General features: G+C 38.2%; 1 protein-coding gene across 3 annotated transcripts; it reads left to right on the forward strand.

Moving 5' to 3' along the window:
* Nucleotides 1–19,491: 19,491 nt before the first annotated feature.
* Nucleotides 19,492–83,141, forward strand: LOC131059850 (vacuolar protein sorting-associated protein 22 homolog 1). 3 transcript variants are annotated; one of them, XM_057992897.2, is made up of 9 exons: nt 19,492–19,579; nt 19,689–19,832; nt 47,625–47,684; nt 47,828–47,938; nt 48,391–48,526; nt 48,880–49,034; nt 49,461–49,568; nt 82,174–82,263; nt 82,381–83,141. In XM_057992897.2, exons 3-9 carry the CDS (start codon nt 47,634–47,636, stop codon nt 82,492–82,494), a joined length of 765 nt encoding a protein of 254 aa, XP_057848880.1. In that variant the 5' UTR covers nt 19,492–19,579; nt 19,689–19,832; nt 47,625–47,633; the 3' UTR covers nt 82,495–83,141. The 3 variants fall into 3 exon arrangements, with proteins under 3 accessions (XP_057848880.1, XP_057848879.2, XP_057848881.1); XM_057992896.2 differs by having other exon boundaries at nt 19,494–19,579; nt 19,765–19,832; XM_057992898.2 differs by lacking the exon at nt 19,492–19,579 and having other exon boundaries at nt 19,586–19,794.
* The last annotated feature ends 61,038 nt before the right edge of the window (nt 83,142–144,179 follow it).

Here is a 144,179-nt window from a genome sequence, read left to right on the forward strand (position 1 = left end):
CCTGTTGCCTTGATGAGCAAAACCGCTTCTACCCACTTAGTGAAGTACTCAGTGGCAGTGATAATAAATTTGTGTCCATTAGATGATGCAGGATATATTTGGCCAATTAGATCAAATATCCACTGTTGAAAGGGCTAGTGTATCACAAAGGGTATGAGATCCCTTGTTGGAGCGTGTATAAGGTGCCCATGCAACTGACACTTTTCATAGGTTTTAGCAAATTTTATAGATTCTTTCTCCATGTCTGGCCAATAGTAGCCAGCCCTTAGTAGTTTTCGTGCTAAAGTTAGACCGTTCGAATGGGATCCACAAACACCTTCGTGAACCTCAAATAATGCGCGTTGGGACTCTTTGGTTTCTAGACATCTAAGCAAAGTATTATCTAAACCTCGCCTGAATAGGTTATTAGCAATTATGACGTATCGTGACGCATTTCAAATTAGGTTCTTTTTTTCATTTCGAGAAAGATTAGCAAGGACAACTTGCTCACGCAGGTAAGAGTAAATGTGGCTATAACGAGATGAGTCATGTCCACTAATAGAACAGACTACCTGGGACTCGGGAGAATCATAGGCGGGGTAATCTAACTCTTCCACCAGGAATTCAAAGCAAAAATTAGACTCCTGCAGCTGTGGTATAGATACCAAAGTGGCCATTGCATCCGTTGCTCTATTTGTTGTTCTGGGGATCTGCTGAAATGATACAAAGGTAAAGTATTTCTTGAGATCATCCACCATTCTCTTATAAGGCATCAATTTCTCATCTCTTGTCTGATATAGATCGTTGGTTTGGTTGATAATGAGTTGAGAATCTCCATAGATGTGTAATTCAACAGTCTTCCACTCGATGGCCAGCTTGATCCCATTTACCAAAGCTTCATATTCTGCAATGTTGTTTGTGCAAGGAAAGAGAATCTTGTAAGCTTTTGGAATTGAGTATTTTTGGGGAGTAATAAAAAGTATCCCGGCACCAGAACCATGTTGAGTGAAAGACCCATCAAAGAACATCTTCCATGATTGTTCAGTAAGGTGCATGATTGATTCATCTGGGAATTCTATATGCAGAGGTTGACTGTCTTCAAGTGGAGCACCAGCAAGTTGGTCTGCAATAACTTGTCCTTTGATTGCTTTACGTTCCACATATTCAACATCAAATTTCGTAAGAACCATGACCCATTTAGCCACTCTTCCTATAAGCGTTGCTTTACTGAGAAGATATTTGAGTGGATCAATCTTAGCTACCAGCTTAAGAGAGTGTGCCAACATATAGTGCCTTAATTTTTGTGATGCAAAGACCAATGCTAAGCATGATTTCTCTATTATAGTGTATTTCATTTCATATGACACCAATGTTCTGTTGATGTAATAAATAGTTTGTTCCTTTTTATTGTCATCCTGTTGTGCCAGAAGTGCCCCCAATGAAGTATCTGTAGCTCATATGTACAGGATCAGTGGCTTACCTTGAATCGGTGGCATTAATATGGGTGGATTAGAAAGATATTCTTTGATTTGTTGTAAATGTTGTTCACAATCTTTATCCCAGTTGTATTGAATCCCTTTCCTTAATACCTTCATGAGGGGTTGAGCTTTGTCGGCTAGCTGAGATATAAAATGCCTTATTGATTGAAGACGACCCTGTAAACTTCTCATCTGACTAATATTCTTGGGTGGAGGCATTTCTATTATAGCTTGGACCTTTTCAAGGTCAACCTTAATTCCTTTTTTTGAAATTATGTAACCAAGCAATTTTCTTGATGTTACTCCAAATGCACACTTTTTAGGATTTAATCGGAGCTTGAATCTTTCCATTATATCTAGTATGAGGCCTAGCTCTTGAATATGCGTAGATCTCTTCATAGTCTTTACTAGGGTATCATCAACATAATCTTCCATGTTTTTATGCATCATATCATGGAAGATAGTGGTTACTGCTCTTTGGTAAGTTGCTCCCGCGTTCTTTAGACCAAACGACATAACATTCTAGCAGAAGGTTCCCCGTGCACATGTAAAAGTTGTCTTTTCTTGATCTTCAGGTGCTATCTTGATCTAATTGTAACCAGATAATCCATCCATTAATGAATACATCTCATATCCAACACTCATATCTACTATCATGTCAGTGTTGGGCAATGAAAAATCGTCTTTCGGACATGCTTTGTTGAGATCCCTGAAGTTTGTGCAAAGTCTAATGGATTTGTCCACTTTTGATACAGGTACTATATTTGATATCCATCATGTGTAGTCTATAGCCTTGATAAATCCAGCTTTTAACAACTTCTCTAGTTCAGCCTTGACTAGCAGTGCCACATAAGGATGCATCTTACGAAGTTTTTGCTTAACTAGTTTAACTCCTGGTGTAATAGAGAGATGATGCATGATGAGATAAGGATCTAGTCTTGGCATATCTGAGTATGTCCATGCAAAGTTGATCTTCTTTTCTAAAAAAAGGTTGCTGAAATCTTTTAACTCTTCTGCTAATAGTGATTGAGCTAAATGAATGATGTGTGGTGTCTCTTGACTCCCAATGTTCACTGGTTGAGTTGGCTCAATCAATATGGAAGATCTCTCCTGGAAGTGACTTGGCAGTATATCAAGTATCTCACCTTCAGGCGCCTCAGAGAGGTTTTCAACTTTAGGTATGTCCTTTATTTTCTCTTTTTTAGATTCTGACACTGCCACAATGTGGTTTTCACCATCAAATCTTTTATTTTTATTTTTCTTGTTTTTGCGACTAAGATACTTGATATCCGCTTCAGTCATGTTTTCATTATGTTCGCCGGTGGAAGAGTACATGGGTTCAACTGCATTGAGATAATAGGCTAATGTATAGTCATTGGCAAAAGTAGGTACATTCAAGGGTTGGTTATAAAGAGTACAATCAATCAGTTCTAGATGCATTAAGGATAAGGTTGGAACAGGCTCAAGGAAATTCACAATACTATCATCATGGCTTCGGACTAACCAGTCGAGTTCCAGAAGACTACCTTGCGTATGTGCCTCGAGACCAGAAAGAGTTACGACACAATTATCAAAATTCATGTTAGTATTTATTAGACCTAATCCAACCGACCTACTTCTAGCACCGTCACCTACTTCAGACTGGACTACATACCGTGGTGTGACAGTAGACAGTATCTCATCATTCATGACAGAGTAGTCATAATGCATCGTTGAATAGTTGTTGTTATAAATAGAGCTCCTGTCTGAGTCATCAGAGTCATAGGATAAAGTTGTTGACTCATCTTCATGTGGCTTAGTAAAGGTATATATAGTATCAACACCCACATCTTTGATGTTGCAAGTCCCTTCGTGATTTGGTTCATTGATTGCTTGTATTTGACACACTTGTGGATGTGACTTTGACGGTTCTGTTAATCCCTATCGTCTGTTCCATTCAGCTTCCTTTGGACTGATGACTGGTTCTGTTTCTATAGCTTCTAGTTCTTCTTTTGTAGTTTCGTACTTGATTTGTCCTATCTCATTAGAGGTAGAGTTAGTAGGTGAAGAAATTGCTTGTGTCCTTTCTTCCTCCATCTGTCGTTCATAGTCTTCTTGTCCTTTTAGTCTGATTTCTTCTATTTCCTTTTGCATGTGGAGGCGTATCAGTTCTTGTGCATCATCTATGATATCACTGGATTCTTCAAGGGTTTCTATAGTAGATGTATCTGAGATGTGATCTGGACCCCATTCATACTCATTTGAATCAGTTTTTGAATCGTCTACTTGTTGTCTGCCAGTATATGTGACTGGAACTTTTAGTGGTGCAAACAATTCTCTGATTATGTATACTTCATCTCTCATATCCTCTGGGACTTCTACTTCCTATGGTATTATAGCTAATATAACTAGAACTTGATTACCATTTGTTTCCTCTTTCTGGGTGGGCAATTCTATTGTTCATCGTCACACTCTTCTTGAGTTTATTGAGTATTAAGTTCTTGTGTTGTTAAAGGTAGTACCTTTTTCTTCCACTTATGTTGATGGTGAGACATGTGCTTCTGATCTGTTTGCTTTCTTGGATCATATCCCAGTCCAGCTTTATCATTAGTAGAATTAGTTTATAACTGAATAGGTTCAACAATACCTTTTTGACATTTGCCTAGAGGACCAGTACCTAAATATCCCATGCGTCGAAGCATCTTATAGCCTGGACCATATTGTGTCGGGGAAATCTCACAATGTCGTATTTCTTTGTTTGCACTGTTTTCTTTGAAAAGTGATTTGAGAAAATCATCTCCTTCTATTTCACTTGCAAGAGAAGTATAGGACTGTATAAAAGTGCCATCATAAATGACTTTTGGAGTTGAAATTTGTGGCTTCATAACCTTTGATGGTTTTCCCGACTATCTTGGTGATGGAGGAAGAGACATTAGTGAGAGTATAGGCTCTATCTTGTATCCATACATGCCAGTGTTTGTGATTTTCAATTTCTTTTGTAAATCTTTCAATAAAGATTCTGAATTTTCAACTGTGGAGGTTGCTCTATTATGAGGAACAAAAGCATCAGCACTCTGCATTAATGCATTGTAGGAATAGCTTGTATCGGCCGGGATACTGACTTCAACTCCATTATAAGGAAATTTCAGGCATTGATGATACGTAGATGGTACTACTTTCATTTCATGAATCCATGGCCTACCCAGTAAGATGTTGTATGAAAGATGAAGATCCAGGACTTGAAAAATGACATCTCTTTCCACATGTCCTACCCTGATTGGTAATAGTACCAGACCCTTAGATGTTCTTTCTTCTTCATCATAAGCCTTGATTGTTATCTTCTTTGTTGGATCAATAACATTTTCAGAAAATCCCAGCTGTGTCAGTAGATTGTAAGTACAAATATTCAACCCAGTGCCTCCATCTATCAAAACACGTTTAACGCGGTGTTTATGGATCATGGCTTCAATGTGTAATGGTTGGTTATGTGGGTGGCTCAGTGAGTTATCATCTTCTTCAAAGAAAGTGAGGTAATGAGGTGAGGTAAGGTGACCCACCATAGATTGAAACCGATCTACGTCTAAATCTTTAGGGACACTGGTGGTAAGTAGAGCCTTGTCTAGGATCTCTCTATGAGCAGAAGAGATCTTAAGCAGTTCCAAAATGGAGATTTGAGCATTGGTTCTCTTCAATTGTTCGACAATACTATAACCAAGAGAAGATGATGAAGCTAGTTGTTTTGATTTAGCCATGATTGTGTATGTTTGTGTATTTGGTAGATTTGATGTTGTTTGATCGAAAGTTGAGGAACTAGTTCCTGGGAGAGTAATCTTCCTTTGAGCGCGAGTCATGGCATTAACAGCTTGTGCTTGATTTTGGTGATCTGGGACTATGATCATATTGCAATATTCAGCTTGATCATATTCAATCATGTTGATCACATTATTGTTGTTAGTGTAAGTATAATTGACTCTAGCTCCTCCCTTGGATTTTGAGGAATCTCCTTGTTCATAAGTGGGTAAGGGATCTTTAAAGGCCTTATGATCAACATTAGTCACGTGATTTTCAACAACGATCTTGCCTGCGTCAATGAGATCTTGGATTTCATGTTGGAGTTTCATGCAGTTGTTTATGTTATGTCCCTTGTTTTGATGGTAGTCACAGTATTCATTTTCTCTCCACCATTTGGGTCTAATTTTTGGGTCATATGGTCTAGAATTATCTGGCAATGTTATCAGATTATTTGCCAATAAAGTTTTAAAAGCTGATTCATATGATTCATCTAGAGGAGTAAAATCACGCTTAGGCTTTGAAAGCCAAGGTTTTTTTTTAAACCATTCTCTTGTTTTCTTTGGGGGATTCTTTGTTTTAGTTTCAGCTGCCTTGAGTGCTTGCATGCCACTGGCCAAGTTAAATATTGTGGATTTTGTTTTTTCTTGGACAGTATCTACCACTCCATCATTAACGACATTCTTGTTGGTATCTTTTCCATATTTCCAGTATTTACTCTTTTCTTTAGAGCTAGAACCTTGTGATGTTTCTTTCCAAAGTGATATATCTCCCTTTTTGATAAGCACATCTTCCATTCTGAGGGCGTTATCTACCATTTTGTTGAATGAAGGGTGTACTTGCATCTGGACACTGTACTTCAATTCAGGGACTAAGTTGTTGACAAAGATATCCATTTTCTCAAGATCTGGGATAGTCCATGAATATCTAGAGAACATCTTTCTCCATCGTTGGAGGAAGGTGAGAAGGGGTTCTCCTGTCTTTTGTCTGGTATTGCAAAGCTCTATCATAGTGACTGGGTGATGAATGTTGTATGAGTATTATTGTAAAAATAGTTGGATTAGTTCTTCAAACATTTTTATCCCTTTGGGTAGGCTTGCAAACCATTCCATTGCTTGCCCCCTAAACTCCTTAGGAAAAGGCGCATGAGGTACGTTTGATCGTGCATGAACTCCATACAAGCAACACAAAACTCTCTGACATGATCTTGAGGATCTGAGGTACCATCATATTTGTCAAATTTTGGGATCTCAACTCGTGAAGGAAATGGAGACATGTAAAGGTTTTTGTCAAATGGGAATGGGCATATTGTGTCATGAGAATATTGTTTTGGCGTTTTATCTTTGTCTTCTATTCTTGTGACCGCAGTTTGTAATGCTTGCATTTGTTTGCTTATTTTTCCTCATGGTGTCTCTTCCTCTTTAGCGACGAGGGCCTCCACATTATAACCAGTAGGGAGTTTGGCGTCTTGTTTTGCTAATTCTAGGAAATAGTCTTCTTTTTCCCTAGCCATGATGACCTTCATCATTTTCCAGAATTCTTTATCATTCTGACATCTATGTACTTCGTCTTCAGGAGGTTCAGGAAGCTCAGATTCAGTTGATGATGAATCGCTGTCAGTGGCATGACTGTTGAAATCTTCGTGAGTGTTTCATTTACTAGCTTCTCTTTCTTGTCTTTCCCCAGACATGGTGGGAGATAAGGGCTAACCAAATATTGGTATATCGTAAACTGGTATCTGTGACAAGGACGGTTTATTGTAAAAGGGGTTTTCTTTGAAGAATAGATTGTCTTTTGAAAAAAAGGGCATTTCTTTTTCTTTGTCTCTTTTGCTGCGAGAATTTCTGGTTTGAACGGGAATTTGTAACCGACAGGACCGAGAGCCAGATGTGTTGCAGAAGTCAAGATCAAATTGTAGCTAGTAGTTCGTTTAACATAGTGATTGAGAGAAGTAACTAAGATTTGGTCTGGTTTCAGGAATAATCTATCTTGTGTAAGACGTTATCTAAGTTAACTTAGGTCTGATAAGATGTTTGTTTGAACTAGCTTAAAGATGATCGACAAAATCGTGCAATGCAGCGACAAAGGTACACTATCAAGGTTGTTTATGCTCAGGAAGATGATAACCAGTTTTAGGTTCGCTATAAACTGTTTTGGATAGGTTTGACTATTATGGACTGGAAAAATCAGAGACTCATACAACTGTATTTTTTAGACCATACGATAGTATAATAGGTTTAGGACGACAACAGTTATGTTTCATACGAGTTGCTGCCTAGTACCGTACGACAAATGGGTAGATCCCGAACGACAAATAATTTTGAGTAGTTATGTTTCATATGACACATAATATGGCTTTAAACGACAGACTGTTGGGTTTCGTACAATAGAGAATTGAGCATAGGACGACACTTTAGTAGACTCGTATGACACAGGATATGATGCAGGACGACAATGTACCAGACTTGTACGACTGTTCACAAAGCAGAGACAAAAAAAATTGAGTTTTTTTTTTTTTTTTCAATGACTGATTATGACAACTAAGTATGATCAATTTTGAGATGGACGAATTTTTTACGAGGATAGACTAGTTTGTGACACGGACAGAGTTTTGATCACTGAGTTTGTTAATTTGCTTTCTCCAATTTTAGTATTCCAATTTTAGTTTCAGGATGAAAACATAGAAAACACGCAAGATAAATAGTAACTCCAATCACAACATGCAAACCCTATGGAAGTTGTCTTAGAGAAGAAAACCTTTGCTTGCTAACTTAGGTACACACCCAATAGCTAATCATAATATGGCCACTGAGTCTCACGCAATGGATTCTCAATGCCGTATTAGCCGACTCCAAACGCTAATGGGGGCACGATATGGCAAGTGTCTTGGGAGAGTTACTATCTCTCTTGCACAAAGATTATCAACCTTTCGGAGGTGAATTGGGTAGCTTCTAATTTTAATTGGATCTAGTAAGGGTTTTGTTCGGCGCGTCGAGGTATAAACTCAATTAAGAGGTCTCCTAGCCTTGAAAACCAAGGTTCAATATACCCGAAGGTACTGAGGAGAGCTAATCCCGAGCACTGCCATTGACTTGATTTTCATCGAATCACGTTTATTTTATAGTGGGTTGGAGTACTTGGAATTTAGCCATTCCCACTTAGGTCGTTCCCCTCACATCGACCGTAACGACTTTAAGAGTTTTTCAACCCCTCGGGAGGGCAGGCTTGCTAAAGATGGACAAATCTCAAACAAAGAAAAAGCCTCAAGGGTCTAGATTTCTAATTGTCTTAGAAATATAAGAGCATACTCTCCTACCTCTCAGAATTTTCCAAAAAAGCACAAAAGATAGATTTGTTCATTACCCAGATAGCAAGTTAGGTGCCTAGAAAAATTAAAGAATATACGACGTTTGATTGATTTCTCTTTTAGGCAACCTGCAAAAATAACGTATCAGTAGTCATGTTGTTTTTATTCTTTGATAGGCATATGTTTGATTGATAAATTCTTTGACAAGCGTCCTGCAAGAAACTGGTTAGGCTGTGAAAATCTCAGGCAGACAAAAGACAATTCAGGGTCAGTGTTAGCATAATCAAAATTTAATTCAAGCAAAAACCCTAAAAAGTAATTTGTTTTTTTAATCTATCAGAAAACAAAATCGTACGACAATCCTCATAAAATAGAACGATAGAAAACTTTTATTGTACGAGTCAGAAATCAATACAGAATGACAGAAGATAACGGAAACAGTGTGTTGTAGAGTCCATATTATGATTCGTATGAGTTAGAAATCAATACAGAATGACATAAGATAACAAAAGACGTATGTCGTACGATAAACTGTAGGCTTCAATATAATGTCGTACGATGCAGTGAAACTGCTCATACGATATTTCGCAAAGACTGTACAGACGAAACCTGCGGGATAAAAAGAATGATTTCTGAGGCCGAAAAAGTAGTTTTCTGCCCCACGGTGGGTGCAAAAGATGTGTGTGTGAAAAGTGGACCTGTATCTGTAAGCACAACACTTTAATCAAGTCATTACATGCATGGTTAGACAGATATAAATATGAATATGAAAACCATAACAAATCGACCCATTGCCTTCTAAAAGATGCAAGTATAAGATTGCTCTCATATTTGTATAAGCAATCCAGTGACTAGACTACACCAAGATGAAGGATTTTAATCTATATGAGCATGATATTAATGCTAGATGGATGCAAGATTAATCTAACAAGATTTAAGCAATAAATGAGATAAATGATTTAAATATGTATGCAATATTCTCAATGAACCTAGAGCAAAAACAGTATAACAACACTATATTCTCCAGGAGAGAGATGAGAGCTTGAATTTATAGAAAATTTAGAAAGAAACCAATGACTGAGATCAAATGATGATGAGCGGTCAAGATTTTCCAAGAGGAAGCACAATCTAGGTGAATTGATGTGATTGGATGCTTTTCTCGGTTTTAAAGGAAATTGAACTAAAATTAAGATAAAATCAAGAAAAAACTGATTTATTCTCTATTTCATTCAATTTTTATATTTAATTGTTTTAATTGCTTTCTTTGAGATTATTTATCAATTTTTAATTTGTTTTTCAAGATTATCTCCAATTGATTTCTTTTCTCAATTTTTAATTCTTTCTTGGTCAATTAATTCCTTTTTTGAAGATTTGTGCTCATAATTTCCAATTCCTCTTTCTTGATTTGTTTCCTTTTTTGAAGATTTGTGCTCATAATTTCTAATTCCTCTTTTTGATGATTTAATGGCAAATTGATTTATTTGATTAAATATGCAAAAGATATTTAATTAAAATTAATAAGATAATTATTTAAAATGATTTACTTGGAATGATTTATTAATTATAAAAATATTTAATTAATATTGGTTGATTAATTTGCCATGTGACATTGATGATTTTAGAATTAATTGTGTGCTCGAGATTTATTTAATTGCCTTTGGTTAGGACCTTGGTGATGTTGGCGAGACTAGGGGCTCAAGGTTTAGATGACCATTTTTAGGGTATTACATTTGCCATGTGACATTTGATGATTTTAGAAATTAATTGTGTGCTCAAGATTTATTTAATTGCCTTTGGTTAGGACCTTGGTGATGTTGTCGAGATTAGGGGCTCATGGTTTAGATGACCATTTTTAGGGTATTACAAGTAGATGTTGCAGGAACTTAGTGCATATATAGTGTAGACCCATTTCAAGTATTGCGTCCCTAGGTTGACAATCAAATGAACACTAGCTATAGAAATAGTGACTTTACCAAGTGAATGTCCAAACTTCGGGTTGAGACTTCAACTAGAGTTGTTATTCTTATTGTTGGGTTGAACAGTAGAAACACATGATATGCCTAAGGATCCTTGTATTACATTTGGCCCTACTGAGACCATTAGAGCACCCGATGGCCCTTTATACATAGTTGCAAAGGTTAAGGCTATCCCTTGTTGTGGTGCCCTGATTGATCCCTCTTGCATGGTTAATATCATAACTGAAGAGTATCTTTTCACTTTACGATTGCATAAACCACTATATGATGCTTCTAATGTAGTTGTGAAGTTTTTTGATGATTTCTCTTGTCCTACCATTGGTTCTATCACCCTTCTTGTTGAAGTCCATGCTAAACCCATGGATGTTGACTTTGTTATCATACCTTTTTTTGAGCAATTCCGTGTGAAGTTGGGCTATCCTTGGCTATCTTCCATGAAGGCTATTGCTTCTCCAATCCACAAGTGTCTTAAATTTCCTCACAATGGAGAAATCATAACCGTGAACCATAGCTTATTTTGTCCATCTGAAAGAAGCCCTAGAATATTCCTCCTTTCTATGACGCAGTTCCTCCTCCATCCTCTTATCGAGAGAAGAGCTCTGCCTCTCCTATTGTTCAACCAAAAAGACCTCAACCTAAACCTTCCACTACCAAGGAGAGAAGCATTCCTACTTTTTCAAATGCTCCTTCTCCTTCTCAGCATTCCACTAAGACTCAACGAAATCGTTGTGCGAGAGAACGCCGACGAAGATGTCGTGTTCGAGCTCGTGAAGCTATCGCTCAAAATATTCAATCTCCTCAAACTCCAAAAGTTGACACGATTCCCTTTCCTCCTAAGAAAGATGTTCAACCTACATCTCCAAATCATAAGTTGCATAAAACATGTGATGGTTTTACTCCTATTCGTGTTCTTGCTCCTCTTTCTCTAAATTTTGATGAAGAAATGGATGAAAATGTTATTCATAATGGTAATACAACTCCTAATGCTTCTAATAGTGAGTATGAGTATGTTGATGTGGACAAATATTTATCAGATGAGTTTTCACAAACTTTTATCCTAGCTGCTAGAATCGAACAAATTGACTTACAACATGAGCATAGTCTTTGTTTGGATCTTGTGATAGCTCCATCTTCTATGCTCGATATCGCTCCTCTGGTATGTTGCTCGCCTTCCCAAAATAGTGATCAGCAAGATCGGGAGGCAGATGTTGTGCTAGATTAACAATATTGGCACTGCAGATCTTTCTCTCCCCTTTCTTTCTCTTTTGTGACCATTCTTCTATATGTATCCTTGTTCTTCTATTTGTTCCCTTATTGTCTACTTGGGGATGATGCAAAGCATTGAGATCTTTTCTTGGTCTCTTTCATGTTGACTTAAAAGACATCCTCTCTTCCCTTTCTTCTAAGGTAGTGTCCTTCTTTGGGGAATGAAGATTATTATATGCATATACATACATGCTATACATGAGTTATCATACAACATACTGACCTCGAGGAAAGTGACACTACCTCGTGTTTTGTGTTCATTATCCTTGGGTTTATACCTCGATTGGGGGCTAAATCCTCGCGATAATGTGATCCCTTTCTTTTCTCTCTTTTTGGGTGTATCCTACCTTAAAGAAATCGCTCCCGATAAGGTGCATGCGATCGATTTAACGTAGGGGGCATAGACTCCGCTCATACTTTCCTTCTTGTGATACTTAGAATTACTTAGTGAACTTTGCTTTGATTTGTAATCTTTTTTTATCCTTGCTTTCATGACTCATAGTGAAGGGAACTTTGTTACTTACAGTCATGGTTCTCCCCTTCTTGAGCTTTCCTTTTACTTTGTCAATCGAATTCATAAGATCCTAAGTCCACTGGGGGCTTGGCACATCTTGCCTCCTTGACGTGGTGAAAGTCTTTCAATCTTGTTTCCTTGTACTTTACCGACAGTATTGGCATACGCTTATACTCTCGCTAAAGTGGGGGCTAAATGTAGTGCCATAAAATTGTGACCCTAGCAATTTACAATTGTATTAGGGTCCTCACGCATGCAAACTTGAATCCTCTAGCTTGATCAAAGACTAGAGAGTGCTCAACTTGTGGAAACAACTTCTTCCTTAGTCTTGGCATCACCTCGATTGCATTCTGCCTCGGAGAAAGGGGTAGGATAGGGGCATGGCACCACTGTCCCCCCTTGGATAGGGGTGTGGTACCTTTGTCCTCCCAAGACAGGGGCGTGGTGCCCCTGTCCCTACTCTATTTTAGGGTAGGACCCTTCCTAGAGCATGTCTCGTGGGTTGTGCCTCAGGCGGGAAACTTCTCTGATGTCGGCCTGTGATGAAATTCAAATCCTTCAAACATGTATTTAAGGGGGCATTCGCTCTCTCATTTGCATAAGTTGGATAGGTCGAAGTTGGAGAGATTCAAGTTGCGTAAGTGATCAAGCATTCTTTTCTAGCATTGAGCATTCTCAAGTCTCCCTTCAAGGCTAGGTGTTGCATTCAAGTCAAGGATTCAACCATTGAAGAGGAGATCCCTTTCAACATTCAAATCCACACAAGAATTTCTATCAACATTGATACTACAACCTCCCTTGAGGTTGCAGGTGCGTAGTTGTACTTTCAGATTCAGGCTTCATTTGCAGATGCAAAAAAACCCTTTTAATTTCATGGATTTTTTGGAGGACCGTGTACATTCCCGCCACAGTCCAGGCAACCTTTCGTCAAATTTGCAGGGCAACTCCATCTTGACATTTTACTGCCAAATCCAGTTGCACAACTTCATCCCATATTCAGATCTCAAGTTATAATCGATTCTTTGTCACTTTTGCACTACATAATCTAATCAATTCCTTTCCAAATCAAACAAAGGAAGAAGGGATCATCCTAACATTCTTAATTCATTTAGAATTCTATCTATCATCTTTGTGTGGAGATTGAATCTAGTGAATTATCACTTATCTTCCTAATGTAAAGGTGAAAAGTGCTTGAAGGATAATCAATAGTGAAACTCTCATCTCTCTTTGAGGGAAAGGGTTAGTTTTCATCTTGATCTATCACTCATCATTTTCCCACCATTGCAGTAATAATACTATGATTTTAAGGAGTGGTAATGTTAGTGATTTTTATTCAACAAGTTTTCATAGGTTCTACAAGGATCGTATAATAAAAAGACATGTACTATAACTATATACACACCATAGTAGAATGGAGTTACAAAAATATTAAGCAAGACATTGATGGAGATGATTGGGAGTATGTTCAATGGAGTTAGCTTGGTATAATTTTTTTTGGGTTGCTATAGTTCTTTAGCCAATGAACATGTCTCCTATACCAAATCTTGTTGATGATACAATGATGGAGGCATGGTTTAAATAAATTCCTTCATTTAGACATCTTAGAGTTTCATGTTATGAGTCATATGCTCATGTTCATAGGGAGAAAAACTCAAAGTCGGAGAGCTAGGCTATAAATGTATCTTCATCAATTATGACATTGGTGTGAAAGGGTACAAGATTTGAGATCAAATGGCTAAGAAAGACCTATATGTAATATGTATCTCTTTAGAGAAATTATGCTCTCTGCTATAATTTAACCAGAGAATGTTGAAAAAATATTTACTTTAGGTAACCCTAGAGCAAGAGAGTTGAACCAAAACCCCATTAAATATATAAAGAGGAGAATATATCACGTAACTTAGAAAATTCTAAAGAGGAGGTAGGCTCTCAACTTCATTTCTTGAGGAGAGCCAGTTAGTACAAACAACAACCAAATAGGTACAAGTCTTGTAATTAGAGATGTATTTTTGCATTGATTACTAATAGTGATGAGCCTAAGAGTATAAAGTCTAAGATATGAGTATGATTAATGCAAACTCTTGGAAACTAGAAATGAATGAGGATGTGGTTGTGTTGAAGAAAAATGACATGCTAAGGGGTCTTTTGACACAATTAACACAAGTACAACGATAAATACTCTACTTTTAAAAAAAAGTTGATATGTTAGAAGGATGTATACAATCTAAGTTCCTTTTATGTTAGGTCTTAATAGTGTTGAAAAACATAAATGGATTATGTGATTTGGGGGCATGTTAGCTAAATATCAAATAAAATATTTTTTTGCACTCAATGCATCAAATCTACTTACATAATTAACAAATATTGCAAGCTCTCGAATAAAAGTATGAATTTCATATCTTCAATCAACTTCTAAAGTAACCCCAATTTAATATAAATCTATTAAATTTAAATAAAAAAGGTAGATGAACTTAGGGTTTTAGAAAAATAAACATAAAATTAAAAATAGAATAAATTATCCTTTGCTTATATCTTAGTTCTAATCAACCTAGTAAATTCTATAATAACCTAAAATAATTACTAGTATGGTGCAAACACTGAAAATAGAGTGTAAGGGTTTATGGAATTTAAAATAAAGACATTTCAAATTAAATGTATAAAATCACCATATTTCATTGGTGGATATATATATGACGCTATTATACAAATATTATGTATAAAATCACCATATTTCATTGGTGGATATATATATATATATATATATATATATATATATATATATATATATATATATATATATATATATATATATATATATATATATATATATATATATATATATATATATATATATATATATATATATATGACACTATTATACAAATATTAAACTAATTTTATCAAGTTGTTTAACTTAAAGGGAATAATACAAAACACATCACCATTAAGGCTGACAACCTTGAGGAACAACACATGATTATTTAGAATAATCTAAAAAATTGACAGATTAAAATGTTTAGAGGGATTTTCATATTAAAATTTTAATAGTTTTATTGTTTCTCATGTAGTGTAAGAAATTACATATTGATGTAAATTCATACTTATAATTTAAACCAATCTAGATTTGAAAATTAATGATAAATTTTTATATTTCAGTGTTAGAACTTTTTTTTTTTTGATCAGTAATATTTGTATTTTATTTATTTGATATTTAAACATTACAACTTCGGCAAGATAATGAACTATCAAGAAGTTCCCAAAAAAATCCATAAAACGGTCCAAACCATCCTCCCAAAATACTAGAATTCAAAACCAGTAAACAACGCCCACACAAACCACACCCCCATACTATGAGTATGAAAAAACATATTACATCTTGCTAGTCAAAAATCAGGTATTTCAACTTGAAATGAACTAAACGGAGTCCAGAAAGTTTAAGGTTTCAACTGAAAAATTAACTAAAATAGAAAAGCAGAGAAAGATGACACCTATGGGTACCATGTCTGTTGTGACCTATTCAAAACTCTTCCTTCACGCCTCTTGCAGCCGAGGCACTCGATTCACCAGCCATCCTACTACGAAGAGAGCCTCCTCTTTCGGCATGTGGACATCCCCTCCTTCCTTCTGCATCCTTACCTGTTGCCCCTCCTGAGCCTGGATAAATCGCCTTGCCACCACGACCACCCTCTGCATCATCCCCCACATGTTTTGCTAATTCTACGGATAATCTCCTCGTAATCGGCCTCCTAAGGCTCAAATTATCCACCACTCTCCCTCCACCCTCCTGCCTAATCACATCTTCAATGTCCATGATCCGAACAAAAATTAGTAGCCCTTCCTAGCCTCTCTTTGCATCATCCTTGAAGTGCATTTTAACTTCCTCGCGGCATCAAAGAAACTAAATGCGCGAGTGACGCACCCTCATCTCCTCATTTTCCTGCAAGGTACCTCCTGCAAGATTAAAGATCCATCCCGACACCACCCACTCTAGCAAGGATTCCAAATTTAAAAGGTATTCTCTTGGAATTAGTCTTTGCAATACTTTCCTCACCTCTTCAACTGTGTGTCCCAGCTCTAGACCCCATGCCATGAGGAGCGAGTAGATGTTTGCTCTGCACCTATAATGGTGACTGATGACAACTACCTCTTCTCCTAAAACCAACTAAATTGCTTTCAAGAGTAGAGGGTCTTTAGTGAGAAACATCTTCTCGAGCTTCTTTGGAGGAACGAGACCTTGAAAGGCCGACATCAGTTTGGAAGATTCCAAAGTAAAATTGGCTTCTATTTCTGAGAATTCTGAAGAGTTACAGAGTTTTATGATAAAACCAAATTTGAATTTGGTTTCACCAACTTGCCAGGTCTATTCATTACCAGTGCAGGCATTATGAAATTGACATTTAATGCATGGATCTCCATCGTCGCCAATTCGGAGCATGTCACAATAATTGCTCATTAACTCACACCTGCGCAAGAAAAAGGCCAGCTTATGACAAGGAATTTGAAATAAATATTGTACCAACTTGGCAAAGCATCTTATGTCCATTTAACAGTTTCATTTCTATCATTCCCCCACCTCACCTCCCCTAGCTCGAGACCACATGCTTCATTTGACAACCCATCTGCAATAGTATTTCCCCCTCTTTTCACATGTGAGATGCAATAATATTGAACACTTTCAGTTTTCACATATAATATTTACATATTTATTCAATTTCCAACACAGAGTATGTCCTTTAACCAAATCCTAGACATCAATTTGGGAATCACCCTCCAGATGTAACTTCGTCACCTTCATATTTGATGCTAAAGCAACTACAAGTAAAGCTGCCTAAACTTCCACCTCATTATTAGTGCCATCTTGAAGCCTTCTAGCCCCCTTACATAGGATCTTTCCTTCATCATCACAAGCCACACATCCCGCTCATGAGATCCCTGGCTTGCCTTTTGAAGCTCCATCAAAATTTATTTTCACCCACCCCTTCTCTGGTTTTGACCACTTTACCGTCTCTCTATCCAAACAGTCACTAACAGGATTAACCCTGGGAAACCCATGAATGGGTCAGTGTCAGGATATTTATTCTCTACTTAACAAGTATGAATTATTATTAGCTTGTAGCATGAATTTTAGTAAATTTTATTGGATGATACAGTTACGCACGAATGTCCACATGACATACTAACAATTGAAATTAATTGAATTGCTTTAAAATTGCTTGAGTTACAATGAAGGATATGACATCCTTATAAATAAATCTAACTCTAAAGATAGAAATCCTAAATGGTGGAGTTTATAAGATAGACTAAGAGTTAAAACATAATGCATGAATCAGTCATGTATGCACAAATAACATGATAGAGTAATTAAATGTATGAAACTCTTGAATCTAAACATAGTTTGCTTTTCCTAGTTTGCATTATGCATGGAGATAAATATTAATTAATTATCCCTAATTTATTAATTAATTAAATAATAAATGCCAATAATTAATTACTAATTAAGGCATAGATTATTGAGTGAATTAATGCAATTAAGTGAATAATTAATGTATGAATTATTTACTCCAACACCCCCCCTAAATGCATAATTGGGGATAGAGGCAAAAAAGATGTAGGTAAAGAACATGCAAAGATAAATGCAAGATGGGTCCCGACATAAAGCCTGATGAGGTACCCATGAACAAATATGAAAGTTTCTCAGAAACGAAGCAAAGGAGAAAACGCAGTGGGAACAAAACTCCTCTCCAAAAGAGAAACAAAAGACAAGCATGAAGAAACATTGAAGCATAAATAAGCTGCAAACTCTGTCGTAGAAAGACTGCTATGATGCTGAAAAAAGAACCTTCCGAAATAGGAATGCACGAGTTTCCATATGATAAGTATTCTATCTCACCGAAATGCATGGGTAACCAACCACTGCATCTTCTTAGTACATAGAAACAAGTACTAAATACATAGAACCTCCAACGCGAAACCAATGAAGCATTAACACCAACAATAGAAATCCCCCCATAATGCTGACAAGGGAGGTATGCCAAGTACACTAAATATGAATGCTATTCTCCATGATGCTGGAAAAAGTAGAGATCTGAGACAAGAAATGTGGACCTTGGATCACATGAAGGGCAGAATAGGACCAGAAAAAGCACTGTTGACTTCGGAAGGAAGAGACAGTGGTTTGGTAAGAAGTTTGCAAAAATGGACCTGAGATATAGATAGAGCTTTGAATCATCTTTTCAATGATATCTCGTTTGCGAAAAACGGAGTCCAGGTGCACAAGATATGCCCTCAGGAGTGCAAACAACAACTTTTGACTTCAACTGGCAAAAAAAATTGCAAAATGAAAAAAAAAACAAAAACAAAAAAACCCTCCATATCTGGATCAGGCTCGAATAGAGCCTTCCAACGATATATGGTTTGCCCAATTTTGCCTTCGTATGCTCAAGTTAGAGCGAAAAAACCAACCCCCTGTTAAAAAAGGGCTTGGAGAACTTCCGCCCCCCCCCCCCTTGGTGGCTCCTTGGCGGAGTAGCTCGACAGAGGTGGTGGAGGAGCGACGCTGTTGGTGGTGGCGGAGCGGAGGCAGGTGGTGACAGTTTCCTAATCGCTGACAGCTTCTGCTAGTGGCTGCCACAGGCAGCCGACAGGTAAGACCGCTAGTGGCCAGGGGCCGCTGTGGTTAGCCCAGCTGCCGTGGTAACCGCTGGTCTGTGATGACCACTGCGGTGACTACCAGGTGCTGCGATACCGCAAGCGGTTACACATGTAGTTTAATAACCACTTCAACCTAGCAAGCTGTTAAACTGCCAAATTTTAATTTTTTTTTTTTCTTTGACGAAATAAAAACTCGTGTAAGTAAAAATAAATAAAAAATAAATATAAATTTAAGAAATCAAAATTAATACAAAATACCTCATATATTACTATAAAATTATATTAAAACATTTCCTTAAAATGAATTTTAAAATTAAAAAAAATAACTTAAGAACATAAATTTGCTTAATTATTCTATATTTAAATTTACCAAATTAAAAATAATTTTTAGTTTTATTTTTTTATCTTTTGAGACACTATATTAAAGTCACCTGATTTAAGGGATGAGATAAATGATTTTAATTTATAAACTTTTAACTTTATTTGAACATAAAAAAAGGTATTCAAAAACATTTAACCTAATACTAAAGCCGCCATTTATCAAAGGCGTCCTTCCTATTCACCGAATTCATCTTTGATTAAAAACAAATATGAGATGATGAATAAACGCGAATGCCCGAAAAGCCCCGGCAAATTTTAGGTAAAATAAATATGGCCTGCCAGCACAATTTTCAGCCATCTTGTCATTCTTTCTTTGTTCTTTTCATTTTTATTGATCAATCTTGCCATTCTTAATCTTTACGCTAAAGCCATTGAGACAAAGGTTTCGGTCAATGAAATTTAGTTTAATTATGGCGAGCATCTGATAAAGAGGAAATGGAGCAGGGCATGATACTCTGAGAGTGCAATGGGAAGGTTGTAAGGCTCTTCTTCGATTTCAAGGATTTCTGCAAGTATGTACATCGTTTACTCTGGGGTTTTCTTCAATTATTCATTGAAACTTACAATCCTCTAAATTAATTTTAATGCGAAAATTTGCTGCCATCGATGATGTAGAATTATTCCCAAAATGTGCACCGTAGGTGGGTGTATTTTTACCTTAGATTTTATCTGCCAGTTTTGTTTTTATGCATCCAGAGTGTGTGTATTCCCATGGAACATAGAATTGGTGTTTGGTGCAAAATACCAGGCAGGAGAAATTGGGGAGATCACCAATTCTTGACATGATTTTGGAGAAGAATTGATTAATTTATGAACATAATAACTTTTGATAGATTGACAAATTTGTGGCATATTAACGGTGAAAGAGGATGTAAAATATGCTAAATTTTTTTAGCTGTTTCAGCATGTTCGTGAGACTTGTATGGAGCATTCAATTTGTGTCACAATTTGGATGGCTGACGGAGAAGAGATGGACGACCTAATTTTCAATGCAACTTATTCAAGTGAAATTTGAACACAAGGTTTTTCCATTACTTAGGCCTGAATAAGTGGAGCACGATTTTTAGCTTCTAGACATCCAAACCTGTTCATTGCGTTATGCTGAGTCTCGGTGGTTTGGAATTTGACATATTTCAGGACTCTAAGGCAACGAGAGTATGCCTAATTACTAGCTCGCCTTTGCTTAAAGATCATAACACCCAATTGGGTAGGGCAAACCCTTTCGCCTTATGTGTAGTGACCACTCCATTGATTTCTAATCATGGTCGTCTAGAGACTTTGTGGGGTCGTGGGGGTTAGGTGATGAATGGTTTTCTGGGGAAGGGAGTAGAGGGCGAATGGTTGTGTGGGGCAGGGTGGTGGAACGGTGGGAGTAAATGTATGGGGATGGGGACGGCATTTCCTATCAGGGTGCGGAAGTAAATAAATAAGGCTACGACTATATCATATAAAAATATAGTCACCAGAAGATACAGGGGTTGGGGTGGTAATTGGGATGGGGATGAGGATGATATCCTCGTTCCTATGCTGGAGTTTCCTGTTGACTGTAGTTTTACTATTCACAGGGATGGGGTAACAGGTGTGAAAAGCCACTGGACTTACATAGCTTAAATAGCTTAAATTCTTATGTGCCTATCTCCTGCTGTAGATGTTGTTTACAGAGAAGCTTTGAACTCAGGTGTCTTAATGAACGTGTTTGGATTTAAAGTTTGAACCCAGAGCTTCGACAACACATTCTTTTTAATGATGTTGATAGTTATGACAAGAGTCTGTTGTGTTGAATTTAGCACTTTCAGATTAATCTAAACTCAGAAAATCAGAATTTAATTACTAATTAAATTGATTAGATGAAGGGTTTGTTATTTTCCAGATTTAAGCATAACAAAGAAAGGAACAAAATAAACACAAGACAAGGTTACCCTGGGAAAACCTCCTAGGAGGAAAAACCCAGCCAAACGATCCTCAGATCTGATTATGAATTATGTTCATATGAGGGTTACAACACTTATCTCAAGTACTTGACGGTGTTTGATAATGTCTTCCATAAGACTGCACTTTCACAAGCATCAAGTAGTCACATCTGCACCTTTAACCCTTCCAACAGCAATCAGGTCCAAACCCTAGGTTGGTAATGTATGAAGTCTGTTCTTTGATTGTCTGCAACTTCAGTTTGCTCTCCTTCACACCAGTTCGCCCTTCACATGAATGAATTTCACACTTTAATTGGCAGAAGTCGTTCGCTGATGTAACTGAGGTATTTCGCTGTGATGGTAGATCTAATATATTTCCTTTAGCTTGCAATGGCAGACATATGTTTATTCCTCCTTAACTCGCAAATGGCAGACATATATTTCGCATAGGATCAAATGAATAAAATGAATGTATATGATTGAGGTGGGAAGCATCTTTATTTATATGGTGCATTGTTCATATATGTCGGCTAATACTTGAGTCGGCTTTATCCTTTAATTTACATTGTTTTCCTTTAATCCGAAATGCATTGATTATGGGGTTGGACCTTTGCATGTGGCGTGGAGTAGCGTGGGGGTTCTTAAGGATGTGCCGTGAAGTATAGGGCCCAGCCCTACACGCTAGAGGAGGGACCAGACCCTTAGGCGGATTCCAATGTTGCCTAAGGCAATTGGAATCCGCCATCCCTAATTACAAACAACACATTGTCTTAGTTAAATTGTGTGTTGGATAGCTTCTCAAAATATCAGCTGACATTGCTATCTGTGAATATGTGATTATTCCATGATTGAATAGAATTACATTTCTCATTTCTATTAAATAAACTACGATGATCAAGTAAAGTCCTTATTCCTATTTGATAAGGTTATCATTAATCCTACATCAACAGCTGCTTCCTTCTCACTTTCTATTTTTACTTATATGTTTCCTAGCCATTCATTTACCACTAGATCATGCCACATACAAGTGAAACATGTCCTGTCATTGAAGCTCTCATTTATAGGTCTCCATTGAGGTCCAGTACCACAAATCAAGTCCTGAAAGCATATCACAAACGCTTCTAGAAGTAGCTTCTTACAAGTGATGTAGATGAGGATCACAGTCCCAATGAAGGACTTGTTGACGTGTTTTTTATGACAACGTCTAACACAGAGTAAAGTTGCCCAACGATCACTTTACTCTCTCTTGATCAAAGTCCAATCATATGCTAAGATTGTAGTAAGTTCAAACGATTGACTCCAAGGTTCCGGTTATGCATTGGATGTGACTCAGTAGGCTTTATGTGATACGTCGGTAATCCAAGGGGACTTACACACACTTGAAGAAGATTTAAACAATTTATGAGTTTCAAGGAATTTGATCACAAATGATTTATCAATGAAAAACTTTCTTTTTAGGATTTTAGATTGAAATATTTTGAAAGTAAAAGGAAGGGTTCAAGAAAGCTATTCTAAAACTAAGAACATAGGAGACAACAATTGCTTGAGTGAAATCAACCACACTTTGCTTCGCCAACTTCGTACAACTACACAAAGGCGGTGCAATCTTCAAAGGTTGTGCAAAATATTTTCATAACACCAATGAACACCATCAAAGAACAATGTCCACCCGATGATCGAAGTTAAATTTCCACATAAAAATGCTCAGACTAACCTTGCGCTGTTAATAACAATCAGCTATTAACAAAAGGTATGAGCAAAGTTTTCACTACAAACAATATCATCAATCCCGTTCATCTAAGTGCTGAAAGCAAATCTACTCTAAGTGAGGAAAGCAAGACCATGCAAGCTACAAAACAGGACAAGTATACACCTTCAAAAGAACAATGTATTACGTTTAATTGCTTCAATAGCTCTTTGCAACAATCTTAGACAATCTCCCCTTCCTTTACAAATGAGGGGATTGTAGGTATGTGTGCCGTTGCACCAAAAGCTCGAGCTATCAATGCCTGGTACAAACGCCATACTTACCCAGATCCACGGGAGGCAGTTAAGCCTTGTTGCGAATCCTGAAGGAGGTGTTGACCACCAAGTCAACAATCTCCCCCTTAGCACTGACTGAGGGTTCCGCACTGACGGAATGAAGGAGACCTTTCGGGATTCGAACCCGTGACCCAAGGCTCTGGTACCAATTGTAGGTATGTTTGTCATTGTGCCAAAAGCTTGAGCTATCAACGCCTGCTAGAAATGCTAGACTTACCTAGATCCACGAGAGGCGGTTAAGCCTTGTCACGAACCCCGAAGGAGGTGCTGACCACCAAGTCAACAATATTGTAGGTATGTTTGTCGTTGCACCAAAAGCTTGAGCTATCAACGCCTGCTACAAATGCCAGACTTTACCCAGATCCACAGGAGGTGGTTAAGTCTTGTCACGATCCTCGAAGGAGGTGCTGACCACCAAGTCAACAATCTCGCCCTCAGCACCGGCTGAGGGTTCCACACCGATAGAATGAAGGAGATCTCCTGGGATTCGAACCCGTGACCCAAGGCATTGATACCAATTGTAGGTATGTTTGCTGTTGCGCCAAAAGCTCAAGCTATCAATGCCTGCTACAAACGTCAGACTTACCCAAAACCATGGGAGGTGGTTAAGCCTTGTCTCGAACCTCAAAGGAGGTGCTGACCACCAAGTGAACAAGGATCACCCCTTTATATAGGCCTTAGACCATGATTACATGCAAAAGCCTAATTAGGGTTTGCCCTAAAAGATTCCACACACATGATGAAACAAGGTGGGAATATTCATTAAATGCCCATTAAACCCACTAACAATCAATTCTTGCATGCCCGAAATGGCATCCACTTGTGCATTAAATGCACTATCATCCATCAAGCTTGCCCAATACAATCATAAATGCAATAAATATTCCTCCATGCAAAATCACCCATGATGCCATAAATGCCCATCATCTCCTAAATGCGACGGCTGCAAAAAGATGCTCCACTACTTCAGCATGCATTGACTCACCCGCCATTCGGTCAAATATTCCAGCCATGCATGCGCCATTATGTTAAAAGATTCTTGTCCAAGAATGGACAGCCATTATCTCGCTCATTAATAGCATATGCAACGAACTTGGCGATGACGACCTCTAATTCTCCTACGGAGACACTTGGCACGTTCTCCATCCTGAATTCCATCAAGGCAATTTCTTTCTCGCTCTTGGAGAAAAGCTTCTCCCAGTCCGCCACCAACTCCTGTGTCTTCCGCATGGTGTTGGAGAACAAAGAAGCATTTTCCAAGTGTGCCATGGAAAATGAATCCACAAAGAAAAATTCATGCAATCTGTCCCTAAGGAAGTTCACCATCAACTCTTCTTCAGTCACCCCTCTGGAAAATAGTGCCACAACTGCCTTAAGGATTTCCCCTTGTACTTTCTTGATTGAGTCTCTCAAGGAAGTAGACTCCTTGCTGAATCTTTCAAAATATTCTTTTTCGGTGCAGACGACGTAAAACCACCGCAGGAAATCATAAAAATCTTTCTCGTGGACGACTTTCCCGTCAATCAATGTCTGCTTGGGAATCTTCATTAGCTCTCTGAGTCATGGAATAGTTAAGTCTTGGTAAATGTGCATGTCCTCCCATGAGCTATCTGCGACTTCCAGCTTGTTCAGGATTGTATGACTTCTGAAATGAAGGCGTGCCAAGTTCTTTATGAATCCTCCCGCTGAAGTGAAAACACCTTCCACCCACTCTTTAGAGCACTGTGTGATGTCCCCATCTAAACAGTCCAAAAATGATGATGGCCGCTTTAAAATAGAATTTAATAATACATAATAATATAATTAAAATATACAATATATATAACCAAATAAATGAATAGGATTAACTAAACAAAATCTTAATAATAATAAACAAACAAGAATTAATATATACCTTATTGGCATAACAGTGAAGACTATCATACCTGAAGGTAATTCCTCTTGGCTACATCCTATTGATTAAGCTATTAACAAACACATAGTTAGTGGCAGACCAGATCTGATGCATGTCAGATCTGTCTGCTTTTTCAACCATTAATTATTAATACATGCATTAAAAGAAAGACAACGGGTTGTACCAAGGGAAGTTGATTTGTATAACATTGACTAATATGATTGAACAGCAAAACAATATGTAATAGCCATGTATCAGAGTTACGTGGAAGAAGGATAGTAGTCATACTTGGCAGGCAAACATATTGCTTCTATATCAGCTGCTAATAAGACAATTTGTAAATAAAGAAATATACAAAGAGACATCGAATATCTATTAAGAGTCAAGAGACTAATTAATAAATTAGTCCTTGTGCACAGGGGTTAGCTACTACCGAAATTAATCTCTATTTTGATAGATAGTGGCATTCTGAGATATCGTGATTAATAGGGGATCCATGAGGATAGCGATTAAAAATGGTTAAAACGGTTATCACCATATTAGTACTAATTGATTAAGGAAGAACTGTTTCTAAACATTGATAGCAATCACAATAAGGTGGAAGACAAAACACAGAAATCACACAGAAATTATGGTGCGATTCATTAGTTTGCAAATGATGCAGCTTCATGTTAAAGACACATATTAAGGTCGTACACTACTCAAGCTGACTAAACAACAATTCATATGTTCAAGACAGCCAACTTCGTTATGAGTCAATCTGACTAGGCCATGGTCTGAGTCTTGAGAGATGCAATGCACAGCAAGGTAACGATCTGGTTAGCAATCTGAAGCAGTGTCTATGTGATCATTAATAACAGAGATCAGAAATGCATATGATAATGAAGAGAGTATAATAAATAATTTAGAAGTATATAGATAGCGGTTACCATTGATATGAATAGTTAATATGGAAAACCAATCAATATTCGGATTGATGCATTAAGGATATACATAAAGCATCAACTAAGTGCGAATACCGAGGTTAATATAATCTGTTTATTTAAAAGGGCTTACTCTCCAAGTGATGTGATTTGTAAAGAGTGAAGGACATGACTCCCAAGGATAAACCGTCCCATTGAAAGGACATGGCTATTGATATTAGATTTGTTCCCCACATATATAAAGGGAGGTATTTTCTTTTATTTGATATTGGTTATGGAGCAATCGAGTTAAGGAGCAGACCCATTGGCTTGACGCACAAATACACGTACTATAACTCAGAAATGACACCTTAAGGAATCCACTTTTGGTCAGATAACCAGATCACTTCAACATAAAAGATTCAATCAGAATAGTGATATAATCCTCCCATGAGTGTTAAGCAATACATTTGAAAGGACAATGGTACATTTTGGATTAGGCCATCATTGATCATCGCCACTATAAAGGATATCATATCAGACAAGCAAACCAAAAAATCCCGTAAGATCTTTACAGGACCAGACCACATCAAAAGCGTCACACACACACACACACACACATATCTGTATATATATATATTCAGATTAGTATAATTCTAACTGCATATACACCAAGATAAGTTCTATCTTCCAAGTTATTCTTAGAATTTTTCAGTTAAATGTTATAATGATAAAATTATACTTATCAATATATTACAACTCTCAACTAAGTTAGAATTGTTGTCTTAGGAATAAAATATGGTAAATCTCGAAAGGGGACATTACACACGGAGCTCTCTTCCTAACTTCTTCAGTGCCATCAATGGATTCCTTAGGAAGAGAGGAGGGAAGGACGAAGTACGAGTCTTCCTCTTTGAGTGGATGTTTGAAACTCCCCACATATTCACACAATACTTGATTTTCCCTCTTCATCCTTTTGCTTTTCTCTTTCATCTTTTTTAGTTTCTCCTTCATGGCCAAGGAAGATCCCTCAAATTCTTCCATCACTTGTGCCGTGGAAGCACGCCCTAGATCAACTTCTTTGATTACATATTCATCTGGCGTGATCTCATTTCTACACTTGTCCACCGCAGGCTCAGCTACCCTTGTGATTTCGGAAAACTTCTAGGCGACCTTCTTTTGAGTTGGTTTGTCCATTTTTCTCAAAAGTTCTTCCAACTCATGTGTTGGATCCACTTCCTCTTCTAGCTCTCTCCTCAATCTATCTTTTAGCCAATCTTGAGTAGCTTGTTGATGTGTTTTTTATGCACAAAACATTTCAGAATAAAATACCAAGGTAATTTACCCTCTCTTGAACAAAATCACCTCAGATGCTAAGAATGAGATCAACTAAAATGATTCCAAGGTTTCTACATGTCAGGTCTTGACGAGTGGGTAACTCAATGGTCCATTTGAATTGCTGTGTTTCACTTGGGGACTTACGTAGATGCTTGGATTATCATGAATGATGCGGAATAGGTGTGCTGACAACTTAGGATTTATCAATATGGCTCTGGATTTACTTCTTACTAAAAAATGGGCAAAAGGAATAGGGTTCAGGAAATCTATTCTAAGCCTAGGAATGTAGGAAATGATGAATAAATTTAGTGGAATCAAACTAGACAAGGTCTCACAATCAGGTATTGACACAAGCTTAGTGCAATCGTCTAAGGTATACTTAAAGATTTTCAGGCTATCACCATCAAACGTTGACACCATCCAAGTTGATGCTTGTCAAGGGACACGTAATAGTTGAAGTTAAGCTTACTTAAATTCCAGTTGACCACACAAGACGCACTTACCAGCGGCAAGAGGCTAGTGGTATGGATTAAGGATTCTAGACAAATGAATTCAACAAATCTTCCACTCAATCTAACATACATGAAAATAAATTCTAATCTTAATTCTAATCTAACTTGGAGGAATTGAGAACCATGAATGCAAATACAACACTTGAAGAGCAAAATCACCAACAATTGAACATTGATTATGATTCAAATAGCTGCATCATATACCAACAATTCTACAAAAACTCTCCCTTACAAATGAGAGACAAAGAGGCATATATAGAGTCTTTTACAAAATGGATGGCCAAGATTGATCTAAGATCAATGGCCGAGATCATGCCAACAAAACCCTAGAATTGCCCTAGTTAGGGTTACATCAAAAATGGTGCCACCAACATATGGCCCAATGAAAAGATACCTAGTCATCAAATAGGGAATCTTCTAGAAGATTCCTCCTTGCATCTCTCTCTCTCCTAGCATACTCCAAGAATCTAGCCAATACTGAATCTAACTCCATGGAAATGCTAGGCAAGGTATCCTACTGTAAATCAATCACGTCCAATGAATCCAAGCAAGCATCCAAAGTGTTCTCCCATTCTGGCATGAGCTTCTGCGAACTATGAACATGAATCAACAAAGAGACCAAGTCATCTATCTGACTCTTCTTCAAAGAGTCCAACTGGCAAAAATACATAAATTTCATCTTTTCTCTTAATTTGGCTAAGTGTAAACTACTAGCATCACTAACATCAACACCCAATAATTCCTCAATCGAGGCAAGGATCTTCATCTGAATGTCCTAAATCAATCCCTCCATTTCCATACAACTCGACTAGGCGCTCTCATAAGTTGATTTCTTCACGGCTAGTGAACAATACCAACCATGGAAATCGTATCTGTCTCCACTGTGCACAATGTTCTCGTTGACCAAGGTGGAATTAGGAATCCTTTTCAAAGCCTGGAGGCGTGGAATAGTCTTGTCTTGGATAGGCCGAAATTCTTTTCAAACTCCCTCCAAATACTGGATTCTGAATACGAGCCCTGTTGTCCTATCATATGCATGGACAAACTGAGTAAGGAAATTATCTGCTTGGTTTCTTGCGCTATCAATCCATTTTTCCACCTCTGAGAGTGTATCTCTTGCTGCCTCACAGTGTGAATGCATTCCATGGTCAACTGCAATAGGGAAATAAGGGTGGGATCTCCACGCCTTGTCCTTGCAATATACTCTCTAAGTCTGATATTCTCTTCTCTGTATCTTTCTTTCTCTGCAATCTCTCTGCCTAACCTTGCATCGATTGCCTTGAGGTTTTCACCAACCTCCTGAAATTCTTGCTTTCTGGATGTACGACTAAGGGCAACTGAAGTGATCTGGAAATCCATAGGAGTAGCAATGTCCGCTGTCACGCCTGCAATAGGGACAACAATCTGCGCAATCCGCATTCCTGTCTCATCTCTAGCTATGTGCGACAAAATCTCCGCTTTCTTGGGCTCCTTCTCCTTAGCACTCCTAGCTAGGTAGTCATTAATATCATCAATAGGCTGTACCTCTATCATTTGTTTACTTTTCTCCATACTTCTCATCAGCCATTCAGGAATAGCGGCCATCTCCATACCATCATCGAGACATATTTCTCGATCAAGTCCTCTCAATGCCGAGATAACATCCTCATTATCATCAAGATTATTCCTGATCCAATCATATACCTCATTTCCCAAACTAACTTCCAAAAGGACAGTAGGGGATCCCGACTGATCATCATTCTCATTCGGAGGTGCAGATGTCACTGTGGCATGGAATTCCCGAGTATTCCCTGGTAGTATTACTGTGTTGGAGCATTGCTGAGTCTCCTTGTTCTGTTTTGTTACTTCAATCACTTCGATTGATGAGACACTAGGAGGGGGTGAAGGAATGATAAGTGGAGGAATGATAATCTTCTGTTTCTTCTTCCCTCTGGCCTTGACTTCTCCTGGTGTGTTCTTCCTTCTCTTGGGAGCTTGACTCTCTTCGTCTGCATGAATCCTGACATCACTGATAGTCCTCTGATCATCCTCGGAAGTAGACTCTTCCGGCTTCATCCTTTCATAAGTGAAGGGGACACCCATATCAACTAACTTATTCATCTGTATATCTATCCGTGTGCGGGAGAAATTCAAGACCTCTCTCATCAATATATTCAGGTCAATTTCTTCTGACTCTGACCAATTAGGCAATAAGATTGCCTTCTTCATTTCACTCTCATACTGTGGATGTGTATGATCTCTATCATCTAATACCTGATCAGGAATGAGGAAAAGTCCACACTTCCTCATAAAATCCACTGACATTCTGGACCACATTCTTCTCTTCACTGCTTTCTCGTCCATTAGGTTAGCCCAATAATCTTCTGTCAACTTTGTGAATGAACTTTTCTCCCCTGATCCTTCTGACCTTCTTGTTTGGATCACATCTTTCTCTTTTCTTGTATGTAGCAAATCAATAGAATGCAAGCTCCTCACTAGCAGTGTTGGCGACTATGGCGGACTGACAAACTTTTGATGTCTTCCCAACTGAAATAGGGAATGTCATGTCTGTCATGTGCTTCTCTCTCTAAATAACTTCGAACTCTAGAAGCTGCCTCACCACTTCCAACAATATCATCAATATCATTCTGTCAGTTGGATACCTAGGAAGTCTGTAGGGTTCAAATTGAAACCCATGAATCCTGACGTATGTGAAAGTGGGAAACTGTATATACCACGATCCATATTTTTCTATTAACTCTGTTGCCTCCTTGGACAATCTTCTGTGGATTCCACCTTGCAGCATCTGTGTGTACATAGTGAATGAATCTTTCACTCTCTTATAGTCTTCAATTCTATACATGCTCAGCTGGGGGTAGCATTCATGACTCCTGAATTGTCCTTGCCCATTCCCGACTTCACCTTTGCATATTAATCCTCTCTATGAAACAAACCGTGCAAGTAGGTATAGCGGGTAAGAAGTCATGGCGAATGACTTGGACCACTCTACATTCCTCATCTGAAAATCTAGGTTGTCACTTATAATCTTGGACCAATTTACTAATGTTCCTCTAAAGACAATCCTGGATGAAGTAGAACATCCATCCATCGAATATTGCTCCCTGTGGCATCCCCATCACTCTGTTGAGTAGGAATATCAAATCACTATATTCCTCCTTGAAATCTATGCACATGAGTGTCTTGGGAGCCTTGGAATGATGAGACCTAGGCTCAATCATCCACTCTTTGTTAATCAAATTCTTGCATACACCCATCTTCTTTGTGTATCTTTCTGTATATTCATCCTTGGTCACATCCTTCATCCGTTCCGCGTGAAATTCCGAACACCTTTGCAATAGCATCCTCAACAAGGTAGGCAATGACAACGCCCTTAGGAGTCTTGATCATTCTTGTGAGCGGATCGTAACATCGTGCACACTCTAGGATAAGCTCATTGCACTGTATGGACTGTGGAAACCCAGCGGCATGGAAAATACCACTCTTCATAATATTCACATATGCTGGGGAAGGAACTTGATCTCCGACTTCGAACATCTGACACTGCATCTGGTTGAAGTCTAAGAAATGCATGTTTGTATCAGTGATCTCCTTCCATCTCGATGAAATCTTGAGCTCTGGATAAAATCCAGTCTCCAGCATCTTCAATAGTTCTTTCCTTTCCTTATATCCAGACTTTGACATCGCATCTGTACGAAGCTCGAAGTTAGACTTAGGAAAATAAATAATGCTCTTAATAAAATTCCCGACTTTCTAAATATTTCGCTAATTAGAGCATGGAGTCAGGAAAATAATCCATACACTTGGTAAATTTTGACAATTAAGTTCAAAGTGTCACAACACTAAGGCATGGAAACCTTTTATAAAATTCATTGATACCTCCTTATTCTTAGAAAATATGCAAGCTAAAATGCAAAGGAGTATACCAGATTAACGATGACTAAGGAAAGGTGTAAAGGGTTGTGTTTTCACACAATGAATGTCTGAAGACACCTTCTGCAGTCAACAATGGAGGTCAACAATTCTGAAGACAACTAGCACCTTGCAAAGTAGTTAAAAATCCCTGAAAATGATGGAAAATGGCTTAAGCACTCAGCTTCTAGCAAAATCGCCAAAATGGTTAGGTGGCTGGAAATGAAAATTTCTGAAGACAACTGCCTAACAATGGAGTTTTTAGATCTGCAACAACGATAAGATGGTTCTGAAAATGCACAGAAAACTCCACAAAATACCTCCAAATGCAAATTGTCTAAGTTGGAATTGGCTGGGCAAAAAAAACTGAAGTTTGAAAATTAATGGCAGCCATTAATGGAGGTCAAATCTGAAGCAAACCTCAGATCTGAAGCGATTCAGCGAGCTGGAAATGATGGCAGCCACCAAGAATGCATGAAAATCACCAAAATGTGGCACCAAATCACTTCTCCAAGCAAATCGAAATTTTCCTAACTATGGCGCCAAACTGAAATTCTGAAAATGTTGTCAATGGCAGCCCGGATCTGCAACAATGGAGGTCTGGAACAACAAGCAAAAAATGGAGGAAAATATCGCCCAAGTCTCCAAACACAAAATTGCCACATTTCATCAAAAATCACCAAATTTGGAAAAATTGCCAAACTTAGCGAAAATCGAAAATCTGGGACTGGTCTTTAATGGCAGCAAAGAGGAATAGATCAGCAAGCTGGAAAAAATGGAGGAGGAAAGAATCCTCAACCCAACACTTCACTTCAACGTCTTGCTAAAATTCGCCCAATCTTGGAGAAAAATCGTCTTTCATGGAGACACTTGGTAGATTTAATAATAAAACAATGCTAAGGCTCCTCTCTTATACTTGCTTTTACCTCTTACTTTCACCACACAAGCAATGTGGGATAAAACACTTGCTTAAATACTTGCTTGGTAAAAACCTAACTTGCTTTTAGAAGGTTAAAATATTAAATGTTTATTGCAAGTTATTTAATTTTGCTTTTAAAATTTAAATAATCATTAATAATCTTTTAAAAGCAATTAAAAATGGGGCTTACTTATTAAAATATTGCAATTTAAATCCACATTATGCCTCCAAGGGAAAATCGACTTGGGTTGGGATTGAAAAATCCCTATAAAAATCATTAAAATTGTCAAAAATTCCCCATAAGGGAAAATCGATGGCTTGCTTGGATAAAAATCCATGCTCAAATTCATAAAAAATGCACACAAAACTCCCTAGGGGAAAATCGATGGCAGTCTGGATTGAAAATCCACACTCCAAACTCACTTTACTTGGAAAAATACTCCCTGGTGGAAAATCGATCTTTGTCTGGATGAAAATACGGACTCAAAACTCTTCAAAATACTCCCAGTGGAAAATCGACCTCTGTCCGGATGAAAATCCGGACAAAAATCCTCACTTAGTTGTCACAAAAATCTTGGTGGAAAATCGACACAGGCATGGAATCATCCTTATCGTTGTCCGCATTTTAGTCCGCACTCCAGTCCTCACTCCTGGTGGAAAATCGATGGTAGTCTGGATGAATCCCGACACCTGGAGAAAAACGACCCAGGTATGGATAAACAGTGGGGGAAAATAGTAGCCAGTATGGATTTCAGGGGAAACCCATGTGTAGTGTGGATTTTGAGTGGGGGAATGGGTTGGGTAGTCTGGAATGTGAGGGGAAAAGCACCTCTAGCATGGAATTTGACCCTCTAACCCTTGGAAAATGGATTCCCCTTAGGAATTTGACAATTTAATCATTCAAAATCACTTAGAAACTTCAAATTTAGACTGGACTTAGGCAATTTTTCCAAAAAAATGAGCGAAACGCTAGGAAAATATTGGAATAAAGTGCAAAACCAACTTAAATAATACCTTAGGAGCGAGAAAACAACTCCAAAAGGTCTTGGAATACCTTGGCACTTTAAAATCATTGATGCGCGTGTTTAAAAACACGTTAATGCTCAAGAGGTCACACTTGGACAAAAACTTAGGATCATTAAAATATCAACGTTTGCAACTTGATCCTATAACTTCAAAAACCCTAAACAGCACTAGGCATGATCAAAACTCCGAGACTCGGGCACGGGAAACACAAAATTGTCCACTAATCAGCCAAAACCCTAACCTAACAACGTAGAAAGCCGGAAAAGAGGGGGTCCTCGTTAGCAATGGGGCGATGTGTGAAAAGGTCACAACACAACTGTTGACTGATCCCGAGCCTACATGTGTACATGCTCCTGTGAAACTTCCTCCATGTCCCCAAGAAGTGTTTCAATGAAACTATCCTGACGCCGCTCTTTTGGATTAAGGGTGCGTTCCTTTCTTTGCATTTTTGGCTGAATTGGCCTGTGAGAAGCTCTCATGCTATAAGCATATCCTGCGTTTGAACATTATTTGGAAAATTGTCTTGAAGCCGACCTCTTGGAACTTCTTGTGCAAACATTTCTACTTCCTGCACACTAGAGGAACTGGCTGGTGAATGTGCCTCTTCTTCCCCTCGCCTTTTCTAGCTGAGGCTCTTCTGACTGAACTTCTGGTTGGATTTCTAGTTGAACATCTGGTTGGGCGTTTTGCTGAACACCTGGTTGAACTTCCTTCCTCGTCCTTGTTCACGATTTCATTGGAACATTCCCCTGCTTGGCGCCTTCCTATTGGATTTACCTTTCTTCCGTATGGGCTTGTGATGATTCTTCAGTGGCATCACTATGGGAGTCCAAATTCCCATCAATTGGTAAGTTAGGCAAACATTTCCATCCTTCAGTGCCCTAATGTGCCGATCCACCTAGTCTCGAGTGAATTTCATAACTGGCCTAGCCAAAACTTCTAAATCATCAACTTCTTGTTATGACTAGTCTAGAACCTGGATAGGGTTATCCTTCAACTTTTCAAATTCATGTTGAACCATGTCTTGATCTTTCTTTACCCAGTCTGGCACTTGAATAATTTCAGCCATCTTGATTAAGTCAAGGGGTAATCTAGAATGCATATGCTTCCCAACTTCAAGATCATCCTTTGCGTTGGCCCAAAAATCCTCTAGGTGAAATTTGTGTCTGAACTTTATTCTAGCGACCATCCTAATTTTGTTATATGGATCAAAGTATGATCTGGTCGTGTGGAATGTCAAATGATAGAATGCCAGGTTGTTAATGGATTTTTTTGCTGCTGCCAAGTTTGGGAACACTTCCACGTAGTCGCCAAGGACAATAGGGAATTCGATAGGCAGCTTCTTTTTTCTGAATTTGGTCATAGGCCTTCAATTGCCTGGTGAGTTCTAGCAGCATCAGTTTGTTTGACGGGTACCTAGGTAGCTTATGCGGCTGGAAGGGAAATTCCCGAGTCTGGATATATGTGAACTTCGGAAACTGAATGTACACTGCTCTAATTTCCGTATCAATGCTCTAGCCTCTGGTGTCACTCTTGTGTGGAGTTCACCTTGCAATAACCTGGTTAAATACATTGTGAAAGTGTCATTCACTATTTTGAAAGAATCAGTGCTATACAGGTGCAATTGGGGATAACACTCGTGGACCTTCAGCTGTGCTGGCCCACATCCCATGGAACCTTTTCTTGGTAAGCCGTTGAAGCTTCCCATCCTAGCCAATGAGTAAATCACATATGAGCTCATGTAGAAAGATTGGGAACACATCTCCTTCAGATTTTTTAACTGTTCATGCACATAATGGCTGATCAATCTTGCCCAATTCACTATCTCATTAGCATTCATGACTTCACCAACGAAGAAGAACATCCGGGTTTTGAAAGTAAAAGCATGCTGGCACCCCATAATCCTATTCAACATCATCACTAGATCCGCGTACTCTTGCTTGAAGTCAAGACTAGTCATTTGTTTAGGCATTTTGGAAATATGAGGTCTTGGCTTCTGCATCTAGGTTATGTTGATCTTCTCAACTCATCTATTAGGACCCGCATCATATATTGTTGTCGCTCTACCCTTAGTCTTGTAAGTCATGGAACAATAGGATGGAATTCCAAAGGTTTCCCCGATAGCCTCCGTAGTCAAGTTGGCAAGAAGCTTTCCATCAGATGTCAGAATTGCCCTTATTTCTGGATTATAATGTTTTGCACATTCTAAAATCAATCCCTGGACATTGAACGGCTGGAGGGAAACCGGTTGTCAAGACAATTCCACTTTTAACGATTTTGGCAGCGGTGGGCAATGGAGCATGTCTAGTTGTTCCAAACTTCCTGAGTCGGAAAGCACCCAGTTGGAAAGTTCCCAGATTGGTGTCGCTGATTTCTCTCCACTTAGTAAAAATTTTGGACCCTGGAAGGAATCCCTTTGCCTTGTTCTTAAATTGTGCCTACCGGGAAGTAGTTGTGGCCTTGCTGGATTCTGCCATTCCTACAAAACAAAGTAAATTAACATTAAAAAATCTGTATAAGGAATTAAATAAGATAGTGGAGAAGAAATTCCAGCCGGTAAATTCCCAATTAGGAATAAAACAAAACCTTCGTGATCAAGAATTTCTTGAAAAGAAGTGGAATTCTTTGCCTTTGACTCTTTGTCACTTCTCTCCAACCTCTACTTTCTCCCAAACTTGCACGTGAGAAGTGAATTGTGTTTCCTGGTTTATATAGAATTCCTCCATTATGTTGCTAAGTTGGTGAGAGACTAATCTTAGCAGTTGCATTAAGAATGTGTCATACTTTCCTTAATAGCTCGCCATGCAAACGGGTCCCATCATGATCATTGAGTTCAAAATGGAAAATTTCCATTATTCCTTAAGTCATGCGTCATAAATTTGGAATATTCCTTTGCATGTTGCCAACTCGCCAATCTTGCCATTTCGAATTTAAGATGATATCTTTGGAAGATTTCCCTTTCCACTTAGAATTTTGACAATTTATCTGCTTGGAAAGAAATCATGATCATTCGGATTTGGAGAGAGAAAATTTTATCATAGAAGAATTTCTTTGCGTTTTTTGAATTTTTCTTGTTTGGAGGGGATATTTTTGATCAATTTTCAACATCTCTTATTTTTTAGGAATTTTTTCAAATTTGAGTTTTGGGGTCTAGGAGAGAGAAAATTCTCTCCCTGGCCAATTTTGTCATTGCCTTGAAATTTCTACAACTTTAGGGCGAATTTTCATGCATGAAGGAGATATTTTGACCTTTTTCCTGAGGGGATTTTCCATTCTTCTCCTTGGGTGCCAATTCCACCTTGCCCTGGAATTCAACTTTCAATTTATCCTTGGGCGGAATTTTGATGTTATGGAGGATTTCTTCTTTGGAAGGAAAATTCCTTCCCTTCCTACTTCTGTCGCTCCACAACATGTTTGGGCGTGAAAATTACCATGTGGAGGAATTCTTGCTTGAGGATGGAATTCCTAGACACCCCCTTTCTAATGCTCTGCCTTGGCCTTGGGTGCTAATCACATGCTTCAGGAAAATGTGATGTGGAGAAAATTCCTCCACTACCTAGTTCTAGCGCTCTCCTTGATGCTTGGGTGCTGAAAGGACATGAAGGAGGAAAATTGGTCCTGGAGGAAAATTTCTCCATGACCCCAATCTAGCGCCCAATCCTTGACATGAGCGCTAAAACCACTTAGGCATGGAATTTTGGGGGTGGAGGAAAAATCCTCCATGACCCCATTCTAGCGCTCACTCACTTTTGGAAGCCAATCACTGTCAAGGTAAAGATTCACTTGGATTTTGCCAGACTTAGCCAATTTTGCCCTTTTCCAGACTTGGGATGCCACATTTGGAATTGAAGTGGATTTTCGTGCCTTAGGAAGATTTTCAATGCCTTTCCACTTCTAGAATGAATTCGACACTAAGCCACTTTTTGATCAGTAGCTTGCTTTTTCAAACTTTTCGGATTTAGACAAGTATTTAGGAATGTTCAATCTTCAGCGTTGAGACCTCTACCTGTGAAGAACCTGCCAAAAATGGACTTACTAAAAATAGTAAGTACTTCAAAACGTCAAAATTAGGGTAAATCAGGACAAGATAACACTTGCTAAAAATAGAAACTGCTAAAAATAGTAGGTCTGGTTTATGACAAAATAAAGACAATCATGGAGGCAGTGAAATCCCTAAAAAATAGGAACTCTTCAAAAATTGAAAGTTGCTTAAAATTCGCTCAAATTTCATTGGCGGGTTCCTTGGAGGGCTTTGATTCCAACGCAATGTTTAGTTTTTCCAAAACCCTAAAGAAAAGTGCCCAAATCTAAGTCTGAAGTGCAAAACCCCAAAATAGGCAAAATGAGTCCCAAGCTTAGCCAAATTTGCTCAAATGGCTTGCAAACTTGGTCAAATTCACCCCAAAACACCTTTAAATTGAGGAGACTGAAGATACTGCTGCGGAAAGACCCAACGAACGAAAAACCAAAAGACCAAGAGGACCTAAAAAGTAGGGGGTCCTGTTGATGTGTTTTTCATGCACATGCGAACACAATGAAATACCGAAAAGTATCTTATCCTCTCTTGAACAAAGCTACTCAAATGCTGAAGATGAGCTTAAGGATCACTTGAGACAACTCCAAGGTTTATAAATGTCGGGTCATGACGTGTGGATAAGCTCAATGGTCATTGTAATTGCTCTTTCATCAAGGGGCCTTACGTATGAGAATACTTTATGAAATGCTTTATGGATGATATGCAATGAAGTTTATTCCTATCACTACTAAATGTTTATCAAAAACAGTGCAAAAGATGAGGGTTGAGAGGTACTAAGCTATTCTTAGGAATGGATGGATGAAGGATGATTTAGGTGAAACTCTACTAGTCTTAGTATTGCCATACAAAAACAACTCCACTAAAACTAGTGCAATCTTCTAAGGACATTTGAAGATTTTCAAATCGCTACTAAGCATGGACACCATCACTTGAATGCATATCCATGATTAAGCAACAATTGAACTTAAACACTTCCAATAATTTCAGTTGACCACACAAGGCGCACTTACAATCAGCAAGAGGCTAGTGGTATGGATTATGAGTTTCGCAATAAATCAAGTACAACATTCCATCATTCAATCTAAATATTTAAATTAATATCAAAGATTGACTTGAGAGGATGAAAACCATGCAAGAAGCTTCAAGGATTGGATAGAAACACCATAACTTCAATGTTTTATTAATCCAATAGCAAAATAACAACAATCTTTCAAGTCCTCGTATCTCTCTTGAACTCTATCTGTCTCTTATAGCTAATGTCTATTGTCTAATGTCTAATAATTACAAAATGAAATCAGTGGAGTTTATATAGCACTTTCAAATACAATGAAGGGCCAAGATTCTGCCACCTAAACCCTAATTAGGGTTTGATACAAACAAAACCCTAGCTAGAGGGTTTGATATCATGAAATCAACCAATGACAAAATAATATGAGCTGACATAGAAATCGAGGAAGCATCCTCCAATGAGAAAATGAGTTGCCAAATAGGATCATAACAAATATCTTCTAGAATTTTGTTTCCTTTCTCCCTTTCCCTTTTGGCATATTTAATGAATCTGGTCGTCATGCCCTCTATCTCAGTCATCGGGACTTTTGGTAGAGTCTTCAACTGTTCTTCCATGTGCATGACTTCCTCAAAAGCTTTGACAATAGCATTCTCCCATCCTAGTTCAAGCTCTTGTGTCTTGCTAGCTAATACTACGAGTGCAAGCATATCATCCAATTGCTTTTTGGTGATCATTCCATGAGTTGCATGAAAGATAACTTTTATTCTTTCCTCCAATTCTTTGGCTTCTATAATTATCCAGGATCGATCTTCCTCTCCAAGATGATCTGTGCTCCTTCCACTATCTTATCATGAATAAGATGCATATCGTCTTGAACCTGACTGCATTTGTTTCCAATATCTTCAAAAACAATCTTCTTTGTGCGAAGTAGACTATTCCAATGTAGGAAGTTGGGCGTATATCCTTCTCTTCTTATTTGCTCTCTTGTTAAGACTTCCCTAGGTGTTTTCCTTATTACTTGCAAGACTGGGATGATAACGTGTTTGGTATGAGCAAATGCTTCAAAAGCTTCTATGAGGACATGAGTCCTTCCAAGGACTTTTATGACTGTATCAAGTGTCTTCATTGTACCTTTCAACTTGCTAACTTTGATATAAGAGTCTTCTATCCATGTGTCCATCAGTTGTGCTGAATTTCTCATCTTCTCCATATGATCAACTGATTCCGAAGGAAGCAAAGGTGGTGGTGTAATTGCTGGATCATGCTGTCTCAATGGTTCTTTGAATTGCTGGAAGTAGTTTCTCCACGCACTTATCTCTTTCTCTAACCTTTTATTCTTCTTTACTTCCATTCTAAGCATATCATTAACTGTCATTAATGAATCATTGGCATCACCTATGGCTTGCTCGGAGGTGAGTGGACCTAAATCAATGGTCTCCATATCATATTCATTTGCTGTGGTTTCATCTTCATACTTGTCAACCATTGGAGTAGCTATTTGTAACTTCCGAGAACTTGAATCATCTCTGATCACCTTAGACATTTTCGTGGCTTTCTTCTTTTCGGTAACCTCTTGAGTCCGACTTAGAAGGCTATCTAAGTCATATATTGGTTCTTCATCAACTGCTATCACTTCCCTGACAAGCCTTTCCTTAAGCCATTTAGGAATAGATGATCTCCCTTCTTCAACTTGTGTTTCTTCAATAATCTGTTCACCTCTAGGTGGGGAAGTGGTCTCATCACCCTCTTCTTCTTCATTTCCTCAATCTCTTGAATGTGAGGAGTGTGATCCTTTTGTTCTTGTGATAATTTTTATTTGCCTTTATCATTTTGGACTGTAGATTCCATTGACTCATCTACTCCTTGACTCAATTCTTTATCTATCCTTTGTTCTTCATGCCTTTCATCCTGATTCAACTCTTCATGCCTGGAGGAAGTACTAGAAGGATGACTGAAATTTGATTTGTGCTTCTTTCTTGATGACTCCTTTTCTCCACGATTATCTTTTCTCTTCGAACCTCTTGAGTGAGATGATTGGGAAGCGTTTCTATTTGCGCTTGCATCATCTTCATTGTTTTTCCTTGCTTCTGAGTCGAATGTCATTGTTATATTCTACTCTTTCAATTTTTGATGCTGGATGTCTATCCATACGCGAGTGTATTCCAAGACTTGTTTCATCAACTCCTTCAAATCTACGACCTCCATGTCAACCCAATTGATCTAGATCTCCTTGCTTTCTTTGGCATAGGGGGATTGGAGATATTTGCCGCTATCCTGTGCTTGATCAGCAACGCTAAACAACTTGCACTTCCTCATAAACTCAAGAGGTAGCCTGGAATACATCTTTTTCTTCACTTCTACATCATCTTGAACATTCATCCAATAATCTTCTAACTGCCACTGGTGTTCATACTTCTTTCCCATAATTCCTTTTACATTATCATATGGATCAAAGTACTCCCTAGAAGTGAATGGCTTGAGTGAATAGAGGGCTAACTCTTCGGCATTCTCAGCTGCTTGAAGGGAATGACACACTTCAATAGAGTCTCCAAGTGAAATAGGAAAAAGAGATACTGGTTCCGTGCTTGTGCCTATATGCCTTGACATATGCCACTAATTGTCTTACCACCTCCAGTAGCACTATTTTGTCTGTTGGGTAGCGTGGCAACATGTAGGGAGGAGAAGGACATCCTTGAACTTTGATATAGGTGAATTTTGGGAATTGAATAAACCATGCACCATATTGTTGAACCAATGCCTGTGCTCTTGGAGAGAGTCTTTGATAAATTCCACCTTGAAGCGACCTCGTGATGTGCATAGTGAATGCATTATTCACTCTCCTATAGTGTTGCTTAGTCGGATGATGAAGCTGTGTATAACACTCCTGCACTTTTATTTCTCCTTGTCCTCTTCCGAGTACGCCTCTATACACCAGTCCAGGATATTCATAATTCCTTGCAAGAGAGTATATAACATAGGAACTCATATAGAATGTCCTAGTGCACATTAGTCTTCTCAGCTGCACATCAATACTGTTGCTGATGTGTCTCGCCCAATTGATTGCATTCTTGCCATGAGTGACTGTCTCTATGAAGAAAAACATCCAGTCCTCGAAATATGAAGCCTCGGGTGCACCCACCACACGATGAAGTAGAGTGATGAAGTCACTGAATTCATCTTTGAAGTCCACTCTATGTAATCTGCTGGGCATTCTGCTCTTACTACCTCTACCCTTTGATAACCAAAACTTGTCAATGATCCTTAAACAAGCTTCTGGATCATCATCATAGGCTGACTTAGCTCTGTCTATACTCACGTAGATCATGTCTTTAGGCTCAGGTAGATGAAATGCTTCACTAATGGCTGTCTCTGAGAGGTAGGCAAGTACTCTTCCATCCTTCGCCACTATTCTTCTTGAGCGAGAATCATAGTGTTGGGCACATTCAAGTTTCAACAATTAACTCATAGCATCGCACCGCAGGAGGGAAGCCAGCTGCATTTACAATACCGCTATCCATCATTTTCTTCGCTGTAGCAGTAGGTTTGCTTGTATATGATGGGCTCTGGAATTTCTTGGTGTTGAATTTCCCAAGATTAGTGTCTCCTATTCTGCTCCAATGAGATGTGATCTTGGTTTCTAATGTACCGCTCCTCGAATCTTCTTTGATGAGTGCTTGACGATTCACAGTTCCACTAGGCTTAGGTGCCGCCATTCTTCACCTATGAGAGATGTGTAAATTAGGAGATATGGTGAAATATATGTAAAATATTAATGTGGTTAATCCTATTTGCCCTTAAGAATGATAGTAGATAACCTACAATATTGATTTAAATCAATCTTAAATTCAAATGAATTTGAAATTAGATGCTAAATAAGCCTGATTCTTATACTTATCTGCTCTTTCTTAATGAATTAAGGAGATCTAATTTACTAAATATATCATTGTTTGCTTCTAACCAGACCTGCGTTTAGCCTCCTATCAATCAAAATACAATACTTACTCTGATCCTTTTGATATTTAACCTTAAATCTGATCAACGAGGTGACTGCTAATGTCCAGGAGTTTGCTGTGACTGAATAATTTCGCCTTGTGAAGGGTGAATTCAGTTCTCTTTAAGATGAATTTTTTGTGATACTGATGTAGTTCGCTGTGAATATGTCTCCTTCCTGAGCAAATTCGCTGTCTCTTTGGTGAATTTCTCTGCTCAATGATGGAATTCGACTTGCTTGATCACTGAACCTGCACCTCCAATTATTGAGTTTACTTTCGATGCTGACTGAGATTGCTAATATTGCTAATGAAATTCGCCTTGCTGATGAAATTCGCTAATGATGGTCTGCTCTTGAATTCGCTGATTGTATGAATGAATTGATTTGATCTGATGTTGAGAATGATTGTTTGAATACCCTTATATAGGCGCCTAAAGCAAAAGATGTGTCTCTCCCTATGCAAGCCGACTTGTTTTAATAAAATTAAATTTGTCTTCCCATGCTGGCCGACTTGACACAATTTTATTCAAATTGGTATTTTTTTCTTTCTTTTGGTGCCAAATTTGTATTTGATTAGTCTTTGTTAAGCATGTAGATTGTTTTAATTAAGGGGGCAATGAAATGCATTTAAACATAATCCACCCTTTTCATGAGCAAATGAAAGGTATTTCACTCTCAACAAGGAGCACATGAAGTTCGCTCCACAAGGGTGCACTTGAAGTTCGCTCTGAATAAGGAGCACATGAAGTGACCCTCAAACTTGCCCTTCATCATCTTAAACTCAAAATGGTTCTTTTCTAAGCACACGAAGACATCAAATCGGCTCAAGGCAATGATCTATAAGCAGTTTCGTATCTTATCTTGGGCAAATGAGGCAAATTCGCTCTCAATTAGGAGCACCTGAAGTGAAGTTCGCTCCATGATTCATGCACTTGAAGTTCGCTCCAGAGCTCATACACTTGAAGTTCGCTCCAAAACCCATGCACTTGAAGTTCGCTCCTAAGCTCATGCACTTGAAGTTCGCTCCAAAGCTCATGCACTTGAAGTGAATTTCAAATCAACAGTCTAACTCTCCTTCGCTCACTTACACTCACTTTCTCAACTCCAATACGTCATAGCATGCTCAACATGAGGTCATAGGAGGAATTTCGCTCCAAGTCTTGAGCACATGAAGTTCGCTCCACAAGGGGTGCACCTGAAGTGGATTGAAACTTGACACTTAGTGTTTTCTTGCTCATTCTCCTTCATTCCATTCATTTGAGCTTGTTGAAACTAAGCTCATGTTGCATTCTGGGAACAATTTCTCTCTCAACTAAGGGCACTTGAAGTGAATTTCGCTCCTCAAGAGCACTTGAAGTTTTTCGCCCTCAACTTTGAGCACTTGAAGTAGCTTGAAAATGCACTTTTGAGTTGAATCTTATTACTTTATGCCTTAGTTTATGCCTCTATGTACTATAAGACCTCAAAACTCACCTTGAATATGATTTCTCCTTCGACTTGAGGCAATAGGAGTGAAATTCGCTCTGAGAGAGGGGCACTTGAAGTGAATTTCGCTGTAGAAGAAGAGCACTTGAAGCATCCCTTACTAGCAATCTCTCATCCATTCTTTGGTTGAACTCATGATGGGCTTTACTTCTCATGTGATCTAGCCATTACTAAAGGCTAACAAACTCACTCATTTCACTTGCGAGAGGGATATTGGACTAAGAGACTAGGACTTGAGCAAAAAAAGGGGGGTCCCCATTTTGATGGGGCGATGTGTGAAATGGTCACAACAGGTCCCCATTTGGAATGGGGTGATGTGTGATTAGGTCACAACAGGACTGACGATCCAAGCAGCCTAATGTGACATCACAGAAAGTTTGACAGTAGGTAGAAAAGAAGAGCAGCAATTTTACGTATTCTTTTTTTATTAGATAAATATAATCATATGAACAACTCACAATATCCTCAACACCTAAAAAATATATAAGATAACAGCATCGAAAAAAACATTGACAGCTCTAGACATGACAAATTTCAGTTCTGTGTAAGCGTAGTCTTCTGTTATTTTACAACATCATTTCAAAACTGAAACAAACTTTTAGACTAACTTCAGAAATTGAATTCTTATTTCATCACTGAGACTTCTGCAAAAACTCTAGAAATCTTCCCTTCTTTCCTTTTCTACTCGAAATGCCTCATCTCCCTTATCTAGCATAAGAATCTCCAATTTTGCAAAGAAGAAAATAAGAAAACACTAGGCTGCAGGACTGGAGCTGCCACCATAATTTCCCATCAGTCCACGACTACAAAAAGAAAGCATCTGCTAAAATGAAGGAGCCATTCTGTAATAGCTGCCACTACTAATCGCTCCACTCCACCACTTCAAATTACAGTAAGGAAATTTAATGAGATTGCTGATTTTAATGAAATGAATTGTGCCAATCATAACCGCCTATTCTAAAATAAGGATCTGCCTCAAACGGTGTTGGATGCTTGTGCATCTGACTTGCTGGGTAGGAAGAAATGTTCCATAGACATTGGAGAATCTTGGGATTGAAATCCCATCTTTGCCTTTGATCCAGAGAGTCTCTTCATCCTTTTGACCTTTCTTCTTCAATTCACATTCCTTATCTGCTTTCATTTTTGTCATCTTTACATCCGAAGACTCATTTACTTCTGCACTTGTTTCTCCCTCATAATAAGGATATAAATCTGTCACTTTAAAAATTGGTGAAATATTTACTCCTTTTGGAAGGTCTATCTCATAAACACCTGCCGCAAATTTCTTCAAGACTTGACATGGTCCTAGTACTTCCCATTTTAACTCATGTTGAATTCCTTTCATAAATCTCTCCTTCTGGACATGAGCAAATACTAAATCTCTAACTTGAAATTTCTGAATATTGCTCTACAAATCAGCATATTTAATGTCCTCTCTTGAGCATTCGTTCATTTCCTTTGAAAATCTTTTGCTTACCTTTAACAACACTTCTCTCCTTGCCACTACCTATTTCATGTGGATTAACCCCAACTTCTTTTGTTGTCTTCAACAATTGTTTTTCTATGCTCAAACATACAATAGGATTGCTATCTATTTAACTTTTTCCTTAAATGAGCTCAAAATGAATTTATTTCTGTCCTTCACAATAGTGTGTATTTTGTCTTCCATTATACATAGCTTCTTTATCAAACTGCTATGGTCTACCTAGATGATTATGACAAGTGTCCATGGGCATTACATCACAAAAAATCTCATCTTTATAATTACCAAGCTGAAAATTAACTAAGTACTGCTCGCATACCATTAATTGATGTTCTTTCTTCAACCATGTGACTTTGTATGCATGGGATGCTTAAGCTTCTTCAAATTGAGTTTCTGATTTTGCTGTTGGAAAACTGTGTACATGACCCTAAGAGACTATTTTTTGTCTATGACTTAAGTGGACTATAGGTGGGGTTCCAAACAGCACCCATGAGCATTTTGAACTACATATCTGAAATGGTCAGGAATTGGGTCATTGTGCAGTTTCATCCCCTCTGGCAGTTGCTTTGTCTGTTCCATCCTTCTTTTAATATTGATATTATGCATATAAAATTTCTGAATGAGCAACTGAGGAGCTCCTTTAATAATGGAGGTTCATAGAGTTCCTTCACTTTCAAGGTTCTTATCAGCATCATGCTCACGTGTTGGAATTTGGGAATACTCTGACAATTATCATGCTCATGCTTTTTGACTGAACACTCTATAGTTACGTCACATTGATCAACATAATGAATTATGATTTTATCAGAGAAAGACTCAACTTCTTCTTCTCCTCCTCAACTCTCATTTATTCCCTTCAACTGGTGTTTAACTGAAGCAAACCTTGAACCCAAATGCTTGCCAAGAGAACTTTTAATTCAACAGTTACAGTTACAACAAGCTTTGGCAGTGATGTAACCCTTGAATCTCAAACTTTGAGTCCTGGGGGCAGGTGGAGAAATAGAGCTAGTGTTTACAATAATGGGGATGAGGTAGAGTATAATGGGAGTTACTAAAGGATCTAGATTCTATCAGAAGTGATTCAGTGGTTCAGTCAGCTCCCTGTCATTAGATACAAGGTATGTGGTAAGGCCTTTGGTGATGTACTTTGTAGCAGCAGCATCAGTGAAGCTTGAGTTTCTGGCATATCCTACTTGGAGGACATCATTGATGGGTTGCCTAACATTCCTGAAATCATTGTTGCTGGATATGTCCACCCCCCTCCCTGGGCACGCATATTGCCATACTCGGTATGGCTATGGGAATTGCGTGTTGCATATATGGATCTGATACTATTCCCACATGTGCCAAAAAGATCAGTTTACCAGCAGTACTGGATACTGCATGGTTTGGATTTTTGAAAAATATTGAGCTTCTACCATTATTTGGGTAGTGTTTTCCTGCTGCAACCGAGTCCTAACCCCCAATATTTAACTAACTTGAGTGGATGTATCCTTTAAGCATTATTTTTTGGTATTTCATATATTTGATGTCTGAGTTTTGGATCTTCTAATTGGGTAGAAAATTACAGATCTGAGGCTTTCACAGCCCATAAATTTTGAAAAGAGCATGTGGAAAAAATCTGTGTAAGTTGTTGATTGACGTTTTGGACCATAACCTGTGAATTTTTGGTTAGAAAAATCTTTTTGAGAATGCTGTTGAGAAGTTGCATGTATACATTAACTCTTGACTCGAAGTTTACAATTACAGTCTCATATCAGATAATTTTCATCTGTGGATGCATTTTATTTTTGTTTGTTTTGGAAAGCACCCAAGTTTATTGAATCTACCTTGAATTGTTGAGTCAGGGATCAAATATGAAGCGTCGACCAGGAATATCAGGGCTTCAAAAAACTGCTGCAGCTCGTGTATGTCTTTTCTGTTTTGGATCTGTTTACATGTCATGTATAAAGGCCATATACTTTGTTTTGAAGATTAGTCCAAATAGAATTGATTTTTGCAACAGTATTGATTCCTGATCTCTAATTATTCATAATACTTTAATTTACAGGATCAATACAAGTTACTTGGAGATAATGTAGCTAAAATACGAACAGATCTTTTGAAGGAGCAACTTTCTACCTTCAGGACACAGCTTGAAGATTTTGCGCGTAAACACAAGGTATGCAGATTGTTTTCATTGTCTATTCTTTTTTTTAACATAGACCAGGAGTTTGGCTGTAGATGGAGATGCTTTATTTTGCAGTGTTCTGTTGTTTGCCCAATCTGAGCAAGTTGTTTCATGATCATTACAACACTGCCGAAATTCTGAGAACGATCCAAAAAACTCATCAAATAATAAATTGTTGTAATGGTCAAATACCATGACTATGAAAGCAGTTATTTTCTAGAATGCTTATCATGGTAGTCTAAGATAGTTTTATGATTAGATACTGGGGAATTGTTTACTTTGTTGGTCATGGGCCATACAAAGGCAGGTAAGAGGATTAGCTTATAGAATTGATATGATTTGTCTTTGGTGTCACCTTGACATGATTTTATTATTCGCTTGGAATTTCACTTAAGAAGAAATAATTGCAGCTGGAATTTCATTGCTTTTTTGGTTGATTACAGAATGATATTAAGAAGAATCCCGCTTTTAGGTCACAGTTCCATGAGATGTGTGCCAAGGTTGGTGTGGATCCACTTGCATCAAACAAGGGATTTTGGGCTGAACTGCTAGGCATTGGTGACTTCTATTATGAACTTGGTATCTTTCTCTTTGACTCTTTCAATGCTAACCATATGCATAGATTAGAGTCATTAAACTAAAATTAATGCTTCAAAGAAAAATGATGAAAATGACCATGTAAACAATCATTTTGATCTTTAATGCAGTATATGTATATATAAAGAACCAATTGAAATATTTCTCAGGTTACCGTTGTACAATATGTAGAAAGCTCCCTTCTGTAGGAATCCATTACCATATTGCTTTGAGCTTTGGATTGCTGTTCTTGAGCAACATTTGAGGCATCTTATATTAATATTTAGTAATAGATATATCCTTTATTCGGGTCTAGGAGTTGTTTTTGAGATTTCTAATATGCATCAGTGGGATAGGGGTCCAGATTGTTGATATTTGTTTGGCAACAAGACCACACAATGGAGGTTTGATTGAGCTACAGGAGCTGCAAGCTCTCCTTTCAAAAAGACGGAGATCATCCCGTGAAGCTATATCAGAAGATGATTGTTTGCGTGCTATTAGTAAGCTCAAGGTATGGCCTTACATTTGCATTTGGTCTGATTCATTCTTTAAAAGTATTAGATGTAGTTTTGCAAGTCTTATAGTTATGATTCCATGCAGCAAATTGTCTGATAATGCCTAGTATTTTTCTTATATGTGTTGTTAACAAATTCTCTTTTGGTGTCAGTTGCTTTTCTTTTGGTTCTTTTATCTACCATGCAATTTTTCTCTTGGATATATATATATATGTGTGTGTGTGTGTGTTATTAACAAGTTCTCTTTTGGTGTCAGTTGTTTTTCTTTTGGTTCTTTTATCTACCATGCAATTTGTTTCTTGGAAACATATTAGGAACTGTGGGGAGTGTTCACATTTTTCATGTTTTGCTTCTACAGATTATCATCATAACTTGTAGTGAAAATTTATGCGTGTCTAATCCAACTTAAATGGAGTTTGCAGGCACTAGGGAGTGGATTCGAAGTCTTTTCTATTGGGAAGAAAAAGCTTGTTCGATCTGTTCCTACAGAATTAAATAAGGACCATAATGAAATTTTTGAAATGGCTCAGGTATGTTTGACAGTATTGAAGACATAGGACTGAACCATCAGGTGCATTTCATTAATTTGTCCTTCTTTATTCTTTATGATAATATGCTTTAGTTATTGATGGTATAGTTGCATTTGATTGCATATTTGCTGTTAACAGAATGATTCTAGATTCTTGAAGGCAAAGTCTTTCTTTTTTATATTGCTGGGTCTTTCATTATACACTATATCATATGGCTTGCATTATCAAGTTCCCATAGCTTCCAAATATTCATTTCTTATGCCATTTAAGAGGCAGAAAGATTCAGGAAAAGAGGCATCATTTACAGAGGAAGAAACAATAAGTAATAGAAGAGTTACTTTTATTATGTTTATTCATAGGGGTGCCCAATGGATATCAGACTGATCATCTTCTTTATGCATTATTGGTTTTCTCTCTATCTTTACCGATTTTATCAGCATTGGGTATTAAAGGTGCCAGAGGAGTGCCCTGCTTCCTCCTAGGATTGTCTATTCTGCCCCACTTAGCCCTAGAGATTGCCCCATGGACACTATGCTTGTTACCCATTGTTATTGCCAACCAGTATTAGGTTGAGATATCTTTACAAGCTAAATGGTTTGTATATGACTTACATTGATAGAATGTATTCCATGACATGTTCAGTTTGGATATTTTCTTATTTATAGCAATTTTAAAGGGTCTCCTGTTGTGAAATCGCAAAGGAATGTTTTTCTACTCAGAAAAACTTAATGGGCACTCAAGAAATCCTGATTTTTGTGGAATCTCTCAAGTTCTCTTCAATGGCCTTTTGTGAGATTCATGGTCATGATATTGATATGTCTTTTATTCCTTCCATTTCTTACCAGAAATTTCCAGCAGCACAGAGTAACTTTATTCTGATGCATCTCAAGTGGAGAATTTGATCTCAAGAGTTACAGAGGCTGGAGAATTGAAGTTTTGTGTTCAGCTTTGGACTGAACATAATGGAGAAAGTTGAATCTTATCATTGTTTACCCTGAAAACAAGGAATCCTAAAGAATCAATGAAAAATTTCAGTAGCGTATTTATTACATGAAATTTCTCAGTTGGGCCTATAACATGGAGAAGAGTGAAGATATTGTTAATATCAGAACCAGTCTCTGGAAAAAGGAAATCAGTACAGATTTTAAAATCAAATCCAGTTACAGCAGGCAAAGATTGCTGCCATTAGAATAGCTTCATATAACCTCAGCAACTTGAATTCAGAACCTTGTAGAGGCAGTGTTGGAAATTAGAAACTAGAATAAAGATATAATAATTAAACACATGAACCTAAAGAATGAAACCATTACCTGCCAACAATCCCTTCAGAAATAAGTTAAAGAACATGGTAATGGGTTTAAGTGTTCAAAGGCAAACGGCCCCTTGATTGTTTAACTTGTTTACCAAACAAAGTTCAAAGAGGAAAGAGAAAGGCAAGTTAGTGTTGGCATAAATCTACCATGTGTGTTAATATTAATTAGGTTAATTTTCCAAGATAGATTAAGTAATTAGAACATGTGTACTTGGAATAAACATGTGCCCCTATCATATAGAATGTCAACATGTATTGAATGTATTTGATAGGTCCCTACCATGATCTGGCATCTCCACATCCACCTGCATTGGATGCTTCTCCCGTTTTGAATTGCTATATAAACAGGATGGTCAAGCACAACAACAATAGAGAGAAGATGGAGCAAGAGGTGCAACAAAGTAGCAAAAATGTAGTCCTATTAGGAAGTTTGTTCTTCTTGTACATATTTCTATTTTGCTTAAAATCACTGTTGCAGGGAGACATATCTTCTATCCCTTAGGATTTATATCTGAGACTCAGACACATCTCTGGTACCATAGACAGGTACGGAGAAGTCCCATATGTGTCTCAGCACATCTGCTGACAAAAAACCTGAAATTTGACATGTTTGCCAAAGAATTTTTTTAAAAAAAGTTGAAAAATGAAAAATAAACCCAAAAAAGTCTTATAACAGCATGTGCTGCAGTTTTGTGATTCACAGCAATTTGCATTGAATCTGTAATAAGTAAAAAATCTGACGAAGGCACAGTGGCAAAGGAGCAGTGATGAAGGGTTGCAAATTGGATTTTCTTAACCTGAATGGTTTTCATTTTTTCTTCTGTGTTTGGATGTTAAACTATTATCTGGCATCTATTTGAGTGCCATTGTAGCAGTTATCTCTTATGTCGCACTTAAAGAAAAAATAAATCAATTTCCCTATGCTCAGGGACATCCTCCACAGCATAATTCACTGTCAAATTACTAGCTGATTTGTTCTTCCCATGTGTGCTGTGCATTTTTTCTCATCCTTTGTTGTATTGAGAACAACCAGCATCAAAAGGAAAAAAGAAAAATGACTCCAAAGTCCAAGATTTGCATTTATAATGTTAAGAATAGAATGGTATGTAAAAGAGTTCTAATATTTCAAGTTTTTTGTTTTACTTTCTAGTTTTAGTATTTTGATTTTAGACAGTTTTAGTTTTGAAGTTTCTCTTATAGTAAAAGTTGAAAATTTTAATAAGAGACTTTCATTTTACTTCATACTTTTCAAATATTCTAAATTTTATTATTTTAATTTCTTAGTTTTAAATATTCTAAATTTAATTTTAATATTCTTATTTAAACTTTTTAATTTTTAAAATATTTAATATTTGAAAAAGAAGTCTAAAAATTTATTAAATCAGAAATATAACATCAATACAAGCCCACCAGGCTCCCAACACGACCAACCAACAAGAGAACTACAAAAGCAGAGAAACCCCAACAAACCACCAAGACAACCATCAACCAAGCATATCCTCATGAATTAACTTATATAACTCTTGGAAACATTCCAAAGCTAGATGCTCCCACTCACTGGCATTCCATCCAAGCATGCATTCAGAAGCCCATTTAGCCAGGCAGTCAGCTACCCTCTTCCACTCCCTTTGGATATAGACAAAGGAAACAAACTCCAAAGTGTTGAATTTAGGTAATCAGATGTTAATCTAGTTACTTAAGTTATAAACAGATTGAGAATAATCAGAAATAATAATAAAAACACACAACACAAGGCACAAGTACCCTGGGAAAACCTCCCACTTGGAGGAAAAACCCAGCATGAAAGATTCAGATCAGATTCTTAATTATAAGCAGATTACATGAATCAGATTACTCATCTAATTTGGTTGCCAATCTAGGGCAGACTGAACCTAGCATATGCAGCTGTAGTGTGTCTTCAGAGAGAGCAGAATATCGACATCAATTGAAGACGGAGATCACTGAAGTATAGCGCACCACCTTGCCCAGCAAGTTGTCCAATGGATTCGCTCTCTAACATGCAGATTCGCTGACTGTTCTTGCATAAGGCTGATCGCACTTGATAAGAATATTTGTTGTGTAGAATGAATCTTGTTTATATACAAGATTCATGTTCAAGTCTTCTAAGTCGGCCTTAACTAATTTCCTTTATTTTCACATTTCACTTGCACTTTGGCGCCCAATTTGGGGCCTACATAACTTGCAACTTGTGACACATTTCTTGTTTGGGGCCCAGCCCTATGAAATGCTTAACCACATGTTACATTTGCGCCCAGCCCTATAAACATAAATCGCTTAACCTTATTACAATAAGATAATATTTTAATTGCCACAAGGCAACATTAAAATATGATCCGAACTAGCTAACCATTTCAACACAAAGAATTACTTAGCAAGAGAATTTGTTGAGCAACGGAAGCTAGTTGCCAATTAGCTCCATCAAGATTTTGCTTGTTCAAGAGGTTAATCAGAATCTGATTCACAAATAACTTTGCGCTAGCAAAGCGCATAACTTCTCTCCAAAGCACAAAGGATAGCAAGAGCTTCCATAAGACTGTTTGATTGCACTTTTTTATAGATAAAAAAGGGCTGCTCTAGAGCTATCCCTCCCTATTCCACCAACAACAACATGCCTAGGATTACGCCTAGAAGACTTGTCTATGTTGATTTTAAAGACCCCCTTAGGATGCGGAGTCCATCTATCCTCCCTTTGGGTTTTCCTTTTAGGGGCATGTTTTCCCCTAAACAAAAGAGATCTCGAACCATTCTCAAACAGGCCTAAGCATTGTCTCAACCTAACCTCACTTGGCTGCAAAGGGATATCCATGCCATATTTTGCGGATATTTTCTCTAGAATCATGCCAATAATCCTTTGCCAAAGCTACTGGGCCCACAAATTTCTTCCTTTAAAGATTTTGTGGTTCCTTTCCAACCAAATTTACCAAATGATGGGATTCTTCCCATAATGTGTTGGTTAAGTGGTCGTATTGTTGTTGTAACCACCAAGGTTCAAATTCCTGCTGGGCCATTGTGATCGCAGGCTTGTACCTTCATTGATCCTACGTGCTTGCAAGTTTGAGCCTCAACTCTGTTAAATGGGGACGAGGTCACTAGTTCATAGCTCCAAGTCAAAAGTGTTTCACATGGTATTGGAGGACATGTCGTGCCTGTGTCATCGGTCATGTTAAAAAGTGTACTACACACTTTTTAACAAGAAAAAAATCTGCCAAATGATTCAAGAAGGTCCAATATTCCAGGCCACCTGAATATACGGAGCTTTAGCTGGTAGCATCCCTAAGCTATTCCAAAAATCAACCAAGGACGAAGCATGAATACAATGTTGTTTACAAACTCCCCACCACCAATGCAAAATGACTATAGCAAAGGAGCATTGGAAAAACAAGTGAGATGAGCACTCCTCACTATTACTGTAAAACAAAAATAGACGGTCCTTGGAATCCCTGCTTTCTCAAATTATCTTATGCAAGACACCTATTATTAGCCACAAGCTAGAGGAAGAAGTTGCATTTCAGCCAATCAAACTTTTTCCACACATTCTTCCACCATGGGACTTCCCCCCTACCTGTCGGTCGATCACCTGATATCCAAAAGCAACATAATACACCTCTCTTGGGTCAGGGCTCCAAGCTTAGGTGTCATTTCTCAACAACGAATTGCATGTTTTACTAGCTAAAATCTAAGACTATTCCTCCCTATCAACAAAACCTCTTGGCAGCCAATCTCTAGGCTCCATCCACTCAGAAACCTCCACCTGCCCTAATCTTCGAGCAACTTTGAAGTCCTCAACCCGAGACCAACTAGCCTCTAGGAAACTATGACAAAGATTTTGAAAGTGCGGAATCATGGACATAATAGGAGGAAAGCCATCCCAAGAATCATGTTAGAAGAGGGTCTCAGGCCCTTTGTTATAGATCGAAAACAACCCCTGCTTAATCAGATTGGCACCTTGCTTAAGAGTGTCCCAAATTATAGAACCCTTACTTGTCAAACTGACCCTTGGCACATCATTAGTAACCACACCCCTCAAGTATCTGAAGGAAAGGATCGTGGCCTAGGCTTAATCTTGATTAGTACACCAATGCTAGTATAGCTTGGTAGCCAAAGTCTACTTAGTGAGGAAATCTTGCCTCAGATCAAGACCACCTACCTGCTTCGGTCTACAAATATTTTCCCACTTCACCAAACTCCATTTTGACAAAGACAAGTTACTAGCCCGTAAGAATTGCTTGGAGATAGCATCCAACTCTTTAATAAAACTTAGGGGAGCAATTTGTACCAAACATCTGTAAATGGGAAGAGCTTGAACCACAAATTTCAGCAACACTCTCCAACAAAAGAAAGCCACCTAAAGGTCCAATGGCTAACTCTTCCCTAGAACTTATCCAACACCTTTCGCCAACACCCTCTAGGCAAGGGACCAATCAAGAGAGGAATACCTAATTACTCAAAAGGAAGAGTACCAATGTGGAATTTGAGAATATGAGAAATTCTAGATTGAATCAAGGGAGGGGTATTAAATAAAAATATAGAGGACTTTCCTTCATTAATTCTCTACCCAAAAGTTGCAAGGTAGATGTCTAATGCTCGCTTGATGTTAGTTGCCTCTTTCATTTTGACAACTCTGGTCAAAGCAATATCATCCATAAACTGTAAATGAGAATGAATAGGCAAACCAATGCCCAAACTCCACCCTTGAATAAGCCTTGATTCACTTGGGATTTTAAGAATCTTTCTGAACCTTCTGCCATCAGGATGAACAAATAGGGGGATAGGGGGTTCCCTTGCCGAAGGCCCCTCGAAGCACCAAAAAGATGAGAAGGCTCACTATTAATCAAAATAGGATAAGAGGCAAAAGTAACATAACTCATTACCCACTTAATTCAATCACTTCCAAGCCCAAAAGAAACAAGCACCTTTTGAAGAAAAGACCATATGATGCGGTCATAGGCTTGGCCATGTTTATTTTGATGAACATTGCCTTCTCCTTAGAGATCTCCATGGAGTGAATAGCTTTAGCAATGATGACCACCCCATCTAAAACTTGTCATCCTACTACAAAACGTCCTTGTTCTTCAAAAATAACTCAATTGAGGCCATGTCTTAAGTCTTTATGCAATTAATTTAGAGATTATCTTATACACCACATTGCATAGGGTGATTGGCATGAATAAGTCCAAAGAATTAGCCCCTTCCCTCTTAGGTTTGAGAACTAGAAAAGTATTCATTGCTTTTAGCATTTGCTTGCACTATTCCTGCACTACCTCCAGTAAGTCCAATTTAACAATCTCCCAAAACTCTTGGAAGAATTCAATAGGGAAACCATTAGGACCAAGGGCTTTCCCTTTCTTCATTTGGAAAACAATATCCTCAACCTCTTCTAAGGAGATGGCCCTAACCAACATCTCATTTATCTCATTAGAGACAACTGATGGAATGCAAGTTAAAACAAGATTTTCCTTGGCCTCTGCAAGGGGAGAGCCCTCAGTAAACAAAGAAGAAAAATACTGGTTAGCTTCTTTCAATATATCTTGAAAAGAGGAAACTTGATTACCTTGAGAAGAAACAATAGAGGTGATCAAGTTCCCATGCCTTCTAGCTTTGACCAAGTTGAAGAAAAAGGCCGTATTCTTGTCTCTTGCCTGTAGCCACTCAACACAAGATGTTTGTTTCCAATAAATCTCTGCTTGCAGTTCCCACTCTGCCACCTCCTTCATAGCTTCAAATTCTTTACTAAGGGACTCTTCAGTGAGTCCATGCTCCCTTATGAACCTGGTTATAGAATCCAACTGCTTCTAAGCCTTTGGCTTAGCCCGAAAAATATTTCCAAAACATTGCATGTTTTGTTTCCTAAGTTGAAACTTAACAAATCACAATCTCTTAACAAAGGAATAAATGGCAGTACCATACGTAGGCATACCTTTGCGCCACCACTATACCATAAGACCACGTAGAGAAGGGTTCTTTAGCCACATAAGCTGAAATTTAAAGATGGATTCTTATTAGCCCCATAAACAGTAGCTGAAAGCTTAATAGGTCTGTAAAGCGGAAAAATCGAACCCTAGTCGTAGTCGTTCTCCCCTCCCCAACTCCAAGGAGAGAGAAGGGTGAGTCACTAGGGTTGATGGTTTTCACTTAGGAGAGACTTTACATTCAAAAGAGGGGTTGAAACCCACAAGATCCAATCCCACGCAATGCAAGATTGGATTCTATATGAGTTTCAATGGTTAAGACATCAAGGATACCCTCTTTTGTAAAGAATGTAGATAGAAAGATTGAACTAGGAATGCATGTAAAGTAGGAAAGATTCGCTTATAAACAGAGATAGGGATATGGGATGAAGCTGCGGACCTGGAATTAGCAGTAAAATGTCGAGACGGTGCTGTTCTGCAAATTTGAGCGAAAGTTGACGGGACGATGGCGCCCGGCGTGCACATGGTCCTCCGAAAAATCCACGAAACGAAGGGGGATCTGTTCGTCTCTGCACAAGGATTCCAGATCTTCAACTACAGCCGCGTATCTGCAACCTACACACAGAAAAGAGAGGACGATTGGGGGGTTAGGGATGAGGGGTTTGCCTTTAGGTCAAACCCCGGTTTTGGAATTAACCAAGAAATGAGAATGCTGTAAATGTAAATGTTTGTAATGTAAACAAGTACTGATACCTTGTTGTAAGAATGTTTGTATTCTTACATGCGAAGGTGTAATGTATGTAGTATGTTGTATGTTGTATGTGATCTCCTCTTCAATGGTTGAATCCTTGTCTTGAATGCAACACCTAGCCTTGAATGGAGACTTAGAATGCTCAATTGCTTGAAGGAATGCTTGAATGCTTGAATGTTTGAATGTTTGAATATTGCTTCCGCGTCTTGCTCGCATATGTCTTTCCTTTTTTCTCCCTCCTCAAATGGGAGAGGAAATGTAGTTTATATACTTGTCAATTAGGGCTGATAGACTGATTTTCCCGACCTTAGGCCGACCAGGAAACATTATTTTCCAATTTGCAAACTTAAAGACCCGAAGCCCCATAAGAGACCGGGCCCAAATAGGGCCAGGGACCAGGGCGTTGGGCGCCATGGTCCCACCTCCCGGGACAGCAAGGTGCAAGGAGGATCAGGCCAGGGTGCAGAAAAATGTAGTTTTTGATGTTATAAACAGGTTTCGGGGTCTCCATTCAGGTTCCGTGTTGCATCGCCATCGTGAAGACCCAAATGCAGTCGAAATTGCAAGTGTCGCAATTTTAGGACGCTACAAGGTCAATGATCATAGCCCCTCGAATCTAAAATCTTAGAGCTGGAAGCCAGAACATAGAAACAAGAAACCTGTCCAATCTCTTTGAAATTGACTCCTTGCCACATCTCCTGTTGCTCCAAGTGAAAGAGCCATTGCCTGGCTTTATGTCCACCAAGTTCAAGGAGAGAATTTTTATCTTTTAACAATGAAGAAGAGGGCTCAAATTTGCTCCCCCCTCTTCTTTTCCTCCAAACTAGTTATCGCATTAAAATCACAGCCTAGATCCAAGGAAGAAGTGGAACAGGGGAACCAACATACCAAATATGAGCCCAGAGTCGAATTTGGCTTGGAAAGTCTCTTGGCGCTTATACATTGGTGAGCAAGAAGACTTCTCCAAAGTCAAAACTAGAAAGAACCATTGTCATAGAATGTCTACTATAAATCCACCAAAGAGGAGAAATCTTACGTGGATCCCATTTACAGACAATCCCCTTGGCACTATTGAGTGCACTAATGCCCTTTCCACCATAACTTGTGAGCAATAAAGAACATGCGTTCAACTGAAAGCTTAGATTCTTGAACAAACACTACATCTGGCGAGTGAACTCTAGTTAACTCTTAAACAACCTTTTGTCTAAGGATGTTGTTCAAACCCCCAACATTCTGGGTGTAGAGGAGGGGATTTGTCACCTCCAAGATGATGAATCTCAGAGGACAAATCGATTCGTCGCTGTTGATTTTATGGTAGTGCTCATTAACCACAGGCCTTCCCAACCATAGACGATAAGCTCTTATCGTCACCCCTGAGCACACTACATGACCTTCATGTTATTGAATTCATATCTATTGATGCAATCATGACCTTGCATAAATATGAATCCATACCTCCTAATAGACCTTAAGTCGGCCATATACTTTTGGCGCCAAGGATAGGGTTAGACCTATATATTACAAGTTACATATGAGTCTCCCTTAGTTGCAAGTTACATTTAACTTAATCACAAGTTACACATAAGTGGTTTGCCCAAATTGGGCTTGCCTCGAATTAGACTCATACAGCTGAGATATCCAATGCCAAGGCCGACATGCCACTTGGCATTTTGCGCACTAGGTCGGCCCTAGAAGGGATCCGACCTAGCTACACAACAACACTCCCTCTTAGCTAGGGAGGATTTCTTCTGAATAACCAAGTCACATAGTGACTACCACCATGGCTACTCCCATGAATATTACGTTCACCATAGCTACTCCCAGAGGGTGAACAAGCACATCATGGAATTTCTTCCATGGTACCCACCATACCTACTCCCAGAGGGTGGGCTCACCATGCCTACTCACAGAGGGTGGAAGAGGGCTTTCACCTCAATCTTCTCCCAGAGAAGGGTGCATTATCACCATGCCTACTCGCAGAGGGTGGAACGAGGGCTCTAACCTCATACTTCTCCCAGAGAAGAATGCATCTCCACCATGCCTACTTGTAGAGGGTGGAACAAGGGCTTTAACCTCAGACTTCTCCATGAGAAGAATGCATCTCCACCATGCCTACTCGCAGAGGGTGGATCCACCATACCTACTTGCAGAGGGTGGAACAAGGGCTTTAACCTCAGACTTCTCCCAGAGAAGAATGCATCAACAAGGGATTGCACCTTGAACTTCTCCCTCATAGAGAAAAACTCATTAACAAGGGATTTTGCACCTCGATCTTCTCCCTCATAGAGAAGAACTCATTAACAAGGGCTTTCACCTCAAATTTCTCCTCCATAGAGAAAAATGCATTAACCAAATCTTCATGATGACGTGGCTCCCTCTGAAGCTGGAATGTTAGGCTTCCTTTGAAGCTGAAATGTCATGCTTCCTTTGAAGCTGAAATGTCAAGCTTCCTCTGAAGAAGATATCAACCTTCTGATCTCTTCGTCCAAGGTTACTTTTGACGATATGCCAGACTCCCTCTGAATGCTGATTCTTCCTCTGCGAAGAAATGCAAGCAATCTTCCTTCCTTGAATGCAATCTCTGATTCGTCCTGGAATCATTTCAGAGAGAGATAATGATAGTTAAGGGAAATGTCAATACATGATTCACTATTCAATGATGTAGCATTATTCAAATATAAAGAGTACTTATCTTTTTTTGCTCAGCAATGGAATTTCCATTCACTTGGATTGATCACACCGAAGCACCTAGTGATGATCTGATGGCTACGTGGCCTTTGGCCCTCGCCATCACTCATCATCTGTCCACAATATCTGCTCCGAGCATAGCTTATGCATCATCTGAAGAACTGCCTTTAATACCATCCACAACAAAGTGATGGACCAACCACATAAATGCGACAAAAATCCACTTGTAGCAGGGTGTGCCAGAATGCTAAGTTGCAGTGCCCATCCTAGTACAAACTTTAGATGATCTTCAAGAGCGACATAAGCAAGAACTCGAATAAATGGACCTTTGGTTGCAATATCATCCGATGCCTATGCAGGCTTCACCGAAACGAATGCTTCATGTGACTCTCGAAGCTTCTAGGATGATGTGAGAGCTGTTGCAAGGCGTAATCGCACAGAGGCCTTCTCCACCATTCCTGATCGTTAGGTGCCTCCATTCGCTTTCGTCCCCATACGCACACATTTCACATTTGTGTACGACTTAATGTGATCATCACAAAACTCGCCACTATGCTGCTGCTCGATCTCAACCTTCCATTATACTGAGCAGTCGATAGCACGTGTACCGACTTGCATCGCTTCGTTGAATCCTCAGAATGCTTGCTGCCACCTTGTCGATGTCTCTAGCCACGAGCGTCGTGAAGTGAGCGAACTCCGTCACTTTCATTTGCTAGTAAAATGTTACGATCGTCGGAGAGAATCCTCCACAACATGTTCTCCTCCCCGAATTCGAATTCGAATATAGAATGTTAAAATGGACAGAGATGTCCATAGCGACTCCACTTACCGTCAGCATTTCGATACTAGGCTTGGCGACTTTCAACGCCAAGGCATCGGATTGAATCTGTCATTGAGCACTAACGACAGATCTATGGCGATCATTGACACCTCAACGGTCATTACTCGCCGTAGAGCATATGCGATGCTCACGACTGAGTTGAGAGGCTCGGTGATCGACTTTTGCCCGCACTTAGATTTCTCAGTCTGCAAATTGCTTTGATTGAACTCCCTCAAAAGAACAGGATCTACCTTCAAGCGATTAGGCTCTATAGAAGGAACCCGCTCTGATACCATGTTGATTTTATGGTAGTGCTCGTTAACCACAGGCCAACATCAGATCTGTTGCCTTCCCAACCATAGACGATAAGCTCTTATCGTCACCCCCGAGCACACTACATGACCTTCATGTTATTGAATTCATATCTATTGATGCAATCATGACCTTGCATATATATGAATCAATACCTCCTAATAGACCTCAAGTCGGTCATATACTTTTGGCGCCAAGGATAGGATCAGACCTATATATTACAAGTTACATATGAGTCTCCCTTAGTTGCAAGTTACATTTAACTTAATCACAAGTTACACATAAGTGGTTCGCCCAAATAGGGCCTACCCCAAATTAGACTCATACAACTGAGATATCCAAATGCCAAGTCCGACAGGCCACTTGGCATTTTGCACACTAGGTCGGCCCTAGAAGGGATCCGACCTAGCTACACAACAACAGTCGCTACCTCACTCGAACTGGCGCTAAGGATGAACCAGGGGATAAAAATGAAAAGCTAAGCTAATAGATTGCGGATGAGACTCCCAGACGACTCTGTTGAGTCTCTATCCTTGGGACGAGTGTGTGGAGCTGGGACACTAGTGCGGTGCACTGTTGTCCAGTATAGACAAAACACAGAAAACCGTACGGGGGTAGCAGATACAATTATAATATTAAATAAATGTGGAAAAACAACAAGATAAGCTAATAACATAGAATGAGAAATATTAGAATGACTTGAGAAGAGGGAAAAGAAGGAAGCTCACAACCGGTCCACGATTTAAGCCTCCCGCTAAATGATCTCCTTCTTATGCGATCTGCACACAAGCCAGAAAGGAAAAATGTTTGGGGCTGCTTGGGGACTTGCCTCAGTCAAATCCTTGTTTTGGTGTTTCCACCTCCATAGACAACCAGATAGATAGATAGATAAATAAAATAAATGCAAGATAAGATAATTGATAAATGATAAATTATTTGATGGATAAGGGATGTGATGAATCCCAAGATGCTCAAACATAGGATAAATAGATAGATAGAAAGATATTACCAAAGAAGCTTGAGAAAGCCAAGAGATTTGCAAAAGATTATTGTAAGAGCATGAGAGTGCTGTAGCAAACTAGAGACTGCTATAGTAAGAGCAAGAGCAAGAACAAGAGAAAGCTGTGAGAGCCAAGAGAGAGACCAAGAGAGTGTAAGAGAGTCTAAGAGCAGTTGAATAACCAAGAGGGCTTGAATGGAGAGAAAAGATAGATTTAAAAGAGAGAAGAGGAGGGAAAAGAAGAGGTCAGCAAGCCATTTCCACCGACATGTGTAGGTGACAAGTGGAAACGCGTGCTCGGAACCGACATTTGAACGTTGAGATGTTGCGGGACAAATACGCGACACATGGATGTCTGCGCGACGTGCTAGTGTCCAAATGAATCATGCTCGAGAACGATAGGAGACAAGGGAGACACGTGGCTAACAAGAAACAGAAGCTGAAGGATAGCTGCTGAAAGGTGTATTGAGCATCTTGAGAGGGAAAAGGCTGATGCAAGGGCTGAAGTGAGCCTACTGAGGTGCTAGGGGAATGGACACCAAAGTGGTTACAAAAGATGTAGGTCAAAGTACAAAGGGGTATGCAATTTTTGATACTACACTAGGATAATAAAATCATTTTTGTGGATTGGAGAAGTGTGATTCAATGGTCTTAATTGACCATGACTCCACCAAAGACTCGCCCATCAGCTTAATCTTGTTTGATCTTTCTTTCACCCCACCTTAGAGGGAACCACCGACCCCCCCTTTTTAAAGCACTTTTGCTGCAGTCCTAAACTAGGAGGCTTTTTACTCCATTTACCTAAACCACTGCTTCCAAATCTGGTGGGGGAACAATAATTGCTATGGCTGAGTTCTCTATCACCTTCATTGACCTATTTGGTACTTGATCACTAGAAGCCATATACATCAAATCTGTCTCCATTTGTAAAGCAAGAGGAGCAACTTGCATCTTGACTTGGCTGACATCTTCACTAGGGCTTGGTGATGTGTGTTTTACGCACATACGAACACAGAATAAATTACCAAAATATTTTACCCTCTCTTGATGTAATGTCCCCTTATATTCTTACTTTGGAAATACGGAAATAGTTGACTTATAAATCGATCTCAAAAGATTCCTTTCTATTTAATTCTTTAACTACTACTAGTGTACGTGTTTAATCTGATTTGTATAGTAACAATATCTTTATGGAAGGATTATGCGATGATATCTATCTTGATGTTATGTAGAGTTAGATTGCCCAACAATAATTGTATGATTGCAAAGTGATGGTGATTTCCTTTGATAATCCCATGTCAACTATATAAACCTTAAGTCCAATCACTTATGTAAACTGATCAATGCATATGAATTCTCTCTAGAATATCAAAGTGTTAGATCTAAATGTATTGAAGGTCCTGTTGACGTGTTTTTTATGACAACATCTAACACAGAATAAAGTTGCCTAACGGTCACTTCACTCTCTCTTGATCAAAGTACGATTGCATGCTAAGATTGCAAGAAGTTCAAACAATCGACTCCAAGGTTCCTTCAATGCGTGGACGTGACTTAGTTGGCTGATGTGATTGCTAGTAATCCAAGGGGCCTTACGTGTGCATCGTTCTTTCACTTCTTTGCTGTGGCTGGAACTCCATCATCGGATATGGCAATTCTACGATGCTATTGCTTCGAATGGACTAAAATGAATTGAAAGAAAAGGGAAAGGGTTTAGAAGGATCTAAATCTACTCCTAAGGGCAGTGATAACAATGAATAGTGCTCTGGTGGACAAATTCCAAATAAACCAAGCTCTGCTTCGCCAAGATAAACTACAACTCCGCAGGAACCGGTGCAATCTTCTGAGGATGTTGGAGGATTTTCATAATAAGAAAAGTGCATCTGAATACCCAACATGGCGCAATCCAAACGACTATTCACAATTGAACTTAGCACAAATTTGGGGGTTCAGGCTAACTTTACATTGCAACTTACTATCAGCAAGATGCAAAACGTATGAACCATGGAAATTCATCAAACACCATTACATTCTCCATTGGAATCAAAGCACTAAACTAATTCTAATCTAAGTGAGGAAGGTGAAACCATGCAAGCTTTAAAAAAAATAACTCAAGTGGACACCATCAAAGAACAATGTTTCACTGTTATTATCTCAAAGCTTATCGCAACAATTTCATACAAAGCTCCCTCCTTTACAAATGAGGGGGTCACCCCTTTATATAGGCTTCAAGCCCTGGCTACATGCAAAACCCTAATTAGGGTTTGCCCAAAAGATTCTCCACACATGATGCAACAAGGTGGGAATCTCCAATTAATAACCCATCATGCCCATATACAATTAATTCAAAAGTACCCAAAATAGCATCCATTGCGCATTAAATGCACCACCTCCTTCAAATTCGCCAAACATGCGTTGAATTTTCATCCATGCAAAAATCACCCCATTATGTCTTAAATGATCCATCATTTCCACATGCGGCGGCTGCATGCAAAAGGAATTTGCCATAAATTCAACATGCAATGACCAGGTTGCCATTTGGTCAAATATTCCGGCAATGAATGCGCCACCATACTGCCATGTGTTCAATAGATCCTCACCATGCAAATGGACTCTGTCGTCGTATATCCGCTCCTGCACATCTGGAATTGTTGGAGAGGGAAAATTCGATTCAGGAAGAATTTTCTTGAAGTCTCTTTAACTTTCTTTGCTTAGAGAAGGTTTTTCATCAATTCTGCACATTTCCTATTTTTTAGGAAAATTTCCAAATTAGGGTTCCACGGACCAGGAGAGAGAAAATTCTCCTACGAATCCAAATCTATAAAACTTTTGAAATTTGGATGTGATTTGATGCCCGAGCATGGATTTTTCAAATTTTTCCTTGGAGGGGAAATTTCTTGTTCAGTTCATCCTTGATTCCTTCCTTGCCTTAGAAATTTTATGTTCAATTCATCCTTGGGTGTATTTCTTCCTTGCTTGGAATTTTGTCCCAAAGGAAGGAATTTCCAATACTTAGCCAAATTTTCATCTTTCTTGGAATTCTGTCCTGAAGGAAGGAATTTCCAACACTTCCAAGAATTCCGTCGTGAAGGAATTTCCAGCACTTAGCCAATTTTCACGTTTTTCAGGAACTCTGTCATGAAGGAAGGAATTTCCAACACTTAGTCAATTTTTCACCTTTCCTGGAATTATGTCCTGAATGAAGGAATTTCAATTCACTAGTCAATTTTTCACCTTTCCTGGAATTATGTCCTGAAGGAAGGAATTTCCATTACTTTGTGAACTGTCCATGTCTCTTTTTCAACATCCCTATTTTTTAGGGATCCTCCTAGAATTTAGGAGCCAGGTTCATTGGATGAAGAATTTCACCCCAATTCTAAATCTATAAAATTTTCCACATTTGGTCGGGATTTGGTGTCTAAAAATAGGATAATCGAAAATTCGCCCAAGGGGAATTCTGCTTTTTATTCCTCTTTGACTCCTTGGATTTCGTGCCTTAGGCAAAATTTCAATTTTTAGCTTGGGTGAAATTTTCACCATGCCAAGGATTCATGGATTTCCCTCTTGTGAATGCCTTGGGTGTATTTTCAACATGTCTATGGAGAGGTGGAATTTTCCACTTGTGAATGCATTTTTGGTTTTGGCACCCCAACCCTGACCTGGGTGCATTTTGGAGATGTCCATGGAGAGGTGGAATTTTCCACTTGTGAATGCATTTCTCAATTCAGCACCCCAGCCCTGACCTGGGCGCATTTTGGAGGTGTCCTGGAGAGGTGGAATTTTCCACTTGTGAATGCATTTCTCAATTCAACGCCCCAGCCCTGACTTGGGCGCATTTTGGAGGTGTCCATGGAGAGGTGGAATTTTCCACCAGTTCCAGGCTCTTCGTCAGGATATAGATATGAAATATAACATTTAAGTATAAGTGGTATCTTAGACTTTAAGTTATATTTCATGTATATTGTTAGGATGTTTGAGAGTGGTTTCAGGTCCATGGGAATCATAATGCAAATTCTGGATTTTGGAAGATCTTCCAAATTTCCAAACTTAGTCAAATTTCAGGCCATTTTCGGATCAGGATGACATTGGTGGATTGATGTGAATTTTTGGACTTGGATGATTTTGCATGCTTTCCTCTTCTGGAATAGGAGTTCCAAACTTAACCATTTTTTGACCCAAATTGTCTGCCTTCTGACTCTTCCGGATTTTGAAATGGTCTTCAGGAATGTTCAGTCTTCAGAGGTATTCAGCTTTCAGTGTTTTCCTGTGAAGAACTTGCCAAAAATAGATTTTTCCAAATAGTAAGTGTTTCAAAATGTCAAGGTTTGGGCAAAATAGGTCAAAAAAGCACTTACTAAAACTAGAAACTTACTAAAAATAGAACTTACTAAAAATAGAACTTACTAAAAATAGTAAGCTTAATTTTTGGCAAAATTAGACCAATCCGAGACTTAGTAAAATCCCTAAAAAATAGGAACTTTCTAAAAATAGAAAGTGGCTCCGTTTTGGCTCAAATTTTACTGGGAGGTTCCTTGAAGGGTCCTGATTCCAGTTGTATGTATGTTCATCTTTCTCGAAACCCTAACAGAAACCCCTAAAATCTAGGACAGAAGACAAGAAACCCTAAAATTCACAAAACAAGCTCTAGACTTAGCCGAATTCGCTCAAACAAAAAGCAGATTTAATCAATATGACCCCCAAACACTTGCAAAGCAGAGAGATTGACAAGACTACTGCGAAAAGACCACAAAAACGCAAGCCAAAAAACCGGGAGGGCCTAAAAAGAAGGGCGTCCCCATTTGCAATGGGGCGATGTGTGAAAACGTCACAACAGGTCCCAACTAAATCGAATGTATTGTATTTGCAATGAATTGTATTGAAAATATTCAAGACCATTGCTGAAGTAAGAAGATTGATCCGAATAAGCTAAAGATAATGCGTGTTATCTAAACTTGCAGAAGTTACGAAACTTGCATTGGCTGAATATCGAACAATATAAGAGATATAATATATTGATCGAATATAAGAATATACTGTTCTGAAGATATACGTATGTTGTTGTTCAGATTGATATCTTGATTGACATGAATTGCGACATGAATTTCACTTATTTGAAGTATATATTCCGGTTACTATTTTTGATACTCCTTTATGTATGCACGAATGATGTCAATATTGGTCTATGTGTCATAGTCTCGGATAGCTCCTTTAAATAGTATAATTGTGATATGGTTCAGAACCAAGATGGCTCGAAAATGCACATTGATCACTATTTCTAATGTTTGCCTTAATGTGAATGTGATTTATTTGATGTTGATTAGTCTGTCGAGATTGAAGAGTTTCCTTGTTCGCTTGTCTGATCCAATATCCTTTATAGCCGTGATGGTTAATGATAGTCGATTTGAATATATTATTGTGGTCTCTGATTTTATATTTGTTGCTCATATTGTTGTTCCTATTTAATAGTTCCTTTGTGATTATGCTTACATGACTTAATAAGTCTGTGGCTCAACTAAGCGATCAATAAGGATATAAATAAAAATAAGGAAAAAAAATGCCCGATCCCCATTGGAAAGGATATTGAAGTCCCTTAAATAACTTATGAAGTTGAATGGATGCATCCTTCCATTTTATCCTATGGTCACATCGTTTGTTAAGGATTAATTAATCTTTCTCAAGATTGCACCTTTCCATTTTTATGAGCATTTGTTACTTATCCAAATCATACCTTTGCTCTTGGGGGTAATTCAGAAACGGATTATTGAATCGCATATTTAGAGAGATAACTACTATATTTTGGAAATGTAATTACTCTTTTCATAATTGATGCAAATAGAATATTAATTTATTTTTATTTGCGTATTTTCACGAATATTATTAGTAATAAATATTAAATAATAATATTTAATAAATAAATTTCAGATAATCATTCGTTGGTAATTATTATATTAATTACTTCATTTGGATATATATAACGATCAAGGAGGGGACATGACACTTGAACAAAATCACCGTGTATGCTAAGATTGCGAGAAGGTCATATGGCGATTCCAATATTTCTATAGTCAGTTCATAACATGTGGGTAACGTAATGTCTTGATGTGATATTGCTGTTTTCACTTGGGGACTTACGTAATTGTTCAATTTGGGGAGTTTTTCATGGATTTGGAATTGGAATAGGTATGCCGATGGCTTAAGATTTTGCAATGAAGTTCTTGGTTTTAATCTAACAAAGATTTCTAAAAAAAAGGACAAAAGGAATGGGGTTTAGGAATTCTATTCTAGAGCCTAGATTGCAAGAAAAGGGTGAATGATTCAATGGAATCCTACTGGGCAAGGTCTCATCATCAAGTCGAACATTTTGACACAAGCTCAGAGCAATCATCTAAGGTATATTTCAAAGATGTTCAAATCATTACCATCAAATATTGATACCATTTGAGTTAATGCATAACAATGGACGTATAACAATTGAAGTTAAGTTCATAAAATTCCAGTTGACCACACAAAGAACACTTACAATCAGCAAGAGGCTAGTGATATGGACTAAATGGATTCCACACAAATGCATTCAACAAATTCCTTCATTCAATCCATGCAACACTTAAACAAAATCACCATCAATTCGAACAATGACTTGTATTCAAATCTGTAGCATATAACCGACAATTCTCAAAAATCTCTCTATTGCAAATGAGAGGCAATGGGGTTTATATATAGCCTCAAAAGAAATGAATGGCCAAGATTCATTTAGAATCAAGAGCCAAGATCATGCCAACAATGCCCTAAAATTGCCCTAATTAGGGTTGACATAAAAAATAGAGCCACCAACATATGGCCCAATGGAATAATGCCTAATCATCAAGTAGGGAATCTTTTAGAAGATTTCGGCCTGCATCCCCTTCTCTCATAGGATATTCCAGGGAATCTAGCCAATACATAATCTAACTTCTCCATGGTAACGCTGGGTAAAGTATCCAGCTGCATATAAATCACATCCAACGCATTGGAACAAGCATCCAAAGTGTTCTCCTAATTTGGCATAAGCTTCTACGAATTATGGACATGAATCAACAAGGAAACTAAATTATCTATCTGATTCTTCTTCAAAGAATCCAACTGACTGAAGTACATGAACTTCATCTTATCTCTCAGTTCTTCTAAGTGTAGACCCCTGGTAACACTAACATCTATCCCCAACAATTCCTCAATAGATGTAAGGATCTTCGATTGTATATCTTGAATCGATCCTTCCATCTTTGCACAATCCTTACATGTATGTTCATAAGTGGATTTCCGCATTGCCAATGAACAAAACCAACCATGGAAATCATATCTGTCTCCATCATGCACATCTCCCGAATCAATGTGGACATCGGAATTCTCTTCAAAGCTCTGAGGCGGGGAATAGTCTTCTCCTGAATAGGCTTGAATTCATCCCAAACTCCCTCTAGATACTATATCTTGAATATGAGCGCCATTGTCTTGTCAAATGCTTGGACAAACTGAGTAAGGAAATCATCCGCTTGCCTCTTCACATCTTCAATCTATTTTCCCAACTCTGGAAGTGTATCTCTTGCTGCCTCATGATCAATATGTAGTCCACGATCAACTGCAATAGGGGAAACAAAGGCTGGATTCTCACGCCTCATCCCTGCAATATATTCTCTTAATTTGATATTCTCTTCTCTGTACATCTCTTTCTTCTCAATCTACCTGTCTAACCTCACATTGATCACCTTGATAGTATCACTGAGTTCTTGGAACTCTTGCTCTTTTGTAGTCTGTCCAAGGGCAACTGAAGTGATCGGGAAATCCATAGGAGTAGCTGCATCCATAGTTGTATTACCAATTGGGATAACCACTTGTGCAATCTGCATTCTTGTTTCATCTCTAGCTATATTTGAAAGCATCTTGGCTTTCTTAGGTTCTTTCTCCTGATTGCTCTTGGCTAAGTAATCATCAATATCATCAATAGGCTGGGCTTCTACTATTTTCTTACTCTTCTCCATGCTCTTCATCAACCAATCGAGAATGGTGGACATTTCCATTCCATCATCAAGACACTTTTCCCGATCAACTTCCTTCAGTACCAAGATAACATCATCATCCTCCTCCTTGTCCTTAGTCAAATCATGAACATCATTATCCAAGCTAACCTCTAATAGGATAGTAGGAGATCTCGACTGCTCATCATCTTCATTTGGTGGTGCAGATTGAGCTGTGGCATGCAACTCCTGAGTATTATCTGGTAAAATCATTGTGTTGGAACACTGTTCCAATTCTCTGTTTTGCTCTGGCATGTCAATTTCTTTGATTGATGAGAAACTAAGGGGAGACAAAGGAGTGCTAGGTTTTTGCTTCGTCTTTTTCTCCTGACTGACTATCTCCTTCTCATTCGTCTTGGATTCTCAGGCGTATTCTTCTTACATTTAGGAGCTTGACTCTCCTCATCTGCATGGATCCTTAAATCACTAGCTGTTCTCTAATCATCGTCAAGAGAGGATTCCATCCGTTTCATCTTCTCATATGTGAAGACAACGCCCATATCTATCAATCTATTCAACTGTTTGTCTACCCATTCTCTGGAGAAATCCATGACATTTCTCATAAGCACATTCAAATTTGTCACTTTCTGCTCTAACCAACTAGGCAATATGATAGATTTCTTCATTTCATTTTCATACTATGGATGGGTATGATCACTATCATCTAATATCTTATTAGGAATGAGAAATAGTTCACACTTTCTCATGAAATTTACGAACATTCTGAACCACATTCTTCTCTTCACTGCTTGCTCGTCTATTAGGTTTCGCCCAATAATATTCAATATCCACCTTGTGTATGAATCTATCTCCTCTAATCCTTTCAACATTCTTATGCAGATCAAATCTGTCTCTTTTCTTATATGTTCCAAGGCGATAGAATGCAAGCTCATCAATCATTGTACTAGCTGCAACAACAGATTGGCACACTTCCAATGTTTTTCCTATGGCAATAGGAAAAGTCATTCCCGTTCTATGCTTCTTCTTCTAGATGAAATCATATTCCAAAAGTTGTCTCACCACCTCAAGTAGAATCATTGTGTCTGTAGGATACCTAGGAAGCTTGTATGGTTCGGATCTGAATCCTTGAATCCTTAGGCATGTGAAAGTGGGAAACTGTATATACCAGGATCCATATTGTTCAATCAATTCCGTTGCCTCCTTGGACAACCTCTTGTGTATTCCGCCTTGCTACATCCTCGTAATATACATGGTGAATGCATCATTCACCCTTCTATAATTTTCAACTCTATGCATGCCCAGCTGTGGATAACATTCATAACTTTTGTACTGTCCTTGTCCATTCTAGACTTCATCTCTGCATATCAATCCTTTATACGTGACAAATCTTGCAAGTATATACACAAGGTAAGAAGTTATGATGAATGACTTAGTTCTTTCCACATTTCTCAACTAGAAATTCAGATTGTCATTGATGATTTTAGACCAATTGATCATTGTTCCTCTTATACAATCCTGGATAAATAAAACATCCAGCCTTCAAATAATGCACCCTGCGGCATCCCCATTACTCGGTTCAATAGGAATACCAAATCGCTATTTTCCTCTTTCAAATCTGTGCACATGAGTGTCTTAGGTTCCTTGGAATGATGAGGCCTCGACTCAATCATCCACTCTTTATTTACTAGTCTTGCATGCATCCGCCTTCAATTTGTACTTCGCTTCATACTCCTTTGTTTCATCCTTCATGTCTGCACTGCGGGGAATTCCAAACACTTAGACAATCGCATCCTCAACAAGGTAGGCAATGGTTATCCCCTTGGGAGTTCGAATCATTTTGGAGAGAGGATCATAGTGTCTTGCGCATTCTAGGAAAACTCGCTGCATTGTATGGATTGTGGAAATCCAACGGCATGATAAATACCACTCCTCATGATGTTTGCATAGGCAGGAGAGGGAATTTGGTTCCTGTTCCGAACATCCTTTGCCGCATCTGCTCCTTATTCAAGAAGTGCATGTTTGTGTCTGTGATATCTTTCCATCGGGATGACAATTTAGATTCCGGATAGAATCCCTCTTGGACCATTTTCAATTGCTCCTTCCGAACTCCAATCCCGGATTTAGACATGGTACATGTATGAAGCTAGAAGTCAATCACTTCGGAAAGATCATCCTGATGACTATTTTCAGAATTGAATAATTTCTGATTTCTAATGATTTAGACAAATTCTAGGAATGAAAATCAGGAATTCAATCTATATTCCTAACAAATTCTGAAAATAGAATGCAAATATGACAAGAGTGGGGTCTAAAAACCCTCATAAAACCTCTGAAAATCATCTTAAGGTCTGATATGTTTGAGGACACTTAGTATACTCAGAAAATTCATCAAAATTAAGGTCATAAGAGTATATAGAGGTCAAATTTCACTTGGAAAAGGTGAATAAAGTTCTGATTTTCAGCTTTGAATGTCTGAAGACACCTTCCCAAACTCAACAATGACTGCCAATAGGTCTGAAGACAACCTGCAACACTTAAAATCAGTCTCATAACAAGGTTGCAGCCATGTATAAACACTCGCAATCGATGGAATTTTACCTCCCAAGTCAAAGTTGTCAAATCTGGGTGCAAATAATGAGCTGGTAAAAATGTCCAAGTCTGAGGACAAATCTGAAAATGAGGTTTCAGACTTAGGTCAGCGATGAAAGCACTCCCAAATGCTCAGAAAATGACCATAAAATGCTCCAAAAATACCTTCCTAATGAAATCGCCCAAGAGTGAAGTGGCTGGAAATAGAACTCCAAGTCTGAAGACAGACTGAAAATGGAGTTTCAGACCTGCAACAACCCTGAAAATGCCTCAAGAATGGTCCCAAAATGATCTTCAATCAAAAATGCCTAAGTGGGAATGAGCTGGAAATGAAAGGTTATGTTTGAAAACTGAGTTTCCAGCCAACAATGGAGGTCAAGGTAGCTCCAGCAATGGCGAAATATGCAGGTCTGAGAACAACACAGCCTCCCAGCAGCAATGGCGCCCCACAAATGCAAGCAAACCACTTCAAAAATAGAGGAAATCACCCCCAAAACAAAATCGCCTAAACCCCAAGAATGGTGCCACCTAGCAAAATCGACTTATGTGGCAAAAATGGCCACCAACCTGCTGTAATCTGTTCTTTAATGGTAGCGCTCAGGTGTTTTGGATAAATAAAAGTTCAAACCTCCAATGGTGTCCAATGGACACTCCTCCAAGATCGCCCAGCTGGAAGAAATCTTCAAAATCAGCCACTTAGCAATCACAATCAATCACATCAGCACAATATAATATTATTTTAATGCTGGTTGGGTCTCTTTATTCTTGCTTTCACCTTGAAACTTCACCACACAAGCAATGTGGGATAAAAACTTGCCTTGGAAAATCAATTTGCATATTTAATCATTAATTAATGTTGCAAATCATTTAATAATTGTTTTTGAAAATTAAATAATTGTCATCAAATGCAGAAACAATTAAATTCGGGCCCATTTATTTTTAAATTTTTTCAAAGATTTACCAACTTGGGCTCTTGGGGGAAAATCAACCCATATTTGGATTAAAAATCCAAATAAAAACTTATTAAAAATGTCACAATTTGCTCTTGGGGGGAAATTGCCCTCTATTGGGATAAAAAACCCAATCAAAATCCATCACATTTGCCCAAAAATACCTCCGGGGAAAATCGACTTGCATGTGGGGTCAAAAAATTCACTTCATTTTCATCACTTAGTCCAAAAATTCACGTTGGTGGAAAATTGACCCCTATTTGGAAAATTATCTAGATCAAAATTCATTAAAACTTGCACTTGGGGAAATTCACCTTTCATCAAGACAATCCTCTACATAAAAAATCCATCAAATTTGATCATGAATTGTCGTGGTGGAAAACCGATCTTCATCAGGAACTCAAATTTCATTTGCATCAAAATCATCTGCACTCCCAGGGGAAAAACATGGGTCATCAAGAAAACTTCCCACACTCAGCCAAAATTTACCCTTCTGGTGGAAAATCGCCCTCTATCAGGAATCTGAATGGGGGAAAAGTAAAGTCCATCGGAAATCTGGTGGAAATTCACCTCCCATTAGGATTTTGAGTGGGGAAAAATCATGGGTCATCGGAAATGTGGGGGAAAAGCACCTCCCATTAGGAATTTTGACATTTTAAAAGGTAGATTTTCATCAGGAATTTGATGATTTTTCCACTCAAAATCAATTGGACACTTCAAATCTTCAATAAAATGCATGAAGACTTAACCAAATTCATCAAAATATGAGTGAGACAAAAGGAATTTCATCGGGATAAAGTGCAAATCTAACTTGAATAACCTCCTAGGAGCGAGAAAACAACTCCTAAAGGACCTTTTAACACTTAGGCACAAAAAATATCACCGACTCAGACATTTAAAACTCATTGACGCTCAAAAGGTCTACACTTAGACAAAATTAGGATCACTTAGACATCTAACATTTCACACGTTTGATCCTATTAAAATCTCAAAACCCTAATAGCAATTAGGCATGATCACATTTCAAAACTCGAGACTCAAGCACTTGTAAGCCCAAAATTGTCAGTTACTGCTAAAACCCTAAACTAACAAGACGCGGAAAGCAGGAAAGAGGGCGTCCCCGTTTGCAATGGGGCGATGTGTGAAAAGGTCACAACAGGGCCCAACTTGCCCATCCCTATAGAGCCCACATCAGAGAAAAGGCCTTCCAGAGTCATCTCTTGCTGGTCAAACCTTTCCGAGACATCAAATCTCTTAGAAAAGCCATCTAGCTGCCTATCCTTGTGGGTCCTCTTTTGACCCCTACCCTTGTTGCGGGGTTTTGTTGGAATAAAACCCTCCTTATCTACCTCCTCTCCAAAAGTTGGGGATTTCCCTTTGTTTAACTTTGGCATAGGGCGAGGAGGCACATTCAATGAAGTATTTGAAGTAACAAATTTTGAGTATTTCCTCTGCAAGTGCCCATACTCATGATAGATCTGACAGTGGAACGAGAGGGCTTCATAATCAAGTTGCTGAACCCACAAATTGGAACTGAGTCTAATCTCCTTCAAGTCCAATAAGGGCTTATTTAAATCAATTTCAACACAAACACGAGCAAATGAAATTACCTTCTTATCCTACGTTTTTTGTGATGGATTTATCAGTTTGCCAAGTAGCAAATCAATCATGTGTAGGATGTTGTTCTCTAGAACTTGTTGGTATCTGTTTTATCATCTACCAAACATTAGGATAGGATACCCAAAGGTATTCTATCCTCTCCTGAAAAATCACTACTGATTCCAAGGTCTATATGTGCGAACAAGCGACTTTAGTGGAATAGCTTCTTGGGTAGTGTATGCTGAAATTTCAAGGGGGACTTACGTTTGACAAGTATTCTTGAACTGCTGGACTTAGATGGTTTTAGCAATTTTTAGGCTCTTCTTTTTTTTTTGGTGATTTTCTGGGGATTTAGACTTTCAAAAGAAAGGGAAAAAGGGATAGGGTTTAGGAAGGCTAATCTAATCCTACGAACTCTGGAGACAATATCGACTAGGTGCTCTCGAGAAACCAAACCTTGCTTCGCCACACTAGGGACAACTACACAAGGCCGGTGCAATCTTCAATGGGTTGTGCTTATGATCGAGATGTTGGGATGCACAGGGGATGGGCTCAGACTAACTTTGCACGATAGAATGGAAATCATCCATTTACCAAAAGTATGAGCGGAGATACATCGTCAATTGATACTTATCAAATCCTTCATTCAAATTAACAACAATGAAAGCAAATCTAGATTAATATTAACTAAGTGTTGAGGCAATTGAAACCATGCAAATCATTCAAATAATAGAGATTACAAAGCAGCGCACATGCAATATATTATCTGGAAATGACCTTAAGCAACAATACATCAAAAACCTCACCCTTTTCAAATGAGAGGAGGTAACCTTATATAGTTTCTTGAAAATCAATGAATGGTCGAGATCGAACAATGATCAAGGGCCAAGATCGATAATCACAAACCCTAATTAGGGTTTCCCCAAAATACTACTTTCGACCAATTACATTTGGGACACTTGTCCTTCTTGCTAAAAATAAATCTTTTATGAAAATAGAAGGTTGTTACATTGTGACGTGTGCCCTTCTAGAAGCTTCTGGATGAGTCAGGTTCATTGAATTTGGACATGCTAACTTGGAGCGATCTGATTGGCTGGAAAAGATGACGAGACACCATCTCAACATAAGCCACTTCTAATCTTGCTGAGGCGGTGCAGGAGCGGGTATGGGAGGTGGATTAACTTCTTGTTGTTCCCTCTGATTTTGTGCATCAATACATGCGGCGATGTCTAACTCCTCGTCAAGGATAAAACTCATGCGATACCAATCAGGGGTGTTTCTTCTCACAAACTAGGCCAAGCTATACAACTCAGTGATAACGTGTTCTTGTTCATCGTTGAAATCCAAGTCAGGCTGAAGCACTGGCTGAGGTTCCCTACTTTGTTGAGGAGGAATGATGGGTAGGCCCATGTTGAAATTTATCCAGCTGCGATCTCTATGATGATGATCCCGCCTCTACTTCCTCCTGCGACCTGTAAAACCAAAGAAAAAAAAAAATAAGTTAGAAAATTTCCGCAAAATTTCGAAAAAAATATCGTGGCTGCGAAATGGCCAAGTGTTGGAAAATTTTCCATTTTTCACTCTCATACTTAGCCATAAAAATTGAATTTTCACCTCCAGACCCTCAGCCTTGAAGCTGGTTGAAGTCACCATCAAGTGTTAAAACTTTCGAAAATTTTCATACTTAGCCAAAAAAAAGTTGAATTTTCACCGCCAGACCCTCAGCCTTGAAGCTGGTTGAAGTCCCCATCAAGTGTTAAAACTCTCGAAAAATTTTTATACTTAGCCAAAAAAGTTGAATTTTCACCTCCAGACCCTCAGCCTTGAAGCTGGTTGAAGTCCCCATCAAGTGTTAAAACTTTCGAAAATTTTTTATACTTAGCCAAAAAATTGAATTTTCTTTCTCCAAAATCATTTATTAAATTCTAGAAAAATATCCAGAAAATTCACAATTTTAATTTTACCTCTGACTTGGCTAGGCTTTTCTCCAAAATATTGAGAAAATTCAGAAAAGATGCCTTTCTCTAGAAATCTGTAAGCCTTCTGCCAAAATATTATCCGACTTCCAACAATATCTAGAATTTCCTCCAGATGATCTTCAATACATGCTTTACTAAGCTCTCCTTAGTAATTTTGAACTTCTTGGTGTAATAATGAATTTGATAACGAAGTATTTGTAGACAAGTTTTAAGAAAAACCCCTAAAATCATCCAACTCATACTTTCCATTTTGATTTAAGTTCGAAGATATTCATTAATCCTCCAATATTCCCTTTCAAAAAAAACTTTCCATTTTGAATTAATATTTTAATAAATTTTTAATATTCCCTCAATATTCTAAAAAAAAAACGTTCCATTTTGGATTTATTTTGAGGCTTTTTAAAATTTTTTTTATTTAGATATTTCTTCATTTTGAATTTAATTTTGAAATCTCTGTGGATTTTGTGACATCATGTTGACTTTGTTTGACCTTCCATGTGTAGGTTGATTTTCCGAATTTTATTTCTATATTTTTCAAATTTTGGCGAATTTAGCCAACCTCTCCAAGGTATGGCGGACTTTGTCTAGAACTCCTTCGTGGCCTCTATTAACGTGAAAATTTGACTAAGGCATTGGGGCGGACTTTGATGTTGACTCCTCCATGGCCTCCTTTACCTTGGCGGACTTTAACCTCAGCACCCATGTGACCTCTCCAACCTTGGGCGGACTTCAACCCTTGCTCCTCCATGGTTTCCTTAGGTGGGGCGGACTTTAGACAAGGCTCCTCTTGCTTGACTTAGCATCTTGGGTGGACTTTAGACTACACTCCCACATGGCCTCCATCTCCCTTATGCCTTGGGCGGACTTCAAGCCTTGCACCCATGTGACCTCCTTTGATCTTGGGCAGACTTCAACCCTTGCTCCTCCTTGGTCTCCTAAGCCTTGGGCGGACTTCAATCCATGCTCTTCCATGACTTTTTTTTAACCCTCCTCTCAAGCGCAACATAAAATGGCGCTAGAAGGAGGGCTGAACAATTGACATCTAGATTCTATCAATTTATGCTTGAGGGAGTAAATTTAAGGACTTTTTTTCAACCCTCCTCTCAAGCGCAACATAAAATGGCGCTAGAAGGAGGGCCGAACAATTGACATCTAGATTCTATCAATTTATGCTTGAGGGAGTAAATTTAAGGACCTTTATTTTAACCCTCCTCTCAAGCGCAACATAAAATGGAGCTAGAGGGAGGGGTGAACATTTTACAAGTTGAGGAATTTGGCTGGAGAGAACCAATATGAGCTTTGAAATGCCAAATCAGAGATATGTTAGATCTCTTTTATCAAGCTTTGGCATGCTCTTCCATGTTGCCTTTCAGCTTTCCAAAATGACAATCTTTATGCCATGTAGCAAGACAGTTGATGTATAACAGGTTGCAGACATGGTCTTCAAGAATGTTTGAAGCAATATTGTGCCTCCACGAACTAGCATTTTAAATTGTGACTCATGCTTCTTGAGTCACCGTAGATGGTTATGATAGATTTTGGGTTGCTGTTTGTGTTTCTCCTCTTATTTCACGTGTGAGATTAGCGGTTGTTAATTGAACCTTGGTCTGTGCTCTTTGCCTTTCTCATTAAAAGAATAGGCACCTTCCAAAGTTATTAATGGCTTCCAACCTTTGGCACCTTGTGAGATTCTTGTTTCTCTTTTAGCCACAGATATGTCCCAGTAGCCAATGGAGCAAAACAAAGTGCTTAGGAAAAAATTGGCAAAACTTCACGCAAAATTCAGGATATTCCCCAGCGAACTAAAGCCAAATTAAAGGCATTTAATTACCAGCATCAAGTACCTCCATTCTTTCCCAGTTAGTGATCATGTTTGGCTTCACTTAGATGAACGAAGGTATCACAACAATCAAATACATGGGTCTTATACTCTTTTCCAAGCAATCAGGCATAGTGCATTTTTCTCTAATATTCAAACTCAACTTGGCATAATGATGCCATTGATGTGAGCAATCTCGAGCTGTACAAGCCATCTCATCTGCGAGAGGTTTCGATCACTCATTGTGACTCTACCATTCCATATTTTCAACAACCATTTGCTGAAGTTACTGTGCTTGTGTTTGACATGCACAAATTCTAAAGGGAAAATCACTACTTCCCTTGTTGGTAGCAAACACATTCTGCTGTGATTCAAGTTGTTTGCCAAGTCAACTTTTCTAGTGAATTCCACAAATGTCATGTAGAATTTGGCAATAATTTCCTCATGTAGGGAGGAAATGATGAAGACATGCATGACAGTTTGCTAATTGTGGCTATCTAATTATAAAACAGTCAAATCTACAGACATGTAGGTTAGTGGAAATTGGAATTATTTAAGGATAGAAGTGAATCAGAAAGGAGGTGGACAGTTGAAAGTAAGAGGCTGGCAGTTGGAAATATCATATGTTTGGTAAAACAATTTAGTGACATTCTGCAACCAACGGCTCATATGAGATAGGTAATGGTAATTTCATTGTTTTATTTGGGTAAGTATGCATCCCAAGTGGCAAAGTGTTACCCTTATACTCATTGCTGAATAGCATGTTTGATTGAGTGAAACAAGTTTGCCTGAAGTTAGCGAGTTTTGATATCTGACTCCTTTGATCAGATAATTGATCCAACTTGGCAAGCCATGCAATTAAGTAATAATTCAAAATTAGGAATAGCTATAGAATTATGAGTTAAAGGCGTATTCATTGATTGGTATTGCTCATGACCTTCGTTCTCTTCTATCCAATAACATGCCATATTTGTACATTTTTATCTTGTAGCTGATTAGCACTTGCGATGATGCATAATTTCTACATTTGTGTAATGTCCCCTTCTCCTTAGCACGTGGACATTCGCGAGGTTGGCCTATAATTGACCCTCGTAGGCCAAGGAGTTGATTAGAGGGTCGACTTGGTGGAGATTGGTGGCTTCACATCTCATTTTTATTTGGTTTTTTGGTGATATAAGGGGATAACACGTATCATGAGACGTGTGCACTTAATAATAATGAAATAATATTTTTAAAAAAGTGCATTTAAATAACATGTATAATAAAATAATATAAAGTGTACCTACCCCAATCTTCTAGAAGGTATCTTATGATGAGTTATGAAAAGAATAAATAGAAGAGGGGAATACGTGTTTTGGCATCAGTTGTTTGTTATCTTCTTGAATTGAGTTGTGGAGCCAAGGGTTGTCCGCAGAATTGGTCTTAGGGAACGATACCTCCCTTCGATCCGCATAACTGAGGAGGTGGAAGATCCTTTGAAGGGTTGCTTTGTGAGTGAGGAATATTCAGTTCTTCACATTGAGCTTATGGAGTTTTCATATCAGATTTGAGGAGTTTGCTTCAGACCTTCATATTGCCACGATTTTGTTCTTGGGTCATAGTAGATGCAAGCTTTCATATGTTTGAGGTCAGCAATCTTATCTAAGGAAGAGGGCGATGCTATTTGGTGCATTTTGTAGGTGAATCAAATTAAGTTGCGGCTAGTTATCAGACTGGAGCAGACTTTACCCATCCCATGATCTTGATTCATTCATCATCATTTGCGCATCAAATTCCACATTGGAGGGCAGCGATATCATTTGGGAGGCAAGGCGATTTCTTTTGTGATATCTTTGAAGAGTTTTGGTGATAGATTCGGCCATATTTCAGTGTTTTGATCAGAACAGACCTGTGCATCAAGAACCCTTCGATTTGGGTTATAACTTCATGAGTTGGCATTGAGACACACCATTGAGTGAAGCGCTTTCCTCTGGGAGTGAGGCTGACTAGTTTAGGAGGTGATTTGGAGCCCTTGTATGCAGTTCACTTTGACATCTTAGACCTACCACTTGCAGCAGTAGGGGCGGCATTGGACATTGTTCAATCTTGCACATTGGAGGCTCACTGTTAGTGGATATTGCTTGATTCTTCATCGCCTCACTTTGGCGATTTATACCAGGTTCTAAGATAACACATCTTCGTTGCATTTCTCAGTAGTTTGCATGTATGTCTTGGCTGTCTTATATCTTCAGACAATCTGAAAATCTGTACTCATTGGCTAAGTGTTTGGACACTTGTTGAATGAATGTAATGAGCCTATTTGATTCATGCATAAAGGAGTTATAAGGCTGTCCCTCATTTAGTCATTGTTATATGATGTTTGCCAACTGTTTGTCTTAATGACAGTGCTGTAATCTTTATTTCTGCATACTATACCAAGTCATTGAATCAAACAATAGGAAATAGAGTTGCATCATCATCTTAGATAGTAGACTTATGTTTTGCAAGTCATCTATTTGATGAAACAAAGGGTTATAATGTCAAGAATAGTCTGAAGTACTTTGAACCAGTCATATGCCAAGTATTTGACAAAATTCTCCAAGGGGTCAGAGTCTGAAAATTATATCAGAATTGGTGAGGGACATTACAATTTGCAAGGTGGCATGCTTAAAATTTTTCCACCTAAACTAGAAAATTTATATTTGTTAGTTTCTGCATTTGAAAGGGTATATGACATTATGCAGTGTAACAACAGATTCATCTTCTCTCAAGAAAAAATGCATTCATTTAGCTGTTCCCTTGTTGCAAATAGCTATCAAGATTTAAGTTTCAGTGTTTCACCATGGTGTAACTTTTCTTCTAATGATCCAGGTTCGAGGGTATGTCATGGTTGAGGAAGTTGAGAGGAAGCTGTGTTGGTCTTCAGGCCGTGCTATTGATGCCCTTCAAACTCTTCTTAAGGTGACTGAATATGCAATTAAGAGCCATGTTCTTTAAAGATAAACATCACTGTATCATGTGAAGATTGGTTCTAAAGTTCTCTCTACTTATTTCATAATAAGAATCTCAATAATGCAGGAGGGCCTTGCAATGATCGATGATGGTCATCCTGATGGTAAGAGACGATTTTGGTTTCCATGTATAGGCTCCTCGTTTTCCGGCGCTGCAGATGCTGATACAATATCCTTGTGAAAATTTTGATGTACTTTGAAGTTTACCCAATTAAAGGTTGTGAACATCACCTGGCTTTGCATGACAAAGGTTTGGATTCTTCATCCAGTCCCAAGGAAGAGCAACTCAAGGATGTTGCCTTCAACTTTCCTTGAACTTGGGAAAATTTGTGGTCGACAGATAGCTGTGTGACATGAATATTTGCAGTTATTATGTGAATAATCTTGAATGTTAAAAGCAGCACTTAGTTCTGAGAGAAGATTTATAGTTGCTCAAGTATATAGAGACTGGTCTTTCCTAATCTCATGTCCACAATGGCCTGTATTATTAATTTACACCATCCTCCCAAAATAAAGTGTCGAATATTAAATCTATCCCTTTTTATATTCCAACTTCTTGCCTTCCTCGTTTATGCTACCACCTACTTGTATTATTGATCTCCTTGCATGTATCCATTTCTCTTGAATCGCTTTGGACCTATCAGGAGCCATTTTGTGGAAATAAGGCACTCTTATACAACCTAACAATGAATCTAAGGTCCACGGTAGTCTGAAGGTTCTTTATGCAGATGATTGAGAGAAGGGATTGTTATATGATGAGATAACAGAATAGGAATGGAACATAAGCCAAAAATTAATAAAATGACCGGTGGAAATGTTGGTGTTGAAGTAAGATTCATCATTCATTGTTATTCTATCATTTAGTTTGCTATGGGAAAATGACTAAGTCAAGATTTGAAATATTATTTTAGCCATTATTTATCATTTAATAAACCTCCAAAACCATGTCAAATAGTGTCACAATGTAACATTGCCTCTGGACTAAATTATTTATCATTGATTTTGCATTCTGCATTTGACATTGGTTTGTTCATGGTTGTGGTTCACTTTCTCCAGTTCTTCAAGTTTTTAGCTGTTATTGATAATGGAAGTGGGTTTTTGAAAGGGTCCAAACCCTTTTACACAGGAAAACTTTGTAAATAGCATTGCTAAAACAATAAAATAGCAACAATAGACGAACAATAATAAAGCATAACTCCAAAAGCAAATGTACAACACAGAAAAGTAAACTAGGGAACCACTTTAAAACATTAGAGAATGACTAACTTAAGGTTATATTGAGTCAAACTGCTACAAATAGTTTGGAACATCAATACCACCTCGTTTTAAGCCTTGCAAGAATCTTGCTTGATGAAATTTCCAAGATTAGAAGCTGAGCCCAAATCTGAAAGGGTCAAAATGGCAAGAGGAAATTAATTCCTTAGCCATTGACAAGCTACCCACACTAGGACTATTTGAGACTACCTACTTGTTATCCTTCATCTAATTGGTCGTTGTGGGTTGAGACCTAATAATAGAAGGCAAAATATCCCCAACACTACACCACAAAAATATGAGATGTGATTGAGGAAGCATAAGTTGTACCTTCTCACTCAAAGTAACATGTTTCATTCTATAACCTTGTAGTAGCATACCATCAAGGAATCTTCTTAAATACATTGTTCCTCAACCCCCTAAGTTTGAAGATACGTAAATTCAAGAAGGAAAAGCTTCTTACCAATGTCCATATTGATGCAAAAATGAGTGAGTAGCAAGCATTTTATAGATTTTGTAATCAAATGTCATGTCCCCACCATGACAACCATAATCACACCATCAATAATGAGAGAAAATTGTCTTGTTTCAAGACTTCACAATATTCTATAACTCAGATCGTGCCCAAACACCAATCTCATCCCGAGTTAATACAAACGATGATATATACACAGATGGTTATTGAGAGCAGCGTTCTATTACTACAATCAGCAATAGAATGGTATTTGTTTTTGATTAAATAAGTAGCAAAACAAGGGTGCTGGCCCTATATACAAACAGCCCGTAGGTGGAAAAAAGAAAGACAACAAAACAAGGGAGTTTGACCCTAAACAAACTCAAGTCAGACAAACCTTTACCAACAAGTTGGAACCACTATTAAAGGCATGCCAAACTAGTATCAGCCCAAAAAGACTCGATTCAAGAGTGAGGAGAAACACCCAAAACTTGATTCAACACTTGCCTTTCCCTTTCCTCTTGCGATGAACAACACTCCAAGCAATACTATTATTAGGACCATTATAAGAAGGATCAAGTTGGGAGATCCCCTCAGTGTTTCAATGAACAACTGGAGCAGACTGTTACTGCGAAATGGTATTTGTTACTCATAAGAGTTGATGTAGTTTTGAGTAGTGATAATATCGATTAGCAACAAAGACTATACCAAACTTAAGCTAATCATTGTTATATATATATATATATATATATATATATATATATATATATATATATATATATATATATATATATATATATATATATATATATAACAACGATCAACGAGTTTGGGGTTGATTATTAACCTATGAATCATTAAGGGAAATAATGATTCATAGGTTAATAACAATTAAAGACAATGACAACACTTATTAGGAAATAAACAAGGCAACACTAATTAAGGAATAAAAAAACAAAAGAAAAAACTAAAAACGACAATTGCAAAGTAGAAGTTAACCAAGAGTCATGTTTCTTGGAATGATTACCTCTTCTAAGGGATACCTCCATGAAGAGGCATCACTAGGATATAAAAGGGAAGAAGACCAGATTGATATAGGTAGAATGAGAGACTTAGTTTGATCACAATAGGGATCGACAAAGGAGTTCAAAGGAGAATTAAGGAAGTAATAATACGATTGGTAGAAGAATCTAATCTAGAAACCCTATGTCTATAGGTAGAATATTGCAATTACTATTGTGACAATAGATCGGTATGTGCGATGAACAACACTCCAAGCAATACTATTATTAGGACCATCATAAGAAGGATCAAGTTGGGAGATCCCCTCAACGTTTCAATCAACAACTGGAGCAAACTGTTGCTGCGAAATGGGATTTGTTAATCATAAGAGTTGATGTAGTTTTGAGTAGTGATGATATCGATGAGCAACAAAGACTATATCAAACTTAAGCTAATCGTTGTTATATATATATAACAACGATCAATGAGTTTGGGGTTGATTATGAATAGGGACGACATTAAGGGAAATAATGATTAATAGGTTAATAACAATTAAAGACAATGACAACAATATAACAACGATTAGCGAGTTTGGGGTTGATTATGAATAGGGACGACATTAAGGGAAATAATGATTCATAGGTTAATAACAATTAAAGACAATGACAACACTTATTAGGAAATAAACAAGGCAACACTAATTAGGGAATAAATAAACAAAAGAAAAAACGAAAAACGACAATTGCAAAGTAGAAGTTAACCAAGAGTCATGTTTCTTGGAACGATTACCTCTTCTAAGGGATACCTCCATGAAGAGGCATCACTAGGATATAAAAGGGAAGAAGACCAGATTGATATAGGTAGAATGGGAGACTTAGTTCGATCACAACAGGGATCAACACAGGAGTTCAAAGGAGAATTAAGGAAGTAATAATACGATTGGTAGAAGAATTTAATCTAGAAACCCTATGTCTACAGGTAGAATATTGCAATTACTATTGTGACAATAGATCGGTATGTTGTATGTAACTTGTGCATTGATATTTTCTTATAATCATATTAACAATAAATATAATTAAGACACAAGCTGACACGTAGCTATGATGTGATATGATTCATCTGATTACATTTCATAGTTTCATATGTGACAGTAATAGGAATCAATCACATAAATCAGTTATGTTTAATTTCTTTTATATGAATATATATATACCCATAGTACAATGAGGTATCAATATATCCATTGTCTAAGTACTTAATCAATTCCAATTCTTCGCCCAATAAGGAGAGGCGTGGTGTTGTTAGGGAGAGATGGAATAAACCCATCGCAAATAGATGAGCCCCAAGGGTGAATGGGAATGATGATCTTGAAATCTGGGTTGTATTATGAACCCCAAGGGTGAATGGACTGATGTTCCTAAAATCTGGGCTGCATTATGGAGGTGGTGTCATCGCTACCTAGACAAGTAAATCCCCATCCAAGGTTGAGAATTAGAAGAGATTAAGATTAGAGCTTGCATAAGGACAATATTAGTTGTACTATGAGCAATCATAGCTATTTAATATGTGATTAATGTAGCATAATAAGTAGTAATGTATGTTGTTCTTTAGGAATTGGCAACCTCTTAACAGGGGACATTACAATTGGTATCAAAGCATAATCGTGCCCTCCTGCGGGACAAAATTATGTAACTGCCATACCATTAGGGTTAACTATTCTCAAGTAGCTTAAAATCAAATAAGCCAACATTGCACCTCTATTTGTGTGTACCTTCCAAATGTATGCTTCATGCTTGGTATGTATTTATGGCTTCTTGCCTTGTGAGTATTTATACTTCTTGCTTTATGCGTACACTTCATGCCTATTATGTATTTACATGAACTACTTTAGGCCTGATGTGGATGGTTCATGCCTTAATGTAATTATTCTTCATGCCTTAAGTGAATTCATGTATACATGTTCTATGTGTTGCGTGTATGCTTCGTGACTGTAGTGAAGTTATATGTATGCTTCATGCACTATGTGTATTTACGTGTATGCCTCATAACTTAAGAGTGAATTTATGTATGCTTCACGCTTTATGTATTACATGTATTCATGTCAATGCTTCATAACTTAAGCAAATTCATGCTTATGCGCTATGTGTATTCATGTATATGCTACATGCCTTACATGTATTATGGTGTATGATTCATGCCTTGGGTGCACTTGTGTGTATACTTCATGCCTTACATGTCTTACATATATGCTTCATGCCTTACGTGTGCTTATGTGTATACTTCATGTCTTACATGCATTTATGCTTCATGTTGTACATCTATTCATTGAGTGTATTTGTATGTATGTTTCATGTTTTATGAGTACTTGTGTGTATACTTCATTCATGAAGTGTATCTATATGCCTTATGTTCCAATAAGTGTATGCTCATGTATTTGTATGAATGCTTTACGCCTTATGTTTAATTATGTGTAGGCTCCAAGCCTTACACATATACTTTGTATGCCGTGTATCCTGCATGTATTTGCTCATGTTTAATGTGTTTTCAGAAAGTGTGTGCTTTTCTCATATATGTATCATGTGTTTTCAGCATGTGTGTTTTATATGTGTGCCTTGTTGCTGAGTTTACCCCATTTGTATTTTATGTATGCCTTCTTATGAATGCTTTGAGTCTTGCAATTGCTTCATGTTTGATAAGATTTCTGCGTGTTTACTCCATGTAGGTTTTACATGCGCGCCTTTCTCATGCATGCTTACTTACATGTGTACCTTTCTCATGTATGCTTAGTGTCTCATATGTATTTATATGTTTGTTCATTTTCAACATGATCATACATGCATGTTTTATGATTACTTTATGCTTAATAGTTATGAAAATGTCAAATCAATCTAAAATTTATAAGAACTTTTAGATATTGTCATAAAACCTGTTTTCTCGAGAAAGTTAATAAGTACCTTACGGTGTTTTACAAAGATCTATGATTAAGAAGCCCAAACTTTCCGTGATGTCTTCAAGACAAGGATAAAGGTGGTATTCCACTGCAAGCAAGATCTCTTACATTTCGTTATCCTGATAGGCTACTCACAAAAAACCATACTCAAAGTACAAATAATGATTGAACATAATAATTTATCAAACTCATAACATTTTACCATCTCTCAAACAAATTGTGTTAGGGCACAACTGCCATATAAACAATGAGATTTAGTGAACAAATCCCCAACATCATAAGCCTCCATTTCAGGATGAAGAGTAGCTTTGTTATTCCATAGTCTTATTTGTCTTACTTATCATAGCTATTTTATGTAATCAATAAAACACATCCCTGACGGGGGATCACTTACCCTTAAACAACGTTCTTGATCCAAGGTAAGATTCCTACCCTCTAGGAAGAGATTCTGTTTTTGAGTAATTCTAGATAAGAAAAATGATATCATTTATGAAGCCACCATAATGTTTCATGTCTGCATCTTGTAAAAGAAGACAAGCATCAATAGAAAACATCAACCACTTGGGTCATTCTTGTAATCCTCATCTTAATAGGAAGAAGATTCCTCTAAAATCGTATACTTCACAAATTTCCAACCATTGATTGAGATAACTCACATTGAATTAAAATGAAAATATATGTCTTGGGATAATATCAAAGTTGCACAATGAAAGCCAAATATATCACAAGATCAAAAGATTAGTTTAGGGATCCTCCATTGGAAAGGTTTAGTTAAAACAATTATTGCTTGAGGACAAACAATTTTTGAAAGGGCAAACTGTCATGTCCTTGCCATGACAACCATACTCGCACCATCTCTAGTGAGATAAAATTGTCTTGTTTCAATATTTCACAATTTTCTGTAAGTCAAATCGTGCTCAAACACCAATCTCATCCCGTGTTAATACAAATGATGATATATACACACATGACTATTGAGAGCAACAATTTATTAGTACAATCAACGATATAATGGTATTTGTTTTTGATTAAAAAGCAACGTTGACTAGGGTGCCAACCCTTTAACATAGTCAGTGACTATCAACATCGCAAAAACAACAGACCTTGTCAAGTAGGCAAACAAAGGGGCCTGCAAGACCAAAAACAAAACTGACCCGAATCAAGGAGGAATAGAAACATCCAAGCCTTGATTGGGGAAGGTTTGGGGAAGGGGGAAATACCTCCCCTTCCACCTACAATGAACAATCGTCCACGTAATACTATCCTTAGGATCATCAGGGGAGAGATTGTTCAGAAGGGGGCCCGTGTGGAAAGGACTAGTAGAATCATCAACAGGTTGCAAGGAAGCCGCATAAGATTGAACAGATACCACATCAGGTGCAACACAAGTAGCTTCCAGAGGTTGCAATGGAACTGCGATAGGTTGTACATGAGCTGCATAACAAGGCTGTGAGGTCACAACATCAGAAGGAATGCTAGTAGGATCAATAGGTGGCTCCTCACCCGATCCATCAGAAAGCTCCTTTGAAGCATATATAGTTATAGAATGGTATTTGTTAATCATATGAGCTGAAGTAGTTTTGAGCAACGATAATATCAATTAGCAACAAAGACTATATCAAACTAAAGGTGATGGAGAAACATATATACAATGATCAGTGAGTTTGGGGTTGATTATGAATAGGGATGACATTAAGGGAAACACCGATGCATATGTTAACTACAATTAAAGACAATGGCCCTATTTTGACTAAGTCCAAAACAACAGGTGAAGGCAACAAACATGTGAACAAAGACAACACTAATCAGTGAATAAACAAAAAACAATTACAAAACACAAGTTAACCAAGAGTCATGTCTCTTGGAATGGTTACCTCTTCTAAGGGATACCTCCTTGAAGAGACATTGCTAGGATATAAAGGGGAAGAAGACTAAATTGATATAGGTAGAATGAGAGACTTAGTTCAATCACAATAGGGATGAGTAAAAGAGTTCAAAGGAGTATTAAGGAAGTTTCTAATACGATTAACGAAAGAATCTGATTTGGAAACCCTATACGTCTACTGGCAGAATATTGCCATTACTATCGTGACATCAAACCGGTATGCTGTATCTAACTTGTGCATTGATATTCCCTTTTAATCATATTAACAATAAATCTAATTAAGATGCAAGTTGACCTATAGCTATGGTACAATATGTTTCATTTGACTTTACAATTCATAATATGGGATAGTAATAGGAATCAATCACATATATTAGTTATGTCTAAGTACTTAATCAATTCTAATTCTTCCCTGTATAAGGAGAGGCAGATTAAACCCATCCCAAATAGATGAGCCCCAAGGGTGAATGGATTGATGATCTTGAAATTTGGCCTGCATTATGAGCCCCAAGTGTGAATGGATTGATGTTCCTGAAATTTGGGCTACATTATGGAGGTGGTGTCTGTTGGCAAATTGAAGGAATTGATTATGTGTTGCATTGATGTTTTGTCATTGATGGCAACACCGCCTATTTTGGTTGTTTACTGGTTTTCGATAGGTTCCGGTAGAGCGGTTGAATTATGATATTGATCAAGTATGCTTTGGTTTGTGGAATTGGTTTGGATCTGTCATTCATGCTATTCATATGCGTATCACGATCAGTTGATTTGGGATCTTTAAAGCTAAAGATGAGATAGAGACATGATTGAAGATTAAATGCTTAAGGTCTGATCAGGGTGGAGAATTCACATCCGGTGAATTTAATAGTTATTGTGAAAAGAATGGGATAAGAAGACAATTATCTGCACCCTAGACACCTCAGCAAAATGGTAATGTGGAAAGGAAGAACAAAACTATCTTGGATGCGGCTAGAACTATGATGATGGAAGCTAATATGCCTCATGTCTACTGGAGAGAAGCTATGAGCATGATGATATACACATTCAACAAAGTTCATGTCAAAGGAGACACCGATAAGACACCTTATGAGTTATGGTTTGGTCATACACCTACAGTTAAGTATTTCAGAATCTTTGGTAGTAAATACTATATCAAAAGAGATGATTCCATTGGAAAGTTTGATCCTAGATGTGATGAAGGGATATTTCTTGGTTATTCTAATGAAAGCAAAGCATATAGATGTTATAACAAAAGATTGCAGAGAATTGTGGAGAGCACTAATGTCAAGGTGGATGAGCATAACATAAGTCAAATCGGAACTTATGAGAGAGAACCGACAGTGGAAATGATCATAACTGAACCGGTAGCACCTACATTGGAACAAAATGTTGAACTAGTTACCCCGACAATATCAGATAATTCAACAGTAACTGAAGATCAGAGTAGGGGAACAGAAAATTAGAAGACTCCTATGTATGTTAGGTTAAATCATTCAAAGATCAGATCATTGGAGACAAGAATAAAGGAGTAATGACAAGAAGAAGGTTGGCAACTAATTAGGTATGTTTAATTTCTCAAGTTGAACCAACATTAGTAATTGAAGCATGTAAAGATGAATGTTGGATGAAAGCTATGGAAGAGGAATTAGATCACAGAGAAAAGAATAATACATGAACTTTAGCTCCCTGACCTAAAAATAAGAATTTTATCGGGGCTAAATGGGTTTTTAAGAATAAATTGAATGAAGATGGACAAGTTGTGAGGAATAAGGCTAGATTGGTTAGTAAAGGATATTCTCAGAAGGCAGGAATTGATTATGATGAGACTTTTGCTTTGGTAGCTAGGATTGAAGCTGTGAGATTATTTCTTGCTTATGCTGCCCATAAGAACTACAAGGTTTATCAAATGGATGTTAAGTGTACATTTCTGAATGGAGATCTTGAAGATGAAGTTTATATTGAGCAACCTGATGGATTTTCACTTTCAGATGACAAAAACATGGTTTGCAGATTAAGGAAAGCTTTATGTGGATTGAAACAAGCCCCTAGAGCTTGGTATGCAAGATTAGATAAATATCTTTTGAAGCTTGGTTTCTGAAAGATCCTTGATGGATCCCCTTGCTGATCTGTTGTAATTTTTAAAATAATAAACTATATTTTCCTGTGATTTTGCTGATGGTCTTCCAGAATAGAGAGAAGTTGCAGAATGTTTGGTTTCTTTTTGTATTTTTTTGAATATATAAGCAAGTAATGAATAAAGAACAACAAATAAGGAAGGAAGCTGAAACAAGTAAGAACATTCAATTAAATCAGAATTGATACAAATTGTACCAGGCAGATTTCTGATTTATAATATCCAAATTATTCCCTACGCACTAGGGATGTGCTTACATTCAATAATGATGCCAACTGAAGGGTAGATGATGAACACAAACCAAGAACACCAACTATGGCTGAATGAAAGTCTTCACCACTCCCAGCGTAAAGTGTACCTGCTGTAATGGTGGCATCAAGCTGAAACAATTACGCCCCAGCTAGGAAATTCAACCACCCTGCTGAAACCCTCACCAAGCAATCTAAATCTCCACAAGGAATAGCACATACACTCTGACCAATAATGCCAATGCCAAAAGAATCCACTGCCAATCAATACTTGAGGGCTACGTCCCAGCCAATACCAATCATGGGGTTTGCATCCTAGATTGAAATCATGGGGTTTGCGTCCCAGATTGAAGAATTGCTCTACCAGAGCAATATCGCACCAAACACGTTTTCAATATGTAAAAGATAATGAGAAATTAGGTTTCCTTCTCCTTATATCTCTTTCCTTTGAAATCGAACCCTAAAGATATATGAAAAGTGCGCTTTAATATAAAGTCATATTTTCCAATATTGGGCGCCCAAGTATAGAAAAAACACCACTTTTTCAATATAAAATAACTCCAAGCGCCAAAAGGACCCTGGCAAGTGAAAATCATTTAGAAAAGTTCAAGACCTTTCCAATGAGCTATAACACATGGGCATACGAATCCATATGAAGCCAAAAACCCCTTTATTACTCCGAAATGGCTATAGACATAGCCTTATTTAAAATATTAAAACGCTAACTTAGGAAATATTTAAATATATTAAAAATATCCCAAATAGCTACAGAAAGCTCAAAACACACCAAAAGCCTGGAACTGAACCTGTCACATGTCTGTGACTGATGTTGGAAATCATGGATCAACTGGCAGTCTCATCCCTAAAATCTAGGGATGCTCCTAGAAACTAGGAAACACACCCAAATCTCCTAAAACTAAAACCATCTGAAAGGTCATGAATAACCTCACGACTGGCAACTGTCATGACCTCCTAAAATTTAGGGATATCCCCTAAAATCTAGGAACTGCTCCACACCGGTAAATCCTACAAGGTACAAGTCTATGATTGGAGGTTTGTTATATCTGACTCAGACTAGACCGGATATAATGAATGCAGTTTGTATTGTATCAAGATATCAGAGTGATCCTAGAGAGAATCATGAGAGTGTAGTGAAAAGGATTTTTTAGGTATTTGCAAGGAACAACTGAATATGGTTTTTGGTATCCTAAAGATGATGGGTTTACACTGTGCATATACAGATGCAGATTAGGTTGGAGATGTTGATGACTGGAAGAGAACATCTGGTGGAGCTTTCTTTCTCGGAAAGAAACTTGTTTCATGGATTGGCAAGAAACAATTATGTACCTCTTTATCTTCTACTGAAACGAAGTATGTTGTTGCTGCTACTAACTGTACACAAGTTCTATGGATGAAGCAAAAGTTGAAGGATATAAGGGTGGATTGTAATGAACCGGTAGTTATTCACTGTGATAACTTTGTTGCTATTGACATATCAAAGAATCCGATATTTCATTCTAAGACAAAGCACATATCTATCAAGTACAACTTTTTGATGGAGAAGGTGAAAACAAATGAAGTCAGACTGGTTTATGTGAACACTAAAGAGTAGATTGCAAATATCTTCACTAAACCCTTGCCTAAGGAATCATTTGAGTACTTTAGAGATAGATTGGGGGTTTCTGCGCCTCCGGTAGAGACCTGAGTGATGCTGATTGACATAAGTTAGATATGCATTTACAAAGCTACTATTCATTTCGAATTGATGTGTTGGTGCTACTACTCTGGGGGAGTAGTCAGTTGTGTGGTTCAGTGTATTTATGAATTTTTCTTTGATGTTTATGTCGGATTTTTGGCATTGATGTCAAAGGGGGAGAGATATATGTGAAAAACAGAGCTTAACAAAATATCAGTCAAAGGGGAGAGATCAGAGCTTAACAGGGATATCATTCACAGGGGGAGTTTGTTAACTTCATTGTAATATCATCTTATGGGAGATTGTTGGCTGTCTTCCTTTGGGGGAGACTTGTTTGGCATTTCTTGGCACTTGGATGTTTTTCACATCTAGTGTTGCCATCAATGCCAAAGGGGGAGATTGTTGGCAATTTGGAGGAATTGATTATGTGTTGCATTGATAGCAAAATCGGCTGTTTTGGTTGTTTACTGATTTCCGGTAGGTTCCGGTAGAGCGGTTGGATTATGATATTGATCCGGTATGCTCCAATATGCTTTGGTTTGTGGAATTGGTTTGGATATGTCATTCATGCTATTCAGATGCATATCACGATCAGTTGGTTCAGGATTTGATGACTTAGGAGCTATCATTTGTTCTAGTAAGCCTTTTGGTCACCGATAAGGGTTTTACCGACAGAGATTTGTTGAAGATCTTTTGATGCACTTGATAAGTGGTGTTGGTGCGGCTTCTAGATGGCTTTCAGGATGCTGTTGGTTATCTTGTTCGTGTTCCCGTTGATCGGTGGTGTTGCATTTACGACCATACCTAATGCTATCTTATTCTACTAGGTTATGGACCGATTTATGTAACGTGTTGGTGATGATCTCGATGCGTTACCTGTTGGATCTGTTGGGTTATGTTGTTTTGGTCTTAGGCCGGCTTAGTTGATCATTGGATTGCGGGTTTATGTTACGAATTTATTGTATTATCTTTTAGGAGGCCGACCTAATTGTTTAGGTTCCGTGTTGGTATAAATATGATGTAAGATCTCTTTGTAGATCACGAGTTTATGGTTTTAGGGATTATGCAATTATCTGTGTGCGAATAAGGTTGTAATCATATGCAGAGGTTTTGGTCGATCATAGGTGATCGAATTGGGTTGGTGAAAGAGGTTTAAGACCTTCGGTATTGAGCTTAACCGGAACTGTACTCAGGCATAGTAGATACTATTCTTGCAGTTCACTCTTCTTTTTGGATTGTAGTCTGGATTTATTTTGTAGTCAGCGAGGCTCCTTTTGTGATGAGTAGTGTGCTCTAGGTTGTTGGCCTTCCTGCATATGCATGCCCCTCTTTTTGTAATCACATACTTACTGCAAAAGTATTATCTGACTGTGGGTATGCTTCCCATCGTGGTTTTTCCCTTTACCGGGTTTTCCACCTACAAATCTTGGTGTTATCTTTTGTGGATGGTTGGTAAATGTTGTATGGATTATATTTGTGCTTAACTGTTATATATGCTATTCCGATATTTGGTTTATGTATTCCGGCAATAAGGTTTTAATGCTTAAAGTTCTATAATCTGTTGACAACTGATTCATCCCCCCTTTCTCTGTTGTCCACCGATTATTTGAGCTATCTAACAGTGTCATCACACCCTAGGCAAATAAATCCCCAACCAGGGTTGAGAATTAGAAGGGATTATGATTAGAGCTTGAATAAGGCACAAATAAGGACAATATCTGTTGTACTATGAGCAACCATAGTTATTTAATATGTAAGTAATGTAGTGTAATAGGTAGTAATGCATGTTTCTCTTTAGGAATTAGCAGCCTCTTAATAGGGGACATTACATCAAATTAATAGTATGAGTTGCACAATGCCCATAGACACTTCATCATCCCAATATTCTAGAGGCAAGCTTGGAAGCCTTATCAAATAGGAACTTGTTTTAATGAAATTATTGCTTGTAGCAAAACTCAGAAACCAATGATGGAGGCATAAACACACATGTTTGAGGATCCACGACCTACCTAAGAGAATCCAATAACAAATGCTAGAAGTTGAAAAAGAAACCAAGAAGAAACTCAAAGATAGGGCCAAGAAACAATTTGGGCCAGAGCCTCTAATATCTCTAAGCCCCTATCAACCATAATGTCGAGAAAATTGATAGCCATGGGGGAAAGTCAAACTCCACTATCATTCTCAATAGACCATTTTGAACAAACCGTATCTAGACAGAAGGTGTGACTAGACTAGGTGCCACATCCTTCAAATCATACATGGAAGAAGAGGCTGAAATGACAACAATAGAGACCCTAAGATTAGATGCAATGATATGTTGCATTGAAGCAACACCATTCACAACTTGGTGCAACACATCCTTTGCCAAACTTTCCATGCCTAGGTTGGCAAGGCACAAAATAGAGTTTGTTAGTAGGAACCATGCTAGTGCACAAAACAAAGGCGACTATCCTACCACAAACCACCACATGGAGGTTGCAAAGTTGTTGGTTGGAAAGACAACCCTTAGATCTAAGTTGTAGATTGTAAGGGACATGACTCGTTAGGCACATACATGTATACTGCAGAACAATATGTAACACAGATATAAATGTGAAAAGACATGTAAGAAGTAAGATATAAAGAATATATGAGAGAATATAACATAAAAGAGAATTGTATAGAGATAATGTATATGATGAATTGATATCTATATGAATATACATAAGTTGGTTATTATATGTGTTGAAATATAAAAGTTATTTAATTTTTGTTTATGTATTATTTTGTTACCCACATTATACATCAACAACCATGTGATGGTTGTTGTAAGATATTTTTCCTTTATCTCACTTTTTCACATCTATCTCCTCCTTGTTACATATTATTCTACTTACCTTATACATACATGTACCTAACGAGTTGTGTCCCTTACAATCTAGAACTTATCTAAGGGGCGTCGTTCCGACCAAGAGCTTTGTAACCTCAATGTGGTGGTTTGTGGTAGGATATTTGCCTTTATTTTGTTCACTGACACATTTCTTGCTAATAGAATACTCCGAAAAGATTCCTTTGCAAGAGTTTTCATAGAGGGAAATTGACAACTCTTGATAGTGAGCAATCTCCTATAGCTTTCAAGCTTGACCACGACCTCATTGAGGTCAAGAAGGAAAAGTCAATCTTTCCTAGGTAATCTAGAACTTGCAGAAATAGACAAACACTATGAAAAAGGAATTGAAACACTCTTAGGGATAGAAGAAACATGATCCTAATTGCTCAACGTAGAAGTAGGTTTCGACGAAACATTGCAGGAGGGAATGTGAATCTTTCATGTGCTAGTAGATTGGTAGACATCTGGCAAGAGATCCAAACAAATTAACATCCTTGGTATCATCAAACTAGTTACATTTCCACTCATCCACATCTCTATAGTTGCTACGATTTGCATCATTGTCATCATACCCTCTCACCATTTTTATCTTTTTGTGATTTCTCACTCATTCTAGATGTTAAATAATAAATATTTTTTAAATGCTTGTTTTTGATTAAAAAAGCAACGTTAACTAGGGCGTTGTTTCTTAACAAAAAGCAACATCAAGAGAGATGATGTTGGAAGAGAACCACAACCCAAAGGGGGAAAGGAACAAACACAGGAACCTAACCAACCAGGGAACAAACCCCCTTCAAGGGGGGGAGGAGCCACCCAAACCCCCACGAGGGGGAGGATATGGGGAAGGGGAGAAGATTTCCTCTTACGCTTGCAAGCAACCATAAACCAGGCAATGCTAAGATCCATCGGAAGGGCCCTCGCAGGGTCAACAACATCGGTGACAACATAAGGCTGGAAGAGGGCTGTAGGGGGCTGTAGACAACAACATCAACATGTTGTGACATAACAACAATAACATAAGCAGATCCAACAGTAGGGGAGGGCTGCAAGATAGGAGAAGCGAAAGTGGGGGCCTCCCATAATGAGGCCACAAAAATATCAGTAGGAGCAACAGGAGCCGTGGGGGGCATGACATCATCCTCATGGGAGGAGCCAACAGACGCAAAATCCGTAGCAATAACTGTTAAGTGGTCAGAAGTAGCATTCTTCCACCAGGTAGAGACCCCTTTGTGTTGTGGAGAAGAGCAACCCGAAGCAAGATGGCCAGTAGAGAAGCATCTTCTGCAACGAAAGGGGAGGCGTTCAAAATCCAGCAATTGTGACCAAGGCCTATCCCCCACCATAAGAACCACATCACCCGGGAGAGGAGTAGAGATGTCGATATCAACAAGAATGCAGGCAAAGGTAGCGTGTTCCATTGACGACGTAGCATCAACGACCTTCAGGAAACAACCAATAGAGTTACCGATCGCCTCGAAGCAAGAGTGGTCCCAAAAATGAAGAGGGAGATTGATGAGCCGAACCCAAACTGGACGCACATTAAGTGGTTCAGTGAGAGGGTTGAAAGAGGTTGTCCAAGGCTTGATGAAGATGGAGTGCACTCCCCAAGCCCATAACTTTCTCAAAATCAAATCCCTATCAACGAAAGAAGTGAAGGAAGCAACAAAAAATCCTTTAGCACAAGGAAAAAACTCGATATTGAGAGCAACCAAAGGCCGCCAAGAGTCACTTACCCAGCTGTGAAGGTCCGATAGGGAATGTCAGAGCCCAGAGAATCTGTACACCAAATCACAGCACTGGTAAAACCCAGTGTTGTCCACAACATCCTGTCCGCAAACCACCACAAGGGAGGATTTCACATAAGGGAGATGACAGACCCTCTTAGAGGGTTGGGCGAAAGATTTGGCCACAAGAGCAAAGATACGCTTACCAACAGGTTTGGGCAAAGGACAAACAACATCAACGACAGGCAGCAAGGTCATTTCCCCAGAAGCCAGTGAGCCGACAACAACAGGATCCATAGTCGGGGAACCAGGGGGTGGATGCAGCACCAGGCGCATCAACAACCGCCAAAGGGGTCGCCGGCCAAACAACAGTAGCATGGATCGTAGGAGCCGAGGATACTGCACAAGGAAGGGGGGGGGGGGGGGAAGCAGAGCCCCAGACATCCGCAACAGAACCAGGGGTGTTCAAAAAGAGGGAGGCAAGAGAGCCATTGGAGGGAGGCAGGAGAGTCATAGTGTTGTTTATCTTTTTATGATATTCCACATTAGAAAACATATTTGAGTTTGTGATATTCCTAATGTTTGACTCCCCTACCATTGTATCAGGTGAGATTAAGAATGAAAAATAGTTGTGTATAGCAATAATTTGTACATTATTATATAGGTAAGGATGAGGAGGTCAGAAGGGGTGAGTGAAATTTTGACTACTCCAAAGTTGAAACACTTTTGAGCTCACTTGACAAGTGTGAGGACAAGCATCGAAAATACATGTAATAGGCATCTTAAGTGATGTTGACACATGTCTCAATGCTATGAATTAAGACAAAAATAAAATAGCCTAAGTAAACTTAAGCTAGGTGTGAATAGGTCAAACCTAGAAAGGTGGTTGGCTGACTAGTTGGACAATGACACTATTTACACTAACAATAACTCCTTGATGAAGGTTCAATTTAGCTAAACCATAAACTTAATATAGGTTCACGATTAGAAATAGTAAGCTTGCCCATGATTTAGTTGGAAAATTTGAAACCAATTATTATTGACTAAATTGTATGTAATATAAGTTCTTTTAAGTAGCTCTTATGGTTTAAGGAAGACTAATGGTCTAGGGAAATGATCTAAAGGTGCATTTTATTACTATTATAAAACTATCACATATAAAGTAGGGAAATAGCTATCATGATTGGAACACATAGTAGTTTAATGGTGAAATTTAGATACCCTATTCATTTTCCATTAGTTTTGTGTCCATTTCGAGGAGAGTGCCTTAATACATTTACATATTGATAAATGGTGATAAATGGTGTAATTTTTTACTAGGTTGATCTTTCTTGAAACCATTTATGTATCTATTTATACACATTCCTATGCACCTACTTCATCCTTATTGACATATATAGATTACCACATCATTTCTATGAGTGCACTCTTGACCCTTTGAAACAAGATAATACTTTGGTTCCAAGGTGAGTTATATACTATTATCACCCATTCTTGATCTTTAGGCATCATAAATATCATTATCTAAATACGGATTATTCATTCTTTGATCAAAACGTTAATTACATCTATAATATGCATTTAATTTCAAAATACCTCAGCACACATATATCACACATAAAATTAGTCTACATTAGATGTGCTTATGTGTATGCATTGTATCATATTAGTTTAGATTACACTTAGGGATTTTTTTTTCCTTGTACATTTTTTAGTGAACTCATATGATCTTTGCCCCTTGGGGTTAATCTTAGAACTATACCTTTGTTAATTTTATGACATTGTAGATTTGATATTATTATTATTATTATTTTACAATACATTTTTATATTTAATAGGGTTTGATGTGTTTATGCTTATTTATTTATTTTGATTAGGGTTTCGATATCCATAGAGATATCTCTTCTCCCACCATCCTCCCACCATGCCACTTTAGGATGTTTTTTTTTTGTATAGCTCATTAAATAGATTTTTCTCTTGTTTGATTTGCATGCATATATTTCAGATTTTGATAGGGTCTTATCTTTCACAACACATCATTCCTCTATCCTTGATAATATCATGACATTATATTAAGGATAGGGATATGTGTTTTAAGGGGTCTTAATTTATCATGTCTTATCTTTTTCCTCATCAATATAGTTGATTGGTGCCCATCCATGTCTATGAGATAGACTTTCATTTATTTGTTAGCCTAATGATGATCATATGTATTGTGATAGTGATTATTACATGCCTAGTGGAGATCTACTTTGTGATACACTTTTTAGGATGAACACAAATTACATGGTTTTACCCCTTACGCTTCTCATGATATTTTTGCATCTCACGATCTTTCTTCCACATGTCATGATCATCTCACATCTATATAATGATACTTTTTTAGACAACATTTCCCTTTTCATACATGTGATAATCTCTGGCACATTCCATATAGATGCCATATCTTACAATTATACATCTTTTTCTATTTAGGTGGATGTTAGTGACAATGTTACACCATTACCTTCCATGCATTATGATAATATGAGCTTTTGTGAAAAAATTAAAATAAATTTGATTATAATGGTCTATGAATGCCTTTTTATACGTGAAGACACTTTTACTTGTTAATTTTAAACATTTAAATGATGATACCTAAATGATTAGCAAGTTTAGTTATACTTGTGTGATAGATATTTCCAATGGTTTGATTCATCTTGTTTGCTTTACGCCTTCATGAATTTGGTGTATGCTTTCATAGACTTTTTTTTAGCCGTAATTCACACAACATGGATTTATAGATATTCCCTCACAAATTATCTAATGGTCTTAATTTATCTTAAATTAATGTGATTTATGTCTCTCTTGTACTTGTATTTCATGAGACCCTTGATTCACACGATTATAATCTTGCGGGGCACACTCATAATTTTTGTTTCTTCTTTTAAGCAAAAGGCCTTGGCCTATAATATATTAATTATAATTGGAAAGTTTACATATACTATTTTAACAGGAAATTCCACTACCTCCTAAACCCTACTAAATACAATTTCGATTTATCAACCCTCATTTTTGGATGATCAAGGGATCTTTGTAATGAAGGTAAACAAAAAAAAACAAAAAAACCTTGAACTGTGGCTATATGACAGCTTATCCTTGCCCGATTTGGATAGCAAATACTATCACCTTACATACATATGAGCAGAATAACAAAAAACTTCAATGTTTGAAGTTATCTTGCTCAATACTACCCTACTTCTAACAACATACAAAACCACCACCCCAACAAAAACCTTTATTTAGCATTCCCTGATTCTTGGGAAGAGGCGACCTCCATTGGAATTGGAAAAGAAGATTGGTAGCCGTGAGGATCAACCTGAGCATGTTCACAAATTTTCCAAACAACATTGAATTTTGCCACTACAATTGAAACCAATGGCTCACCAATTTGATGTGCATACTGTTGAACCCATTGGATAAAGGTTTGAGGAGAAGCATATCCCAATCCATAAATGAAAGAAAGGAAGATTGATCTTGGCACTGAATCATACACGAAGTAATCTTTGTTCAAAAAACCTCCCCACCACACCTCCCCTAAAAATAGGTCATAGTTATCCAACTGAGTGTTCAATTCTTCCCATGTAAACAGAGCTGGATGAACAAAAGCCCCCAATATCATCTTTGTGTAATCCTGTGACTGGGTGAGATCCATCACCATAGAAACCACCCTGTAAGCAACCAAGTTTGGAGTAGCCATCAGATTAGCCGCTATCCATTCTTCACCAAGAGTAGTCCTCACCGCCCACTCAATATTTGCACACGATATTGCCAATGTATCAGATAATTTTAGAGGATGAGCGATAGCATTCTGCCTCAGACCCTGACGACCTCTCACAGGTAAATTCAAAGAGCCATAACCGTCAACTGAGATATGCTAAAAAACTAGACTTTGCCGAATGAGAACCGGACTTGAAATTATGAGGAAACATGCTAAGAGTGGCCAATATATAGAATACCGATGAGGAAGTGATGCGATGTATTTTCTGCAACTCGTGTAAACCATCACGACTCTATTCATACCTTGTCCTTAAACTTCCACGTAAGTCCTCTGCAAGGGCCTTAAACAGATCACATTTATTCCATGAAATGATGTGCAGTTTGTCAAATGTGTGGGTACCCAGATATTTTTTGTGTTTGAGATCCTACGCAGGCATGAAGAGATTGAGTATGAAGCAAAGAGATTCCATGTGTCATGTTGTTCAATTCCACATGCTTGTAGTACCTCGTGCTTTCCCAAGGAAAGGGATAATCGACCTTTCCCCATGTGTGAAGAGTTTGATATGATACCCGGAGCGTGCAAGCTTCCAATTTTCACCAGACTGATTTCATCCCGTAGTTTCGTGCCATCATTATTGAATGTTGTGAGGATGACCCCCTCCCATACTGCAGAAATGAACCGACAGGTTGGATGTGTCCTCGTAGCACCATCAACAATGACTTGGCTCACACTCCACATAATACAAATGCTTTTTAACCTTCAACACGAAAGTCTGCCCACCACCCACACCACATGGCAAGTTTGAAGAGAACATTTGAATTCAAACACCATTTAATTTCCTAAACTGAGGCTTTGGGACAAAATCTGAATTAATCCAATGTTGAGGGGAGTGAGGGAATCCTGCATCCAAAACAAACAAACATTAAGCAAATCACTTGGATTAGGAAAGGGGCCCCGCATCAGAAATCATTTGTGATCTGAGACACTTGTTTTCCTGGAACTGCACAGGGGATAGAAATTTCTCCTCATTTGATTCACATCCCATGTTAGCCAATACGTCTGCTAACTGATTTGCTTCCCTATAACAGTAAACAATGCTATATCCTTGAAAACAAGAGATCTTCTCTCTAGCTTTCTAAATAATATAATCTATTTTCCAATTGGGAGCTTGTAATTTTTTAAAAGTTGATATAATATTCAGGGAATCCCCTTCAATTTCTAAATATTTAACCTGCTCTTCAATGGCTAAGTTAATACCAAACAACAAACCTCTAGCCTCTCCCATGTTATTTGTGCCATCTGGTATTTTTGCATAACTTGCTCTCAATACTTGGCCTGATTGATCCCTGAGCACACTTCCAATTCCAGACACTCCAGGGTTACCCTTCGCAACCCCATCAAAATTTAGCTTAACAAAATTCTTCAAAGGGGGTCTCCATCTAATCCCCTTTCTATTGATTTTCTTTTGAGCATTTACCATCAAACTTCCTTTAAATGGGATTTGTAAGAGTTTCCAACCTGTCATTAGATCATTATCCCATGAGGTGAAAGGGGAATCCAACTTTTCGAATTTAGCTGTGTGAGCATTGACAGATTCTGAGATTGTTAATTCTAATTTGATAAGCATGTCCTGCACACTGTGAAATTCCTTCCTAAAAATGCGCCTATTCCTTTCCCACCAAATGTTCCAAATGAGTATGGTAGGAGCCATATCCCATATAACTGCAAAAAAAGAGTATGCAAAGAGCTTTGGCCATGATTCAAAAACTTCTGGTAAAGTAGATTGTAATAGAGAGTTCCACCCTAGTTTGTTAAGTAGCCATTTCCAACATTCTTGTGCCACTACACATTCCAAAAGAAGGTGGCTAGTTGTTTCAAAAGACTGTTTACACCACACAATCAAAGGGCTGAGCAATCTTAAGTAGAGCTAACCTATCAGTACTTAGGATTCTACCCTTTAAGGCTAACCAAGCAAATGATCCTGCCTTTTGTAAACCACATCCCTTCCAACAAAATGAAAACTTTCTGGAAGGTTGGTCTATTCCCTGAGATATCAGCTGTTTAAAACCCTCCTTTACTAAATATGCCCCTGATTTAGAAGGAAGCCAAATCAGCTTATCTCGTTTCCCTTTGAAAAAGATCAATCTATTTCTTAGTTCGATGATTAACAATTGTTTTTGCTGAAGTGGGGCAGAAATATTGTCCAAGTCTTTCCATTTCACTTTCCAAAAGCCATTAGCTAGTGAAGGATGTAAATAGTTACTTACCAAATGTCCCCAAGAGGTCTGTAAAACTTTCTTACTGACATCCAGATTTGGAATACTATCTAAAGGTGGATAGTTGTTCCATGAATCCTCCCAAAATATTATTGACCTACCATCATGCACAATCCAAGTTAGATTTGGTAGCAAACTCTCTCTACATTTCACTAAGAAATTCCACATCTTTGAACCTTTTGGAGGATCCAAAACTGTGAAAATTCTTTCTGGTTCTTTTGAATCAAGATACTTACTTCTGATAATAGCAATCCAGATAGAGGAGTCCTCCGAATACAACTTCCACACAAGCTTAGCCCCTAGAGAAATGCTCCTATCTTCAAAATTAGGTATACCTGCCCCCCCGTAAACTTTGGGAAAACAACTTTTTCCCAGGCCAATAAGTGTATTTTATCTTTTGGATCTTTATTGCCCTTCCACAGAAATTTCTTTAGGAGAGATTTCAACTATTCTTGGATCTTGAGTGGCATGGAGAGGACTGACATGATGTAGTTTGGAATTGTTGCCAAGACAGATTTGATCAACAAAATTCTCCCAGCTAGAGATAACCAATTGTTCTTCCAAGAAGTTACCTTATTCTTGATCGACTAGACTATAAAATCCCAATGGCAACCTTTTATCACTCCTAAAAAGAGAGGAACTCCAAGATACTTGCATGGTAAGCTAGCTAGCTTGCTTTTTTTTTTTTTTTTTGGAATAAAAGGGGTAAAAACTTTATTAAAGATCAGACCCAAAATTTACAAGGAGGACCAGAGCCCCAAGGCCCTTCAAAAAAAGAACCCTAGGCCTAGACCAAGCTCAGTAAGCATCATAACTCTCCATGTCCTCAGCAAGAATCTTCTGCAAGACTTGACAATAATCTGGGGAGAGATGCTCCCATCCTACCAACTTCCAATCACTATCATGTTCTGAGGCCCACTTAGCCAAACAATCTTCCGCTCTATTCCATTCACGGGGAATGTGGATGAAAGACACCTGCTCCATTAAAGAACTAATCTGAAGGATCTGATGCACAATCCCTGCCAGTTGCCAATGAGTCCCACTCATCTTCTGCTCAGTCAACAAATTAAGAATAATTTGTGAATCCGATTCACAAATAACCTTCCTACAACCCAACTCCCAAGCCCTCTCCAAGGCATAGAGAATAGCAAGACCCTCCATATAATTATTGGATTGCCTCCCTTTATGCACCGAAAAGAGGAAGACCACCTCTCCCCTATAGTTCCAACCTATCCCCCCCACCCCAGCTGGGCCTGGGTTACCCCTAGAGGAGCCATCGGTGTTAATCTTAATAATCTCATCCCGAGGAGGGCTCCACTTTCCAACCCTTTGGACCTTCTTCCTAGCACATCTACCTTTTCTGACACAAGCGGAAGCAAGAGACAGCTCATGCCAACCCAACCTACTCACAATGTCTACCTCATCTCTATTCAAAGGAAGATTAACCTCACACTTCGCTTCCACCGTCTCCCAAATCATAACCATGGTTCTATTCCATACTTGCTGCACTAACAGTCTGGCTTCACAAAAGATCCTTCTGTTCCTCTCAAGCCAAATCTGCCAGAGTATGAAGATGGGCCCAATGTACCAGACCGTCTGAAGGAAGGAGGGCATAATAGGTGGTCTGCCCAAACTGCTCCAAAATTCCACCAGAGAATCCGCATGGACACACAGACTCTTCCACACCCCCCACCAATAGTGCCAAATAAGCATAGAGAAGGGACATCTGAAGAACAGATGTGAGGAGTCTTCTTCTCCGTTACCACACAAAGCACAAATAGAAGGCCCCAAGAATTCCCTCTTGCGAATATTATCCCAAGTTAGGCATCTATTCAAAGCCAGAGTCCAAGCGAAGCAATTGCACTTTGGCCAAGAGAAACTGTTCCAAGCCTGTTTCCACCTATGCACCTCTCTACCCTCCAACAATCTGTTCAAAAGAACCCGATAACCACTAGCAATAGTAAAGATGCCTTTAGGATTCGGAGACCAGGCAAGTCCATCACTACCCTAAAGAGCACCACAGTGTCTACTTGCCAAAATGCCTAGCAGATCCGCACACTCTTCCTCCATCCCCACAACTGGCCACTCACTAGGAGCCTTCCACCTCTCCATCTCCAACCGCCCACACCGGTAAACCACCTTGAAGTCACTCACCCTAGACCACCTTGCCTCTAGGAATCTTTGGCTAAGGTTCCCAAGATTGGGAAACTGCACAAGGATGGGGGGTACCCATCCCAAGAGTCGTTCCAGAAAAGGACCTCCTCCCCCTCCTGCAGATCCAAAAGAGTCCCTCCTTAATGAGAGAAGCCCCCTTCTTGAGAGTATACCAAATTGTTGAGCCTTTTCCCTCAAGCGGATATCTTGGAACCTCCTGAATTGGGATCCTCTTCATATACTTGTAAGCCAATAGCTTAGCCCACCCATGATCCTGCTCGACGCACCACCTCCAATACAGTTTAGCCACCATAGCCTCCCCGAATAAAATAGCCTGTTGTAAACCAAGCCCCCCCGACTGTTTCGGGCTACACACCAGGTCCCAATTAACCAGACTCCATTTGGAGGAGGATAGATTGCTTGCCCATAAGAACTTCCTTGCCAAAGAGTCCAATCCCTTCAAGAACCACATAGGAGCCACTTGAAGCATACATCGATAAATTGGAAGAGCCTGAACCACCGACTGAATCAGTTGCACCCTCCCAACAAAAGATAACCATCTGTGCATCCAATGTTCCACCTTTGAGCGAAATTTATCCAAGATACCCTGCCATGACTCCCAAGGAGGATTAGCAAGAGAGATAGGAATACCCAGATAAGTCATGGGCAGAGTACCCACTTGGAACCTCAAGATAAGAGCAATCCTCCTTTGAATAGCTCCAGGAGTGTTGAAGAAAAGAATAGAAGAGTTATCTTCATTGATCAACTGACCTGAGGCCACCAGATAGACATCCAAAACCTTCCACAGATTAGTAGCTTCACTGATCCGAGCAAGACCCATCAAGGCCGTGTCATCAACAAACTGCAAATGAGACTGAGGCTGCAAATCATTACCCCAACTCTAGCCCTGAATACTACCCAGACCCACATTATGCTTGATCAGCCTCCCCAGACCCTCAGCCTGGAGAATGAATAAGTAAGGGGAGAGGGGGCAAAGGCCCCTAGTCGCACCAAACAGCTCCATGTGATCACCATTAATAAGCACTGAGAAAGAGGTGGACGTGACACAACTCATAACCCATTGGCTCCATTCCTTAGCAAAGCCAAAGGACTTGAGGATCTTCAAAAGGAAGGACCAACGAACTCTATCGTAAGCCTTAGCCATATCCAACTTGAGAAACATAGCTTTTTCCTTGGAGGGTGCCATAGAGTGAATGGTCTCTGTAGCAATGACCACACCATCCAAAATTTGATGCCCTTCCAAAAACCCGCTCTGTTCCTTTGAGATAACAGCCCCCAGACACTTCTTCAGCCTCTCTGCTATCAGCTTAGATATGATCTTGTCTATCACGTTGCAGAGAGATATAGGGCGAAACTCGCCTAACCTGTCGGCTCCATCACACTTAGGGATTAGCGCAATGAAGGTCGCATTCAAGGCCCGAAGCGTCTGTTTGTTCCTTTGGGACTCTTGGACTACTTCGAGTAAGTCCAATTTGATGATCTCCCAGAACTCTTGAAAGAATTCAACAAAAAACCCATCCGGTCCTGGAGCTTTTCCTTTCCTCATGTGAAAAACAATCCACTCAAGTTCTTCCAACAAAATAGGACACATAAGCTGCTCATTCATCTCCCTAGACACAAGAGGAGGAATGCAAGCGAGGACTTGGTTCTCCTCCACCAAATCCCCCTGAGAATCTTCACTGAAGAGGGATCGGAAATACTGAAGAGCCTCCCTAGAAATCTCCTGCAAGGATAATAACATCTCACCTCTATCATTGACCAGAGCAGAAATGGAGTTCCCATGGCGTCTCGCCTTCATAGAGTTAAAAAAGAAAGCCGTTTTCTTATCGCCCGCTTGAAGCCAATCAATGCGAGCTTTCTGTTTCCAGTAAATTTCTTCCCTGAGTTCCCATTCCTCTAAAGCATTGAGAGCCCTGCCCTCCTCCCTAAGAAAGGCTTCAGACAAGCCCTGCTCTCTGATTTTGCTGGTGATGCCATTTAACATTGTTTGGGCGGCTTTCTTAGCGTGAAAAATGTTCCCAAAACCCTGCCTATTCCACTGTTTGAGCTGAAACTTAACAAACTGCAACTACTTGGCAAAAGTAAACATGGCAGTGCCAAAGGCCGACCTCCCCTTCCTCCACCACTGCTCAACTAGAGCATGCAGAGCGGGATCCCGAAGCCACATAAGTTGGAATTTGAAGGAAGGAGAGCGAGCAACCCGGACTGAAGAAGAGACCGACTTGATAGGCCAATGGTCAGACCCTCTCTAGTCAAGAATCTCAGAACTTGTGGACCACCCCCCACCAACCCAAGAATTGGAAACCAGGAACCTGTCCAACCTTTCAGCAATCCAAAACTCCCCCACTCTCCTATTGTTCCAAGTGAACAAACCGTTGCTAGGCTTAATGTCAACCAAATGCAGGGAAGATATACTATCCCGAAAGAGATAAGAAGAGGGATCTAGTCGAATGACTCCCCCCTTCTTCTCACTCAACTCAATGATAGCATTAAAGTCTCCCGCCATAATCCAAGGATGAGAAGGGACCAACCTTCGCATACAAGAAATATGAGACCAAAGGTTTTTCTTGCCCAGAAAATTAGTGGGAGCATAGATATTAGTAAACAAAATATGGTCTCCGGTCTCAAGACTTGAGGCAACCCCGGATAATGACGATCTGGAAGCCATCCACCAGACAGGGTGAATCTTTGAAGGATTCCATAGACATGCCACTCCCCCAGAGGAGCCAGCAGCCCCAATACACTAACACTCGCCTCGCCCCCATAGCTTCGGCACCAACCCCATCATACTCTCCACCAAAAGTTTAGTTTCTTGCAGAAACAGGACATTAGGTGAATGATTCCTAATCAAATCCCGAACAACTTTTTTCTAGGGCCACTATTCAAGCCCCTCACATTCCATGAAAGCACAATCATTTAGGAGGAATTGGAAAAGTGAGAATCCAAAGTCTTTACTGACCCCGAATCAACCAGATTCTCTCCCATCAATTTGATTTTATCCAAATCCTTCTTTCTACCGGCCTTTGAGATTTTCTCTGAAACACTCTTCTTAATATCTTTCTGATGAAGACCCAAGTGAGCAGAAGACTTAATAGTTTTAGCTCCAGCCGGTTCCACTTTCAGAGCTATCGGGGATCCCCCCCCCCCCACCAAATTCACCTCCGGAATAGGAGAGAGTCCCACCTCAGCCCCTGCAATCTGCTCCAACTCCATTAATTGGCTTCTAGTCACTAGCAAGGCCTAGGTAAAATCCTCCATAACTCTTTTTGGACCCTCCCCTGAAGCACCTTGGTCCAACGGGGTTAGCCCCAGATTCACTTCCTGTTGGCTGAGGTTGTCCAATGCCTCAAATTTGTTAAAGGTATCCTCCTCCTATCTCTCCTGAAGGGACCTCTTTTGGCCACGATTTCTGTTCCTTGTCTTAATTGAAGCAAAACCATCAGTACCCACAACCTCGACCGATATAGCAACTTTTCCTTTATTAGTCCTATCTTGGCTCTGGGCCAGTTGTTGAGGTTGGTGCACCACTAGTTTATATCTAGGGCACTTAAATTGTAAATGACCATACTCATGGCACAAACGACAATGAAAAGGTAACATCTCATAATCTAACTGCTGAACCCAAGAGTAAGAACCGACACACATATCTATAGCATCTGGTAAAGGTTTACTAAGATCAATTTCAACACAGATGCGTGCAAAAGTCATTAGCTTTCTCCCTAGGGTTTGCGATGAGGATCCCACTAGTTTCCCAAGCAGTGCGGCCAGCATCGGTAACACCTCCTCCCGACAACACTCCACTGGAAACCGGGGTAAGCAAACCCACACAGGAACCCTATTTGGGAGCTCCTCCGAAGGGTTAAACCCTGCATGCCAAGGTTTGATAAACAACCCCACCTGGTTGTAAAAATATGAGCCTCCTTCAAAGACCCTATTGCGATCCTCCATACAGTTGAAAGTAACCATGAAATAGTTGTTCGCCAACAACATAATCTCCATTTCCCCATCCGACGCCCAAGTCCTCTGCGCCCAGTTTTCCAAGAACTGTAGGGAGACCCTCATTCCCAAAAATTTGTAGCAGAGCGAGTGTTTTGAAAAGTACTCAACGTCTTCAACTATCATCTCGGGGGGAATAGCCAGCTTCGGCCTTTCACTGCATCTCTCGAGACACCCATTAATCTTCATGAGGCGAGAGCTACCAACACTTCCAGACCCCGGATCTGAGGAAAAAAGATTATTGGAAAATGTCTTCATATTCTGAAGTGGGGTTTTGACCCCACCGCAACACGAAAGTCCATGGTTGGGGCCACCTGAGAGGCCTCACCACCAAAGCTCGACAACGGATCACAAACAAAGTTAAAAGGCGACAAAGGACAGCCAAAGACCAAACCCGAAGAGGCCCTTGAGAAAGTGCAACCCCCCAAGAATCAACCCCTTCCAAGATTCTCCTCCAAAGAAGCCAACCAAACCCCCCGAACCCCACGGGAGACCCACATGGATCCCACTGCCCGCAACAGCCCAAACCCCAACACCCCTGCAACCCAAATCACCCCCCGGTTGCCAGTGAGGAAGCACTGCCACCCCCAGCCGCACCCCCCCACCGCTCTCCCTCGACTCCCTTCACTTCCCTCCCCCTCTGCTCCAGCCGCAACTGCACCCGCTAGATAGGGCTTCCAAACCCTAGCTCGATTGTTCGCACAACCTGCACGCGAGCCATCGCGGTAAGCTAGCTTGCTTGAAGCCTAGAGTATTTATCAATTTTTTTGACAAAAGCAGAGAGCAATGAAATAAGAATGTTTTTGATTTAGTCTCACTCACTTTTTGACTTGAAACAACACTATATAATTTGAGGGCTCTTTTAATAACCTTAGCTTCCCTAACTGTGGCCTCCCCAAACAAGACAGTATCATCAGCAAATAACTGATGTGTGATAATAATTTGAGTTTGAGGAATTTGTATTCCTTTCCATAGGGACAATACTTAAAAAGCTGAGATCAATCTACTTAGAGCCTCTGCCATAATGATAAAGAGAGACGGGGAGAGAGGATCGCCTTGTCTGACTCCTTGGGAGGATGAAAAAAAACCCACTGGAGTGCCATTAACCAAAACTGAAAATTTTGCCCCTGACAGACAAAAAAGAATCCACTTACACCATAATTTGGAGAAGCCAAATTTGAGAAGGATTCGATGCAAAAACATCCAATTGACCCTATCATATGCTTTCAACATATCAAGCTTAACCATAATTGCTTCCATCTTATGAGCCATTATTGAATGCATAATTTCGTGCACTACCAAGGCTCCTTCTGTTGTTTCTCTACCTGGCACAAAACCTCCTTGCTGCTTGGATATGATCTTAGGAATCAAAGGAGCCAATCTAAGAGAGATGGCCTTAGTAACAATTTTGTAGACTGTGTTACATAGAGAAATTGGTCTAAAATCTGCAAAGGACTGCGGATTGGATAGCTTAGGAATTAATACAATGAGGGTAGTGTTAAATTATTTTAACATGTTACCATGTTTCCTAGACTCCTACAACATCTTCCAGACATCCGACCCCAAAAAACTCCAACATTTTTGAAAAAATAGGGCTGGAAACCCATCTAGTCCTGGGGCTTTATCTGGGTGCATGGAGAATAATGCATTCTTAACTTCCTCCAGAGAAAAAGGTTTCATTAGTGATATATTGTTCTGATGTGTGATTAGACAAGGTATGTGCCAAAAAATGTCCCGAGTCTTTCTTCTTAAATCTTCATCCTTAACAACTAAATTTGAGAAAAGGGAAGAGAAAAAATGAACTGCTTCATCTTGAATTTTCAGAGTATCCGTAAGAATTTCCCCTACACCATTTCTAATTTGTGATATTTGGCTGTTTTCTCTCTTTGTTTTGACTGAGGCATGAAAAAACTTTGTGTTCCTATCCCCTTCTTTTAGCCATGTCTCCCTAGATTTTTGTTTCCAGAAAAGTTCTTCTCTTTTCAAAACTTCTTGTAATTGCAAATTCAGGAAATTTTGTTGCTTATAAGACTCCTCATTTATGCCATTTTGAATAATGTCTTCATTTAGCAGTTTAATACTGTCCTCCAACTGATCCTTAGAATGAAAAATATTCTTGAAAACTGAGGTGTTCCGTTCTTTGATTCTTGCTTTGATCCACTGAAGCTTTTTACAAAACTGAAACATCCTAGAGCCCAGAGTAAACGAAGCAGTCAACCACCATTTCTGCAACTCAGGAAGAAAAGAGATATCTTTAAACCACATCTATTGGAATTTGAAAAATGTAGAACCCTTGTTTGTGCTAGTAAACAAGGGAATATACATTTGAAGAGAAAAATGATCAGATCCTGATAAAGGTAGGATTTTGGAAATTGAAGTACTGAATGAGGCATTCCAAATAGGATTCACAAAAAACCTATCTAAACACTCTGCAATATGAAAATAGTCTTGTCTTCTGTTTGACCAGGTGAAGGAGCCATTTGTTGGCAAGCAATCTATAAGAGCATTGGAGGAAACCAAATCATTAAAATCTTGCATGGACTTTGGGGGTGGGATGATGCCTTCAGACTTATCCCTTGAAGAAAGGATAGCATTTAAATCCCCACCCAAGATAATCAGATCCTTTGGGAAACTGAGACAAATTTGGGCTAGATTGTCCCAAACTACTTTATTCCTTGTAGTTGAATTTGGACCATAGATTGTAATCAAATGAAAGGATGCTGAAGAAGCAACTACTTTGATGTGAATAAAGTTTTCTTTGATTGAAATAACATCTATCTTTCCCACACTTGGCTTCCACAATATGGCCAACCCTCCAGAGGAGGCCCCAATGGACTAGGATGCAACATACTTCCACTTTTTCCATCCTTTAAAAGGTTGATCTTCAAAGGTTTCTGAGAATTTAGTTTCTTGTATGAAGAAAATATCAGCCCCACAATTCTCTATTTAAGATTTGATAAGGCGCCTTTTGTTAGGAGCATTAATGCCACTAACATTCCAAGACACTATTCTCATTGTTGTCTCGGAGAGTAATCCACTCTCCAAGATCAAAGTTGACCATCTAGTGTAGTCTAAATTCCTGCTTTGACCTCCTCTTTGGTTTTTTTGGCTATTCTCTTCTTCTTTGGTGGTCTACGCACTCTCCCTTTAGGCTTGATAGCCAAAACTGCTTTTCTGGATCTCGTTTGATATATAGAAGATACTACTACAGGGAGATCTTGATTTTCTCCCTCCTGCTATTCTTTTGCTACACCACTTCTTTGTTGATCTTCTTCATTATTTTGCGAATTTCCAAGGGTCTCCTCTATTGCTAATGTTACAGGAGTAGTAAACTTCCGATTTACAATATGCTTGAAGAAACCCATCAAGTCCTCAATTACTAACATGTTACTTGTCTGATCTATAAGCTCTTCCTCGAAGATAGAGAATGCTTTATGGAGCTGGTCTATTACAAATTGGTCAAAATGATCTGGATTACCCTTTAGGAAAGAGGATTTGTAATTTTTTAAAAACAACCTATTCTCTTCCAAAGGAGAGACTGGGATTGTAGGTATTACATTGTGGCAACACAAATCTATTATTGACTTATCCACTAAGATGTGATGAAAAGAACTAAGGCTTTGTATCCACGGTATAGAGCTTAGGGGCACTGAGACCCTTCCTCGCCCAGAAACAAAACAGAGAGAGTTAATGAAACTTCGAATAAGAGAATTTGTGATTTCCACCACTTGCCCTTTCTTTCTTATTGTTGTTTTTCCCATCTGAATATTGCTCACCGAGGGCTGAGATATGCCTATTTCATTATTTGGAGTCTGACTACTTTGAACCTCAACCTCCCCTGAAGGGCTGAAAGCGAAAGTGTTGCTAAACCCTTTCTGCATTTCTTGCCCATCTTTTCGAATTACTATTTCTAGCGGGTGCTTCTCCTGATTTTTCTCCAGTAAAGGCTCCAATTGTGCCATTTCATTATTTGGAGTCTGACTACTTTGAACCTCAACCTCCCCTGAAGGGTTGAAAGCGAAAGTGCTGCTAAACCCTTTATGCATTACTTGCCCATCTTTTTGAATTACTGTTTCCAGCGGGCGCTTCTCCTGATTTTCCTCCAATAAAGGCTCCAATTGTGTCCCCACACTATTCAATGATGAATCAGAAGGAAGTTCCTCAATACCTTTTAACTTTTCTAAGATTGCTCCTTCAGATTCAGAGGTCAAATGCTCTAGTGTGGATGCTCTATCATGAGGTGGACTTCTAGTACACTGACTTGCAAGAGAAGAGTGATCTTCACAAACTCTTATATATTGGCAATGAGATCCTTGACAGTCTGTAGTTAGATGTCCCAGGGAATCAGAATACAAGTCCACTATTTTTGGATCTTGAAGAGTGAGCCGTTGATCCCATTCCCCAGCCTTCGAAATGATTTAGAGATTCTTAGGAAATGGTTTTGAAAGATCCAATAATAAACATACCCTTAATGGAAGCTGTGGATCTTCAAATGGAATTAAGTCGTGCTTAACAAAAATCCCCACTTGATTTGCAAAAAAATCTATTAGGTCTAAATCTTTATATTCTATTGGGATCCCTGGGAAAGATATCCAGAATGACACATATTTAATATCTGTTCCCTGAGGATTAAACTTTGGAGACCAAGGCAATGTGTATAGACAAAACCCCTTGTAGAACCATCCCTTAGATCAATGGATCTTATCTCGACACAACTTTGTAGAAAAAATGGCAATAAAGAACTGAAAGCTATGATCTATGAAAAAAATTTCCTTCACTCCCTCCCAATGTTTCTTAGCCCATATACATAAATCAGAAGATTAAGGAGAGAAACCCCAAAACTTATCTATCAACGCTCTATCACGCAGATCTGAGCTCTGTGAATCAAGGAGGTGATCCGACAGTTTTATAGAGACCTTTCCTTCCGCCAGGTCTGGATTCCTAGTCGACTGCACTTCTCCCTTTCTCATTCCATTTTGATACTCTGCTCCATTCAATTTAGGATATGAAGGAATAGCTATTTCCTTCGTCTTATGGGATTGATTCTTCCTCCAATATTTAGTAAAGCCCCTAGCATTTTGGATCGGCCTATGAATATGTCCGTTTCTGCGAAAGATGTTGTTCAAAATGAAATCCTCCCCACCATGTCTAGCAATAGATCTTATCGATTGGTTGAAATAGGGTGGATTGAAACTCCCCCCTCCTGATCTGAAATGGGAGTCCCATGCCATATGACCAAAGGTCGATTTAGGAACACTCGCCGAAGGAGACGATGATTTTGGCCACAAAGGAGTTCTCAAAGGAATATTATTTGGGAATGTGAGCACTCTAGGATCACCATGTGAAATAGAGACCCTCGATCCCCATTGCCCATGTTTGTTTTGTACAGTAATATTGTTGGGGTTGTTAGGCAACTTTGCTTCCTACAAAAAACCTCAGAGCTATCAATGTAGAGATGGTTTAAATACTCTGAGTGTGTTTCTTGATATCGAGGTCTTGTTTCCGTATGGATCTGATTATTCTCACCAGGGAGCCTATCTTCTTCACATATATAAAAAATTTCCTGTTTCCCCTTGTTCAACTTCTTCGGCCACGTGAAGGGTTTCCAATTTGGTTTGGAATTTTTCGTGGGCCCGATGAAATCTATCCTTCCTTTCTGTGTTGCCCTTGTTCTGCCACTGTTGATCATTCCTCTGACGACCCTAGCTTTGAAATTTGCCACCATTCCTATGGGAATTTTGAAATTTTTTTCTCGTACCCAGCGCAATCGACTAGTTGCAGAACCCATTTGCATGAGCTTGACTATAACTTTGAATAATTCTTGATACACTCATAAAATATTAAGAATAGGCTAAGATGTGATTTTCCACCATCAACTTTGCCATCTAATATATTGAAGCCAAAAAAAGGACATAATTTTATAAATGGAGAGTACTGAAGCCAAAAAATCTCTATAAGACTTAGTGTGTACATCACCTTTTTGTAGAGCTATAATCCAAAAAACATCAAATAAAATTCAAGTTGGGTCTAACACTAACTCATAATTACTAATTTTTTTATTGTTATTATTGGTCACAAGGAAAATCAAGCTATTTCTTTGATGAGAATGAGATTTCATTTTAAAAACTTCATAAAGAAACAATTCCTTTTCATATAATTATGTAGTGTGGCAAACTATTTATTAAACTATCATTAGTTGACAATGGATCTAGTAAATATTGAAGATACTTTACAACACTCAGAAGTGGACATGTCAAAGATACAACAATCGTACCTTACTATTATAATATTTGAGAATATGCCGAGATCTTACATGGCTAATATCATTCTTCCAAATCCTGTTAGACTATGCAAGTTTGACCCATTATTTCATTTGATGCGTGAAAAGTTTAAATACAATATCCTTTTGGGGGTGTTCATGGTTAGATTTTATGAATCTTGTTCTCTCTACTTTGCATCAATGCATAAAATTTTGGCATTTAAAGAGAAGCTTTGTTGCATATCTATAGATCCTTAACCTTACAACAAATGCAAACTAATGGATCCATCTAATAGTTGCATCACAAAAAATCATCCTTTAGATAACAACTATAGCATTTTATATGGTAAAGATTGGGATTCATTGAAATTGATGTCTTGTGGTGTTGATGAATATTAGATGGGTTTTAAAGCTTATGGTATCACATCTTTTTTACATAGATCCATCATTATGTCAAAACAATAAGGATGCAAATAATTCAAGTATGTGAAATTAATTTTGAGAATGATACATCCACATCCAAATAAAAATATTCTAATCCATCATTGAAACAAATCTAAGGTCCTAGATACAAACTCATTCATAAACTAAGATACAAAGGAATGAGACTAGAAAAAAACAAAAACTAAGATACAAAGGAATGAGACTGAAAAAACAAATGAGGACATAGATGATTTGTTGAATTGCAAGAGGTTAGAAGGCACCATGGAGTAGGTTATCAACTTAAAAACATCAAAGAATGTTTAGAACAATGAAAACAAAAAGGAAAATAACTTCAAGTTGAATTGGGTCCTAATCCCAATGAGGCTTCTTGTTCAACTATTAAATGTGATCTTGATTATGAAATTCTTTTAGGACTACTAATTGATTACATTATTAATGTTCATTGATCATTATTGATTACATGTGTTATTATTCATGATAAATTTCACACAAACATACGTATGAACCTTAAACACACAAAAAAACTAATCCTATGGATGATGACCCATTATTGATGATCATATATAACCTATTTAAGTTTCAACAACGGCAAGTGTTAGAGTAAATTAATTATACCAAATCTATTAGTGCAGAATATCTACCTCACGCCGCCCTAGGCTATTCATGCCACTCTCTTTCACCTATCCATTGTAAATTTCTGATCTAACTCTGTCCTACAATATCTCTAGAATTTAGTATGTGCATGTCTATAAATTGAATACAAGAACATGTAATCTAAGTGCTCCAAATTCGCTCTATTTTGTTTCTTCATATTTCTCTTTTTCCTTTTCATGATATTCGAGATGTATGGGATCTGCAATGTTTGTTGTGTGAATCTTCTCGTATACTCATTGTGGGTGAATGTCTCTCAAGTTGTCTCTCCTCACTAATCTCCTCCAATGTTGTTAAGACATGGAAGAGGCGCTCTCCACTGTTACTGATGTTACCATTTCTTCCTTTTCTTGCTTGACACACGTGCTTTCCAGCTCGTCTTATTGAAAAATCAGTTCTGTGTATAAGATGGGTTTGTTTAGATTCATGGGGAGACTCAAGAGATCATACCAAATGGTCGACCTAATTAAAACTTATGCTCTAGTTTTACAGGTGCCAGAAATATAAATAATCTCTCTTTGTTGTATGTGCAAATACTTCTGTTTTCAATGTTAAATGTGACCAAATGGTTTCAGGTTTCTTAGATTTGTCATTAAAATACCTATTAGATTAGTTGTTGGAGTAGTTGCAAAATTTGAAGTATGTTTAAAAATTGAGAATTAAGCTACCTGGTGGGGAAGCTTGCAGTGGTTGGGAACTCTTTCTAGACTCACTTGTGAACTTTTTAATCCTATCCTCTTCATTCAACACAACCCCATACACTTTTAGTTTGATATTCTAAAATTCTATAGTTAGATCTAATGTATGGATGAAGTTATGGTACTCATCTAGAAGAAATTCAATAAAAAAATCTACAATTCCAGAGTCTTTATATTCAACCTTTATCATTGCAAGTTTATTTCTTGTTATTTTCAATTTTGCAATATGATCATTTGTGCTCTCTCTTTCCTTCATTTTCAAATGAGTTAAGTGTCTTTTGATGTTCATTAATTTTAATTTGTTGGTTCTTTCATATCTTGTTTGTGAATTTTCTCATATTTTCTTTGTTGTTTTCATATTTTGAACATGATGCCTTATCCTTAGACTATTTTCCATAAAATGGTAGCCCATACATTTATACCTCATTTTATCCCATTTTTCGTGCTTGTTTTCATTTGTAGGTTTGTCTTCTATTGCTAGTTCCCATAAACCTTTCATTTATAGAATAATTTTTGTCTCATATTTCTAATTTCATAGTTAAAACCATCTTATTTTGTAGTAGCTACAATATTAGAGATTTTAGAGAAAGCTATAGTAGGATGAAAAATGAACTTCTTAAGCAAACAAACATAGAGGCCTTAAAATTAGACCTCTCTCTCTCTCTCTCTCTCTCTCTCTCTCTCGTGAATATGAAGATATAATGGTGGTGTGTCACAACCCTCCTTTATCACTTTTAATTTGATACAATTTTATTATATTTTTTGGTTAAGCTATTGAAAATGATTGAATAAATATTATAAAAGAATAAATAATGGACCCACATACACACTTGGAGAATATAATTCAAAAGGCATTATTTATTTTTATTTTTATTTTCCCATTCCCAATTATGGTACATGTTATAGGAGGAATTAGAAGCTTCTAGAGGAATCTTCATTCTTTAATTCCCTTGCATGTAACTCCCCCACTAGGATATTAATCAATTTTGCATAGGTCCAATATTGGAAGAAAAAATATCATTTTCAATTAATTCCTCTAGATAGTGGAGTTAAGGGGTTTTTCCTATATATTGTATGCAAGTTTTCAAAAGAGGGAGTTGATTATGTTTTGAAAAAATTTCCCAGTTTCCTTGCTGGTAGTAGTAGGATCTTCTTTGGTAGTCACATTTTCGTTGTAGGATTGTTAAATTGTTCTTGAAGATTTCTCTCAAGTTGCAAGCAAGGATCTAAGAAGGATAGCTAGAAGATTGGAGAGGATTCAACATCGAGCTTCAATAAGCCAGGTTCTCTTCTTTTGTCATCTCTCATTTACATATGAGAAATTTATATTATCAAAAAATATAGCTTCTAGATCTTCATTTATATATAAAAAAATTAGATTGTTTCAAAACATAAATAAATCTTTTCTTCTTATTTAGGGATAAATATTGATAAAAGTTCTTTTCATATAATGCATGTTAAAGATAGCTTTATTATTTATTTAATTTTCTTTAGGAAAAAAAAATAAAAAAAATCTGATCTTGCTTTTGCTTTTCCAAAAAAAAATCTCAAGTCTAGATATGTGCAAAATCATATTTCCCTTATTTAATTACTTTTCTAAAAATAAACTTTTCTCTATGTGATTAAATGATAATCACTTGTGTATGAATCTTGTTCATTATGGAATTTGAATGTAAATCTTATTTCTTTAATTAAATCTTACTTCCCTGTGAATAATCTTACCTCTATGCGAATATAAGTTTGATCATCTGTATATGAAGTTATTTAAATATTTTCCTGTGAGTAAAAACCCCATTTCTCTCTGAATGTAGATTTGATCATTTGTGTGTAAATCTTAATTCCTTAATTAATTCATTCTCCTCTAAGAGCAATCTTACTTCTCTGTGAACAGAAAACGTCTGGAAATAAAGTATAAACTTCACTGTATTCATTATTCTCTGTGGAAATAAAGTATAAATCTCTCTCTGTGACAAAAACTATGTACATTTAGGTGTTTATTATAAATATATTCTTCCTGAGAGAACTCTATTTACCTCAATTCCAACTATATTGTGAAGATTTCATCTTTACATCAATAGCCTTAAAAAAAAAAAAAGGGTTTTTCTCTGTGTATCCACAAACAGTTTATAACCCCTGAGATCAAAGTTATATCATACATTTTCTTGATTAGATTAATTCATTATTATCTATATTACTATTATTCTCATGGAAAAATTTAATCAAACTCAGATTATATCCATTTATAAATTACCATATTTTATACATATATAAATAATTATATTCGCATTTTCGGTGTTATGGAACTTTAATTACATTTCAAAGCAAATTTATTTATTGGGCAACGTGCAGGGGGAGGCGGAGATAAGGTAACCGCCAGGGGAAGTGGTACCCTCCACTACCCCTGCGGTCACTATTACGACAGTGGCCGCAAGGGGAGTGGAGGGGCCCACGGTGTCCTCTCATCTCTGCGGGACTGTACCTGCAGGTCCGCAGGGGTGATGGGACCCATGGCCCCCACTCCCCATTTACTCTTAAAACAAAGTTTCACCCTTTTTTTTAATTTATTTAGATTTTTTTTATATATAAATTGCAAATTAAAAATTGTTAATAATTGCTTTAGTTTAAATTTTAAGTTAGTAAATTAAACTTAGGAAAATTTATAAATAATTAGGATCATTGTGTAATAAATTTGTAATTTTAAATTAATGTATATAATTGGAAACTTTCAATCCATTTGAGATTTATTGGGTTACTTGGTCGGTAATTTTAGGTTCATTTAAAATAATTAAGTCACATTATTATGATTTGATCCAAAATTGCCAAAAGTCTAAACTAATTGCTCATTTTGAACTAGTAACTCTATAATTAATTATTCTTGTGATAGAAGTAAATATTGCGTAATTTTGCATGTAAATGACACTATTTTTGCATCATACAAATTACTTATATATTAATTTGCATTCATTGATGAGCAAGTTACATTTCCATCATCTTCATGCAAGTTACACGTTTTAATATGTGAGTTCATAATTGTCATTATCATGCAATTATATATTAAATAGTTTAGTTGTAGAAGAATGGTATTTTTATCAAGTTGTACTTGAATGCCATCGAAGTAGTTGTTTCAATTAATTAAACTTTGCAATGTCTAATTATGTACATTCATTTCATAATTGTTTTCAAGCATGATGTTTTTCATAGCTTCTTAGTTAGAAAACTAAATAAAGGAAGTCGGAAAACCAAAACCTAGCAGCGTTTGGTATATACAATGCCTCTGGGTCACGCTTACGGGTAATGTCGTCGTGTTGAACTACTGCACTTAACGCCTGATAAAGCTACATCAACGATGTCTGTGGCATCGTCCCTATAAATCGTCGGGGAGTAATAAGGGACACTTGGAAGTTAAAATCCAAGGGGCGGGCAAACCCCCTTGGATCGATAATCTAATAAGATAATCCTTAAATGATTTTACATCCGTTGAGTTAAACCATAGTAAACCCCCTTTAGGGTTGATTGAGTGAAATGCTTTTATGAAATTGATTTAATCTTGAAGAGATGTTGATGATTGACAATTGGGTCAAGGGTGATGCTTATGATAGGAATTTGGATCTAGTTGTTTTTGGCCACAAGCAATAGGCCAGCCTTTGCTTAAGTGCTACCACCATAGGTAGCAACCACAGAGAAACTGTCTAGGACATTGACCCTAGAAAGGGTTGCGTACCCACTAATCAGTTTACATCAAACCATAGAGTAGAAAATAGAACTACATACTTTATGCCTTGATCTCGTGCCAAAACGAGTATGTAGGCAGTCTAGGGACGGAGTTTTCCCTAGTACTCAGGCGTTCATGGATGGGGTCTAGGTTTTGGTAAGAAGAAGGATTGAGTAGAATCCTAATTTGAAAGATAAGTATAATAAAAAGGAAAAAGTAATTCAATGCATACTCGGAAGGAATCCCGTATGGATTCGCTTGACTTCCCGAGGCTTTAAGCCAAATTTCGAAGCGGAATTCAAGCTTGTATTATGTTATTTTGATTTCTCCTAAGGATGCCGACCTTGGTGCACTCCTATTAGAAGAGTGTAGTACTTAGTGAGTGACTCAGGACCCAAATGGTCTCGATGAGTCTAAGTCTTTGGCCAGAGAACCTCCTATCCCAATTGGATAGATGCCTACCCCGTATGGGTAGATGCCTATCCCGTATTGGATAGATGAAACCTTTTGCTCCGTATGGACAGATGCCTAACCCATATGGTTAGATGCTCATCCCGGATGGATGAATGCCTAATCCTAATGGATGGATGCCTAGAGTATGCGATTGAATCAAACACAAATGATTAAAGCAAAAAAAAAAAGAGCAGTGGTCAAATTTTGTTGGGTTAAGTGAGGTGGGTTATTACATGGTGAATATGTCAACAAGTTCAAATATTTTTGTGAACATCATTGGATCAAGAGAGAAATATCTAACAAATATGCTCCTAAAAAAAGGATATTGCTGAAAGAAAGAAGAGGATCTTAGTGGAAACAACACAGTGCATGCACTACAATCCAATGATTTTCCTTTATTTTTTTGGGTCAAGGCTATCAATACTGCATGTCATGTCTCGAAAAGATCTCCTACAATTTGTTTGTACAAAATCACTCCTAGAGAAGCAATAATGATGGATCTTCCAATACATTTGAAACCAATGAAAGTTTCAAGGCAACCTTTGATATAGTTGAAAAATCTAGTCCTCCAAAGAAAAAGATTCTTCAATAAATTTAAGAAAAGAAACAATAAATTAGTTATGCTCTAATGACCATCATAATGAAGACCAATGATCTTGAAACAAATGATGAGGCTAAGGGAAAACATGAATGTGAACAATCTATGCAAAATGATATGACTCTTTGATAAAGAATAAAACTTGGGGAATGGTGGAATTTCCGAAGGTCAAGAATGTGGTTGGAACAATAAGTGGGAGTATAAGACTAAGTTAAAGTCTAATAGAAGTATTAAAAAATATAAGAAAAGACTAGTGACAAAGGGTATTCATTGTTTTGTGTTAAAATGGAACCGAGTAACACTAGGACCAAGATCCACTTTCACACATTGGAATATAAAATCACCTAGAGGAGTGATCATATTTGACTAACTCTTGTGAAAGAGAGTCTAGTGATACTTCTAGGGTTTCTATTCTTTCACTACCATGGAAGTGAATGTGTAATGTTGAGATAATGCAAGACTATGGTCAAAGTATGAAAGAAAATGAATGTAAAGCTACTGTAATAGATTGATAGGATAACAAAACTAGAGAAACATACACATAAATAGGGTAAAAATATGACTTTGCACTTGTGACTAAAATTTGATACTGATCTAGCAAGAATAGGGTGCTAGAATTCCTTGGTCTCCCAAGGTTGAGCTATTGTTTGAAGATCTAGGCCTTGAGTTTGTTTGAGTGCCATAACTAAAGTTTTGTGTAGAATTTTGAGGACCAGGGTGCCATAGTGCCTTGGTCTTAGGATAGGGGTGCCCCATCGCCTTAGTCCCTAAAAACATGTTCATATTTCGAGGACAAGCTTTTACCAGCTTCCTGATGCTTTTTGAGGTCTTCCAAATTTGTTGGGTACCTATAGTTGCACCTGTAAGACAAAAAATGGTAGGGAGGCGGTTATATAGGGGTTTTCCTCGGTCAACCCACTGTTTTTGGTGATTTCCACCTCCACAAATAGTTGATATTGTAATTGTAAATTGTGTGCTCTTGAATCTTAGGTGTTGACTAAGATTGCTATGAGTTAAAAGGTCTAAAATGAAAACTAGAGTCCTACTCAAATGTGTTAGAGTAAAGCCTAAATGATTGTATTGAGAATGCTTTAAATCACAATTAGGATGCAAATCTAAAGCAATGATTTAAATCTAAAAACTAATATGAGGTAGATCTGAAGCTTAATGGAGAAACAAAAGAACAACACAAAATCATACCCAATCCCTTAGGAAGAGGTAAAAGCCAATCATCAATCAATGATTCCCTTATCATCCTCCAATGTCTCTTGAAGCCTCCATGGTTGACAAGATGTTGATGAAGACTTGATAATTGATGAATTTGCAGATATGAGACTTCACCTAAAAGCAACGCTTTCACTTCATACAGATATCCAACTTGAATGCTAGATTAGATTCCCAAATGAGGAAAAGAGTTGCCTTATATATGAAAACTTAAATTTGAATTTGATTAAAAGACAACCTAGAATTTATATATTTTCACATGGAGCAAGATTTGAATTAGATAAGGTTGCCAATTTATCCTCCCAATATATAGGGAAAAATGTGTGGGATTAGGGTGGTAGGTCACTCTAGTCCTACCAATATTTTTTTGACTTTCATGGAATGCAAGATAACGGGGTTCTAATGCTGATTCCAGCTTGGTGGCTCAAACCATAATTCATAGATATGTGAAATATGCTTTAAAAGTTAAAATTGGGGTAGGATTAGGGTATGTGCAAGATCATGGGGGGCCAAAATGTGGCAATGGAGAAAAAAATGCATTTTAAACCTTTCCAAACACGCCAAAATCTGCTTTGACTTTTTCTTTAGGTCGGCCAAAATTTGAATTTGGTTTGTTAATACCAAACCAAATTGGATATCCGTTAATATAGGATATCCATTAATATCGGATATCTTCATTAATAACGGATATCTGATTTGTGATGTCACTATTGTGATGCCATACTTTTTGAAATTGGATATCCGTTTAAATCGGATATCCGTTTTTCTCAACATGAAAAGTATAGTTTAGTAAAATGGGCATAAATTTTGTGTTTCTTATCGAAATTTTAATTTTTTATAGGCGTTGGAAAGGTAATTCAGAGACCTATCAAATGGATAAGGTAGTTTTATGATATTATAGACCAAAAATTAATTATAATCATTTGAAGTTAGTCCTTCAATTTTAAAACTTTAAATACTCACAAATTTTGCATACATAGTCTCTTTTTTTTTTTTCCTATCACCTCCTTTATCTATCACTTGTCTATCTATACTTATATAAATATATTTTATCTATCTCTTTCTTCTCTACTTATGTCACTTATTTTCTCATCCCATCTAGATAAATAAATTCCCAAGTTACATGCATCTCTGCACATATCCTCATATTTCTATTCCTATCTCTCCCTCTCCCACTCCATCATTGCCACTCCTTATTTCTATATTTCTCTCTAATAATCTCTCTTCTCTCTATTTATCTCCCTCCTCTACCTTATCCTACCTATACTTATATATTACTTCTCTCTATCACCTCCTTTCTCTCCCTATCTTGTCCCCTCTATATCTATATCCCTATAGATCTATCTTCATGTATATTTATATCTCATTATCTCTAAATCTCACTTAATCACTCCATCTCTCCCTCCATTTGTCTTACTCTCTCTATCACTTTCTATCCATATCTATCTCTATCTCCATCTTCACATCTCCATCTCTTTCCCTATCAATCTCTCTTTCTATATGTTCCTTTATCTTTATATATCTTCCTCTATACATGATTAATCTACTTCTCTGTCTCTTCCTCTATCGCCCTCTTGAAGTATCTTTACCTTTCTCTACCTTTATTTCTTTATTTACTCCATCTTTATATATCTGTGGCTCTCTCCCCACATCCTTCTCTATAATGCCTTTATATATCTCTATATCTCCCTCTTTCCCTCTCTCTCCCTCTCTATCTATCCCTATCTATAATCTCTATCTCTCTTTCTCACTCTCTTGCACTATCTATATCTCTCTATCTATTGATATTTCTCTTCCTTTATATCTCTCTATATCTTCCTTTTTTATCTCACTCTCTTTACCCCTCTCTATCCATTTTTCTCCATCTCTTTATATATTTATCTTTGTCTTTACCTCTCTCTTTCTCTATATTTATTCATCTCCCTCTCCCTTTATCTTTATTTTTTATCTGTATCTTCCTCTCTCCTTTTCAATATCTAGATATGTCTACCTCTTTCTATCCATCCTTGTCCTTTAGTTTTTCTCCCTCTCATTTCATACTCCTTAATATCTATATCTCTATTTATGTCCTTGTCCTTTAGTTCTTCTCCCTCTCTTTAGCTCTTCATCTCTCTTCACCCTTATATCTCTCCTTATTTGAAACTTAGTACATATGGTCTCCTAAGGGGTCACAGAACACCATATGACCCCTTAGGACACAATATGACCCCTAACGACACCATATGGTCTCCTAAGGGGTCATATGGTGTCCTAAGGGGTCATAAAACACCATATGACCCCGTAAGACACAATAAGACCCCTAATGAAACCAAATGATCCCTTAAGACACCATATGACCCCTAATGACATAATGTGGCATCCTAAAGGGTCATATGGTGTCCTAAGGATATGGTGTTCTATGACCCCTTAGGACACCATATGACCCCTTGGGACACTATATGTTGTTATGGGTTGTCCTAAGGGGTCATATGGTATCCTATGGGGGTCATAGGATACCATATGACCCCTTAGGACAACCCATAACAACATATAGTGTCCCAAGGGGTCATATGGTATCCTAAGGGGTCATAGAACACCATATGACCCATTAGGACACAATACGACCCTCGACGACACCTAAGGGGTCATATAGTGTCCTAAGGGGTCATGGGACACCATACGACACCATATAGTGTCCTAAGGGGTCATATGGTATTCTAAGGGATCATATAACACCATATGACCTATTAGAACACAAGAAGACCCATAACGACACGATATGATGTCCTAAGGGGTCATATGATGTCATGAGACACCATATGACCCCTTAGGACACAATATGACCCCTAACGATACCTAAGGGGTCATATGGTGTCCTAAGGGGTTATATGATGTCCTAGGAACCTTTAGGACACAATATGACCCCTTAGCACACCATACAACCCCTAACAACACCATATGGTGTCCTAAGGGGTTGTAGGACACCATATGATCCGTTGAGACACAATATGATCCCTAACAACAACTAAGGGGTCATATTATGTCCTAAGGGGTCATAGGACACCATATGATCCCTAACCACACTGTATGGTGTCCTAAGGGGTCATATTGTGTCCTAAGGGGTCATAGGACACCATATGACCCGTAACGACACAAACTGACACCTAACGATACCTAAGGGGTCATATGATGTTCTAAGGGGTCATAGGATGCCATATGACCCCTTAGCACACCATACGACCCCTAATGACACCATATGGTGTCCTAAGAGGTCATACCATGTCGTAAGGGGTCATAGAACACCATATGACCCCTTATGACACCATACGATGCATAATGACACTATATGGTCTTAGGACACAATATGACCCGTAACGACACAAACTAACACCTAACGATACCTAAGGGGTCATATGATGTTCTAAGGGGTCATAGGATGCCATATGACCCCTTAGCACACCATACGATCCCTAATGACACCATATGGTGTCCTAAGGGGTCATACCATGTCATAAGGGGTCATAGAACACCATATGACCCCTTATGACACCATACGATGCATAATGACACTATATGGTGTCCTAAGGGGTCATAGGACACCATATGACCCCTTAGGAGACCATACGACCTATAACAACATAATATGGTGTCCTAGAGGGTCATATAACACCATATTATCCCTTAGAACACCATACGACCCATAACGACACCATGTGGTGTCCTAAAGGGTCATAAGATACAATATGACCCCTTAGGACATAATATGACCCCTAACGACGTCATATAGTGTCCTAAGGGGTCACAAAGACCATATGACCCCTTAGGACACCATACAACCCCTTACGACACCATACGACCCTTTACAACACCATATGGTGCCTTAAGGGGTCATATCATATCCTAAGGGGTCATATAACACCATATGACCCCTTAGAACACTAGAAGACCCATAACGACATGATAGGTGTCCTAAGGGGTCATATGGTATCACAAGACACCATATGACCCCTTAGGACACAATATGACCCCTAACGATACCTAAGGGGTCATATGGTGTCCTAACAGGTTATATGATGTCCTAGGAACCTTTAGGACACATATGACCCCTTAGCACACCATACAACCCCTAACGACACCATATGGTGTCCTAAGGGGTCATAGGACACCATATGACCCGTTAGGACACAATATGATCCCTAACAACACCTAAGGGGTCATATTGTGTCCTAAGGGGTCATAGGACACCATATGACCCCTAACGACACTGTATGGTGTCCTAAGGGGTCATATTGTGTCCTAAGAGGTCATATGACACCATATGACCCCTAACGACACAAAATGATGCCTAAGGATACCTAAGGGGTCATATGGTGTTCTAAGGGGTCATAGGACACCATATGAATCCTTAGCACATCATACAACCCCTAATGACCCCATATGGTGTCCTAAGGGGTAATATGGTGTCCTAAGGGGTCATAGAACACCATATGACCCCTTAGGACACCATATGATGCATAATGACACCATATGATGTCCTAAGGGGTAATGTGGTGTCCTAAGGGGTCATACAACACCATATGACCCCTTAGGAGACCATATGACCCATAACAACATAATATGGTGTCCTAGAGGGTCATAGAATGCTATATGACCCCTTAGAATACCATACGACCCATAACGACACCATGTGGTGTCTTAAGGGGTCATAAGACACAATATGACCCCTTAGGACATAATATGATCCATAACGACGTCATATACTGTCGTAAGGTCATAGGACACCATATGACCCCTTAGCACACCATTCGACCCCTAATGACACCATATGGTGTCCTATGGGGTCATATGGTATCCTAAGGGGTCATAGAACACCATATGACCCCTTAGGACACCATACGACACATAACAACACCAAATGGTGTCCTAAGGGGTAATATGGTGTCCTAAGGGGTCATAGGACACCATATGACCCCTTAGGATACCATACGACCCATAGCACCATATAGTATCCCAAGGGGTCATATGGTGTCCTAAGGGGTCAGAGGACACCATATGACCCATTAGGACACAATACGACCCCTGGCAACACATAAGGGGTCATATAGTGTCCTAAGGGGTCATAGGACACCATATGACCCCTTAGGATACCATACGACTCCTTACGATACCATATGGTGTCCTAAGGGGTCATATGGTATCCTAAGGGGTCATATAACACCATATGACCCCTTCGAACACAATAAGACCCATAGCGACACGATATGATGCCCTAAGGGGTCATATGGTGTCACGAGACACCATATTACCCCTTAGGACACAATATGATCCGTAATGATACCTAAGGGGTGATGTGGTGTCCTAAGGGGTTATATGATGTCCTAGGAACCTTTAGGACACAATATGACCCCTTAGCACACCATACAACCCCTAACGACACCATATGGTGTCCTAAGGGGTCGTAGGACACCATATGACCTGTTAGGACACTATATGACCCCTAACAACACCTAAGGGGTCATATTGTGTCATAAGGGGTCATAGGATACCATATGACCCCTAACGACACTATATGGTGTCCTAAGGTGTAATAGGACACCATATGACCCCTAACGACACAAAATGACACCTAAAGATACCTAAGGGCTCATATGGTATTCTAAGGGGTCATAGGATACCATATGACCCCTTAGCACACCATACGACCCCTAATGACACCATATGGTGTCCTAAGGGGTCATATTGTGTCCTAAGGGGTCATAGAACACCATATGACACCTTAGGACACCATACGACGCATAATGGCACCATATGGTGTCCTCAAGGGTCATATGGTGTCCTAAGGGGTCATAGGACACCATATAACCCCTTAGGAGACCATACGACCCATAACAACATAATATGGTGTCCTAGAGGGTCATAGAACACCATACGACCGCTCAGAATAGCATACGACCCATAACGACACCATGTGGTGTCCTAAGGGGTCATAGGACACAATATGACCCCTTAGGACACCATACGACACATAACAACACCAAATGGTGTCCTAAGGGGTCATAGGACACCATATGACCCCTTAGGATACCATACGACCCATATCACTATATAGTATCCCAAGGGGTCATATGGTGTCCTAAGGGGTCATAGGACACCATATGACCCATTAGTACACAATACGACCCCTGATGACACCTAATGGGTCATATAGTGTCCTAAGGGGTCATAGGACACCATATGACCCCTTAGGACACCATATGACACCTTACGACACCATATGGTGTCCAAAGGGGTCATATGGTATCCTAAGGGGTCATATAACACAATATGACCCCTTAGAACATAAGAAGACCCACAACAACACGATACAGTGTCCTAAGGGGTCATATGGTGTCACAAGACACCGTATGACCCCTTAGGACACAATATGACCCCTAACGATACATAAGGTGTCATATGGTGTCCTAAGGGGTTATATGATGTCTTATGAACCTTTAGGACACAATATGACCCCTTAGCACACCATACAACCCCTAACGACACCATATGGTGTACTAAGGGGTTGTAGGAAACCATATGACCTGTTAGGACACAATATGACCCCTAACAACACCAAAGGGGTCATATTATGTCCTAAGGGGTCATAGGACACCATATGACCCCTAACAACACTTTATGGTGTCCTAAGGGGTCATAGGACACCATATGACCCCTAACGACACAAAATGACACCTAACGATACCTAAGGGATCATATGGTATTCTAAGGGGTCATAGCACACCATATAACCCCTTAGCACACCATACGACCCCTAATGACACCAAATGGTGTCCTAAGGTATTATATGGTGTCCTAAAGGGTCATAGAACAACATATGACCCCTTAGGACACCATACGACACATAATGACAACATATGGTGTCCTAAGGGGTCATAGGACACCATATGACCCCTTTGGAGACCATATGACCCATAACAACATAATATGGTGTCCTAGAGGGTCATAGAACACCATATGACCCCTTAGAACACCATAGACCCATAACGACACCATGTGGTGTCCTAAGGGGTCATAAGACACAATATGACACCTTAGGACATAATATGACCCCTAACGACGTCATATAGTGTCCTAAGGGGTCATAGGACACCATATGACCCCTTAGGACACCATACGATCCCTTACAACACCATACGACCCTTTTCGACACCATATGGTGTCCTAAGGGGCCATATGGTACCCTAAGGAGTCATATAACACCATATGACCCCTTCAAACACAAGAAGACCCATAACGACATGATATGGTTTCCTAAGGGGTCATATGGTGTCACGAGACACCATATGACCCCTTAGGACATAATATGACCCATAACGATACCTAAGGGGTCATATGGTGTCCTAAGGGGTTATATGATGTCTTAGGAACCTTTAGGACACAATATGACCCCTTAGCACAACATACAACCCCTAATGACACCATATGATCCGTTAGGACACAATATGACCCCTAACAACACCTAAGGGGTCATATTGTGTCTTAAGGGGTCATAGGACACCATATGACCCCTAACGACACTTTATGGTGTCCTAAGGAGTCATATTGTTTCCTAAGGGGTCATAGGACACCATAAGACCCCTAACGACACAAAATGATACCTAACGATACCTGAGGGGTCATATGGTGAACAAAGGGGTCATAAGACACCATATGACCCCTTAGCACACCATACGACCCCTAATGACACCATATGGTGTCCTAAGGGGTCACAGAACACCATATGACCCCTTAGGACACTATACGATGTATAATGCCACCATATGGTGTCCTAATGAGTCATATGGTGTCCTAAGGGGTCATAGGACACCATATGACCCCTTATGAGACTATACGACCCATAACAACATAATATGGTGTCCTAAGGGGTCATAGAACACCATATGACCCCTTAGAACACCATACAACCCATAACGATACCATGTGGTGTCCTAAGGGGTCATAAGACACAATATGACCCCTTAGGACACAATATGACCTCTAAAAATGTCATATATTTCCCTATGGGGTCATAGGAAACCATATGACCCCTTAGGACATAATACGACCCCTTAGGACACAAAATAAACCCTAACGACACCTAAGGGGTCATATAGTTTCCTAAGGGGTCATAGGACACCATATGACTCCTTAGCACACCATACGACCCCTAACGACACCATATTGTATCCTAAGGGGTCATAGAGCACAATATGACCCCTTAGGACACCATACGACACATAATAACACCAAATGGTGTCCTAAGGGGTCATATGGTGTCCTAAGAGGTCATAGGATATCATATGACCCCTTAGAAGACCATATGATCCATAACAACACCATATGGTGTCCTAAGGGGTCATAGAACACCATATGACTCCTTAGGACACCATATGACCCATAACGATACCATATGGTGTCCTAAGGGATCATAAGACACCATATGACTCCTTAGAACATAATATGACCCTTAACGACATCGTATAGTGTCCTAAGGATACAATATGACTCCTTATGACACAATATGACCCCTAACAACGTCATATAGTGTACTAAGGGGTCATATGCTGGCGTAAGGGGTTATAGAACACCATATGACCCCTTAGGACACCATATGATTCCTTAGCACACCATACAACCCCTAAAAACACCATATGGTGTCCTAAGGGGTCATATGGTATCCTAAGGGGTCATAAAACACCATATGACCCCTTAGGAAACCATATGCCACTTAACAACACCAAATGGTGTCCTAAGGGGTCATAGGACACCATATGACCCCTTAGGGCACCATATGACCCATAGCACCATATAGTGTCCCAAGGGGTCATATGGTGTCCTAAGGGGTCATAGGACACCATATGACCCATTAGGACACAATAGGACCCCTGACGACATCTGAGGGCTCATACAGTGTCCCAAGGGGTCATAGGACACCATATGACCCCTTAGGACACCATACGACACCTTACGACACCATATGGTGTCCTAAGGGGTCATATAACACCATATGACCCCTTAGAACACAATAAGACCCATAACGACACAATATGGTGTTTTAAGGGTTCATATGGTGTCATGAGACACCATATGATCCCTTAGGACATAGTATGACCCCTAACGATACCTAAGGGGTCATATGGTGTCCTAAGGGGTTATATGATGTCCTAGGAACCTTTAGGACACAATATGACCCTTTAGCACACCATAAAACCCCTAACGACACCATATGCTGTCCTAAGGGGTCGTAGGACACCATATGACCTATTAGGATGCAATATGACCCCTAACAACACCTGAGGGGTCATATTGTGTCCTAAGGGGTCATAGGACACCATATGACCCCTAATGACACAAAATGACGCCTAACGATACCTAAGGGGTCATATGGTGTTCTCAGGAGTCATAGGACACCATATGATCCCTTAGCACACCATACGACCCCTAATGACACCATATGGTGTCCTAAGGGGTCATAGAACACCATATGACCCCTTAGGACACCATACGATGCATAATGACACCATATGGTGTCCTAAGGGGTCATAGGACACCATATGACCCCTTAGGAGACCATACAACCCATAACAACATAATATGGTGTCCTAAGGGGTCATAAAACACCATATGACCCCTTAGAACATCATACGACCCATAACGACACCATGTGGTGTCCTAGGGGGTCATAAGACACCATATGACCCCTTAGGACATAATATGACCCCCAATGACGTCATATATTATCCTAAGGGGTCATAGGACACCATATGACCCCTTAGGACACAATACAACCCCTTAGGACACAAAATAAATCCTAACAATACCGAAGGGGTGATATAGTTTCCTAAGGGGTCATAGGAGACCATATGACTCCTTAGCACACCATGCGACCCCTAATGATACCATATGGTGTCCTAAGGGGTCATAGAACATTATATGACCTTTTCTGACTCCATATGACACATAACAACACCAAATGGTGTCCTAAGGAGTCATATGGTGTCCTAAGTGGTCATAGGACACCATATGACCCCTTAGGAGACCATATGACCCATAACAACACAATATGGTGTGCTAAGGGGTCATAGAACACCATATGACCCCTTAGGACACCATATGACCCATAATGATACCATATGGTGTCCTAAGGGATCATAAGACACCATATGACCCCTTAGAACACAATATGACCCCTAACGACATCATATAGTATCCTAAGCGGTCATAGGACACCATATGACCCCCTATGACACAATATGACCCCTTATGACACAACATGAACCCTAACATCATCATATAGTGTCCTAAGGGGTCATATGGTGTCGTAAGGGGTTATAGAACACCATATGACCCCTTAGGACACCATAAGACCCATAACAACACCATATGATGTCCTAAGGGGTCATATGGTGTCCTAAAAGGTCACGAGACACCATATGACCTCTTAGGACATAGTATGACCCCTAACAAAACCTAATGGATCATATGGTGTCTAAGGGGTCATACGATGTCTAGTGACCCCTTAGCGCACCATACAACCCCCAACGACACCATATGGTGTCCTAAGGGGTCATAGGACACCATATGACCCCTAACAATACCTAAGGGGTCATATGGTGTCCTAAGGGGTCATAGGATACCATATGCTCCCTTAACACACCATACTATGGTGTCCTAAAGGCTCATAGAACACCATATGACCCTTATGACACCATAAGACCCATAATAACATCATATGGTGTCCTAAGGTGTCATATGGTTTCCTAAAGGTTTATGAGACACCATATGACCCTTTAGGACACAATATGACCCCTAACGACACCTAAGGGGTCATATGGTGTCCTAATGAGTCATATGATGTCCTATGGCCCTTTAAGATAAAATATGACCCCTTAGCACACCATATAACCCCTAACGATGCCATATGGTATCCTAAGGGGTTATAAGATGCCATATGGTATCCTAAGGTGTTATAAGATACCATATGACCCGTTAGGACACAATATGACCCCTAACAACACCCAAGGGGTCATAGGACACCATATGAACCCTTAGGACACAATATAACCCCTAACGACACCTAATGGGTCATATGGTGTCCTAGGTGGTCATATGATGTCCTATGACCCCTTAAGACACAATATGACCCCTTAGCACACCATACAACCCCTAACGACACCATATGGTGTCCTAAGGGGTCATAGGACACCATATGACCCGTTAGGACACAATATGACCCCGAACGACACCTAAGTGATCATATGTTGTCCTGAGGGGTCCTATCATGTCCTAAGGGGTCATAGGACACCATATGACCCCTTAGGACACTATATGATCCATGATGACACCATATGGTGTTCTAAGGGGTCATCGGACACCATATGAGCCCTTAGGAGACAATATGACACCTAGCGACACCTTAGGGGTCATATGGTGTCCTCAGTGGTCATATGATATCTTATGACCCCTTAGCACACCATACGAACCCTAATGACACCATATGGTGTCCTAAGGCGTCATAGGATACCATATGATCCCTTAGGACACCATACAACCCATAACAACACCATATAGTGTTTTAAGGAGTCATATGGTGTCCTAAGAGGTCATAGGACACCATATGACCCTTTAAGACACAATATGACCTTTTAAGACACAATATGACCCCTTAGCACATCATATGATCCCTAACAACATCATATGGTGTCCTAAGGGTTCATAGGACACCATATGACTCATTAGGACACAATATGACCCCTAACAACACCTAAGGGGTCATATGGTAAAGTTAGAGGTGAGGATAGGTATGACAAAGAGATGGCATTTGGGGAAGAGAGAATTAGAGAGAGTTGGGGGTAATTAGGGGTTGGGAGGAGACAGGGGATGGGAAAGTATCAACAAAGGGAGAGAGGGAGAGATGAAGACAGAGGTTCAAAGACAGAGGTCTAGAGAAGGTAATTAGGGGAAGGGGAGGGGGGGAGAGAGAGGGAGGGAGTATCAACAAAGGAAGAGGGGGAGAGATGGGGAGAGAGCCCCCTAATTACCCTCTCTCTAGTCCATCTCTTTGTTAATACTTCCCTCTTCTCCTCTGCCCCCCCTAATTATCCTCTCTCTATCACTCTCTTCACCTCTCTCCACATCTCTCCCTCTCTCTTTTTGTTGATACTTACTATTCTCCCTCTCTTCTTATCTGATAATTACACCCAATTCTCTCTCACATTATTTCTTTCCCTCAATTACCTTCGATCACCTCTCTCCTCCTATGGGTTTATAGATACTTCCCTCTCCCCCTCTCCCCACCCCCTAATTACTCTCTATGTCTCTTTGTCTCTCTTCACCTCTATCCCCATATCTCTTCTCTCTTTGTTGATACTTTCCCCCTCCCCCTCTCCTCCTACCCCCCTAATAATCTCAAACTCTCCCTCTTATTCTTTCTTCACCCCAATCACCCCCTCCCTCTCTCTCTTCGCCTTCCACCTAATTACCTCTAGCTCTCTCTCTCACACTCTCTCTTCCCCCCAATTAATCTCTCCTTCTCACCTCTCTTCCCCTCTCCTTTTTTTGATACTTCTCTATGCCTCTCCTTGTCCCCTCTGGATTTTGTTGCTAGAGATGAGAAAGAAATGCAGAGAGACTAGTCTAGATCTTAGGGAAGAGAGAGTGACATAGAGGAGGAAATTATGAATAGGTAGAAATATAATCACCTTGTAGAGATTGAGTGGATGAATGAGGTATTCAATGACAATTAGAGATATAGGTCTAGAGATAGATGTATAAATATGGACAAAAGAGAGGGAGGAAGAGGGTAAAAACACAAAACTGTGTCACGTTTCAGGCTAACTTATCAGCACAAGTGAATTTAAGTAATTCTAACTAAAAATTAATTTTAGTCAAACATATGGTCTATATAGATTCATTATAGATAAGTTATTTATGGGCCACAACTTTTCCAATTGGAAGTGTCTACTAAATGTATATTTTATACTACTTTTGGTCTAATTACAAAAAAAAATAAAACTCGATGTTTCAACAACTCCTACTCTTATAAATAATTTTTTTTTGAAATGTAAAAATACCCTTTTATAGATCTATAAGTGATTTTTCCAAAATATATATCTTTTAATATTTTAGTTAGTTTTAATATTTTATATTTAATTTTTATAGAAAGTAGGTCATCAACACTAAAATACAAGGTTGATTTTCTTGTCAAGGAAAAATACTAAAATTTATTAAAAAAATTTGAAAAAAATATGATGTAGTAGAGAAAAGAATCTATGTGAAGATGAGATAATTCTTTTCTAATTTGGATAAATAATTAAGAAAAAAGGTGGTGGGAATTGGAAAGAGTTATATTTTAGCATATGCAACTTTTCAAATTTATTGAAAAATATATATTTATAAAAAATAGTAAAAAATATATCCATGCACTAAAGTTTCAAGTTATAAATATAAAAAGAAAAAATCAAGAAAAAAGGTAAAATTTACTAAATAAAGTGTGGTGGCTTGTGTAACTTCAATTTCAACATTTTTTTAGCAACTAAATTATAGTGTTTACTTTATAAAAACTATATTCAAATAATTTTTTTAATTTTTTATTAAAATTACAAACATAAAATAGACATAAGAATATAAATTTTATTAGTTTACATCATTTCAAAATTCAAAACATATATTTCACTTTCTATTGATTTAATTTAAAAATTTGAATCAACATTGACCATTTCCTTTATAAAAGTGTGACACAACTTTGTACTTTTACCCAAGAAACAAATAGGTGGAGTGATAGGTTTAGGAGAGAGGTGGAGAAAGGAACAAACATAGATAACATGGTTTATCAAAATTTATCAAACTCAATAAAATTCATAAATTTTCTATTATTAATTACTTATTTAGTTTATTTTGAGATGATTGTTACAAAAATTCATGCAATAGGGAAATCATATGAAAAAGTCTTGAGTTTTTTATGTTTTAAAAATGAAGGATGAATTTAAATGAATTATAATTATTTTTTAAAACAAATAATTGAAAATATACCTATTCCATATCATAGAGCTCTTAATTTCCTTTCCAACACTTATAAAAAATCAAAATTTTGATATAAAATGCAAAAGTTATGCCCAATTTACTAAAATATATATATATATTTTTCAAAAACGGATATCCGATTTTAAAACATAATTTTTTCCCTCCATCTTTTCGTTCGGGTTTGCTTTGGGATTTGGCTTGGAAGTGACAGGCCTGAAAAGTCAACTGTAAAAACGTGTTTTTCAGTATTCCTTGATTTTCCAAACTTTACACTGGTGGTTGACAACTTTTTTTATAGCCAAAATTGATAAAACGAAAAGGGTTTTTTAAGGAAGTTCTCAGATTTTCAACAATATAAGGCCTATCTTATTTCGACTTTAATAAATAATTATTATTTATTTTCTAATTGAATTCTGACAAAAGTCCTGATTGATAGACTGATTGAAAAACATTCATAACTTTCAAACTGTATAACATTTTTTGAATCTGAAACTTGGATCACATCCTATGCTTCATCTTCTATAGGGAAAAATTAAAAAAAATTGAATTTCATAAGGTTTTGACCAAGTTAAGGCGGTCAGACGTAGGAGTTTCTAAATTTTTGAAAAATTGTAGTAAAAAATTCATAAATAATTATTTACTTTATAAAAAATTATAAAAAAATATGTGTCACATCTGGACATGAGTCTAATACGTATATTATAAATCTTACAAAAAAATATTAAGATTTGATTTTGATTAGGGTGGTCAGACATACACCTACTTCTTATCTTTTTCCTGAAATTTTTGTACCACTGCATTGAAATTTGAAATTTTCATCAAATAGGATTTTTTTTTTCAAAAAACAACTAGTAGCTTAGAAACTACATTAAATTTTCTATAGATTATCTTCTTACATATTTTAAAAATAACGTTCATAACTTATTCAATTTTTCATGTCAAGTTGCATAACTCTGATTTTTTGAAATTTCATTGCCACTTAAGGGCTTTTTTTGGCACACCATGATTCTACACATACCCATTAGGATTAAATTAGGATGCCATAACAAAAGGGGCACACCTAAGATCAAGGGCTCAATTCATGGATTGTGATTTGATGATAAAGGACTTAGGTTTAATTGAATTGCTAATTAATTGCCTTATGATGTCCTATAATGACTATTATAATGGGACATACTAAGGTGAGTGCTAACTAAGTGTGGAATTGGACAACCTAATTAAATCTGTACAATTTAAGACTCTACACTCACAAAAGAAGGGAATTGGCTACATATAAATGCTTGCTTTAGTTGCATAGATCAATACTATCAAGGCTATTGTAGCATTGGTAGCTCATTTTAAGTGGCCTCTTTACCAAATGCATTTTTTGAATGACAAAATTGATGAAGAGATTTATATGACTCAACCCCAGAGACTTGAAAGTTCAAGATGCCTTAGATTATAGTTTGAGAAAGTCTCTGTATGGCTTGAAGACAACCCCAAGAGATTGTTATGCTAAGATTGATGAATATTTTTGAACTTAAGGATTCCATAATAATGCTCATGATCAAACTTGTATATGAAGGAATTTGATGCAAGTGGTTTAATAATTATTTTTCTTTATGTTGATGATCTTATCATCACAGGACATAACATGAACAAAATTAGTGACAAAGTTAAAATAATTGAGATGAAAAATCTTGATTTTTTACACTACTTTCTTGGCATCTATATATGGTAGGAAGATGATGGAATTTACATCTCTCAAACCAAGTATGCTTTAGACTTGTTGGGTATGTTTAGGATGGAAGATTGTAAAAGTGTTTCTACTCATTCTAGAATTGAAGGTGACTGAGGATATGGATGGCACTGAGGATGTTGATCCTACCTTATTTAAGAAACTTGTTGGTAGTCTTTTGTATATGACTCACTCTTAACTAGATATTTATTTTGATGTAGGTTTAGTTTTACAATTTTTGAGTTATTCTAAAGTTCCACATTGGATGGAAATAAAAATAATATCGATATATGTACAAGGGGATTTGACTATGGGTGTTTATTATTTTTCTCTCGGAGATCTACAACTTGTTGAATATTTAGATTCAAATTGGGCAAATTGTATAGATGATAAAAAACCAACTAAATTTGATGTTCTATCTCTTGGTTCTTGTCCCATTTTATGTTGTAGTTGGAAGAAATTTAATATTTATTTATCAACTATAGAGATGTAATATATGATAAATGAGGTAGACAAAGAAATAACTTGGATATGAGCTATTATTTTAGTTTTTAACAATCTCAAGCAGGTCCCTCTTTACTTTATTGTGATAATATAAAAGTTCCATTTTGTTGTCCAAGAATATAATGTTTCATGCTCAAACAAATAATATAGAGGTCTATCACCATTATATTAGGCATCTCATCCTACAACAAGTGATTCATCTTTAATATTCCAGGATAGAGGATTAGATATTTGATCTTTTTGCCAAGGCTTTATTTGAAACTAAGATTGTACATCTTAGATGTTTCTTAGACTTATGATAAGTCTCATGAATATTTGATGGTTGATAATCAGGGGGAATTATTGTGAATGCCTACCATTGTTTCAGTGAATAAGTGATTGAAAATGGGTACCTAACAAGGCTTTATGATAGGATTAATATTTTCTAGCTTATGGAGGTATATTTAAAAGTGACCAGTATGATTAATTTATGATGGGATGCTAGAGTATATTAATCATACTAAGTCTGTCAGCACAAACCATCTACCTTATGTCATTTGCAACCACCTATAATTGCCCTATACTATTCACACCACTCTCTTTCACTTTTCCATTATATATATATATATATATATATATATATATATATATATATATATATATATATATATATATATATATATATATATATATATATATATATATATATATATATATATATATATATATATATATATATATATATATATATATATATTTGAGATAACTCTATGCTTGAGTATCTTTAGAATTTATTATGTATGTATACGGTGAAAATGGAATTTGATAAACTATTGTAAAACCAACAAAGATCCAACCACATAAAAATCCTAATTCTATAATTAAGAAGCCACCATACACCAATGAAGAACCTAAAAGATGCAAAATATAAAAAACATGAAAGACTATACCAATCAAATGCTTAGTAGGGTTTGATCTCCATTGTTTCCTATCTCTATTGATCTTGTTTGATATGGTTTCTCTTATATTTTGTATTGTTCACAAGAGCTCAATAAAGAACAAATAGTGGTCGTGTAGATGCTTGATTGCTTGATTGCATGAAGGTTGATTGATTGCATTAGTTAGTTAGGGTTGATAACATTGACAAAATCCTCTTATATAGAAGACACCTTAGAAAATGGAGGGCTAGGATTAAGAGGTGAAAGGATAAATGGTTGGCTAGGATTAGAGGGTAGGTAGAGGAAATAATAAAATATTAGAGAGGTGGTTAAAGACAAATTAAGAGATGAATGACAAGTGTCATGGAGGGAAAAAGCTAATGAATTAATTAAACAAATAAAGATCTATTTGATTAATAGAAGAAGTAGAACCAATTAAATAAATAAAATACTTACTTAATTTAGGGAAAATGATAATTTAAATAAATATAAATTTTTTTTTAAATGAGGAGAGGCTAGAAGAAGATAAATGAATTAATTAAATAAATAAAAATCTATTTAATTAATAAAAGACTTAGGATGAAATAATTAAATAAATAAAATATCTATTTAATTGGGCTAGGACAATTTTAGATGTCTACAATGTACATGTCTATAAATTGAATACAAGAACATGTAATCTAAGTGCTCAATTTTAATTTTCACAGTAAGTTTATCTTTTCTCTTTTTGGCACGAACCAAAAAGTGATATTGTAGCTACACCATAAGTTGACAAGAAAAGAGGTGATGTGTAGAGAGATGTATGTGGAGGTGGTAGACAAGTTGTAGGAGAATGCTTGTTTCTCAAAACACAAAGGAGTAGAGAAGACTCAAAAGTTATTTGTGTAGGACAAATTCCTAAGGCCCAAGGGAGGGAGAATGAAATTTAGTCAACCTATAGCTAAACAAGTTGTCTCAAAGGCAACTAAGCCTTGATCCATCAAGCCAAGTAGATCCTAAACACGTGGGGAGATAGAAGTACAAGATGCTAGAGGAAACCAACTTAAGCATGCAAAACTAAGTTTCATGGTTATGGAAGGTAATATATATTGAGATAGCTACAATAATTGGTACATAGGTGATTGTGAGAATGCATAAGGAAGTAGATATATAGTGCACATGAATAAATCCTCTTGAGAGAGGATAAAATAAATGTTTGCAAGATATTGGGACTCTAGATTCCCATAAGGTTTCTATGCAAGGCTAGCAATAGAGGGATGTTCTTAAAGAGCACAGATTAAAGCTTGACTACTTCATCAATGGTTGATGGGCCCTAGTATTATCTATTCCTTGTTTCATTTTTTTACTGTGCTTTATTATTTCCACAATAATTGTCATTGCAATAATTAAAACATAGTATTAATATTATCAAACCTCTTATCTAATAATAACATCACTACAATATATGATATCTATTTAAATATATTATATCATTAAATTATTAATAGTAATTATATCATATATATCAATAAATTTTTTATTTATTGTTTTGAGGGGAATTAGTAAGGGTATTTTAGTGACCTAGATCTTAGCTCAAGATAAGGAAATCTCGCTATAATCACTTTAGTTGCAAACTGGTTCGATCAAGAAAACAATTAGGTAAAACTAATTGACAAGAGTTGAACCTTGGAGTTACATAAGAAGAAACCAAAGACGTAGCAAAACCTTACCAATCATTTGGTTTAGGGGAAAACCCCTAAAATTTAGGCTACTAATGTATCCCTTGGGTAGAATGTCAATGCCTCACTCCCTATCTCATGGAGAAATAAAGAGATAAGATCTTTGGGCCCCCTCAATAGTTTATGTGATAGAGAGTAACCCCATGAGGATTGAACCAAAAAAATTAAGCCATGGATGTACCCCCTAGGAAAAATCTAAATGCCCCAATCCAAATCCCACAAGTAAAAAGATATAAGATCTAGGGGGCCCCTTAATTGTTGACATGGTAAAGAGAAACCCTTCAAGATTTGAACCTTAGTTTTTGGTACTATAGACAAGAAGCCCCACTGTTTCACCAATGGATTGCCTCTAAAATTGTGTGTATGGATGCCTACAACAATGAAATTCCTCATCTATGCTTTATGAGGGCCATCCCTAGGTAGATGAATTATTTTTATCACAAGAAGTCTTTGTATTAAATTTATTGGTCATGAATGTTGAGAAATTTCATGGAGCAAGCCTTTGATTGTA

The sequence above is a fragment of the Cryptomeria japonica genome, chromosome 10, assembly GCF_030272615.1.
Source record: "Cryptomeria japonica chromosome 10, Sugi_1.0, whole genome shotgun sequence".
Taxonomy (NCBI): Eukaryota; Viridiplantae; Streptophyta; class Pinopsida; order Cupressales; family Cupressaceae; genus Cryptomeria; species Cryptomeria japonica.

Excerpts from the sequence above, each read along its gene's own strand:
- LOC131059850 (XM_057992896.2), top strand. The coding sequence starts at position 19,552 with ATGCCCGAAAAGCCCCGGCAAATTTTAG. Across the intron at positions 47,685-47,827 it reads AAAAAACTGCTGCAGCTCGT|GATCAATACAAGTTACTTGG; the intron begins GTATGTCTTTTC and ends TTTAATTTACAG. Across the intron at positions 48,527-48,879 it reads TGACTTCTATTATGAACTTG|GGGTCCAGATTGTTGATATT; the intron begins GTATCTTTCTCT and ends TCAGTGGGATAG.